At 41.4% G+C, this 144,179-nt stretch overlaps 3 protein-coding genes and 1 pseudogene across 8 annotated transcripts; 2 read left to right on the plus strand and 2 right to left on the minus strand.

Annotated features, from left to right (window-relative positions):
- The first annotated feature begins 5,125 nt into the window (after positions 1 to 5,125).
- Positions 5,126 to 24,142, plus strand: Cibar1 (CBY1 interacting BAR domain containing 1). 2 transcript variants are annotated; one of them, XM_032905724.1, is made up of 10 exons: positions 5,126 to 5,423; positions 5,842 to 6,076; positions 7,047 to 7,067; positions 7,944 to 8,012; positions 8,596 to 8,697; positions 11,048 to 11,053; positions 12,593 to 12,697; positions 20,767 to 20,880; positions 22,564 to 22,683; positions 23,871 to 24,142. In XM_032905724.1, exons 1-10 carry the CDS (start codon positions 5,191 to 5,193, stop codon positions 23,952 to 23,954), a joined length of 1,089 nt encoding a protein of 362 aa, XP_032761615.1. In that variant the 5' UTR covers positions 5,126 to 5,190; the 3' UTR covers positions 23,955 to 24,142. The 2 variants fall into 2 exon arrangements, with proteins under 2 accessions (XP_032761615.1, XP_032761623.1); XM_032905732.1 differs by lacking the exon at positions 7,047 to 7,067 and having other exon boundaries at positions 5,129 to 5,423.
- Positions 24,143 to 27,785: 3,643 nt separating this feature from the next.
- Positions 27,786 to 35,339, minus strand: LOC116903287 (annotated as a pseudogene). Its single transcript, XR_004388269.1, has 2 exons — positions 35,142 to 35,339; positions 27,786 to 31,390 (listed from the first exon to the last, which is right to left on the minus strand). The product of XR_004388269.1 is annotated as an RNA-binding protein 12B-A-like (transcript).
- Positions 35,340 to 40,567: 5,228 nt separating this feature from the next.
- On the minus strand, positions 40,568 to 47,342 carry LOC116903311 (RNA-binding protein 12B-A). Of its 4 annotated transcripts, none has more exons than XM_032905745.1 (3): positions 47,279 to 47,342; positions 44,223 to 44,272; positions 40,568 to 43,707 (listed from the first exon to the last, which is right to left on the minus strand). In XM_032905745.1, exon 3 carries the CDS (start codon positions 43,677 to 43,679, stop codon positions 41,154 to 41,156), a length of 2,526 nt encoding a protein of 841 aa, XP_032761636.1. In that variant the 5' UTR covers positions 43,680 to 43,707; positions 44,223 to 44,272; positions 47,279 to 47,342; the 3' UTR covers positions 40,568 to 41,153. The 4 variants fall into 4 exon arrangements, with proteins under 4 accessions (XP_032761636.1, XP_032761653.1, XP_032761662.1 ...); XM_032905762.1 differs by lacking the exon at positions 47,279 to 47,342 and adding an exon at positions 46,576 to 47,174; XM_032905771.1 differs by lacking the exon at positions 44,223 to 44,272 and having other exon boundaries at positions 47,279 to 47,339.
- Positions 47,343 to 48,585: 1,243 nt separating this feature from the next.
- Tmem67 (transmembrane protein 67) lies at positions 48,586 to 102,629 on the plus strand. Its single transcript, XM_032905782.1, has 28 exons — positions 48,586 to 48,852; positions 50,336 to 50,424; positions 59,370 to 59,463; positions 62,030 to 62,129; positions 63,886 to 63,955; positions 64,048 to 64,122; positions 65,957 to 66,019; positions 67,877 to 68,031; positions 68,146 to 68,254; positions 69,031 to 69,108; positions 69,595 to 69,660; positions 71,928 to 72,084; positions 72,786 to 72,909; positions 74,112 to 74,217; positions 77,553 to 77,609; positions 78,642 to 78,740; positions 89,045 to 89,143; positions 89,360 to 89,446; positions 90,443 to 90,542; positions 90,636 to 90,775; positions 92,662 to 92,802; positions 95,964 to 96,044; positions 96,517 to 96,633; positions 99,379 to 99,495; positions 99,594 to 99,698; positions 100,354 to 100,456; positions 101,188 to 101,330; positions 102,099 to 102,629. Exons 1-28 carry the CDS (start codon positions 48,615 to 48,617, stop codon positions 102,177 to 102,179), a joined length of 2,994 nt encoding a protein of 997 aa, XP_032761673.1. The 5' UTR covers positions 48,586 to 48,614; the 3' UTR covers positions 102,180 to 102,629.
- Positions 102,630 to 144,179: the final 41,550 nt, after the last annotated feature.

Consider the following 144,179-nt stretch of genomic DNA (forward strand, 5'->3'; position numbering starts at 1 on the left):
TCCAAAACAGAGGATTAGGAGGATTCTTTAATGATCCATGTCAAGTCCTGCATATGGAACATGGCTGTTTCCTCCATGATTAATACTTAATTGTAAGAGTGTAAGTTAATTAAGCATTGTCTCCATTGGGCCCCTCTTCAGCCATACTAAACAAACTGAGACTCATTAAATGTTTTAAAAATGTTATGCTGACTTAAAAATACAAGGACACCATGCAGTTGTTCTGGCCAAGATAAACATGTACTACTCGTAGCCCAGGACAGTAATTCTGAGAGTCAAGATTGCTGTGCTCAATGATGGACGTACCCTAAAACACACACAAATAGAGAGCAGAACTGAAATGTTTACATGTGGTAAGAACTTTGTAAAACAGGAATCTTGAGCGAGGTGTGGGGTGGTATCCTTGTGTCCTATTTAGGTTTCTTTTGCTGTGATGAACACCATTATGAAAAGGAATTTTCAGAGAAAAGGGTTTCTGTTGGCTTATAGTGATAATCTATCAATGACAGGAAGTCAGAACAAGAAATCAAGGTGGGAACTAAAGCAGAATTGGCTTGCTTCCCATGATTCCCTCACCCTGATATCTTATACAACCCAAGACCACTTTACCGAGGGATGGCACTGCTAACATTGGGCTGGGCCCTCCCACATTGATCAAGATGGAAACTTGCCTACAGGCTAGTTTGGTGGAAATATTTTTCAACTCTGGTAAGGTAAGATAGGGTAGGATAGGGAAGGGAAGGAAAGGAAAGGGAAGGGAAGGGGAGGGGAGGAGAGGAAGGAAAGGGAAGGAAAGTGTGGAAGCCTAGCTCTAGAGTTTTCAGAGGAGAAGAATTTTAATATGGGGCTGAGAAATTGTTCTTGTGATATTTCGGCAAAGAATATGGCTGCTTTTTGCCTTTGTCTAAAAAGTCTACCTGAGGCTAAGGTAAAGAGATTTATTTTAATTGCATTGACAAAGGAATTCTCAAAAAAGCTCAATAGAGACTTTGTTCTCTGATTAGGTCTCATGAAGAGTATTTTGAACAAGTACAGCAAGCTGAGAAAGGAAAAATATATAATGTATGGTCATGGAGAGCAGCTAAGGCTCGGCACAGTGAGAGGCCAGGGAAGGCCATTGATGAAGGCACAGCCTCAGTTGTGGTTGATGGCCCAGGACTGAAGGGAGTCTTGCAAAGAACTTGAGGTTTGGACCATGAAGAAAGCCTATGAGAGGCTATTGGTGAAGCCTAGTTGCAATAAGAGACTCCAAAATATTAGAGATGCCAGTACCATGGGATGACCACAAAGAACAGCAGTGACACTGGAATGGATCAACCTGAGTTTAGAGTGCTACAGAGGGCAGAGCTGGAGAAGAGATTTGAAGCCCTCTGGAGGAGCCCAGAAAATCATATACGGATCCTGGACATTGGAACAGGAAGTTGTGAAATTGAAGTTGACTTGGAGACCCCAAGATGTTAGAGATGCCAGAGCCATGGGCTATCTGCTGAGGAAAGCTACTAACAGGAACTGGAACTAACCCAGGAGAAAGAAGTTTGTTGCAGTCAACAAACATGAAAAAGAAGTTGGAGACCTGAAGACCATTTTCACATCAGACCTGGAGATGCAGAGTTTGGAGTTTGCCCAGCTTGTTTCCTGTCTTGCTTTGGGAGTTACAGTTAAGTGATTAGATGAATCCCAGAAGAGACTTTGAACTTTGGACTTTTAACATTGTTGAGACCGCTATAGACTATGGGGACTTTGAAAGTTGGACTAAATGTATTTTTTAATATACTATGGCTAGGTCTGACCCCCCCCCATAGACTCATGTGTTTGAACAAACCTATGGGTGGTTTGTATATGCTTGGCCTAGGGACTGTCACTATTAAGATATGTGGCCTTGTTGGAGTGGGTGTGGCTTTGGAGGAAGTGTGCCACTGTGGGGATGAGCAATGAGACCCTCCTCCTTACCATGTGAGAGCCAGTCTTCTCTTCGCAGCTTTCAGATGAAGATGTAGAACTCTCAGTTCCTCTAGTGTTATACCTTCCTGGATACTGCCAAGCTTCCACCTTGATGATAATGAACTGAACCTCTAAGACAACCCCAATCAGTTATTATCCCTTTAAGAGTTGTCTTAGTCATGGTGTCTCTTCGCAGAGGTAAAACCCTGACTAAAATAGCCCTCTTCCAATCAATCAGAGATCTGAATTGGTTAGAGCCTGCCATCTGGTGTGAGCTGAGATGTTGGTTTTTTTTGCTGACGCTCAGACTAGGGCTAAAACACACTTTTGAGGATTAGACCTCTAGGTTCTGCAGTGATATTTGCAAGCATCAGCTTTCCCAATTCTTGGGCCTTACACTCAAACTGCTGTTCTACACTGGTCCTCCCATGTTACCTCTGAGCTGCAGATCTTGAGGTCCCTTGGCCCTCATAATCTCTTGGCCCATTTCCTTATAATAAATCTATATATTGTACTATACACACACACAACCTACTGGTTCTTTTCATCTGGAGAACCCTGACTCACACTAAGACCAAAGTCAAAATTGGTTAGTATTAGTCAAAATGCTCTGCAGGACCTCTCCCTACTGGTCCTCTCATCGTATCCCAGAGCCACCCCCACTCCTCTACCTCAGAAAACACACAAGAAAACACTCAGCCATGGAGTTTTCACTCGTTGATGTATTCACCCATGACTTCAGCTCATCAAGTTCCTGCTGAGGACTAGCAGGGGCTAGCACTGGAACTACAGTGAGAACAAAACAGAAAGCTAATGCCACAGAGCATATTCTCCTGAGATGGCGAAACAGCACACGGACAGGTTAATGTCTGGGTGCAGTGCATGCATCAAGGGGAGTCATCGCAGGACACATCATAGCAACTCGGAGATGCGAGAAAGAGCTATATGAAGAATCCTGGCTGACCTGGTGGATAGGACCTTAGCTGACAGGGTCCCTGCATGACATGTTAGTTAGGCCACCCGTATCTGTCTATACATCACTATGAAACACCTGAGGCTACTGGGCTAAAGCAATGGACCAGAAGTTATGAGGATTCATTGCTCTCGCCGAGGATTTGGTTTCGTTCCCAGAACCTACACGGTGGTTCACAACAGCCTACAACTGCAGTTGCAGGGAAACCCATGCCTTCCTGTGCACACATGGTGCATATAAACTCAAGAGGAGCACACGCATTCACATAAACATAATAAACAAATCTTTCAAATCTGGCAAGTGTGTACAAATAAATGTTTGGTTGATTCACAACTCTGGCAATTCAAGGGCATGGTGCTAGTGGCTGTGCTCCGATAAAGTCTTCATAGACTGATTTGGTCATAACGGTAGCAGCTGATGTGGATGGAAAAGGTCACATCCAGGTGGGGTCAGACTCTGGTCTATAACCTCTCTAGACAATTAATAATAGGAGATTCAAAAAGACAAGCAAACAAACAAACAAAAAGACACCTCATTCCCTTCCAAGAGTTGTACTCTTATAGGATACATTCGAACCATATTCAAACCAGCTGGTTCTGGTTCTGCCTTTGGGGGCACTCATGCACTGTTGTGAACCAGGCCAGAATGAAGGGAATAAAAAAATTACTGGGGCAGGGGGAGTCCTTGGTACACAGGAACTCCGTTGGCTGGCATGTCAGGGAGAAATAAGCCTTCTCCAAGATGGTTTCCAGAGTTACAGCTCTCTTTATTCAAGGGTATTAAGGGCTATATAAACCTTTGGTGGTGGGTAGGATTTATTTCAGCGTGAGTGTACCTTATTGGTTGGTACTGGGGTACTGGGAATGCTTCATTTGCTTGAATAGGAATCCCAGTTGCTTAAACCTGTAATTCAGCCACTAGGCTCGGTGACTACCTCAACTGTGGTGGAGGTGGGGGATCACAAGGACACACGCACCACGGTGGCACGCAGGCCCAGAACAAGGAGGGAGCAATTCTTACTCCTACTGGTCTTAAGGTGAGATTTGGGGTTTAGACGTCTCGATGCCCACCTCCCAGTTGCAGGATTCATTTGCTCAACATCATAGCCTTCAGTGAGATGATGAAGCTGGTAGCAAAGTCACCTTCTGGACCAAAGAACAGAACCGAAGAAGAACTATCCCTGCCATCTGCACAATCCCTAGTGGATTTTTGGAAGCCACCAGGTCTTATAATTTGTTTATACAACAAAACTTGACCCAGTAGCACATTTCTGGGTTGTATTATATGTGTTTGATCCCTCCACACTAGCTTTATCCCTTCATCGAGGCTGTGAGCTCTCCTAGAGAGAAGACTGTCCTGACCTTAGGTTAGGACTCTATTCGCAGAGGCTATGGGCATTCGAGAAGCAGACAAAGCTAAGTTGGACTACGAGTTCACTCAGAAGAGAAGCCTCCCTCTCAGAAGTTAAAGGAAGGCTCCAGATTATCTGTGTCTCTTTAAACAGGGGGGTTTTCATTCAGGCCCACGCTTCAGTTGGGTCTAACAATCTTTTTCACAAAGTAGAAACTCAGTTAACTGCAGAGGGAAGAGATGAAATTTTAAAGATGAAGCAGTAGGCTCTGTTGGGCTGCCTAGATTCGTTGCTGATGTTATTTTGTTTGGTTTCGTCATTGTTGTTGTTCGTTTCTGTTTGATTTATTTGACCAAACTTAGAGTTACTTGAAAAGAGGGAACTTAGATCCTGAAAATGTCCCTGTCAGATTGATCGGTAGGCTGTTTTCTAGATTGATGATTGATGAAGGGCCAGGAAATACTGTAGACAGTATGGGCCCTGTGCAAGAGGTCCCGAGGTATAGAAGAAAGTCAACTGAATAGGCCAGCAAGCTGTGTTGCTCCACGGCCTCTGCTTCAGTTCCTGCCTCCAGGTTCCTGTCTTGAGATCCTCAAAGAACTGTGACTTGGGATATGTTAGCCAAAGAAACCCTTTCCTTCCCAACCTGATTTTTGTCACAGCAATAGAAATCTAACTTATAGAGTAGAGCGGTTCTCTCCCAAAGGCAGCTTCCGCGAGCCACACATTACATTTAACAAAGAAGCACGGGGACAAGCAGGGCTTTAAGTCCGCACATCCAGAAGCAGAGCCTGAACCCCATTCACCTTTATTTTCACGTTTCCCTTCCGGTTGCTGGGGGGTTGTTTTTCCTCCTTTGCTTCCAGCGGCCCCGGAGGGCTAGAGAGCTCCACTGAAGGAGGATGCTTGATGTTCCATCCGCCCAATGCCCTCTGGTCTCCCTTGCCCTTCTCTTGACCGCCGGGGCGCGCGCCGCGTCGCCACGGAAACGCCGGACAGGAGCGGCGGCGCGCCAGGCGCGCTCTCGGCTCCCGGTGGAAGTGGCGGCGTCTCCTGCTCCCGCGCGCCCTGGCGGCCCGGAGCCGCGCTCGTTGGGCTCCCATCCCGGGTCCCCGGCGGCGCGAAAGGCAAGATGTTGAGGCGTAATCTGGATGACCGGTAACCACCCGGGGCCTCGTCGTGCAGGCCGGCGGAGGGAGAGGGCCGGGTGGGCGAGAGGAGCCGGGCCTAGGGCCTGGAAGCCGGCAGGGGCTGGAGGAGGCCGCACGGTCCCCATGGCGCTCCGCGGCCGAGAGAGTCTGCGGGCCGACCGGTCCTCAGGAGCTGGACCGGGCCCTGCCGCGGTACAGAGCCCAGGAGGCCGCTCCTTCACGGCCCACCGGGCCCGGGCCCTTCCCCAGGCCTGCAAGGTCCTAGGCTAGACCTGCATGAGGTCCTAGAGAAGGGCGAATCTTTGGGAGAGTTGGGAATGTTGCCCTTCAGGGCTTCAGGATATCCCGGGAATGTTTGCATATAAAATTAACCGGGACACCATCTTACTGTTTTAAGAACAGTGTTCTGTGTCTCCTTTTTCTAGAGACGCTCAAACAAAACAACTGCAGGATGCTGTCACAAATGTGGAGAAGCATTTTGGAGAGCTTTGCCAAATCTTTGCTGCTTATGTACGGAAAACTGCCAGGCTTCGAGACAAAGCCGACCTCCTGGTGAATGAAATCAACCTGTATGCCTCTACCGAGACCCCAAATTTAAAGCAGGGTCTGAAAGACTTTGCCGATGAGTTTGCCAAACTTCAAGATTACCGCCAGGCAGAGGTATGAAGTGAGGTTCTGGTGTCATTGGCCCAAGAAGTAGTGTGTAGGCATTGTGGACGTTCCGTGGTAACCTACCTAGCAGTGGTAAAAGTTCCCTTGATAAATGTCTTTCCTATTTGTAACGCCGTGGGTCCTCTATACGGAACCTTTCTATGACCAGATAGCTTTCAACCTAAACGGCAGGTGTGTTTTGAGTCTTGAGTTTACAGCTACATTTGCCAGCAGGATAATAGGGAGCAGGCATAAGCACTCGTGGGGAAGGAAAGCATCTCTACGGCCTGGGTGGGCCAAGTGCGTTTTAAAGAATGACTAGAGATGGAAATGCTGAACATGACAAGATGATAACAAATTACTAACGGATGGGCTACATGTTGCTGATATTACCATGGTTTGGAAGTTGAGCAAGAAGCAAACCAAGTGATACAGCCGAGAGATTGGCTGTGTGTTTGCTTTGAGTGACCAGAGCCTTGATCTTGGGAGATCTTTTTTAAAAACCAATATTTTCTTAATACTGCATAAGCACTTTCACGTACTTCTTTTAGATGCCAGCTAGCTTAACAAAAGTTGGCATGTTCAAACTCCATTGCTTTTTTAACTTTTGTAACAAGTCCCATTGATCTTTCTCATGTCTAAAGCCTAAAACAATTTTACTGAAAATTAAAACGAGAGAAATAATATGAACTTGTCATCATTATGCATACAAAATTTGAGTACTAATCACTCAGGGATACCTGTAAGAAAAATCTTGAGTTCCTGGCATACACTTCTTCTATAACAAGCAATACTCAGTTATACATGGTAACTGGAGATTGAATGTTTCAGAAATAGTTTTTACTCACAGATAACCCTAAAGTTCTATTTTTACCAGTAATTTCCCCTTTCTAGAAAATTTTTATGCTAGTTATCAAATAGCAAAGTGGACTGATTTGCATTTGCTCTGCTCTGTTTCCCTGCTTACCAAATGGTGGAGATGCTAATGAACATGGCAAAGGTAGGCAAGGGAGAGACAGGGGAAACTGTTAGAACAGGCGTGGATAAACCTCACAGTGTGGAGTCTGAGCTGCTGTGCATTATGCTGTCCTGAATATTCATAACACTGATCTCAGAATTCTGAATAGTTAAGTCATTATTTTTTACATTTTCCTAAACTCTTTCAAAATGAAACATCCACATAACATCATTTCTAGAAACTAAAGAATTGACATGAAATAAAATGGATTGATTAGGTAAACGTGTCATTTTTTCCAAAAGGATTTAATTTGCTGTAAAATGTTTGTTTTAAGAATAGATGTCATTTGCTTGCTCACCCTGACAAAGTTTCAGTGCCCCATCATTTTCTTTTATATGTATTTGTATAAATTTTTTCTTCAGTTCCTTTTACTAATGTTATTAAAAGAATTGCTATTACTTTGTGATGAAAATTTAAATGAGTTTGAGAAACTTTAATTCTTGATGAAAAGAGATCAGCTGTAGAGTTTGGCAGATGGGCAACACTAAGCCCATTGATCTTGTTCTCTGGGCTTTGATATATCATTCCGAAGCTGTTTGCTTTTGAGGGTTTGTTCCTCTGAATGTCCCTCACTGTATTTTTCACCTTTGATTTTTCTGGACAGTTGAGCTATCTGAATTAGGAGTCAGTATCCGTGATGTCTGTAATATCTGACAGTATACGTTTGAACACATAAAAATGGTAACCGTACTGAAACTATGGATGCCTTAAACCTCTGAAAGCTGTAACTTAAAATTTCGAGATTTATTAGCCTGTGCATTATTTATTTCAGATTAAACATGTAGATCTTTATTTCAGGATTTAAATTTTGATATTTCTATGTTTCTTTTCAGTTATATTTTATATAATTTTCAATAGGTTGAAAGACTTGAAGCCAAAGTAGTTGAACCTTTGAAAGCTTATGGGACCATTGTAAAGATGAAACGAGTAAGTCAGTCCATTTTTTTATCTACTTGGTATTATGACAAGGTATGAGGTTTTGTCTTTTTCATAACAAATAGAAAATAACATACAATTATTCTTTTTATATACTTTGAGAAAGATTTTCTTGAATCTTTAAAAATAAAGAATTTATTAAGCATTTTTACCAAGCTTCCTAAGTATGCTAATATTCTATCTTGGCAATAAAAATAATTTACTTTAAACATTTAAAGTATGGATATGTTTATATATGTTTGTTTTAAAGATGGTGACTTGTATTTCTGACAAACTGCTTTTGAAATCAACTTGGAGTAAAATTTACACAAAATAAAATTCTTATTTTTCGGTGCTTGGTTTTTATAATGTTCATGTAAGCATCACCACAACCAATATTATAGTCATGTATTTGTATGGCTCATTTTCCATTCATATTGTGTCTTGAGAAAATATCAATGAAACACATAGGCTCTCATGTACACACACACCCCTCTACAGTACTCATAACTCCTATGTTCACAGTACCAAAGTCAAGCAAATATTCTTCCATTCTTACTGTAGGATGTTTTATTAAGAAAATGCTTATTTACAGGATGATCTCAAAGCAACATTAACAGCAAGAAATCGAGAAGCCAAACAGTTATCTCAGTTAGAAAGGACACGCCAGCGAAACCCATCGGATCGACATGTAATTGTATCCTTTGGATTTTGGTCTTTTTAAAAAAAGGTTTTGTGGGGTATGCAGTACAAAAGTAAATGTATATGGAAAGTATACATCTCTAGTTCTAAGTGGAGAATTTTCATGTCAGTGGCAAAAAGAATCCCATTTAGAAATCCTCACAATAGAAACTAGGCAGCTGTAAAGTAGTCCCCTCTCCTAACCCAGTCCTGTTTGTTTTTCGTGATTGACTACCCCCCAGTGTGCTCAGAAATGTTGATGTTTTCAGGGTAAATTAAAAAGTAAATGCTAATGACTCAGCGCCCTGCCTGCAGTACTTTTAAGGGAGGGGGAAATTTTCCCACAATGTCCTTCATCAAAAAAAATTTACATGAAATCATAGTGATAACTTTTATTCAAACCTTCAGGAGATTTCAGTATAATTAAGCTCATAGCAAGACACATGGTATCTAAATAGGAATGTCTGTTATAAAAATAAAAAGGAGCTTCTAGAAAACAATTACATCCTGAACTAAAATGTGTTTCGTTGATGACCAGCAAACATATGCAGTGCTGGTAGAAAGCACTAACAGCTCCCTGCCATCATTCCCCATTCTAACTTACCTGAGACACCCTCCTGCTCAAGGTTAGTTCTGCCCAGGCCAGGCCAGCCCGACACCAATAGGGAGTGGCTCTTTTGGGGCACTGGATGTTGAAGAACACCTTCATTCCTGAAGGGAGTCCCCTGGGCAGTGATTTGGGACTGCACCATTTACCTGGCCTGTCTTTCTTTAGACCAAAGATATATACACCCAACCTTTTAAAAAAGAAAAAGGTATTTAAGTTGGGCTGGTGCAGAAAATGTATTGGACATTTATCGGAGCTTAGGATTTCAAACCACAGTCTTTTTTAAGCAAGCTGAACAAACTAGAGAATGCTAAAAGTTCATGCCTGACAATTAGAGATCTCTGTCATCTAGAGACTTATCAGTGTTTAAGAACTAAGTCAGCAATCAAAATTTGTTTTGTTCTTGGGGTGAAGAATATGAAGGCTGGTAAAATATAACATCTGGGGGTTGAGGATTTAGCTTAGTGGTAGAGCACTTGGGTTCGGTCCCCAGCTCCGAAATAAAGAAAAAAGAAAAAAAAAATATAACATCTGTAATCCTGCATAGTTGTTGATTGAATCATAAGTTTCATATTGATCTTTAACATAGAAATGAATATTCTGCTAAGTCAAACTTTTCTGACTTACAATGCTTTGTTAACACTGCTGTAGAGGAAGGAGCAGTCCTTACGGCATACCTCAAACAAGGTGGGAAAAACACATTACTGTTATAGGTGAATTGTTCTGCTCACTAGTTAAGACCGACTTAAGCATTCTAATAACCTGAAACTAGAGCATAAACCGCATTATACATGTAAATGTATTAAATATAAACATAAAAATAGTCAGGAGCATCAGAGTATTTTTACCAGATGTGAAGATAGACCCTTACAACTCGAATGTTTACTCAGCAGTATGCTAAAGTTCAGGGTATAAATGAGTCGGAGTAGAATGAAGATAATCCTGGGATCTACTGTCCACCCCAAGGTACCAGATGACTTCTGAATGGCTGTAATGCCGTTTGAGAGCATCCGTGTGGCTTCCCCCTTACCATCTTTGAAAGTCTGGCTAACTGGATATCTGCTGCTTGCAGAACTGTCTTAACAGTTCCTGCTCAAGATTGGTTTATTGTAGAATTTTGAGCAGTTTTGAGTAAATATAATAACAATCAGATATGTATATTTTCTTTGCTAAAGACTGGCTCTGGGAGTCCTCTGCTCCCAGAAAGAGGATTTCAGACCTTAGAAAAGGACAGAATCTGCCAGGTACAAGGCCCCAGCTACTCTGAGTCCTATGCTTTTCTAAGCTAACCAGTCCCTAAAGAGACTTGCAATTCTTAAACTAAAATATAAGGAAATGAGGACAAAAACAGGTTACAAAATAAAAGTCACAAGAACTGTATATCATATATTGTAATCATTAGGAGTCAGTCCAAGTAGTCTCAGGAAAAAAAAAAATCAGAAATCAAGTAACTGACAGCCATTTTCAGAACAAAACTTCAAAGGGACTCTACATTTGAATTTTCTGTTTTTAAAAAAAAAGCCCAGAAATGTATTTAAATAGTTTTTAATACTAGTTAGGATGAAGTCTTTTTTAAAACTATGTTTTATGTGGTAGATATAAGCAAATACAGATACAAGTTACATACTTTAAAGTGCTTAGTATCTTAAAGTTATGTACTTACACTAATTGTAAGAACAATTTTATAAAGGTATATGACTTGACTTTACAGTGTTCAATTCCCTTTGAAATGTATTTTTTCCTTTATGAAAATTCTCAGTCGCAGGTGGGCAATAAATTGGTGTGTCAAGAAATGGATCCTGAGAGTAAACCCATTTACTTGTTTCAACTTACAGATTCTTTTAAAAGGAAGCAATAGCTAAATCACAGAGTATTATATCTCAAAACTTTGATGACAAGTTCATATTAAATGATATGACTGTAGAGCAAATATAATTTTAATATAAGAAACAAAACTTTATTAGGAGTAATCTAATGGAACTGAGGTATGTTTTTTTTTTTTAATTGTTGGTACTGCTTAAGACAACTTTTAATGTCTAGTAGCAACTATTGTTCTAAAGGAAATGATGCTTAAAGAGAAATGACATGATTAAATTGGAATTTTCTGTACTTACCAGTACCGTTCCTGCTGTATGTGCCTAAATTCTTAATATACACTAGAGTATTAGAAAACAGCTTTTTAAAAAGAAAGTCTTCAATCTATAAGTGAATAGTTATATATAGATAGTGGCTGTGATAATTGATTTTACAACACAGATCTAGATAGTATGGAATGCATGTATAAAGCAAAACATTAAAACTTGCCATTTAATATATTAGTGATACATACATACATATTACATATATATACATATTACATATTACATATATATATATATATATAGAGAGAGAGAGAGAGAGAGAGCATAAAATGAAGCAGTACAATGCTCTTAGCTTGTAAGAATCTGATTAACCTGAGCATGATAGTGCATGCCTATAGTCCCATCACTTGGAAGGTAGAAGGAAGATCAGAAGTTCAAGGTTTTCTTCCACCAGTTTTCTTACAGCCAACATAGACCATGCTATATCTATTCCAAAACTATATAGATGTAGATACGATATGCAGATATGGTGACACATGCCTGTAATCAGTAGTTAAGAGGCAGAGGCGTGAGTTCATAATCAGCCTGTGTTAGAGAATCCTAGGACAGTAGTGGATCTGTAAGGAGTCTCTGCCTCGAAAATTAAAGAATTCTATCTCCTGCACTTGGGGAACTCTTAGACAGCGATAAGACACTGAGTCTCCCTGGCCTCAAGCATGTGCATGTGGTAATAAATCCTTGATCTCTGCAGTGGAAATCGGTGTACCTGTGGCTCTTCTTGCTGTGTCCTCCTAGTCCTCCACAGTATTTTATTCCATTAATGTGTAAAGTAGTCAAGTCAGATAATCTGTGTTAGATTAATACACTGAGAACAGTAACCAGTTACAAGTCTTGTCTTTGAGGGAAAGGACAGTGAGACAAACAGCACGGAGGGAGATAGAAGGAAGCGGAGAAAACAAAGTAGTTTTACAGTACAGCCATGAGTAACAGGGAAGTAGGTTTGAAGAAAGGACTGTTGTTTGAGATTAAATGCCTCTCAACAAGCGTAAAGCTCTGTGTTGTGCATACTATAAATATAGTGCTTTCGTTGTATGTGGTAAAAGGTAAATTTGAACAGTTTACACTTTTAGGCCAGAAAGCCAACAGTAAAATAGTAACTTTCACCAAAAGATTCATCTACTGGATTCTGAAGACGGTTTTTGTTGGGGCATTCATGTTTTTAGGCAGAAACTGAATTACAGAGAGCCACAATTGATGCTACCCGCACCACTCGTCATCTGGAGGAAACTATTGACAATTTTGAAAAGCAGAAAATAAAGGACATAAAGGTAATTAACTTAATACAGAATGTTGTCTAACCTTACTTAAAGTGAAGGAAAAAATAACATACTGATTGTTAGCCTAGAGTTCTTAAACTAAAAAGAATTATAGACCAAAATTTATCAAATCTAATTATGAATACAACTGTAGGTTAAGTGGGGGGTGGAGGGGCCCGCTGTGGTCTGCTCTGTCACAGAACTTGGAAGGCAGGGAAGTTTGACCATACTTAACCCCATGCCGCCAGGCTGAGAAGCCATGGGACACCACCATGGGTGCCGGGAAGCAGAAGTGCAGTCTGAGTCACCGGATAGCCAGAGGTGGCTCAGGGGTCCCCGGCCTACCAGGAGGCCAGGGCTGTCTGGTTCTCAGGCTCTTGGGCATCCAGGCGCCGCTGGAATGCTGCCCCAGTGCAGGGCTGGATCTAGCCCTGAGTCAAAGGAGAAGAAGGGGAGATTTCTGGCTGGCCCCGCTGTGGGGAGCCCTTGGCTTGACTGCAGTAGACTTGAGCTTGGTGGCAGGTGCTGCTGGGAGTGCAGGGAGGCCTTCTGCAGGAGATTACGCTGCTCTGTAGGTGAAGGGCTTCTCTACAGATCCTCATGGCGGATCCCAATAAAAAGAGCCAGTCCATGATTTTAAGACCTTTATCATCATGAAGAAAGTGGATGAGTAAAATCATACTCCCCTTCTCAGAGTGGGTCTGAGATTAAATACCTTTTGCAGGGAGGAGTATCTGGGAAGGGAAATTCATTGACTAAGCCTCCAGGCCTTTAGGTACCTCATTATAATGGAGATCTGTCTTGACCTGTGGTCAGGTCCTCTACCTGTGAAGGGGCTTGGGGTGTTGCCTTTATGTAACTGATAGTCACAAATCTATGGAGGACTGTGGGCTTGTGACTGGCCTGGTTTCCTAGAAGTCAGGGGAAACACCTATGGTCCCTCAAAGTCACTGGGGTTCCAAACCTCCTCAACCAGGAACCAGGGTCTTTCAACTGTCCCACATATAATGGTGCGTTAAAGGGGCTATATTAATTAATTTACTTTATATTCCAAGTGCAGTTTCCCCTTCCTCCTTTCCTCCCAGTCCACCCCACTCCCCACTCCATTTATTTCTCCTCCCTTTCTCCTCAAAAAATGGAAGACCTCCCATGGGTATCAACCAGCCTTGACATATCAAGTTGCATCAAGACTAAGCAATAGTTCTCCCATTGAGGCTAGACTAGGCAGCCCAATAGGAGCAAAGGGTCCCAAAAGCAGACAGTAGAGAGGGCCCCTATTCCCACATGGAGGAGTCTTACATGATGACCAAGCTGCACAACTGTACATATGTGCAGAGGGCCTAGGTCATGCATGCTCTCTGGTTGACAGTTGAATCTCTGTGGACCCCTATGGGCCCAGGTTAGTTGATTCTATAGGTTTTCTTGAGGTGTCCTTGATCCCTCAGGCTTCTACAATCCTTCCTCCCTGGCTTCTGCAGGTTTTCCCAAGCTCCATGTAATATTTGGTCTCTGCATCTGTTTCCATCAGTTGCTGGGTGAAGCCTGTCTGATGATGGTTATGCTAGGCTCCAGTTGGCAAGTATCATTAACAGTTCTAGGGTGAGCTCCCTCTCATGGTGTAGGTCTCAAGCCAGACCAGTAATTGGTTGGCCTTTCCCTCAATTTCTGCCCCACCTTTACCCCTGTACATCTTATAGGCGGGACAAATTGTAGATCCAAAGTTTTGTGACTGGGTTGTCCTCTATTGCAAATTTTGTCTGGTAACAGGAAATGGCTACTTCAGGCTCCATGTCCCCCATTGCTTGGAGTCTTGACTAGAGTCACCCCATGGCTTCCATGGCTTCCTGGTAGTTTCCACTGCCCTAGGTTTCTAGTTTGTCCCAAAGACTCCACCCCACTAATTTCGATTGCTTTTCCCAGCACTCTTTCTCTGCATCTTCCCACCAGATCCCTCCTGTTCTCAGCCCCACCCCCATGAAGTCTGCTCCCCTGCCCACCTGATGCCAATTCTTTTTCTCCTTCTAAGGGAAATTCATACACCTCCTCCTCCTTGAGCCCTCCTTGCTACTTAACTTCTTTGGGTCTGTGGGTTGCAGCATGGTTATTTACCTAATGGCTCATATCCACTTATGTGAGTACATACCGTGGTTATATTTCTGGGTCTGAATTTCCTCACTTAGCATTTTTTCTAGTCCCGTCCATTTGCCTGCAAAGTTCTTGAAGTCATTGTTTTTAATAGCTGAATACTCCATTGTGTAAATGTTACATTTTCTTAATTCATTAGTTGAGGGACATCTAGATTGTTTTCAGTTTCTAGCTATTACAAATAAAGCTGCTATGAACATGGTTGAGTATTATCTTTTTGGTATGGTAAGACATCCTTTGTTTATATGCTTGGATTTATATAGATCTAGTCCTAATTTTCTGATAAGTTGCCATATTGACTTTCAAAGTGACTATTCAAGTTTTGACTGCCAACAGCAGTGGAAGAATGTTCCCCTTACTCCACATCCTTAACAGCCAGAGCTGTCACTTGTGTTTTTGATCTTCGCCATTCTGACAGGTTTAAGATGGAATCTTAGTGTTCTTTGATTTGCATTTCCCTGATGGCTAAGGGTGTTGAACATTTCTTTAAGTTGTTCTCAGCTATTTGAGATTCCTCTGTTGAGAACTGTGTTTCTATCTGTACCCTGTTTTTTAATTGGGTTATTTGGTTTGTTGATGTTTAGTTTCTTGGGTTTTTTATATATTTTAGTTATCAGCCCTCTATCAGATGTGGAGCTGGTAAAGATCTTCTCCCAATCTGTGGGCTGTTGTTTTGTCCTTTTGATAATACCGTTTGCCTAACAGAGTTTTTTCACTTCCAAGAAGTCCTATTTATTCTTGATTTTAATGCCTGAGCTATTGTTCTGTTCAGGAAATTGTCTCCTGTACCAATATGTTCAAGGATATTTCCCACTTTCTTCTCAGTGCAACTGGTTTTATGTTGAGGTCTTTCATCCATTTGGACTTGAGTTTTGTGTAGGATGATAAATATGAATCTGTTCGCTGATTTGTCTTCTACATGCAGTCATCCAGTTAGACTAGCAACATTTGTTTTAGATGCTTTTTCCACTGTAGAATTTTGTCTTCTTTATCAAAAATCAGTTGTCCATAGGTATATGGGTTTATTTCTGGGTCTTTGAATCAATTCCATTGATCAACCTGTTTTTATGCCAATACCATGGTTCTTATTGCTATTGCTCTGTAGTACAGCTTGAGATTAGGGATGGTGGTATCTCCAGAAGCTTTACACAAGATCGTTTTAGATATCCTGTTTTTTGTTTGGTTGGGTTTTTCTTTTTTTCCATCTGAAATGGAGTATTGATCTTTCAAGGTCTATAAAGAGTTGTGTTGGAATTTTGGTGGGAATTACATTCAATCTGTAGATTTATCTTGGTAAGATGGGTGTTTTTACTGTTTTAGTCCCATTAATTCATGGAATGAGAGATCTTTACATCTTCTGATATGTTCTTTCTTTCTTCAAAGACTTGAAGTTCTTGGCATACCTGTGGCTCACTTGAGGTAATTTCTTTCTCAGCCTATTTAACATTTGAATATAGCAGGGCTACTGGGCTTTGTTGTTGTTTAAATTTTTTTTAGTTTATTTTGTGTTCAGCAACTTTGCTAAAGGTTTTTATCAGCTCTAGGAGTTCCCTGGTAGAATTTTTAGGGTCACTAATGTTTACTATCATACCATCCACAAATAGCAACTTTGACATCTTCCTTTCTAAATTATGTTGTCTTGGTCTCTTTTAGTTGTCTTATTGCTCTGACTAAAACTTCAAGTACTATATTGAAGAGATATGAGAAAATGAACAGCCTTGTCTTGTCCTTGATTTTCGTAGAATTCTTTTGTTTTTCTTCATTTAATTTGATATTGGCTATTAGCTTGCTGTATATTACCTTTATTGTGTTTAGTTATGTCCCTTGACTCCCAGATGTCTCCAAGATGTCTTCTAACATGAAGGGGTGTTGGATTTTGTCAAAGCCTTTTTCAGCATCTACTGACATGATCATGTAGGGTTTTTTTTCTTTCAGTTTGTTTATATAGTGGATACATTTTTATGATGGATTTTCTTATGTTGAACCATCCCTGCATTTCTGGGATAAAGCCTACTTTATTATGGTGCATGACCTTTTTGATATGTTCTTGAATTCAATTTGCAGGTATTTTATTACTTTTGCATCAACGTTCACGAGGAAATTAGACTGTAATTCTCTTTGTTGAGTCTTTGTGTGGTTTACGTATCAGGGTGACTGACCTCATAAAATAAATTTGGCAATGTTCTTCCTGTTTCTATTGTGGAATAGTTCGTAGAGTATTGGTATTAGCTCTTCTTTAGAAGTCTGGTAGAATTCTGAACTAAAACCATCTGGTCCTTGACTTTTTTTATTTTTTTTAAGATTTATTTTATATATGTATGAGTACACTGTAGTTGTCTTCAAACACCAGAAGCATCAGATCACATTACAAACGGTGGTGAGCCACCATGTGATTGATGGGAATTGAACTCAGGACCTCTAAGAGTCCAGCCCAGCCCTAAGCTTTGGGGGAACAGGACTGTTAATGATTGCTTCTATTTCATTAGAGGTTATAGGTCTATTTAGATTGTTTATCTGACTATTATTTAATTTTGTAATTGGCATATGTCATGAAAATTGTCTCTTCCTTTTACATTTCCCAATTTTGTGGAGTACAGGTTTTTAAAGTAAAATATAAAGATTCTTGGTATATCCACAATGTTTGTTCTGTTAATTCAATCTCTGTTCATTCTGATTTTGTTAATTTGGATACTTTCTTTCAGTTTTTTTGTTTGGATAAGGGTTTGTCTATCTTGTTGATTTTCTCAAAGAACCAACTCTTTCGTTGATTCTTTGTATTGTCCTCTTTGTTTCTATTTTATTGATTTCAACTGTTTATTTCTGTCCTCTACTCCTTAGGTGTGTTTACTTCTTTTTGTTCTAGAGCTTCCAAGTATGCTGTTACATCCCCAGTATGAAATCTCACTAATTTCTTTGTGAAGGCACTTTATGAAAGTTGTGAACTTTTTTCTCAGCAATGATTTCATTGTGTCCCATAAGTTTGGGTTATGTTGTACACTCATTTTTCACCAAATTCTAGAAACTTTTTTTTGTTTCTTCCTTGACTCCATGGTCATTGAGTAGAGTTGATCAGTTCTCATGAGTTTGAATGCTGTCTTTTGTTTCTATTGTTGTTGAAGTCCAGCTTTAATCCTTGTAGATACCTGTCAGGTCCATTTGAGGCATAATGTCTGTTAGTTCCATTATTTCTCTGTTTAGTTACTGTCTGCATGTCCTATCCATTGGTGAGACTGGGGATTGAACTCTCCCACTATTAATGTGTAGGTTTCAATGTGTGATTTAACCTTTAGTTAAATTTCTTTTACAAATCTGGATGCCCTTGCATTTGGGCATAGAATTGAGACATCTTATTGGTGGATTTTTCCTTTGATGAATATCACTTCTTTTAATTTTGGTTAAAAGACTGTTTTGTTAGATATTACAATGGTTACACATACAGGCTTGTTTGGTCCCTTGCTTCAACAATTTTTTTCCAACATTTACTCTAAAGTACCAGGGCTGGTGGTCCTGGGTTCTTTTCAAAGGTAGGCTGAGCAAGTCATGATGAGTAAGCCAGTAAACAAGTTACATGGCCTCTGCATCAGCTCTTGCCTTCAGGTTCCTACCTTGAGTTCCTCCTGCCCTGACTTCTTTCAATGATGGACTAAGATGTAAAACTGGAAGCCAAATGAACCCTTCCCTCCCCATCTTGCTTTTGGTCATGGTGTTTTACCGTAGGAATATTACTGCTAATAGGACTGTAACATTAATTCGTATCCACAATAATGAACTGGTTTGGTTCCAAATATTCACAGTTGCCTTTATTGTGACAAACGTGCAGATTTTACTTTCTCATAGGGTCTTTGATAACAATGTATGTTATAGTTGAAAAATCCTAAATATTGCTTAATAATTATATGCTATTAAAAATTAAGTTTTGCTTTCAGTGCAACTTTTCCTCTAACAGCTTTTTTTTTTTTTTGTGATTTTGCTATGGTACCAATATTGCCACTTATTAGCTAACCCTTCCTTTGACCTGTAAATGTTTTTCCAGTGAAAAACAATCTATGACTTTTGGGTTCACTTTTTGTGTCCCACCTACATGTGAGCTACCTCCTCAGTGTTATAAATTTCCTGCTCAATACTGAGTACAAAAGTGGGGCAAAGAAAGTGCAGAAATATGAGCTTTACTGTGTACTTCCAGGGACTTTCTGGAACACATGGAGCTACACAGCGTATCCAGGTTCCTTTGTCTGCATTACTAGTCCCACAAAAAAATTTGTTTTTTTTACAAGGAGAAAGGAGTAAGAGAAAACTTCCCCTATGAAATAGCAGATATAATTCAAAAGTCCATAACTCACTGTTTAAATACGTACAACCATTACCAGTTTGGGAACATCTTCATCACCTAGCCTCTGTATACTTTACCTTTAGCTCTCTGCCTGATTACTAGACCTAAGAAACCATTACCCTTATCTCTGTGGGTAGAGCCATTCTGGACATTTCACCATGTACAGGACAGTTTTTGTGTTTTATTTCACTTAGCATGTCTATAGGCCTATCCATGTTGTAATATGCATCACTCTGTTTTTGACCAAATACATTTGATTATAAAAGATTGTTTATGTGTTACTGAGTCCATGGCTACTTAACTATTCCCATTTGGCTATAACTTTATACATTCATAAACACATTCTTGTGTGGAAATATATGTTTGCACTTCATATCTTTATATGAAATACACATTGAATATATATTAAATATGTATGAATATAAAATGAAAAAATTAAAGAGTTAAATGACTGGATGCAACAGTAAACGTCGGAGGGATTGCCATACTGTTTTGAGGATGCTTTACCATTTTACATCCTTCCTAGCATTGTATGATGGTTCCACATTCCTGACTCCTCAGTACATTCTTCTTACTAGACTGATCGGCTTGTTGCCATTCTGATGTGTATAAAGTAGTATCTCATTGTAGTTTTGATTTGCAATCCTGAATAATATTTACTGACTGTCTGTATATATTCTTTGGAGAAATGCCCATTCAGGCCTTTGTCCATATTCCAATTGGGTGGTCTTTACTATTGGGTTGTAAGTGTTGCTTTTATCATGTTCTGGATACAAGTTCCTCACTAAATAATAGATGTCCTTGCTTTGTCACGCTGTCAGTTGTCTGTGTTTTCTGATCCTATTGTGAACACACATTTTGAATTTTAGGGATATCTATTCAGTTTCTTCTGTTGCTTGTGGTTTAGTGTCACAGCTTACTATCCATTGCTAAATAAATGGTGGGTTCTCTGAGCTTTTCTAGAATTGTTTTGTGATTTTTCACTCTGAAAAGTGTGGGAAGGACTTACTTTTACATTCATTCTCTTTGTAGAGCCTGTAAATAGCTTTGGCAGGCAATGCTTCACGTTTCTAGTCTTATTAATCTGACTGTGTCCTTGTATAGTAGCACAATGGCATCATTGCCTGGTGGACTTTTTTACCCTATCTTAGGGCTACTCATCTTGATAATCAGGTACATACTAGAACACAGAGGCCCCATGACCTACATCACCACATAACAAATACTGTTGGTCAGTTTCATGGCTCTTCTATGACGTCAATCTTTAATCAGTTTCAAATTTTTAACACAATTACTAATAGGCATGTAATAATGGATTACATAGTCATGTACAATTTAGTTCTTTATTTTCATACAAATAACTTTAAAAAAGGAGAAGTGACTAGTGGGTATAGCAACACTTTGCACAATTTAAGTATGTTGCTGTAAAAAGCCATCACAACTTTTTATTCTCAGTTATCTTTTGTCTGGTCCAAAAACCAGGTCTTAGTAACACAAAATACTGAGACTATATAATAGAGAATATAAAACTCTATAGTTCTTAAATAAACTCTTAAATACATACAAACTCAAGACTTCCTAAAATTCCAACCTTCTTGTTTTTCAGAACATATTATCTGAGTTTATCACAATTGAAATGCTATTTCATGGCAAAGCTTTAGAGGTCCTCACTGCCGCCTACCAAAATATACAAAAAATTGATGAGGATGAAGACTTAGAGGTAAGTCTACATATAAACTCAGTTCTGTTAGTGTGCAAATGTTTTAGAGCTTCAGTTTATATGGTAATGACCTATATTATTATGTGTAACCTAAATACTTACCTTTTGTGAGTTTTCCACTTATACCTGGTTAAAGGATGACTGGGTATTCTCTCCAGCTACTCAGCCCAGTATTTCATCCTCACTCATATGCATGTGATTTTAAGAGTATTCAACTGAACTTGTACACAATTTTAAAATAGCAAATGTTTATATAATCATTGCTTTGCACAAATCTATGCATCTTAACTATGCTAGTTGTTCCGTCAACTTTAATAAAAATACATATTTCCTCCCTTAAAACTGAAATATAGTCAAGAGACTTCCAGGGGTCTGACAGCTCTTTTAGCAGCACGAGTGAAAGTCATGTCTGTCACAACATGATTCTTAATGCTTTGTGCTCAAGGCTACTACACTTGAGGCTTGTACCATTTCCTGCAAGGAAAAACACTGCATTTAGTAACAGGTTCAAGTGATCTGTGTACCTTTCCTGCAAAACTTTTTTATCAGGCTCCTTCCTCTATCCTTCCTGACTTGTGAACTGACATCTGTTTGGTCATTAATTTTCCAGCTTGTTCAGTGGCCGTAGATAAGTTACACTGTGCTCTTTTCAGCTTATCACTGCTCTCCATAAGCTAGCTACTGAGTAGGCTGTAGAGAAGAGATAGCTGAAACCTCAACGTTTCAGGGCTGTATGAGATGTGTGTGTGAAATTCTTTCACGTTTGAATCCAGTAGCATTGAACACATTACCCTCACCATCATTATAAAATGGAAACCAGGCTGTTACATCCTAGATGTCTGAGCAGTCACTGCAGCACCGGTTATGCCACGTAGCATTCAAAACTCGGGGATTTTAGTAAAACAGTCTGTTTGCCAAGGCAAACTGCAGCCCACCAGCAGTTCTCAACCCATGGTTGTGAACCTGTGCAGTTGGGGATCACATAAGGAAATATCAGGAAAACAAATATCCATTGCATTCAAAACGAAGCAAGATTAGCTATGAAGAAGCAAAGAAAGAATTTTACAATTGGGGACCACCATACACGAGGAACTTCTTTAAAAGGTTACAAACATTAGGAAGATTAAGAGCCACTGTTCTAGAAGGATCCTGTAGAAACCAAATCTTTGTAAATTTGTAGTTTTGTGTAGGAAGAACACGCATTGGAAGAGATTAGAATGACAACTGCTCTAAGAAGTGGAAGAGTTCGCAGGGAGGTGTTTAAATGCACACCTGATGATCTGACTCTCCTGTTAGGAATACAGGGGAGTACAAGAGATACGAAGGCTTGAGAAACACTGACAACACTGGGAGCACTGTAGTCCAGACTCTAACACTGTTGATATCCCCTTAGGGGTAGGGTGGCTCCAGTCTGCACTGTGCACAATGGCACTGCTGCAGCAAAGTCAGTGAAAGATGAGGAGGCAAAGCAAACAGAACCAAGGACAAATGCACAGCACACGAGTTTGCAGTTGCCTCTCAGACGATTTCATGGTTGCTCCACACCACTTATCAATCTGCAAGATTCTTCTACAAATTTTTACCCTTTTCTAATTTAACTAGACTTGTAATTAAGAATGTGAAGTTGGTTATCTAGATGTTCATTTACCGTCCAATTTAAAATATTGTTTTATATTGCAATAGGTTTTCCGAAATTCTCTGTATCTATCAGATTACCCATCTCGTTTAGATATTGTAAGAGCAAATTCAAAGTCACCTCTTCAGAGACCACTATCAACTAAGTGCACATCTGGAACTGGACAGGTAAGCTTAAAAAAGTGAAAAGGCATTTGAGTTGTTGACTATTGTTCAGTGCTAAAAGTGTTTCTCCTCTTAGGTGACCTCATACAATGTCTTATCTCTGGCCATTGTTTTTTCTCTGAAAATTGAAGGTATCTATAATTGCTCTCTATGTATTCTCTGAGGCAGAACAATGAAGAAGCAGATGGGAAAGACAGAACAGTACTCATGTAGATTTGATGGATGTAATATAAACAAATTCTAGGGTCAAACTACGAACTTAATTTTTTTTTAAAATTATACGTTTTAAAATTTTCCTAAGCATAATTCATGGACTCAGAACATAGGTCTGTAGATCAACAGCCAAACCCCTAAAACGACTGCAATGGACCAAAATCTGCTTTGCCTCAGAATTTTAAAACTGAATAAACAAAATAATCTCAAAATACAATTTTAAGTAAAATTTGGATAGGTAAATATTCCTGTCATTAGATCCTGTGCACTGTTTTGCATTCCTCTCTTTCCCCTTGCCAAATTACATTTCTATTACTTTACCCTTCACACACAGTCCACAAAGTTACGTGTTTATATTCCATACAAAGTTCTATCTAAAACGTTAAGAATCTTGTATACCATGATATTTTTAATATTAACTCTACTAACTTGAGATCAAGTTCCTGGTGGGTTAGGTAGAGTTGAGATTGTGTGTATACTGTAAAGATATTGAGCAACATGTCTGTGTGACCCACATCCACAGCCTGACCAACTCTGCTCTGCACACAGTGCCCAGTGTATCCTGGGTGCTCTAAGTCGCCCTCAGAGAAGTTATAAGATATAAAAGGGAACGTAAGACGGATAGCTGGGGAGTATCTTTTCAATTCATAACACATCATTCTATTGTCAATATTGCTGTCTGTCTAACAGACTTACCTGGTTCTACCATCCACTTTGATGATTATCATGCACATACTGCTATGTTGTTTAATTTTAACTTACCATAACTTACCATTTAATTTACAATACACAGTAATGGTATTTTACGTTACTGAACCATACTACTAGAATCAGATATAGAAATAGAGACTTCAACCTTAAAATCACAAGGAACTTCAACATTTTCTGAAACTTCTATATTTCTCTAATAAAAACACATGTAAGGATGCCAAATGTATAAAAATATTTTTATTTTATCCTTTGTTGTTTTTCAACAGATAGCCACCTGTCGAACAAAAAAGGATCAACATGTAGAAGATGAGGATGATGAAGAATTAGATGTTACAGAAGATGAAAACTAATTTATAAAAGAATTCACATTTCTGTTTTCATGTCATATGACTTGAAATGTAGGATCACTTTATACTGACTTGCAAGGTTAAAGTATAAAATAAAATGCTACTATGAAACTGGGGGTAATTAAAGAAAATTATGCTAATAAGAAAAAAATGATTTTTTTCTGAAATACATACAGCCTTTGAACATAGTATCTATGGTAGTATATAATTTTTCTGTGTATGTTCTGTTAATAATTGTTTATTTCAAAGCATTTCAGATTTAACACTAAATATGTGTGTGACACACAAACACACACACACACCTATTAAAGGTGCAAAAACATAAGTGAATGACAAAAATATTCAATAAATCCTTATTTTTTTCTAGGAATAAGTTCCAGTTTTTGATTACCAGAAGAGGTCAGTTAATAATCATATGCCCTAATGCCTTAAGTAAAAATATTGCTTCTTTTACTTTTTAGTGTTTTCAACTAAAATTTAGCACAATGAAGGTATGAGGTACTGATAAGTTTTATAAATGTACATATAAATGATTACATTCTAATTTAAAAGACCACATTCAGTCTTTCTTGTTTTAAAACAAAAGTGATCTCACTGTACAGCTCAGTCTACCTGTGTAAGGCAAGTAATGTGTTAGAAATGTTCCCTCATCGTAGAATGCCATAAAGAATCAAACACACTCTACTGTCTTATCGACCCACCACTGCCGACATATATATACTCTATTGCTAAAGCTACAAAACTTTGTAGCTTTATCTGACCATTTTCTTTTGGTAAAGACTCATGCTTTTATGAATCCCAAAGCAATTATCAAAACAGAAAAGTTTGTTTTTGACAAAGTATTGTTTCTGAGAATACATTTAAAGTTCTTTCTAAGATCAAATGCTCTGAATGCTATGAAGCGCTAGGTAGGTATTAAGGAAGTGAGGGTCTCACTGAAAGTTTATACATTCTTTTTTTTTGTTTTGTTTTTTGTTTTTTGTTTTTTTAAGTTTATACATTCTTGGTCAGTATTCATTATTCAAATTAGATGTTAGGGGAAAACAGCTATGGTATTTCTGATGCTGCAAAACAAATAGAAACTCCTCTCCAGCATCAACTGGCTCATCTATCAAGTTAATGTCCAATGCAGCAAACAATTCTGGGCAGTCGCTGCTATTCAGAGAATGTCCTAAGAACAAATGTGGTGATACAAGTCTGTTCTCCCACTACTTGGAAGCCAGAAGCAGGAGGATCACTTGTTATCCTTGGCTTCAGTGAGTTTAGGACCAACACTGTCTACAGGAGACTGTCAAAACACAAAGATGATGAACATCAAGATTCCTATGTAAACATGTTTATAAAAATAAAAGGTATATATCACAGTTTGAGGGCAGTGAGGCAAAAATAAAGTCATTATATCACTATTTACACAACCAGGTACACTGTAACTGCATTAAAGAATGTGAGAACTGGACTGGTGGTTAGGACTAGTCTAAAGTGCATGGTGGGGCTCTGGGCTTCATTCCCAGCCACCCCCCTCATCAGCACAAAACAGGAAAAACTCAACATGTTAAAAAGCCTACATCTCTAATAAAAATGTAAATTTAACTAATGTAAATTAATGTAAAATTTTTACATCTCTAATAAAAATTAAGATCATCAGATTGATAGTTATGAACATCAGCTAATGCAGAATATAAAAATAAAAGTGACAAGGTCACTGCTTAATAGGGAATAAGGATCAAAAACTCACTGCTTTTTAACACTATTCTCAGCTGCTTGACGGATGAATATTTCTAGGACGGTTTTGTATTTCATACAGGACTAAGTTTACTTTCTAGATATTTTTACTATTTTCTATGTACATTCTCAACAGAAAAAACATATAACATGAATGCAAACTGACATTGGGTGTTGTAAAGAGAATACACTCCAAGCATTGCTACTGTGGTAGACAGAAAACTGGCCATGAAATCCTGAAGCTGGGCAATGAAAACACGAAGCTTCAGGACTATTCTCCCATGTGTTTGAAACAACTGTGTACAGTTAGTTCCCTAGAGTTGACAAACATGGAGACAAATAGGATGAGTTGATTTACTAAGTTCCACGGTATAAATATTGCCTACTATCACGGCCAACCGAAGTTAAATCAGCATGTTACTCAGGCAGTATTAGAAAGAGATGTGCTTTAACATTTGCCGGTCTCCTATTTAAGAAAGACGTTTTCTACAATAAACTTGTATAATGAAGCTTACAAAATAATAAGCCTGAAGCTGAGGGACATGGCTCAGTCAGGAACGTGTTTACTGCACTACCACAAGAACCTGAAGCTTCCAGGCAGCAAATACAGGAGAATCCTGGAGATTTAGGCCAGACCCTCCAGCAAATTGGTGAACTCCATTTTCAGTGAGAGACCTTGCCTCAAAAAAGTGAAAAGTATTTGAGCAAGACACCACCTTCAAGTTCTAGCCTCTGTATAACCACACCAATACATGTACAGTAAGCCTGATAACTGAGAAAACAGAACACACACAGTACTTATTTCAAATCAAGGCAGGGGAGTGGAGAGATGGTTCAGCAGTTGGGGAGCACAAACTGCTATTGCAGGGGTTCACTTCCCAGCTCCCCCAAGGTGGCTCACAACTGCCTGTAGTTCCAGTTTCAGGGAATCTGATGAGCTTGACTAGGTCCAAAGACACATGATGCACATACATACATGCAAATCACTCACACATATAGAGTATTAAGTGCACAAAAATCCAGACAGAGCTTCTGTTTACCAGGTCCTCTGTCCACCACTAACACCCCCACCCAGTCTGAGAAGCGATTACATACTCAATATTCTTTCACTTTAAGCTTTATCTTAGGGTCTCACTATGTTTCCCTTAAGCACTCCAAATGCTTCATTTTACCTGTAAAAGCCTACGAGTTTGAAGACTATGCCTTTTTTTTCCCAACAAAATTTACTGATTTAGTCTAAGTAGGACATTTACTAGTAAAAACAGAAGCTTCACAGATTTACCTTACTGAAAGACTACTGAAAGTATTCTACACTTCTGCAATAGCTAAATGATATACCATATAAAAATAAATTCTCAGTGTGGAAAATGTCTAGGTGATGGAAATGTGTGAAACTGTTTCATATAAACTATAAAAATCATAAAATGAAAATGAATTTTGTTTTGGAAAACAATATAATGTATCCCAAAGGAAATTATAAACTCTTAAGTCACTTTCTCCTCAATTTAACGTTTTAAGTACCATAGTTTTTAATCATTCTTCAAGTGCAACATTAAAAGCAATCAGAATACTACTTACTTCTGAAAATATTTTATCATGTTACTAAACTTTAAACTATCATTTACGAAAGTGACACAGTAAAAAATATTTATGGACAGGGTATAATCGGGGACCTGGTGGTGTTGAAATTGGTTAACTTAGTCTGACTTCAGGCACTTTAACTTCTCCTAAATTCATTTCTCATTTATGAAATAGAGATATAACAACATTAAGATCATATGTATAAATTGCTTATTTCCTAATATAAGGATCCACTGTCAACTATTTCCATTATTATGGACAAAGATGATCTAATTGAGTATAAGCAAAAAAAGTATCAAAAAGTCAAAATTCACTGAGAAGTCTGCATTTAGTTAATCTATGCGTAACTACAAAGTTTCAAAGCTAAGATGAATACAATGAACCACCAGTAAGTTCTTCCTAGAAAAATTGTTTGTCATATTCTTCCCAGCCTCAGATTATTTTATGTCTTTGTGTTAGTCTAGGCTAACCACATTTTACCAAGCAGTAATTCTTTGTTTTTATTCTTACACAAATAGAAGTTGATAAGTATTTCAATTGCAATTTTATCTTTATTAAACTTTTGAAACTTGTGAACACAAATATTGAAGAACTTAAGTAAATTTCTTTCACAGTAAGTTCATTTTCTGAACTATTTAGAGTTTATAAGAGACATTAGCATGATATCTTGACAAGCAGTTTTACAGGCAATTAGCAAAAGTGCCAAACCCGATTAATCACTCAGCCTTTATTTCCTTCTATAGTCTGAGTAAAAGATAGAAAAAACAAAGTCAAAGATTAATTTATTCATAGCATTAATGAGAACAGAAAATTTGTTCTTTTCTACCTGCGAAAAACAGTATATGTAATTTTAAATTAGGGGGTAAATGCATGTCCATTTGAAATAAAAGGAAACCAGATTTGCATAACACCTTCTTTTTTCTAATCACACATTAAAAACATTTTTTAGATAATTAAATTACAAAACTATACATTCACTGCACCAATACAGTAGAAGAAAACTGTTTACTTAAAAAGACCCTCTAAAGCAAACTGAGCTTAACCTTTCGGGGACCAACTGGTCTACCACTTAGATCTTTAACAGCAGCTAGAGCTTCATTATAATTTGTCATAGCAACAATAGCTTCTCCTATAGGTAATCCTTCCTCATTGTACTGTAATGAAACAGAACCAGGTATGACTTTATAACCATGGAAAAAGTCTAGAATTTCATTAGAATTAGCTTTGAATGGAAGATTTGAGATTTTTACAGGAATAATTCCACCTGACCTACAACTTAAATTTAAATCAGATGTAACTTTTGCCTCTGAAAAACTTCCTATGTTATACTTTCCAAAATCAAATTTGCCACCTTCTAGGTGACCAAAGTTCACAAAAGGATGGTGACCTCTGAAATCAGATGAGGTCCAAAAATCCTCTCCAGGAAGTCTAAAATTATCAGAACGTCTAAGACCCTCCTCAGGAACTTTCCTGTGGTCTTCCAGACACACCTGCCTGAAGTCCTCATCAGTGGGACATCTCAAATCTTCTTGGGAGGTCCTGAAGTCCTCATCAGAAGGGTACCTAAAATCTTCATCTGCCACATGCCTGGAATCTTCCTCTCGGGAATGCCTGAAATGTTCATGGGGTGGCCGTCTAATGTGCTCCTGATATGACCTCCTGAAGTGCTCCTGAGATGGCCGTCGGAAGTCTTCTTCCCAAGGGCATCTGAAATCCTTCTCTGGTAGCTGCCTACAATCTTTTTCACGACACTGCCTAAAATCATCTTCCAGTGACCATTTCCAATCCTCAAGGGCCGTCTCCAGTCTTCCTCCCTAGGCGCCTGGTATGCTCCTCCTGAGGTGTCCATAGTCTTCTGGAGAGTGCCTGAAGTCCTCAGGAGAGTGCCTGTCAGCATGCTGGAAATACCCTCGGGGATGCTTGAAATGACCCATTTTCCTCAAGTCTTTTGGCTGATAACCAATGCTTTCAGACTGGCCAAAGGAACACGCCAGTGGATCTTTTAAGTCAAACAGACAGGGACAGTCATCTCCATCATGTGACCCGGGACCAGGCTTGTGTCTTCTCATTTGACATCCAGGAAAATTTACACCAAACTCCTGCATTTGTTCCTCAGATATAAGTCTTAACAACACCTCTGTCCCAAGAATCTCTGCCGGTTCAAACGCGTTCAGCTTTCATGGCCTGCTCTTCAGATTTAAATCTCACCAGTGCTTCTCCCAAACCAACTCCTTGTCATCACAAAGCAAATAAATGTCATCCTCAACAAGAGAAAAGTCTGCAAAGAACTTCTGCACTTCACCTTTTGTAACATCAAATGGTAAATTTCTTATATATATGCACAGCTTCTGACCAGAGCCAGGAAGCCTTCTTCAGAGTACTTTTTTGAAACACGTCCTGGCCTCTCTTCCTCTAAAGACTCTGGTCTCTTCTTTTCATAGCATTCAATGATTTTCACCATTTCCTTTCTAGAAATTGGATCGATAAGAACTGGACGATATTAAAACAGTCTTATGCAAACCCAGGGCAGTGTTATAGTCTTTTTTGATTCTTGAACATCACAAAGGCATACCGCGTTCTTCGATCATCTTTATATAAAAACTTAATCTGGTCGTTACTCAGGTCAGTATCTCTAAAGAGATACCTTAGATCTCTTTTGTTAGTATGTAAGGACAGATTTCTTAAGTGAACATAAAATCCAAGAGGAGAGCGAGAACGTGTTCTGGGAGACTTTGAACGAGACCGTTTCCAAAAGTACCTGTCATTTAACCTCCTTGAAGGAGAATGTTCTTCAGATCTCTTATGCAGGGTGTCCCCGCCCTTGCTTGCAGTACCACCAAATTCAATCCACTGTTGTTCTGAACCCTGCATGACTTCTATAAATCTGGAACCCATGAAACTTCTATGGCATTTAAGACCTCCTGAAGCATCAACACATGAAGCAAATTTTACTATAGCATCGCCATTATTTCGCCCATCATGGTGTTTTAAGAGAATTACTCCATCTACACACAAACCAGAGAAAAAGACACGGACATCATCTTCATTTACTAAGTAAGGCAAACCTCGAAGGAACAAGTAAGGATTCTCAGCCTTCAGTGGCCTGGTCTTTCTTGGCCTCACGTCAAGTCCTGTACCATTTATATGAAACCCAGCATCTGGATTAACTGCAGAGCCATATCCAGAATAATGTTCCTCTTCCTTCAGAGCATCGATAAAATGATACATGTTGCCAACCCCTGAGGCCTCAGGTCCTGGTCGCCCTCTTCCTACACGAGCACTTCTTTTCATGTCTATGGTCTTCTGCATTTCTACCTTGCTACTCAGAAAAAAGCTCTACAGATCAATCCTTGATAAACCCTCCTGAGCGACTTATGGCACGTCTTGCGTCTTCATCTGTGGCAAAAATTATAAAAGCCTCACCAGCTTTCCCTCCAATCACATGCACTCCTCCATCAGGAATAGTCAATCCCTTGAAGAAGTGACGGATGTCCACAGGACCCGCAATAAAAGGAAGCCCCTGTAAACGGATGACTACAGCCATGCTGAGCTCAAACCACAGCAATAATCACCTGCAGACAAAAAGGTACACATAATAGCAAGGCTTATTTTTGCAGCACCTTAGCACAAACTAGCTTAATAATTACCTGTTTCTTCAGCATTAGTAAGTGGAAAAGGAAACAGTAGTCCACAGAGAAACCTGCCATCTCCTCTAATTCCTAAAACAAATGCATCTTCTCCTATATAAACACACAAATAAACCAATTGCCTTAAACATTTCACACTGCCTATCCTATTCATTAGGAACATCAAAAATGCCAAATCTTCCTTTGTAAGTCTGCCAAATGCTGCTTCACAACAAAACCAAACCACTTTCAGACTCTTTAGATCACTGCCTCCTACTCATCTGTCTTTCACTAACCACAATAGAGTTTACATAGTCAGAAAAGCCAAGTATGGTCAGAATTTCTGCTCCTGCTATTTAGCTGGTCACCATGCAAACAAAAGAACGACGAGTTCAACGGTCCAATAATCTATCAGATTTTGTCACACTTCTGTGCAAAGCCTTACACTCTGGTGGCTTACCTTTTCCTTTTATTTCTTGGAGACCTGTTTACTCTGTAAAAGCAACTTAACTGTGGAAAGAAAATGAAATATAATTAATCTTTAAACTCTGCAATCTATCTATCTCAATGCTGGATATCCATTTCAGAATTACCTATTAAAGTGAAACCATACAAGGCATCACAATTACAACCATTACAAATGGCCCTTTTTGTCCATAGGGAAATTAAGTAACCTTTGGGAAAAGGAAGCCTAACGCCAGAACAGACAACTGGGAAGTATAAGAAATAAAAACTGTGTGCTGAAACTTATATTACTTGGTTGAAATCAGGTTGAAAAAATATATATTATTAGACATTTTGAGTGTAGTGCTCTTTACATGTGTAACTATATCAAATTCCATTGAATTCTATCATTAAAGTCCAATTTATGACACGCTGATATACTCAAGTTTTACATGTACTTAAAATCTGTTTTATAAGTAAAGCATCAGTTTGAAGACAGTATTTTTAAAGGGCTTACGTCATTTCACCTAATGGTGATTCGAGCATGTAGTTTATACTTAAAGCCAACTCACATGTCAACTCACATGCCATTTTGCACCCTTCCAAAGCATAAAACTCAAACTAAGCAACAATTCAAAATGATATAGTGAATGAAAATACTGAAGCTCGAAAACTCTGTTACTATGCAATGAATCCAAACCAGTGCATACCATTTGGATACAATTTAAGTTCTACGTATCACAAAGACAGGAATATTGTCATTATGATATAATTAAGGAAAATACTCTACCATCCCTAAAGTAAAACTTAAAAGAAAAATCAATGCCACTCATTTTGTATGCTTACAACAGTCAGTAGACTATTAAAATTAATCTTAAGCTTACACAAGCACCCACACTGTATCAACTTTGAATTTAACTATTCCAACAGACACTATTAAAAACCACTATCCTGCACACTCATTTAAAAAAACTTGCTTGTAGCACTTTTACAGTCAACCAAACAGTATTTACCAAATAATTTTTAAAGGTACCAAATTAATCATTATAATTAATACTAAAGTGCAAATAAAATTTTGGGATCCCTTCAAGTTAAGTAGCACTACCTCCAAGTTTGGAAGGTTGTCTTTTAAAACCAGGTGGGCAGGGTCTACAGATTAATTGTTCAAAAAAAAGTTAATCACTAAAAATAATGGTACTGGCTTATGCTCTAAGATCAAGAATCGACAAATGGGATCTCATAAAACTGCAAAGCTTCTGTAAGGCAAAGGACACTGTGGTTAGGACAAAACGGCAACCAACAGATTGGGAAAAGATCTTTACCAATCCTACAACAGATAGAGGGCTTATATCCAAAATATACAAAGAACTCAAGAAGTTAGACCACAGGAGACAAATAACCCTATTAAAAAATGGGGTTCAGAGCTAAACAAAGAATTCACAGCTGAGGAATGCCGAATGGCTGAGAAACACCTAAAGAAATGTTCAACATCTTTAGTCATAAGGAAATGCAAATCAAAACAACCCTGAGATTTCACCTCACACCAGTGAGAATGGCTAAGATCAAAACTCAGGTGACAGCAGATGCTGGCGAGGATGCGGAGAAAGAGGAACACTCCTCCATTGTTGGTGGGATTGCAGACTGGTACAACCATTCTGAAAATCAGTCTGGAGGATCCTCAGAAAATTTGACATTGAACTGCCTGAGGATCCAGCTATAACGCTCTTGGGCATATACCCCAAAGATGCCCCAACATATAAAAAAGACACGTGCTCCACTATGTTCATAGCAGCCTTATTTATAATAGCCAGAAGCTGGAAAGAACCCAGATGCCCTTCAACAGAGGAATGGATACAGAAAATGTGGTACATCTACACAATGGAATATTACTCCGCTATCAAAAATAATGACTTTATGAAATTCGTAGGCAAATGGTTGGAACTGGAAAATATCATCCTGAGTGAGGTAACCCAATCACAGAAAAACACACATGGTATGCACTCATTGATAAGTGGCTATTAGCCCAAATGCTTGAATTACCCTAGATGCCTAGAACAAATGAAACTCAAGACGGATGATCAAAATGTGAATGCTTCACTCCTTCTTTAAAAGAGGACCAAGAATACCCTTGGCAGGGAATAGAGAGGCAAAGATTAAAACAGACACAGGAGGAACACCCATTCAGAGCCTGCCCCACATGTGGCCCATACATATACAGCCATCCAATTAGACAAGATGGATGAAGCAAAGAAGTGCAGGCTGACAGGAGCCTGATGTAGATCTGTCCTGAGAGACACAGCCAGAATACAGCAAATACAGAGGCGAATGCCAGCAGCAAACCACTGAACTGAGAATAGGACCCCCGTTGAAGGAATCAGAGAAAGAACTGGAAGAGCTTGAAGGGGCTCGAGACCCCATATGCACAACAATGCCAAGCAACCAGAGCTTCCAGGGACTAAGCCACTACCTAAAGACTATACATGGACTGACCCTGGACTCTGACCTCATAGGTAGCAATGAATAGCCTAGTAAGAGCACCAGTGGAAGGGGGAAGCCCTGGGTCCTGCTAAGACTGAACCCCCAGTGAACTAGATTGTTGGGGGAGGGCGGCAATGGGGGAGGATGGGAGGAACACCTATAAAGAAGGGGAGGGCGGGGTTAGGGGATGTTTGCCCGGAAAACAGGAAAGGGAATAACACTCGAAATGTAAATAATAAATACTCAAGTTAATAAAAAAAATAATGGTACATACTACACTGGAAAATTATTTTGGTTTGCTATTAAAATCTTTGCAGTACAAACAAAACCAACAAGAAAGCAGAACGAAACAAAAAACACAAAAACAAAACTGTAAGCCTGATTTCAACAAGACAATATTCACAAACTTCAACAAAAACTATACATAGCTCCTTCAAACTTGTCCACATCGAAATTCCAAGACTCCTGTGAAAACTGACTTGACTGCTTTCCAACTGGTCTGTCCTTAAACTTTTTTAATTCCAAAGGAACTATACCCTGAGAACCAGAAGTCAGCTACAAATAAATTGAGACATTCAAGGAAATAAGCACATACCGAGCTTAAAATGCTTCTCACAACACATCTATGCTTAAAAGTCACTTTTTCTATGTGTCTTAACTAAAACCATCTTCATTAAACAGTTTCTCATTCACAAAGCTATTGAATTCCAATCCTAAAAACCATAAGTTCATTCTAATTTACCAAATAAAAGCTAATGTTTAAATCCCTTTGTCCTTGCCATAGTAGGGTAAGGTATCATTTACCCAGTCAGTAACGTCTAGGAAAGCATCTCAGAGACTCAAAGTTGCACAATTTCCTTACAAATTTCCAGAAAGTTTACTGACACATTAGCCTGCACCAAAGTCCAAACACAAATTATCCTTCTTCTAGTTTTGAATGCCACTGCACAAATATCGAACAACACAATAGACGTGTTGTTTCGTGATCCTGTTACTGTCAGGCCTCTATGAACTGCTGCTATGAAAGGGGATCTCTAAACATTCATTTAATGAGAAACATAACTTAAACAACTTTACCAATTTTACCAAGCCATCCTTCCATTTACATCACCTCAAATAAATGCTCTTATTTGTGCATCTTTTAATCACAACTCAGAGGAAAACAGTAGACTGAACTTAAGAGCTATAATTCCAGGTCCACTTGATTTTAACCAACAGTCTTTTTCCAGACCTGGCAAGAGAGACAAAAGTTTTACTATGCGCCTCCAACTATGTCTTACTGCCCAGCATTAAGAACCATTAAAATCCTAAGTAAGAATTTTCCTTGCAGAAAATCTACCTCAGTCCACAAATTTTCTCTGATAAAATCTGCTTTCTATGATGTAGATGTTTAAAATAAAAAAGCTTCAAGACCACACAGGGCCATAACTCCGGGTCAGGAACTCTTAAGTGAAGAGGATTCCACAGGTCACACACTTCCCACGTCAGCCATCATCATCGTCAATGGGGAGATCCTTCGAAGACAGACTCGACTTTGTCCACGCTTCCAGCGATCAGACTTTCCTCTTTTTTGCGTCTGGCCAACTTCCTATGTCGGATCCGACACTGTTCCCAGATTCTGTGCCAAACCCGCTTTCAGATTAACCAGAACCGCCCAACTAGCGGTCCTTTGCGTTCCAAGGTCCTGAGGGCAAAGGCGCCACCCTACTCCCCAGAGGGCACTGGCCCCAACCTCACTGAACCGCTCTGCGCACCTCCAGCCTGAGAAAACCGGCCTGCCGGGCTTTCCCGCGCCTCATCTAACGTGGACACGGCAGAGAAAAGAAACACCTAAGCGATGCTCCGAGATTTTCGCTGTCAAGATCCCTGGAAGTTCACACACCGCCACACGGAGGCTGACAGGAGGAAGTCAGGGGTCAGAGAGCGAGGCCCTAACGGAACTGGCCCCGCTCACCCCCAGCCCTGCATGCCTGCCCTCCAGGCTCTCACCCTCTCCCTGCCTCCCTGCCCCGCATCCTGAGAAGTGCTTCGCACTGCGCAATGACCACACACCCCACAAACGGAGATTGGGACGTTCTTCCTTGCAGCCGCATCCACAAGGCCAACTAGGTCCCAACAAGGCCGGGAAAAAAGGAGACCACACTCCCCTCCTTTCGGGAGAAGCCAACCTACCGTTTTTCTCACATGCGCAGTCCAGGCCCAACCCGCAGTCAAGTCCTCGGGAAGCGCATGCGCATAAGCTTGGCTCTGCTTGCTGAGTGAGGAATCCTGTATCCTGGGTAATGTGGAGCTTTTGTGCATGCTCTATCTGTGTCCCAGCCAATCCATGAGCCCCGACCCACCCCTTAAAATTTCCAATCCGCGGGAGGCAATAGCAAAAAGTATAATAAACAAACAGGTTTCTTTTCAGAATCAGGAAAAGATGTGAAAGATTAAAGCTGGAGATTTATTTACCCTTCACTGCTGCCGTTTCTGTTAGACCTGCAGAAAAAATGACAATTGCAGACTGATAAAAGGCTGCTGTAGCTGGCCGCTTTGCCTGAAGTCCCTATTACAGAAAGCAGCCCCTCTGGCTTTTGACTGAGCTGTTAGATCTGTGTGACTGGTCCCATCAAATCACACCTTGTCATTTCTCATGTGGGAGGTTTTGGGAGAGGGAAAATAGAGGTATCTTCTGGGAAAAGGAGAAGAAAAAAGACAGGGGAGAAGAGGAGAATGTTTTTTAATTAGGCCCGTGTCCCATGCACGAACAACATTCAACAGCAGTCATGGCGTACTCCCAAAGGTACAGACACAAAGTGACACACACACATACACAAGTTGAAAATGTGAATCTGTTTGGCTAGAAAACCATGTAAGTAGGTAGTGAAAAGAAAGGAAACTATAGGAGGGGAAAAGGGAAAGAGAGATTAGAATAGATGAGGAATACGTGGTTCTGAGTTAAGGCTACCTGTAGTGATTCTCACCCACATTTACACAAATTTCAGCCAAGATTAATGAGAACTTAATTCACCTGGACCAGAACGCTCATAGACTCTCAACACACTGACAGGCATCGCAGCCTCCAACTGCCTTTCTTGTTGCTCTGGGCTGAACATTCCCCTTCAGTTAACACACATTCTTCCCAAATAGCATATCAGAGTAAATGCCTGCCATTTCTGTCATTGTAATATAAAAAAGGAAAGTTCTTGTCAATGTAACCACATGTTGTTCTCATTATGGAGGCTAAACATTTTTATACACTGAAAAAAAAGTTTTCAGGACAAAACATAAAATTAAGTAACCACACTTAACTATGGAGACTCTGATCCTTTCCAGGCATTTAGAACCATATATATTTTGCAAACAGGCTGAAGGAATGTCTTAAAAATTATTGGATGCCCAGCCAAGGGTAAGCAAGAGTAAGTGACTTTCTGAGTTGTCATGTAGGCTGTTTTAAGGTGATTATGTCTCTCTTGGTTCAGTTTAACCTTGTGAACAAAAAACTTGTGCTTTCAACTCTCCACCAAGCACAAGGCCTAGTCCAAACCCATTTCTGCTATTCCTTCCCACCTTAGCAGCTAAAGCACCTGTTTTCCACACTGCTGACTTTTACGATGACTCTCGTGCTCACATGATTTACTTCTGCATTATAATATACAGATTTTTTAAATCTGAAAGTTTTCCCCTTCCACTTACTCAGCATGGCATTTGAAAACATTTCTCACTTGCTTTCATGTCGTTGTCTTAGAAAGCCAGTCATGCTGGATACCCCTGTCTCCAAACAGTTATGGCTTGTTTCGTCTCTCCTCCTTTCTTTGCTGGCTCTGGGAAGGAAACAATGTCCCCTGTTGTAATGGCCATTCCTGGCTGTCAACTTGACTGTGTCTGGAATGGACTACAATCCAGAACTGGAGGGCTCACCTGTGATCCAGATCTTGAGGCTGGAAGGCATGGCTTTCTGACCTGGTTCTTGGCATGGAGATCGTGAGGCATAGTGTCCATGAAAAGCTTAGGCCCAGGCAAGGTTGTACACACCTTTATTCCCAGGAGACTAAAGCAAGGAGATCTCCCAGTTCAAGGTCAGCCTGGGACAAAACAAGTCCCAGATCCAGGCACAGTGATGCAGACCTTTAAAATGGACCACATCTTCCGCTGGAGACCTACATAAGGACATTGGAAGAAGGAAGATTCGCTCTCCTTTGAAGCTTGCATTTACTTGCCAGCACATCTGTTGGAATTTACTTCTGCAGAAGAGCAGCTGAAACAGCCTCATGGGACTGAGCAACTACTAGATCCTTACACTTCCAATTCACAGCTGACCACTGTCAGAATAGAGACTGTCTGTCATCGCAACAAATTCCCTTAATATATACAGACAGTCTATAAGTTCTGTGAAGTTCTTCCAGCCTTCTACCTCAGTACTTCAATCTTCCTGAACAAGAGAAAGTTCAGCATTTTGAATCTCCTCTGTTGAGCACTTCCTTTCCTTTTTGAGATACATTTCCTTTATATTTATTTTTTTAAATCTTCTGTTCTATCATTTCTTTTGCAAAATTCCTCCATATTTTTGTCTATTCACTCTTATGCCTCATTAACTATCAAACTAATTTTAATCTACTTCTTGTCTTATTGATACTGCATTCCAAACACTGTAATAAACTCATACCCCTAAATGTAAAACACGATCATTCAAATGCTAGTACCAAAAACTACTTATCTATTATAACCACCTATGTAGGATTTATATTGTTAGGGGACAGAACATTTTGGTTAAAACAACTTCTACAACTTAACTGACATAATTCGAAATTTGTTTCTGCAAATTGAAAGAAGAGAATTTAAGTATTAAATCTCAGTTCTTCCCTCCAGTTAATAGAGCAATGACAATTTCCAGAAAGATACCAGATTAATATCAATACTGTAAAGAGGGCAAAGTTTGGTGGCTACCTTGTAGTCAATACTCGATAGATAACATGTGCTTTTGTCTGTTAACTCCTTCCTTCACTGGTATATTTCTTTTCAGCTGTACTTAAGGAATACTCCCATAGTTTCTGCCACTTTAATTAATAACTCCTATATCTGAAGTGGGTAGCATTGAACATGTCTCTAAGCCTGTTACATGAACATAATTACACTGATTACTCAGGGTTGTTTAAAAATGATTGAACTCCATTTTCAGTGAGAGACCTTGCCTCAAAAAAGTGAAAAGTATTTGAGCAAGACACCACCTTCAAGTTCTAGCCTCTGTATAACCACACCAATACATGTACAGTAAGCCTGATAACTGAGAAAACAGAACACACACAGTACTTATTTCAAATCAAGGCACAGGACTGGAGAGATGGTTCAGCAGTTGGGGAGCACAAACTGCTATTGCAGGGGTTCGCTTCCCAGCTCCCCCAAGGTGGCTCACAACTGCCTGTAGTTCCAGTTTCAGGGAATCTGATGAGCTTGACTAGGTCCAAAGACACATGATGCACATACATACATGCAAATCACTCACACACATAGAGTATTAAGTGCACAAAAATCCAGACAGAGCTTCTGTTTACCAGGTCCTCTGTCCACCACTAACACCCCTACCCAGTTTGAGAAGCGATTACATACTCGACATTCTTTCACTTTAAGCTTTATCTTAGGGTCTCACTGTGTTTGCCTTAAGCACTCCAAATGCTTCATTCTACCTGTAAAAGCCTACGAGTTTGAAGACTATGCCTTTTTTTTCCCAACAAAATTTACTGATTTAGTCTAAGTAGGACATTTACTAGTAAAAACAGAAGCTTCACAGATTTCTTTACCTTACTGAAAGACTACTGAAAGTATTCTACACTTCTACAATAGCTAAATGATATACCATATAAAAATAAATTCTCAGTGTAGAAAATGTCTAGGTGAAGGAAGTGTGTAAAACTCTTTCATATAAACTATAAAAATTATAAAATGAAAACAAAGAATTTTGTTTTGGACATCAATATAATGTATCCTAAAATAAATTATAAGATCTTAAGTCACTTTCTCCTCAATTTAGCTAACGTTTTAAGTACCATACTTTTATCATTCTTTAAGTGCAACATTAAAAGCAAATAGAAAAAATATTACTTCTGAAAATATTTTTGTCATGATGTTGCTAAACAAAAATAGCCTGTAAGAAAGTGACTCAGCAAAAAAAATGTTTACAGACAAGGTATAATCAGGGATCTGCTGGTTTTGAAATTGGTTCCCTAACTTAGACTTCAGGTACCTTCCTTACCGTCTCTAAATTTCATTTCTCACTTATAAAATATAGATAAAGTAAACACTGAGATCATACATAAAAAGTGCTGACTGCCTAATGGAAGTCAACTAGTTGTATTATTGTGCATAAGTAAAATCTACGTGAATATAAGCAAAATTTTGAGTACTAAAAAGTCAAAATTCACTCAGAAATCTGTATTTAGTCTGTGACTAAACTACAAAGCAGTGAAGCCAAAATGAACACAATGAAACACCCTGCCTAGTTCCCAGTAAGTTTGTCATATTCTGCTCAGCCTGAGATACCCCCCTTTACCCTAAACAAATTACTCTACTGTTTTCTGGCCTTTTTTGTGTTAACTTAGGAATCAAGATAATACTTAGACCCCGATGCTTAGGAAAAACTGATGTTGAAGAAATCATACACACGTACATTATCAGGACAGATTATGTGTCCAACTCACCCCACAGTTCAATATAGCTATTGAGCGCATGCTGCCAAGCAGCAATCCTTTTGTCCTTGTCCTCGTTACACAAATACAAGTTAATAAGTATTTCAATTGCAATTCTCTCTTTATTAAACTTTTCAAAGTTTGAACAGAAATATTGAAAATTTCACAAAAGTAAATTTCATTTCACAGCAAGTTCATTTTCTGTTCTATTTAGACTTTATAGGAGACATTAGCACAATGTCTCCACAAAGAGTTCTATAGACAATTAGCAATAAAAGTGCCAAACTTGTTAATCAGTCAGCCTTCATTTCCTTATACAGTCTGAGTGAAAGATGGAAAAACAAATCAAAGATTAATTTATCCACAGCATCAAAGATAAATTCACCTTCTACAAACAAAACTCTACTCTTTCCAAGATTGACTTTTATCCATAACATCAATGAACCTCTTGCATTCAGCATATTTACTCTCTCTCCTTCCCTTAAAAAACGGAAAATATGTAATTTGAAATTCAGGGGTAAAAGCATGTTCATTTGTAAGCAAAAGGAAACCAGAATTACATAAAACAATTTTCTTCTATTCACAAGTAAAAATAAAATCTTTAAATAATTACAAATAAACTTTACAAAACTGCACATTCACTGCATCAATAGAGTAGAAGAAAACTGTTTACTTAAAAAGACCCTCTAAAGCAAACTGAGCTTAACCTTGCGGGGACCAACTGGTCTACCACTTAGATCTTTAACAGCAGCTAGAGCTTCATTATAATTTGTCATAGCAACAATAGCTTCTCCTAAAGGTAATCCTTCCTCATTATATTGTATTGAAACTGAATCAGGTATGACTTTATACCCATGGAAAAAGTCTAGAATTTCATTAGCATTGGCTTTGAACGGAAGATTCGAGATCATGACACGAATTATTCCACCTGACCTACAATTTAAATTTAGATCAGATGTAACTTTTGCCTCTGAAAAACTTCCTATGTTATACTTTCCAAAATCAAATTTGCCACCTTCTAGGTGGCCAAAGTTCACAAAAGGATGGTGACCTCTGAAATCAGATGAGGTCCAAAAATCCTCTCCAGGAAGTCTAAAATTATCAGAACGTCTAAGACCCTCCTCAGGAACTTTCCTGTGGTCTTCCAGACACACCTGCCTGAAGTCCTCATCAGTGGGACATCTCAAATCTTCTTGGGAGGTCCTGAAGTCCTCATCAGAAGGGTACCTAAAATCTTCATCTGCCACATGCCTGGAATCTTCCTCTCGGGAATGCCTGAAATGTTCATGGGGTGGCCGTCTAATGTGCTCCTGATATGACCTCCTGAAGTGCTCCTGAGATGGCCGTCGGAAGTCTTCTTCCCAAGGGCATCTGAAATCCTTCTCTGGTAGCTGCCTACAATCTTTTTCACGACACTGCCTAAAGTCATCTTCCAGTGGCCATTTCCAATCCTCAAGGGGCCGTCTCCAGTCTTCCTCCCTAGAGCGCCTGGTATGCTCCTCCCTGAGGTGTCCATAGTCTTCTGGAGAGTGCCTGAAGTCCTCAGGAGAGTGCCTGTCAGCATGCTGGAAATACCCTCGGGGATGCTTGAAATGACCCATTTTCCTCAAGTCTTTTGGCTGATAACCAATGCTTTCAGACTGGCCAAAGGAACACGCCAGTGGATCTTTTAAGTCAAACAGACAGGGACAGTCATCTCCATCATGTGACCGGGACCAGGCTTGTGTCTTCTCATTTGACATCCAGGAAAAATTTACACCAAACTCCTGCATTTGTTCCTCAGATATAAGTCTTAACAACACCTCTGTCCCCAAGAATCTCTGCCGGTTCAAACGTTCAGCTTTCATGGCCTGCTCTTCAGATTTAAATCTCACCAGTGCTTCTCCCAAACCAACTCCCTTGTCATCACAAAGCAAATAAATGTCATCCTCAACAAGAGAAAAGTCTGCAAAGAACTTCTGCACTTCACCTTTTGTAACATCAAATGGTAAATTTCTTATATATATGCACAGCTTCTGACCAGAGCCAGGGAAGCCTTCTTCAGAGTACTTTTGTGAAACACGTCCTGGCCTCTCTTCCTCTAAAGACTCTGGTCTCTTCTTTTCATAGCATTCAATGATTTTCACCATTTCCTTTCTAGAAATTGGATCGATAAGAACTGGACGATATTGTAAAACAGTCTTATGCAAACCCAGGGCAGTGTTATAGTCTTTTTGATTCTTGAACATCACAAAGGCATACCGCGTTCTTCGATCATCTTTATATAAAAACTTAATCTGGTCGTTACTCAGGTCAGTATCTCTAAAGAGATACCTTAGATCTCTTTTGTTAGTATGTAAGGACAGATTTCTTAAGTGAACATAAAATCCAAGAGGAGAGCGAGAACGTGTTCTGGGAGACTTTGAACGAGACCGTTTCCAAAAGTGCCTGTCACTTAACCTCCTTGAAGGAGAATGTTCTTCAGATCTCTTATGCAGGGTGTCCCCGCCCTTGCTTGCAGTACCACCAAATTCAATCCACTGTTGTTCTGAACCCTGCATGACTTCTATAAATCTGGAACCCATGAAACTTCTATGGCATTTAAGACCTCCTGAAGCATCAACACATGAAGCAAATTTTACTATAGCATCGCCATTATTTCGCCCATCATGGTGTTTTAAGAGAATTACTCCATCTACACACAAACCAGAGAAAAAGACACGGACATCATCTTCATTTACTAAGTAAGGCAAACCTCGAAGGAACAAGTAAGGATTCTCAGCCTTCAGTGGCCTGGTCTTTCTTGGCCTCACGTCAAGTCCTGTACCATTTATATGAAACCCAGCATCTGGATTAACTGCAGAGCCATATCCAGAATAATGTTCCTCTTCCTTCAGAGCATCGATAAAATGATACATGTTGCCAACCCCTGAGGCCTCAGGTCCTGGTCGCCCTCTTCCTACACGAGCACTTCTTTTCATGTCTATGGTCTTCTGCATTTCTACCTTGCTACTCAGAAAAAGCTCTACAGACGAATCCTTGATAAACCCTCCTGAGCGACTTATGGCACGTCTTGCGTCTTCATCTGTGGCAAAAATTATAAAAGCCTCCCCAGCTTTCCCTCCAATCACATGCACTCCTCCATCAGGAATAGTCAATCCCTTGAAGAAGTGACGGATGTCCACAGGACCCGCAATAAAAGGAAGCCCCTGTAAACGGATGACTACAGCCATGCTGAGCTCAAACCACAGCAATAATCACCTGCAGACAAAAAGGTACACATAATAGCAAGGCTTATTTTTGCAGCACCTTAGCACAAACTAGCTTAATAATTACCTGTTTCTTCAGCATTAGTAAGTGGAAAAGGAAACAGTAGTCCACAGAGAAACCTGCCATCTCCTCTAATTCCTAAAACAAATGCATCTTCTCCTATATAAACACACAAATAAACCAACTGCCTTAAACATTTCACACTGCCTATCCTATTCATTAGGAACATCAAAAATGTCAAATCTTCCTTTGTAAGTCTGCCAAATGCTGCTTCACAACAAAACCAAACCACTTTCAGACTCTTTAGAAGCACTGCCTCCTACTCATCTGTCTTTCACTAACCACAATAGAGTTTACATAGTCAGAAAAGCCAAGTATGGTCAGAATTTCTGCTCCTGCTATTTAGCTGGTCACCATGCAAACAAAAGAACGACGAGTTCAATGGTCCAATAATCTATCAGATTTTGTCACACTTCTGTGCAAAGCCTTACACTCTGGTGGCTTACCTTTTCCTTTTATTTCTTGGAGACCTGTTTACTCTGTAAAAGCAACTTAACTGTGGAAAGAAAATGAAATATAATTAATCTTTAAACTCTGCAATCTATCTATCTCAATGCTGGATATCCATTTCAGAATTACCTATTAAAGTGAAACCATATAAGGCATCACAATTACAACCATTACAAATGGCCCTTTTTGTCCATAGGGAAATTAACTAACCTTTGGGAAAAGGAAGCCTAACGCCAGAACAGACAACTGGGAGGTATAAGAAATAAAAACTGTGTTCTGAAACTTATACTACTTGGTTGAAATCAGGTTGAAAAAAATATATAGTATTAGACATTTTCAGTGTAGTGCTCTTTACATATGTAACTATATCAAAGTCCATTGAATTCTATCATTAAATAAAGTCCAATTTATGACACGCTGATATACTCAAGTTTTACATGTACATAAAATCTGTTTCATAAGTTAAAACATCAGTTTGAAGACAGAGTATTTTTAAAGGGCTTACGTCATTTCACCTAATGGTGATCCAAGCATGTAGTTCATACTTAAAGCCAACTCCCATGTCAACTCACATGCCATTCTGCACCCTTCCAAAGCATAAAACTTAAACCAAGCAACAATTCAAAATGATATAGTGAATGAAAATACTGAAGCTCAAAAACTCTCAGTTACTATGCAATGAATCCAAACCAGTGCATACCATTTGGATACAATTTTAAGTTCTACGTATCACAAAGACAGGAATATTGTCATTATGATATAATTAAGGAAAATACTCTACCATCCCTAAAGTAAAACTTAATAGAAAAATCAATGCCACTCATTTTGTCTGCTTACAACAGTCGATAGACTATTAAAATTAATCTCCAGCTTACACAAGCACCCACACTGTATCAACTTCCAATTTAACTATTGGAACAGACACTTTTAAAAACCACTATCCTGCACACTCATTTAAGAAAACTTGCTTACTTTCACAGTAAACCAAACAGTATTTATCAAATAATTTTTAAAGGTGCCAAATTAATCATTATAACTAATATTAATGTGCAAAAAAAATTTTGGGTTCCCTTCAATTTAAGTAGCACTACCTCCAAATTTGAAAGGTTGTCTTTAAAAACCAGTGGGCAGGGTCTATAGATTAAATGGTCAAAAAAAAGTTAATCACTAAAAATAATGGTTCATACTACATTTGAAAATTATTAAAATTTTTGCGGTACAAACAAAAACAAGTACAAAGCAGAACGAAAAAAAAAACTGTAAGCCTGATTTCAACAAGCCAATATTCACAAACTTCAACAAAAACTATAAATGGCTCCTTCAAACTAGTCCACATCCAAATTCCAAGATTCCTGTGAAAACTGACTTGACTGCTTTCCAACTGGTCTGTCCTTAAACTTTTTTAATTCCAAAGGAACTATATACCCTGAGAACCAGAAGTCAACTACAAATAAATAAATTGAGACCTTCAAGGAAATAAGCACATACCGAGCTTAAAATGCTTCTCTCAACACATCCTTGCTTAAAAGTCACTTTTTCTATGTGTCTTAATTAAACCCATCTTCATTAAACAGTTTCTCATTCACAAAGCTATTGAATTCCAATCCTAAAAACCATGAGTTCATTCTAATTTGCCAAATAAAAGCTAATGTTTAAATCCCTTTGTCCTTGCCATAGTAGAGTAAGGTATCATTTATCCAGTCAGTAACATCTAGGAGAGCATCTCAGAGACTCAAAGTTGCACAATTTCCTTACAAATTTCCAGAAAGTTTACTGACACATTAGCCTGCACCAAAGTCCAAACACAAATTATCCTTCTTCTAGCTTTGAATGCCACTTTACAAATATCGAATAACACAATAGACGTGTTGTTTCGTGATCCTGTTACTGTCAGGCCTCTATGAACTGATGCTATGAAAAGGGGATCTCTAAACATTCATTTAATGAGAAACATAACTTAAACAACTTTACTAATTTTACCGAGCCATCCTTCCATTTACATCACCTCAAATAAATGCTCTTATTTGTGCATCTTTTAATCACAACTCAGAGGGAAACAGTAGACTGAACTTAAGAGCTATAATTCCAGGTCCACTTGATTTTAACCAACAGTCTTTTTCCAGACCTGGCAAGAGAGACAAAAAGTTTTACTATGCGCCTCAACTATATCTTTTTTTTTTTTTTGGTTCTTTTTTTTTTTTCGGAGGTGGGGACCGAACCCAGGGCCTTGCGCTTCCTAGGCAAGCGCTCTACCACTGAGCTAAATCCCCAACCCCCCAACTATGTCTTACTGCCCAGCATTAAGAACCATTAAAATCCTAAGTAAGAATTTCCTTGCAGAAAATCTACCTCAGTCCACAAATTTTCTCTGATAAAATCTGCTTTCTATGATGTAGATGTTTAAAATAAAAAAGCTTCAAGACCACACAGGGCCATAACTCCGGGTCAGGAACTCTTAAGTGAAGAGGATTCCACAGGTCACACACTTCCCACGTCAGCCATCATCATCGTCAATGGGGAGATCCTTCGAAGACAGACTCGACTTTGTCCACGCTCCCAGCGATCAGACTTTCCTCTTTTTTGCGTCTGGCCAACTTCCTATGTCGGATCCGACACTGTTCCCAGATTCTGTGCCAAACCCGCTTTCAGATTAACCAGAACCGCCCAACTAGCGGTCCTTTGCGTTCCAAGGTCCTGAGGGCAAAGGCGCCACCCCTACTCCCCAGAGGGCACTGGCTCCCAACCTCACTGAACCGCTCTGCGCACCTCCAGCCTGAGAAAACCGGCCTGCCGGGCTTTCCCGCGCCTCATCTAACGTGGACACGGCAGAGAAAAGAAACACCTAAGCGATGCTCCGAGATCTTCGCTGTCAAGATCCCTGGAAGTTCACACACCGCCACACGGAGGCTGACAGGAGGAAGTCAGGGGTCAGAGAGCGAGGCCCTAACGGAACTAGCCGAACTAGCAGCGCTCGCCCCTCGCCCAGCCTGCCTGCCCTTCAGGCTCTCACCCCCTCCCTTCCTCCCTGCCCGGCATCGCACTGACAACACACCACACAAACGGAGACTGGGACGCTCCTTCTTGAAGCAGTATCCACAACGCCCACTAGGCCCCAAACTGCCGGGCCGAAAATGGAGATCACACTTTCCTCAGGTCTGAATAAACCGACGCACGGTCTTTCTGCTCAGGCGCAATCCAGACCCTTCTTGCAACCCAGGCGCCGGAACGCGCATGCGCAGACTCTCTGTGTCGCTTTCATTGATTGGCTGGTGTGAGTGAGGAAGGCTGTCCCCTTAGCTACGGGGAGCTTTTGTTCACAGTCTATCCGTGTCCTAGCCAATCCGTGAGCCCTGACCCACCCCTGAAAATTTCCAATCCGCGGGAGGCAATAGCAAAAAGTACACCAACCAGACAGTTTTTTTCTTTTCTTTTCAGCATCAGGAAACGATGTGAAAGAAGAAAGTTGGAAATTTGTTTATCCTTCACTGTTCGGGTTTCTTCTAGACCTGCGGAAAAAATGACAATTGCACGGACTGATAAAAGGCTGCTGTATTAAGAACAGGCCTGCAGCTGCTTTGCCTGTAGTGGTTATTATTAAAGCAGCCCCTCTGGCTTTTGAGTGCGCTGTTAGATCTGCGTGACAGGTCCCATCGAATCACACCATGTTGCAGTTCTCACGTGGGAGGTTAATTCGGAGTGGAAATAGTATACTCTGGGTGAGGGAGGCGAGAAACGGGAGAAAGGGGGAATACGGCTTTTATTAGACCAAAATATAGTTGCGCTAACAGTCTGCCAGGCTGTCTAATTTAATAGACAACATTCATGTATGTCCAAATATGGTTTTCAAACCAAGTGAGATGAGCTATATGTCAGGTGCTCTGTGCACAAAACAGGGAAAGCAGGAAAACAAGATCTAGTAAGCAAGGGTTTTCCCTAGGCTGGTGTCATTGCATATAAAGTCATTGAGGTTCTCTTGTCTGTATCGCTTTGCTAAAACTTAAGCTCAGGACCCCCACCCTCAATGGGATTTAAATAATTTTAAAACATACCGCACCGTCTTTGTTGTGAAAATTATATTCCCTGGATAAACTCTCATGTGGTTGCCATTGTCACCTTCATGAAACACTTAACTGCTATAACCAGACATTTTCCGTTGCTGTAGTAGTATTTCCTGATACGCTAAATTATCTGCGTCCCAGAGTTTGAAATACATTTTAAGTTTCCGCCCCTAATTTATTTAGTGTCTGAGCCACTGTTTCGCTTGTGCGTGGTAACCTAGCAACCAGGCGCGGGGAAGCTGAGATTTTTTTTTTTTTTCTGAACCCTCTTGTCCAATCAGTTCAGTGGACTCACCGAGGAGGCTGCTGGGGAGCCAGTGACTGTGAACCATGGGTATGGGTACCATGGTGATGCGTACAAGGCCTTTGGCGGCCATGGCGGTCAGGTCCTGTTCTTCAGCTCTGACTGGCACTGTGTACCTTCTCTTGGTTCTCTGCGATGTCTCATGGGCCCAAATCTTCTCCTTCCCTTTCCGGCGGCCGGAGACTTGCGATCTCAACCAGTACTTCGACATCTCGGCGCTCTCCTGTGCCCCCTGTGGAGCCAACCAGCGGAGGGACGCACTGGGTGAGGCGGTTTGGGGGTGGATGGACTCTGACCAAAATGAAGCAGTCTTGAGAGCCAGATATCTTGCTAGAAGAATGTTTCAGAATATGCACAGCCACGCAGCCTAAGAAAAGGTTTCCTGAGAGGATTGCAGTTGGCATAGTAATGCGTTCAATAACCCTGGCCGCATCACCCTACCCTTTTCCAGAACGCATTTCCAGGGGTCAGTCCCTGGTAGCGAATCCTTAGCTGGGCACCTAAAAGCCTCCTAAGAAAAGTAGAATAGAAATAGTAAAGAAATAACCTGAGATGTCTAGTGAGGTACCCTGACAGAAAAGCAAGGGAGGTCATTTGAACTATGAAAGACATGAGACCTTTAATTCTACTAACAAATTCAAGATATTTAAATCAGTTTGCAACCGTGTCTATGATCAGATTTTGTAAACAAAGGAAATTGAAACCCAGATGTTGTGACATCTGTGTGACATACACTGGAAGTTAAGAGAACTCTTGTCTCTTCCCTCACTTTCTACCTATGTATTCCCAGCATGTGGCTTTGAATCCATGATTACAGATTTTTTAAGGACATATCTATCCCTGTTATTATCGACTGTTACTCTTTGTTCTCAATGTCTTTTTAGACTTAATTGTATCAATTGGTCTAGTTCTTTTTCTGTTTACTAAAGTCTAAAATGCTGTGAATCTCAGTTTAGTTAACTCTTTTGGCTTTAAGTCTAATATAGTCTCACTTAAGTCACTGAGCAGTGCAGATCATTGGGTGTGTGAAGTGCAAACGTGTTCTTGGTTGTATTGTTTTCATGAATATGAATAAAGACTTGCGTGTTGTACATAGACTCCCACAGGTGCTGCTTCTACTTGGGGTCCTTAGAGAATTCTTTCCTTAACTAGCTGAGTTTAATTGTAATTACAAATAGCATTTAGTAAAGAGTAACCATGATATATTTGAATGAAAGTAATTTTCCAATAAGTTATTGACAAAAATTAAAACTCACTAAGCACACACATGGTTTAGTGATGTGGAAATGTATTTCCTAGAGCAGGTAAGTCATTTTCATAGCTTAATAATAATTACAATTTAAGAAGTAGCTACATAATGACAGACATATTTGTAAGCCTTGACCCTTTTAGGTAGGTCCTGTTATTTTTCTCCATTTTACTAAGCAAAAAGCCACTCAGTGTTTGCATGTACACACACAGATACATAGACACATACACATGCACAGAAAGGCAGACAGGCAGGCAGGCAGACAGACATACAGACAGACAGATGCCTGTGGTCTCACATAATGCCCAATCTGGCCTCCCCCACTCTATGTGAGTGAAGATAACCTTAAATTCCTGCCTGAACTCTCTGCCTCTTCTGAGTATTGAGGTTATAGGCATACACCACCACTCCAAGCTTCAATATCTTAAGAACTGTTGTCTCCCTGGCTTGGAGTTTTATTTACTAAGGACAAAATTGCCTTTTTTTTTCTCTTTTCAGGAACTTCCTGTATATGTCTACCAGGATATCATATGATTTCTAATAATGGAGGACCTTCCATTATTTGTAAAAAGTGTCCAGAAAACATGGTATGAATAATTTATTTTGAAATAACTTTTGAGAAAAAAGTAATAAATGTCTATCTCTCAAACTTCAATATATTTCCCATTTGTCCACAAACTTTAAACTTATTAAGCTAACTTTATTAGTGTACATTTTGAGAAATCAATGAAGCCAAGAAGAAAACTTAGGGGGAAAAAAAACAAATTGATTTTGTTATGAAATGTTTGAATCAGCTATGCCAATGTACAAAGCTGTGAAAAATTATTTCTGTTTGTCTCACAGAGAACTAGGGTATAAAGAAGAGAAGTTGAATGTTACATACATAGAACCATTCAAGATGAAATCTCTTTGCTGTAGATGGCATTCACTGTCTTAGATGTACTGTGTTGGTCATCTTGCATGATGATTGATACTCAGAATGCTACATAAGCTACAGTAAGTTGATGCATGCCAGTGCATCAATAGAAATGTAATCATTTGCAGTTTGGTTAGTTTCCGCATTACATTTTGATTCAGGGAAATTCACCTAGTAGGCTAATTTCATGGGCTAATTTTCAATGAACAGAAATATGTTTTCTAATCTCTTAAGCTAATTAGGAGTCTCTAAAAGTTCTGAATTCTATGGGAGTGTTGTCTAATGTCAGCAATCATCCTCTGAACTTCGTCCCATAGATCTGATTGCCATATTCATATTTAGTTCATGTTTTGAAAGTACTAGTTGTAGCTAAGGGATTGATGACGAAGGGCTATGGATAGAACACAGTTCCAGGGGGAAGTTTACTTAAAGTCTACAGGTTTATTAAAGCGATTGTAGTTATTTTTGGTGTTATGGAAGCACGCCAAATATAAAAGCATTAATAAGTCCAGTCTCTTCAATAAAGTCTAATTGTGTCAGTTTTAGCATTAGTCTCTATTGATTTCAGTTATAAGTCCTTGAGGCACATGAGTGGCCAGACCCCTCCCCTGAGGGCCTCAAATCACCAGGTTCTATCCACAGAACCCACTAACTGCCCTAACAGCTGGACCCAACCCCACCCTAAAGAGTAAAAAAGCCCAGGCTCAGGACTTGAAATCATACCAATCCCAACCCTGGAAAATTTCTGGAAATTTCCCTGAAAAGTTCTGCTCCCAAGAAATGTTATATAAACCATGTCTTCTGCTCAGTTCTTTGCTGCTTCTCATCCTAGCAGAGGCAGCTGCCCTCCTGGGGTTTTCCCACTCAATAGATTTCTTGTGTGATATATATTGTGTGGTAGGGTGTGACCTTGATATTCCTGGGTTCCAGACTGTCAGGATACCTTCCCCTGAAGAGCTGTAACACTCCAATTGGTCCTGTGAGTGGACAAGCTCTCCTCATGCCTACGTTCTCCCTTGGGGGTCTAAGCTTCACTGGGACCCTATCCCTCCTCTCCAGTCTCCCCACAACGGACTCCCCTTCCAGCTCACTGATCGCTCAGCTCTTTACCTACTAGGTAGTTCCCCCTGAGTCTGGGGAGGTGACCCTTGAGCGTCCAGGACCCCTAAGGTACTTTTGGAGGTGGCTGTTTCTCCAGCCACAGGCTTTAAGGCTGTGTCTGGACCTCTTCACCTGTCCCCATCCTGCTGGTCTATTGTGCCCCATCCTGCCCTCTTCTCCGACCTTCCCTTTGGTGCTGCCCTTTATCCCACAGCTTCCCTAGGGCCTCATGACTTTTGTGACTGTTTTCCAACCCATGCCTGTGGATGGGACCCCACTCCGAGAGCTTGGTCTTTGTCTTTGCCCTCTGGCCTCTACAGAAGCACCTCTGAGTGTCTCCTCCAACTTAGCCAGCCCAAGGCCCTGACCCCCACTGAGTACACTGACAACCCAGTGTATCTTTCTCCAGTCCCCCTTTTGTCCTGGGGATGTCCGCAACTAAAAGTTGCAGTGACATCGTTCCTCTCATCCACGGCAACAGTGTCTTCCAAACCCTCTCCTTCCCCCTGGGATGCCTGTTGGAAAACCTTCAGCTTCCCCACCTAACATCAGACTTGAAGGGCCCTAAAACTGTCCATTTTTGCAATTAGATTTGGCTTCAAAACCCCTTAGATAACCAGATCCTAATATTATTCAGGGCCTCTATAAATATGAGAGTGATAGGAGGAATGAAAAGAGATTCCCCTTTCCCTGTTTCTCTTTTCTCAGCTCCAAGCCGTATGTTTTTGTATGCTCTCCCTCGTACACACTGTGTAAATGTCCCAAATTACCATTGACAGGTCTGGAAGTTTGTTGCACAGTGGGAGCTCCTGCCGGACCTACCAGGGGGGGTAAGAAAGTAGAGAAGTAGGCCCGTGTGCACACACTCTCTGCTGGTGATGTCTCTCTCAGCCCCCTCCTGCAATAGCCTCTGTCTACAGCCAAGGCTCAGAATTTTTCTATCTCTAAGGTTTCTTTGTTCTCAGCTTCCTGGATTCGGTATTGGAGGGATTCCAGTATGCCTTAGGTATGAGTGATACCAGACTGCTGTTTTGTGCTGCCCAAATGAAATTAAAAGTGGTCTCTGGAGTTGGGGTGTGACCCCCTGCTCTAGACCCAACCATGCTTGTTTAAAGGTTTCCTCTCAGATTTCTGTCTCAGATCAGGTGAGCCACCTGCCTATGTGACAAAGAAAGCAGAACAAAGCAATAAAGAGAGTCTTCCCAGTATTCCCAATAGGGACCATTGCTACTAATGTAGTATTCTTTTGGTTTTGGTTTAACTCTAAAACTTTTGTAAGCATATTGGGTATGATTTTTAAAAAACGTATATAAATCTGTAACAGACTGGTCACCCTAAGGCTGGTGACACCCAGGCCAATAGTTAAAATGTATACATAGGTAATCTTAAAGCATGCTGCCATCTTAGCTGCTGTCCCCTCATCTGGATGAAGGCAGTCATGTGGCTGACAACCACCTTTCTAGGGTCAAAAAGAGATCGGTATCTTATGCTCTTAATTCTTCCACCTTTGTTAAAGAATTCCAGTATATTACCCAATATTACAACCTCCCCTTCTGTGACCTTTATATGATTCTCTCCGACAATATTCACCCCAGGGTGTACAGTCTGGGACCAGGCTAAGACACATGCAGATGAAATCTATCAGACTAATATTGCCCACCCAATCAGTGCTGAGGCAGTCCCTGACCAAGACCCAGAATGGAATTACAGTATCCAAAGAGCATCATTGCTATGGATAAATTTATTACTTGCCTCCTGACTGGTCTCCACAAGGCCACCCCTAAAGAGATAAATTATGAAAAAAAATCCAAGAGGACATCCAGAACAAACAGGAAAACCCACCTCAGCTCCTACACTGTCTTACAAAGGCCCTCTAACAGTATACCAATCTGGATCATGAGTCTCTGGATGGAAACCAACTCCTTATCTAGCACCTACCTCTCCCAGAATTTCCCTGATTTTAGAGCCAAGCTTAAATGTCTATAGAAAGGACTCCTGACGCCACAGACAGAATTCCTAGCCATGGCCTTCAAGGCACATCATGGGAAAGATGATAAAGCCTGAAAACAAAAATACTCAATGCTGGCTAAGGCCTGTCAGCCAGCCATAGCACAACTCCCAAAGCCCAAGAGCCTTTGGATCCCTGTGTCAGATACGGTTAGGAGGGTCATTGAGTCATCTGTCTAAACCCTCACAAACCATTCTACCTATGTCTCCAGTGCCGTCAAAAGGGACACTGGGCTGCAGATTGCCCTTATGTCCTTTGCTTTGTGAGGACATCAAGCCCAAATCCCCCTCTAGCTGACCTCTAAGATGTGGCCATGGATAGCCAAGGGGGCCCTGACTCTCTTGGCCTAACCATGGCCATCTCCAACAGGGGCCTCAGATTGTCATCATAATATGACGGTGATCCATCTGCTTCCTCCTGGACACCAGGGCTACTCCTCAGTAATGGTGGGATTTGGGAGACCCCATCTATCCTTCTTGTTCCTGTTATCAGAGTTGAGGAACCACCTTACCAGCCTCACCAAACCCCACCACTTAGCTGTATTTCTAGGAGTATCCCCCTTACCAACCCCTCCCAAGTGGTACTAACAAGTCCTGTCCCCTCACTGGGAAGGGGCATCACAACTAAAGTAGGAGCCTCTCTTTCTTTGGCTTCCCGCATCCACGTGATGTCAGGTTCACTAGCTGTGCCTCCTCCTCCTCCTCCAAACCATAAAATTTGATACACCCTTTCCATTACCAGCTTCCCAAGTGGGTCCCGGGGTATGGGACACCCCAAAACCCCTCTACAGCCAAACATCATTCATTCCCCTCTCATCCAGTTACAAACGCCTTTCACTCCAATGCAGGGCAAAAGGCAAGACTTAGCCCTCTAAGTGTGTGTGTTGGGAGCCCTGGGTACAGTCACACACCACCAGGACAGAGGGGATGCAGAGCAAAGGCAGAAGCAACTCCATGCAGTTGCAAGCTTTATTAATCCTTATATAGATATGAATATGCATTACCTCAACTTCCATTTTGGCCTGATACCATAACATCGTTATTCCCACAATACCAGGAACAACTGAGGCAACACTAAACAAAGAAATATGACTAAACAAAGGTTTCTTCTCAAAATATTTATATAACAAATCACCCCTCTTCTTATCAAAATATACTCGCCATAACCCAGAGAGCATGAGAGCCACTTCCACAGAAACAGGACATAGCAGAACATAGTTTAAGGCCAAGTGAGAAAAACATTTTCTCAAGGGCGGCATTCCAGCCCCTACTTGCACCTGTCCAGTCCTTACTTGATCCTGCCTGGGAGCTGCTTCTCTGTGTCTCCACAGCCCATGCCACCTGATTCTGGTTGTTTGGAAAGTTTTGTCTGCCAGCTTTCTGTGTGCAGATGGGTCTGTGCTTTCTGGTGTATCTATAAGATTTATAAACATGGGAGAGCCAAGATGGAAATCAGTCAGACTTAGTTGAATGTATGAATGGTGTGCTGGCTACCCCATGCTTTGTTTCTGACTATTGTTCTTTGAGTGTGTGAGCTTTCTGTGTTCATTGGGTTTGAGTGTGTGAGCTTTCAGTGTTCATTGGGCTTGAGTGTGTGAGCTTTCTGTGTTCATTGGGTTTGAGTGTGTGAGCTTTCAGTGTTCTGTGCACATTTGGGTTTGTTTTGGCCTTCTCTGTTGCTGTCATTCATCTCCAGCTTGCCATGGTCATTTGATGGCCAGAGCTCAGAATTTATCTCTGGGCTTTCTGGTTATTAGAGTCAGTTTTCAGAAGATTAGATTTGAAAACAATGCTTTTTAATAAGATTTTACAGCTGCACCTCCATGCATTCATCTACAAGAATGTATGTAGCTCCAGTCAAAGTCATACTTAGTACATGCAAATCCAGGAAATTAACCTTCTGGTCACATATTCCTGCGTTCTCTCCTTACACCTGGCTGACCTCCTAAGAGCTGTAACACTTATGATAACTTATTTTTAGTGACTGTTTTTTTTCCTAAAGCATGTGATATGAGGTCAAGTCTTGATAACACCAAACTTTATTGAAACCTTTCCTCGTATACTTTACTAATTGACTAGATCAGTATTCTACTGGTTTATTTCATCCTTTTTTTTTTTTTACTTTTTTTTCTTTTATTGGATATTTTTGGGGTTTTTTTGGGGGGATCTTTTTTGTTTTGGTTTGGTTTGGTTTTATTGGTTTTTTTTTATTTACACTTCAAATGTTATGCCCTTTCCCCTACCCAACCACCCACCCCTTACCCCTCCCCTCCCTGACATTCCCCTACACTGGGAGAATGGGGGATCCAGCCTTGGCAGGACCAAAGGCTTCTCCTCCCTCTTGTGCCCAACAAAGCCATCCTCTACCACATATACAGCTGGAGCCATGGGTCTGACCATGTGTACTCTGTGGATGGTGGTTTAGTCCCTGGGAGCTCTGGTTGGTTGGTATTGTTGTTCTTATGGGGTTGCAAGCCATTTCAGCTCCTTCAATCCTTTCTCTAAGTCCTCCAATGGGTAACCCATTCTCAGTTCAATGTTTGGCTGTGAGCATTCACCTCTGTATTTGTCATGCTCTGGCAGAGCTCTCAGGACACAGTTATATCAGACTCCTGTCAGCATGTACTTCTTAGCATCAGCAGTATTGTCTGGGTTTGGTGGCTGTATGTATCTGGGCTGGATCCCCAGGTGGGGCAGTCTCTGAATGGCCATTCCTTCAGTCTCTGCTCCAAACTTTGTCTCCATATCTCCTCCTATGAATATTTTTGTTCTCCCTTCTAAGAAAGACTAAATTGTCCGCACTTTAGTCATCCTTATTCTTGATCTTTATAGGGTCTGTGGATTGTATCTTGGGTAATTCGAGCTTTTGGGCTAATATTCACTTATCAGTGAGTGCATACCGTGTGTGTGTGTGTGTGTGTGTGTGTGTGTGTGTGTGTGTGTGTGTGTGTTTTTCTGTGATTGGGTTACCTCACTCAGGATGATATTTTCTAGTTCCATCCATTTGCCTATGAATTTCATGAAGTCATTGTTTTTGATAGCTGAGTAATATTCCATTGTGTAGATGTACCACATTTTCTGTATCCATTCCTCTGTTGAAGGACATGTGGGTTCTTTCCAGCTTCTGGCTATTATAAATAAAGCTGCTGTGAACATAGTGGAGCATGTGTCCTTGTTATATGTTGGAGTGTCTCTTGGGTATATGCCCAGGTATAGCTGGGTCCTCAAGTAGTATTATATCCAATTCTTATTGAGCTGTACAATAGCTGTACAGCTGTTCTATATGTATGTGGACTGGATCCCCAGAACTGTACAGCCCATATACATACAGAACTTCCAGAGTGATTTCCAGAGTGGTTATACCAGCTTGCAATGCCACCAATGATGGAGGAGTGTTCCTCTTTCTCCACATCCTCGCCAGCATCTGTTGTTGCCTGAGTTTTTGATCTTAGCCATTCTGACTGGTGTGAGGTGGAATCTCAGGGTTGTTTTGATTTTCATTTCCCTGATGACTAAGGATGTTGAACATTTCTTTAGGTACTTCTCGGCCATTCAATATACCTCAGCTGAGAATTCTTTGTTTAGCTCTGTACCCCAGTTTTTAAAAGGCTTATTTGATTCTCCGGAGTCTTGAGTTCTTTGTATATATTGGATATTAGCCCTCTATCAAATGTAGGATTGGTAAAGATCTTTTCCCAATCTGTTGGTTGCCGTTTTGTCCTAATGGCAGTGTCCTTTGCCTTACAAAGCTTTGCAGTTTTATGAGGTCCCATTTGTTGATTGTTGATCTTAAAGCATAAACCATTGGTGTTTTGTTCAGAAAATTTTCCCCAGTACCCATGTGTTCGAGGCTCTTCCCCACTTTTTCTTCTATTAGTTTGAGTGTATCTGGTTTTATGTGGAGGTCCTTGATCCATTTGGACTTGAGCTTTGTACAGCTCAATAAAAATGGATCAATTTGCATTCTTCTACATGCTGACCTCCAGTTGGACCAGCACCATTTGTCGAAAATGCTATCTTTTTTCCACTGGATGGTTTTAGCTCCTTTGTCAAAGATCAAGTGACTATTGGTGTGGGTTAATTTCCAGGTCTTCAATTCTGTTCCACTGGTCTATCTGCCTATCTCTGTACCAATGCAACACAGTTTTTATGACTATTGCTCTGTAATACTGCTTGAGGTCAGGGATGGTGATTCCCCCAGAAGTTCTTTTATTGTTGAGGATAGTTTTTGCTATCCTGGGTTTTTTGTTATTCCAAATGAATTTGCAAATTGCTTCTCCTAACTCTATGAGGAATTGAGTTGGAATTTTGATGGGGATTGCATTGAATTTGTAGATTGCTTTTGGCAAAATGGTAATTTTTACTGTATTAATCCTGCTGCTATCCCCTTTCCAGTTGGTTTCCCCTCCAGAAACCCTCTATCCAATCCCCCACCTCCTGCTTCTATGACGATGCTCCCCCTCCCACTCATCCACTCACTTCTGCATTCCTGCCCTGGTATTCCCCTACACTGGGGCATTGAGCCTTGGCAGGACCAAGGGCTTCTCCTCCCATTGATGCCCCACAAGGCCATCCTCTGCTATATACATGGCTGGAGCCATCAGTTGCTCCATGTGTACTCTTTTGTTGGTGGTTTATTCCCTGGGAGCTCTGAGGTATCTGGTTGGCTGATGTGTTCTTCCTGTGGGGTTGTAAACCCCTTCAGCTCCTCAGTCCTTTCTCTAACTCCTCCATTGGGGACCCCGTTCTCAGTCCAGTGGTTGACTGCAAGCATCCACCTCTGTATTTGTCAGGCGCTGGCAGAGCCTCTCAGGAGACAGCTATGTCAGTCTCCTGTCAGCATGTATCTCTTGGCATTCCCAATAGTGTCTGGGTTTAGTGTCTGACTGGGATAGGTCCTCATGTGTGGCAGACTCTGGCTGGCCTTTGCTTCAGCCTCTGCTTCACACTTTGTCTCTGTATCTCCTCCTGTGAGCATTTTGTTCCCCCTTCTAAGAAGGGCTGAAGCATCCACACTTTGGTCTTTCTGTCTTCTTGAGCTTCATGTGGTCTGTAAATTGTATCTTGGGTATTCTGAGCTTTTGGGCTAATATCCACTTACCAGTGAGTGTATACAATGTGTGTTTTTCTGTGATTGGGTTACCTCACTCAGGATGATATTTTTCTAGTTCCCTCCATTTGCCTAAGAATTTCATGAAGTCATTGTTTTTAATAGCTGAGAAGTACTCCATTGTATAGATGTACCACATTTCCTGTACCTTAAGTCAAATTAATAACTATATAGTTGGCATGCCATAAACCCACTTGGAGTCATACCTTAAAATTTAAAAGCCAATAAAGTTAATTTTTTAGAGTATTTTGGAACTGGTAAGAGTAAACATAACTGGCTTTTCATTTACTAAATTACCTTGAGTTTTACTGTATTTTATAAATAGAAAGGTAAAATTAAATTTGAATTTATAAGAATAACGCTAATTAAAAAGAAAATCTCCTTTTTTTCAATTTTAGAAAGGTGTTACCCAAGATGGCTGGGACTGCATTTCTTGCCCTAATGGCTTAACTGCTGAGGGAAAGTGCCACTGTCCCAGTGGCCATATATTAGGTAAGAATGATATTTATAAAATAATGGTGATGGATTTTTTGTGTTTATTTTGTAAAGGATATTAATTTAAATGGCTTTATAGTTGTGTAAAAACACTGCATTGCAAAATTCCATGATGCTTAACATAACAGACACTAGGAAGAAAAACGTTAAGATTTCTTACCAATTCAAGAGCATGAATTAACATGTCTGTTAATGTCAATACTTGGAAAAGGATACAAACTGTTATACTCAAGAAAGAGTTGAAAGTATTCTTCTGAAAGAAAGTTTTCTAAAAAGTCATAACTTCAAGTTAAAGTCACTCTATTTTTGGAAAACCCAAAGAACTCATTAAAAATTCCTATAAAACACAGTTTCTCAAGTTGCAAAATTAATATGCAAAAAGTCTATTCCATGTAAAAATCAAGTCATTAGAAAATGTGATATAAGAAAATAAGGATCAGTGAAACAGACTTTAGAAGAAATGTACAAGATAAATTAATTGAAGGTGTATTTAAATGAACTTTAAAGGAAGACTTTTTTTTAAGCCAAGGCAATTTTATTAGAGTTTAAGAGAAAAACACCTCAGAACCAGGAAGTTGTATATCTCAGTTGGTGCCCAGTGCAGGAGAACTTCAGTCAGCCACACAGCTACAACCAACATCTGCAAAAGAAGAGACCAAAAAAAAAAAAAAAGAAAGGAAGGAAGAAAAGGAAAGGAAAGGAAAGGAAAGAAAAGAAAAGAAAAGAAAGAAAATGATCATCATAGCATGGCAGCATTGAAGGGACTGCCAAGAGCAAACTTTCATAATAAAGATATATTCAGCCAGAATTTATTACACACACACACACACACACACACACACACACACACATATATATGTGTGTGTGTATGTATGTATGTATGTAAGTATTCACAGACAGATTCTCAAATTAATACCACAAAATACATGAAAATTCTGAAAGAGGAAACTGTACTGTCAGATATCATATATATTTTTGTGCTTTCAACAGCAGCATTTGTAGAACTTAAGACAATCAAAATGAGTCCAATCAGTGGCAATTTGGTGTGAAAAACTGGCATTTCCATTGGTGAGGTTGAGACTGACTGACTGCTAACTAGCGCTAAGAAAACAGTGAATCCAGCTTCTACCTCAGTTCTTAAATTCCAACTAAAGCTACTATTTAAATATTTACTATAAAGCATAAAAAGTCTTAAAATAAAGACAAACTTACATTCCTTGTATGTAAATTTTTCTAAGTATAGAAAAACAACAACCCTTAAAACTCAGAAGAAAAAAAAACTGATAAATTTGACTGCATAAAAAGTGTTAAGTGCCATAAAAATAAAAGGATCAAATCAAAGGTGTGAAGAGGTAGCTCAGTAGGTTACACACTTGCAGCCAAACACGTGGACCTGAGTTTAGGTCTCCAGAACCTGTATGAAAGCCAAGTGTGTACACACATGTATAATACCAGTACCAGGAGCGGGGTGTGCACACGCACACAATTTGGCAAGAGACTTTATCTTTAACAATAAGGTAGGACCTTATACAAGAAGACACCCATTTGACCTCTACACACCAATACACGGTCACATCTACCCACATACATGGAAGTACTTAAAACTAAATTGCAAACTAAAGAAAATCTCATAATGTGCATGAGAGTTAGAGGTCTTCAAGAAATGTAAGGACCATCCTTCAAATTATTAACTAAGGTATATAATATTTTTCTTTTTATTAGTTATATTTGTTGATTGACCGTTTTGTACATTATATAACATATTCTAATTATACTCAGCCTCCACTTTCCTTTATCTGTACCTTCTAGCTCCCCTCTTCCCTAACCAGCAGATATATACTACCTTGTTTGTTTTGAGGCGGGGTGTCATGTAGACAGGCTAGCTTAAGACTCACTGTGTAGTCAGGGATGAACTTGAACTCCTGATCCCCCTGCCTCCACCTCCCATGTCCTGGATGATAGATGGGCATTTGACACCCTGCCTGTGCCTTATAACTTTTAAAATATTGAAAGTCACAAGAGTCAGAAATATAAAATATTGTAAATGTAAAATATATTGTAAAATATATTGTAACATGAAAAGAATTGTCATAGGTGTCTCTCCATTCTACCACTTTAGATGGTTCAGTTCTGTTCTATGCTTCAGTGAATGTTGTTATGTTCTAGTACACAGGCTTTTGTAGGTTCTGTATCTAAAAATAAAACTTAGTGTTGTGTGGGGAATATGAATTTGGAGGTTATTAGAAGCCTTCCCATTTATGACAACCTGCCAGCAATCTATGAAGGTAATATGTCCCCTCATCCCAGTATGTAAGGAAAGAGGTTGAGAAATTTTGTTTAGGGAAAACATTGATTTATTGTTATAATCACTTAGAAAACTAGTTCCATATGTTTTCAGTTGGAATGGAGAAGTTTTTTTTATTGTATATTCTATTATATACATTCTTGGCATGCCTTTCAGGCAAAGGATGCTGCTTTGAGAATTATCATACTACTAATTGTAGGTATTTGTAAATGTTTCAGAGTACATAATACAACACTCACTCCTTTACGTCTTGTCCAGTGGAAAGAAATGTTCGCGGGTCTTTGTTATCCCAAGCAACTTGTGAGCTTTGTGATGGAAATGAAAACTCGTTTACAAAACCCAATGCTTTAGGAGTCAGGTGAGTAGTGTACTGAAATCTGAATTTATTAATATTATCCTATCTTTATGTTCCATCTGTATGTCCCAAGGAAAAATATGTGTAGGCATTGAAGGAGCTGAGATTCAAAATCTGTGGAAGCTTGGGATTAGCCTTCTGAATGTTTGGCTTTAGATAGTCGCAGTCACCTGTATGCAGAAGGGAAGTATAATCTCCATCTCATAGCTTTCATAAGCTGTCCTGCCTTAAAGCAAATGTGCAAAGGTCTGAGCAGAGCACTTTACTAATTGCTTAGCAAAACACAGCTACTTCTTGGAATTATATAATGTATACACAAGCTATAGTATAATATGTATAGGCTGTGAGCCTAAAGCCATTTTATAATTGTGCACTGAAAGATGCCTTGGTTACTGTTCTTGTGGTGTGAAAGAGGAGATGACCAAGATAACTCTTGTAAGAGAGCCTTTAATTGGGGGTTCGCTTACAGCTTTAGAGGCTTAGTCCATGGAGTTGAGAGCTTTGTATCCTGATAAGCAGGCAATAGGAGAGAGAGAGAGAGAGAGAGAGAGAGAGAGAGAGAGAGAGAGAGAGAAGGAGGGAGGAGGAGGAGGAGGAGGAGGAGGAGGAGGGGGGGAGGGGAGGGGAGGGAGGGAGGGAGGGAGGCAGGGAGGGAGGCAGGCAGGCTGAGCCTGTCCTGCAGTTTTGAAACATCAGAGCCCACCTCCAGCAACACACCTCCTCCAACAAGGCTACATACACCTAATCCTTTCCAAACAGTTCTGTCCCCCGACGACTAAGCATTCAAATATGTAACCCTGTGGAGGATATTCAAAGCAATACAAAGGGGATATTAATAAATGTTGTCATGACTAGGTACACAGATTTATAGTCCAGATGTATTGCTTCTGTTCCCTTCTTATGTATACATTCACCACATGCGTGCAAATTCATAAGCACATGCCTTTGTACACACGTTCCTTCAGTATAAACACGTTATACCTAGTCCAGCATTTTCCGTTTTCTTCAGAAATACAATTGGTAACTGGCTTCTTAGCACTGTTCTCTTCACTTCCTAAATTATTGTAGAAAACAACAGATCTCCTTATGAAACTTAGCAGCAGATTATTTACAAATTCTGATTGACTTGAGCTAAAACAACCCAAATGTTCCCCTGGGTTGACTGATAAGTTTGCCCCACTGGTCCTTCCCCAAGCCTGGTCCGAGTTCCATGCCCTGCAGTAGCCTGCTTCCAACCTCAGTGTTATAGCTAATTGATGTCCATATAAGCCCATCTGAATCCCCAACTAGTCCAGAACACACTCTCATTCCTTAATTGAAAATAGCAGACAGTAGATTAAAGTGTTCTTGCCGGTTTATCGAGATTGTAAACATGTTCGTGTTCTCAGCGTACACCAGAAAGGCCCATTTGATAAACCTTACACTAACTGGCTTAGCACTCTTTATGTGAGTTTGGTGGGCTCTGTCGTGGGTTAATGACTTTATAATCTTTGCCATTCAGTGTATTCAGATGTATCATTCTCTACATCTTCACATGTGTACCTAATAAAATGGTCCAATTTCATTTATAATTCGCCTTATAACACAAAAATGATGTAAAACTCCTTAAAGTCAGGCTGATGTTTTGAACTCACATCATTAATTGCTTAGCTGACTTTCTGTGTTCTAATGTGTCATTTAGGAAGGTACGTTCTCAGTTAAATCAGGTTCCAGGTCATTCATTAACATTTTAAAATTTTACCTTTGTTGTACTGACCAGGTGTGTCCGCTGCGAACCAACATTTGTGAATACAAGCCGGTCGTGTTCGTGTTCAGAGCCTCACATTTCGGTAAGGACAATCAAGTGGATAAGTCTATATTTTTAATTCAATACATAATACATTTCTATAATTGGATTTTTTTCTCTTATTAATTTGTAAAGACAGGTGGATTATGTTTCAGCAACACAGGGAATTTTCCTCAACGTTTAATTTCCACTGAACGTTATGGCGAGCTTGTGAGTATGGTTCTTTGGGGTTTCGTTTGGTTTTGTTTTGCGTATTTGTTTGAGAAAGGTTGCTCAGAATTTCTTTGATTAATTTCAGACAACTTGAGAAAGATCTATGTATAATTTCCTGTAAAATGCAAACAGCTAAAAGCCTGAGTTTAGTAGTTCAGCACTGCATTTTAAAAGTGTACGGTATAGAAGGGATTCTACACCTTAACTCACTAGTTTACATGGATTTACTTTTTCATATGATTAAAACTGAAATAAAATGTCCAAAAAGTCACAATACCATGTCTTTTTCTTGAAATCGCCAGCCTCTTGGGAGTTCTATCTTCTTACTGTTCCCAGTGTGAGACAAGCCCTCAATCTTCCCTGTCCTTCATGAACTGGACAGACCAGGTTCTAAGACTTACCATCTGTGGGATAACTCCCAGCCTGCATCGGTGCTGTCTTTCGTTACATTCAATGTGTGCTTTGTAGAAAGCCATTGAAGAAAACACATTGTGCCCAACTCAGCACTTTACATTCTGTCAGAGAGCAAACAGTGCCTCTCTACCTGGCCCATCACTGAAACTCTTAATTTTGAACAGCTGCTATGACGTTAGCGTGTTTACCCAAATGCTCCAGGTCCTCCTTTGTAATCCAGTACTGCGTTCTTGAGAACTTCTCTCCTGTCCAAGGACTCTCCCAGCCCACCCCTGCTTAACCTCTGAGATCAGGCGCAGTCAGGGTGGTATGGCCACAGATGGTGTGAGGAGAATTTCAGAGGTTATACTTTACTAGCTCTTTTGTGCTTCTTTCCTTTGACAACCTTTCACATTTATTCATTGACAGAAAACATTTGTGCATGTGTGTGAATGTGTGTGTGAGTGTAACTGTGTGTGTGTGTGTGTGTGTGTGTGTGTGGTGTGTTTCAACCTTATTCTACACATTTACTCATTCTCTCAAAAGAGAAAATTTCCGTATTGATGAGATGAAAAGCGTACCTCATGGTTTTATTTTAAATGTGTTTTATAGCTGTGATGCCATACCCCAGATAATTTGCTTGTGTCTCCTCTGTTAATCTGTGACTTACTCATGTGTTCTCAGTGTCTCAGTTTTTATCAAGATGTATGGGTAGATCTTAAAGTGTTGAGTCTTGGCCAGGCTTATAGCTATAGCTCTCAGAAATCAGTTATGAAGACAGATTTGATGACACACCTCTGTCATCCTAGCACTTGCAAGTGGACGTAGGAGGATCAGGAGTCCAAGGTCACAGGTGGCTGTGGAGTGAGTTTGAGACCAATCTGTGCTACAAGAAGCTTGTCTCACTAAAACAAAAACATGTATGCCTGCCTTGGTCTTCTGGTGATTCTGGTTAGATCAGCTGTTTTCTGACCTTAGTACCTTCCAAAGGTTGTTCTCATGTCCTTCGTTGTTTATAAAGCACCACTGTGGGAGATGTTAGATGTTACTCTGTAGAGCCCATCTTTCCCATATATTCTAATTTTTAGTGATCATCAATTTAATACACTTATAATAATCCTAAGTCAGTATATACTAAGCGTTCGTCAGGCTCTATCATTTTGCTATTTTTTGTATTAGCGATATTACCCATGCGTATCTTAGGAGTGTGTACATATTTTGTCATCATTTGTCTAAGTATCTTGATTTTGTCATGCAGCTTTAATAGTAGAAGACATTCATTAGCATTTTTAAAATTCCAGTAGACTATTTTCTAATAACAATAAGGCAGTAACAGTGGTCATTTCTCAGTTACTGTATGTATTGATGTCTTACTAACACAATAAGGTTAAGGAATCTTCCTTTGAATCTGAACCTGTCTTCACCTTTCTGTTTATAGGGCATGTCATCAAACTCAGAATGGTTTACAAAGTATTTGCAGGCAACAGCAGCTGCATGCTGGGTAAGTTTAAATGTTTTAAAATTTTACATTGATGAACTGTAGTATCTTTTTAATTTACATAAATATTTTATAAGTAGTACACACCTTTATATTCATGTTCTATAAGAAGAATAAAGACTTTCCGTTGGACTGAAATAGAACACTTAAGATATTGGGCAGTTTACATATACTGACTGTCTCCAGGGTCATTTGATTGTTGTCCTACTTACTTTTTAATTGTTGTAACAAAAACACCCTGACCAAGGTAACAGTAAAAGAAACCTTTAACTGGACTTACAGTTCAGATCCTTCAGTCCACGATGGCATGGTATGATGGCAGGAACGCTGAGGTCTCACCTCCTACTCTACAAGCAGCAGAAGGAGGGAGAGCCCCGGGAATGGCAAGGAGTCTTGAAACCTCGAGGCACGCACTCAGTGACACACTTGCTCCAACATGGCTACATTTCCTAATCCTTCCCAAACAGTTTCAGGAACTGGGACCCTACGATACGAGTTCATGGGGCCAGTTCTCATTCAAACCATCACAGTTGTAATTTACTGTCCGGAGAAAGTGAGTGTCCTGTAAAAAGCAGATGACATGGTATGTGCCAAGCCTGTTCTCAGCTTTGACATTCAGAAGACAGAAAAGCTCCCTCATATGCGTAATCACACTGTACTTATGGTTCCTCTACACTTGTCCAAAATAAATGTCAGGCTGATGATAGTGTAGTAAGACAATGTGTCAGAATAAAGAATAAAGAACAGTGTGTGTGTATGTGTGTGTGTGTGTGTGTGTGTGTGTGTGTGTGTGTGCGCGCGCGCGCGCATGCGTGCACACATGCACACTTAAGAAGCTGGGAGCAGGTAGGAGAGGCCGAGCAGAGTGAGCAGGAGAAATGAGGGCAGAGTCACAGCTACAGGGAGTGGGCGGCTCTCAGGAAGGCCTAGGAGGATCTCTACAGAGAAGGTCGTAGACTGCCTTCAGGCTTTGAAAGTGTCGCTGTAGCATGAAGAATACATTTGCTCGGGCAACAACAGGAGACCACCTGGAGTCATGCTAAAGTGATTCGAGTGCGGGAGAGCATGGGTGTGGATGGGGCTGGAGAAATAAGGGAATGTCGAGCCCTGCCTCTCTTATGGAGACTGAGAACAAGATTCACTAACAAGTCTGACATGAGACGGGAGAAAGAGAAGTTCTTTCTAAAGTGTTTTACTTGAATAACAAAGTGGAGTTGGTTTGTTGTTTTTATTTTTTTTTCCAGATAGGGAAAACTGGGAAAGAAATGTGAGTGATTAAACTCAACTAATGATCTTATTTTGTTTATTCAAGCAAAGTGGAATAAATTCTATTTCAGATGTAACATACAATCACGATATTCCTTCAAATGTAACTATTTCCTCTAATAGTTTCTTTAAAATGTCATTCTCTATATATTTGTGCTTCTTTCAGTTAGTCATGCTAATATTTTGCCTAAAATTTATAATTAAAATTGTTATTGTTCTTCAAGTATTGAGTTTTTCTGGGGGGGGGGTGGCTAGAGATATAGCTCAGTAGTTAAGAGCACTGGCTGCTCTTGCAAAGGACTCAGGTTCGATTCCAGTACCCACATGGTGACTCAAAGCCATCTGTAACTCCAATCCCAGGGAAACCGAAGCCTTCTGGCCTCTGTTAGCATGAACATGGTACAGACACAGGCAAAGCCCACAGACATGTAAATACAAATACTTAAAAGTTTATTGTCTACTTGAGCTACAGAAAAAGTATTACAAAGGCAAAAGTAAAATATAAAGTAATTGGTAGATTTGATACAATTAAAATGAGACAATTTTCTTTTAACTTTTGCTTACCCTGCTAACGCGCCCTGCTTCCTTGTGTAGACTCACACCAACCTGACATCTTGCCAAGCTCTCGGGAATATGTGTGTGATGAACATGAACTCTTATGACTCGACTACATTCGATGCTTGCCGACTGTTCCACTACATCTTCGAAAGCTCTGCTGGGTGGGCCAGCGTGCATTCTATCCCATTCTGGTGAGGATATTTGGATTGATGGAATACTCCAAAGTGAATTCAGTGCTTATTTCATGAATGCTAATAATATGAACTATTGCTTCCATTTATTAAGCCGAGTCTGATTGTTTGTAGGAGACAGAACCTTCCTTGGCTATTTTACGGAGACCAGCCAGGATTGGCTTCTCAAGTTCTCAGTACTACCCCTCTTCCTACAAATTTCAGTTTTAAAGGACAAAACCAGGTACAAGTCCCTGTACAATGGGAGCAGTGACCACACATGATCTCCAAACTTTAAGATAAAAAACTAACTATGGCTAGAGGTAGGGCTCAGGAGTGGCACGCCTGCCTGACCTACATACATAGGCCTGGCTTCAATCCCTCAGTCCCCAGTGTCAGAAAAAAGAGACAGTCACTAGTTGTACTTGTTTCCAAGATTTTTTATATATTCAAACAAAGCAAACATATTGTTTAAGTATTTAAACATACTTAAACATACAAAGTTTACATACTCAACTATGTAAATATCAGCTGCTCATAGAAATGAGTGCGGGGTTGGGCTGTCTCACTTTGCTGCATAGACATCTGGATTGTGTGGGCATGGTGGTCCTTGGAGGGTTGGGAAGAGGCATTTCATCACCTAATGCAAACACCTGTCTATCACATGTGCTTACAGAATGTCACAGACTGTCACAGCTCCTAGTTCTCACCTCTAACCGTTGAGCTTTCCAGAATGAGGTCCTATGTCTTTCCCCATACTCATCTCATGTAACAGATCCGAGAGGAAGGTACCTGCCACTGTGCTGCCCCTAAATCCTAAAATAACACTTCTGTAAAACACCAGTCCTGTTTAAAGTATATTGAACTATATAGATAGTAGGGTTAATTTCAAATAAATGAGGTGGGATTTAAAATTTCAACAAAAACAGTGCTAACATTGAGAAGGTAGTCAGTAATGAAAAGTCCCCTCACAGCATATTTAACTTAATACTGCTGTTGTTCTCTGACCCAAACATAAAGCTGAAGTTTGTTGCTGCTTCCTACGATATACGAGGAAACTTCATCAGATGGCAAACTGTAGAAGGTGGTGTTCTACAGGTAAGTATGAGTCCCGCTAAGGTATTACTAATGTACTTTATTTTTGTCTGAAGCAAAGAGTAGAGGAACAGACAGACAGAGTATTGCTTGAAGAGAATCAGTGAAAGCATTCCTGATGCTTTAAATGAGAACTTTAAAGTTACAGTGTGTGTGTGTGTGTGTGTGTGTGTGTGTGTGTGCATACGTGTGTGCATGTGTGCGCATGTGTGTGTGTTCATGCATACATGTTACATGTAGGAAGGACTGAGGACAATTTGTGTAAATCCGTTCTCTCCTTCTGGTCCCAGAGACTGAAGCGTGGTGGACCGTGCCCTTACCTCCTGAGCCATCTTGCCAATATTAAAACTGTTAATACGTCCTTAGCTTTTTGAGGCCTTCATACATTAAAAAAGTAGAAGATAGGGCATCTGTTCACATGGAAGCCGCAGAGCTCTTCCAGCAAAGGCGTTTGTGAGAGACACTTACCAGTTGTATTCTCTATCAAAGCTTTGTCCAGACACCGAGAGAAGACTAAATGCTGCATATTCTTTTGGAACAACGTACCAGCAAAACGTGAGTGTGACTCTGTTTGTTAGACAGCCTGTATTTCCCTTCATTCAAGTGACTGGAATGATAGGTGAATTTTTTTAACTCAAATTATTTTAATAGTAAGAACAGTTTCATGAATTAATAAATCTTCTATCGTCCGGACACATTAAATGTTGATGAAGACGAGAGTTTCTTAGCATCTACAGAGTTAAATATTCTACCGTGTGTGACTTTCAAAGTCAGCTCCGCAACTGCACGCACAGTAGGCTTCTGTGTCCTCCACAGAACGCCCCTGCTGAGCGCTCCGGAACAAATGTAAAATGCTACCTTGTGTTTAGAGGCTACTAAAGACGTAATGCTCTGCTCCGTTTACTGCCCAACAAAACAACAGTGCCTCCTTCTCTTTCTTTTACCACATCCGGTTGTGTGTAGTTTTAAGAACACACTACCGCCTTTGCCTGTGAGCCGCTGCACTACCAGCCGCCCTCTCCATACCCCCACCCCCACCCCCGGCTTAGCTCCAGGGTGGCCACTGCCAGCCCTGAGCCAGCCTCTCTCTCTACCCACCTCAGGTTCCAGGGTCTCGTCACCAGCTTCCACCCAAAACCCTTGAATCTGCAGACAAAAGACACACAGACCGCTCTGTTGCTTTACAACCTGCCCACGAGGCACAATTGCTGGGGGCAACTCTCTCCTGCCTGGAAATCCGTGCCCTTACCAATTTATTATCTCCGTCCCTCCTTCTGTCCTAGACTTAGTGGCTTGTTCCAAGTAGCCCTGCCAAGTGTCTTGGGCCACCCGCCCATAGCTGAGGCTGCAGGCCCTGTCTCTCCCCGAGGCCTTACATGATTGCAGCATCCTCCTCCCCCCAAAGCATGACAGAAAAGCCGCTTCTCTCCTTCCCTGCATCTCCTTTTCCTCTTGCGACCCAGAAATCCCGCCTGTACCTCCCGCCCAGCAATTGGCTCCTGGCCTTCTTTATTGACCAATCAAGAACCAAATAAGGAAGGAGACCTTAGTATCAGAACCTCCCCTTACACACACCAGCCTCCAGACTCCCCTTCTCCTTCCTGCCATGACTTTCTTCACTTTGACACTGCAGTATGGTACAAATGGTAACATAGCACATAAAAATGTTTCTTAACGTCTTGTATGTGCACACACAGAACAAAACCCCAGTGAACAGTGCCTTCCTGAAAAAGTCATTGGAGGAAAATAAACATTTTTATTGATTAATATTGGACAGTTGTGCCAGAGATGATTTTTGTTTTATATCTTATATTTTCCTAATTTTCTACCGTGAATGTGAATTTTATGGTCAGAAGTGGCCTACAGGGTGTTTTGACATCTTTTTATAACAGTGTGGACTACAGGAAGGGAGACTTTGCAGGTGTGAACTACGGGGTGATGTACCCAGCATTTTCTCAATGAAGTCCCACTCGATTCATAAAACAACTGAGTGAGGAACTTGGTGTCTGCGCTTCAGTGGGACGCAGTAATATTAGGTGATTATAAAACGGTCACCTCAGGTCCATGTTCTGATAGGTGTAAAACCATGATTACCGCAGTGTAACTGTTACTCACAGAAGTAGTTCACAGCTCAGTAAGGACCCTAGCTATGTAGGCAGAGAATGGCGGAAACTATTCAAGTGTTACACTCTAGACAGGCATACGACATCAGTTCTCAGGGGTGTAAGAAGGACTGCAGAGTCAGTGCTACTCAAGGTATGCAATGAGCAGAAGTTGGATGGACCATAGCAAGGAAGGAGTCTATGCGGAATCCACACTTGTGATGTTGGGAAGCTAGGAGGGCCTGGCACATACATACATACGTGGAAAGGAACTGGACTGGACTGGTATGAACAGGTGAGTATAGACCGGTAGGGGACAGTCAGAGATGGGCTTAACCCTCCTGAAGGGAGCCAGTCCTGTGCATCAGGAAAAACAAAACAAAACAAAAAAAAATCTTTTTCTTCATCCCGTAGGACAGCACTGGTTTTAAGCCTCTTCTTTGATATATATTTAGTATTGGAACTAAAAGCCAATCTCTTCATGTTATAGATTAAAAATAGAAAAGTTCTTCACTGGTTGACGTTTTTTGTTTTCTTTTTGTTGTTTTTTTTTTTTTTTTGTTTTTTTTTTTTCGAGTGGTACTTTTAGAAATTTATATTTGGAAGTCTCTTGGAAGTCATGCAAATAATATAAAGATACTTTATAAAGTTAAAAAGAGAAAGTTTAATATGCTTTCTAATTTTGAGTTGTGGTGTGTTTATTTTTATTTTACGTCCTAGTGTGAAATCTCTCTCTCTAAACTCCTGGCTGACTTTCCCAGTCCTGTGTTTTATGATATTTACCTGGAATATACTGATGAAGCGCAACACCATTACCTTTGGGCTATCCCAGTGTTAAACCTCAATCTTCAACATAATAAACTGTTTGTGAACCAAGGTAAGCATTCTCCCCTGCTCTCTCATAGCTGAGATCAATAGATGTAAACCAATATGATCATTTCAGGAACCAGGGATGATGATGCTGATTGTGGATCCTCTTTTTAAAAATATTTATTTATTTATTATACATAAGCACACTGTAACTGTCTTCAGACACACCTGAAGAGGGCATCAGATCCATTACAGATGGTTGTGAGCCACCATGTGGTTGCTGGGAATTGAACTCAGGACCTCTGGAAGAGCAGCCAGTGCTCTTAACCGCTGAGCCATCTTTCTAGCAGCTCCACCTCCCTTTTTATGGATCCTTTCAGTGTACAATTTTATACAGTATGAGCCAAGGTACAATCAACTAGTAAAACTGCTGCAGCTTTAGGCCGTTTATTAATTTGATTTTCAAGATATCATTCCCTTGCTGAGAGTATATCCCTGGAATAACAAGTAGAATTGTGAACTGAGACGTTTTCTTCTCTGTTTCCGACCCTCTTTTGAGACAAACTAATCTCTTTTGTTGCTACCCATGCTATAAAATGTGACCTAGGCAAGGAGCAGAGACGGCTGACAGTTTCTTATTATGTGGCCATCATACACAAAAGACAAGGTTTTAATGTTGATTTCTTCAGTGAGTGTTGGTGAGTGCCCTCAGAAGCAGTTTGATCACAGCTTTCCTAATGCCGCCTTTTCCTCTTTTTATAACAACAGACAGTAGCTCCAGCAAGTGGCTTCTGACTCGGCGCATTTTCTTAGTGGATGCAGTAAGTGGACGAGAAAATGACCTAGGAAATCAGCCAAGAGTAATTCGAGTTGCTACCCAGATATCATTAAGGTAAAAGCTGCCTGATGACTATGTAGATGTGGGAGTCTAAGGAAGGTATTCACCGGTCATCATCAAACTGAAACAATAGGGAAAACTGAGCCAAAACAGCACCTAAGCTCTCCTTAGATATGAGTAGATTGGCAGAGTCCAGCAAAGGTTAAAGGATAAAGCTGGAAACTGATACCAGCCGCCCTCAGGAGCTTGTGCGAATTCATGTTCTTGACCTCTCGGTACCTGGGGAAGACAGAAGGCTGAGAGAGGAAGGAAGGTAATATCAGTGGCTGCAGTGGTACTTCAGTAAGAGCTTAGGAATAGTGTCTTCAGCCTCTCCAACCCGATTTCCTTTCATGGCTCTCTGTCTAGAATCTAGAGTCTAGATTGACCCAGATTAGCCAGTATCCCTCTCGTTCTAAAAACCCCCACCTTATAGCGTGGCACCACGCAGCCTGTGTTCTCTCTAACATGTAATAGTGGATCTTGACTGAACCGCCCTCTGCAGCGTGTCCTAACGTGTCCTTGCGTGTCCTAGCATGTCCTAACGTATGTTGCGACTGCACTGGTTTTACTCTCAGAGCACTTCATACTCATCGTTTCTCGCTGTTCATTTGCTCTCATAGTAAGCTTATGGGTTGGGCACCGTGGGAGCCTCCTTGTACTCCATGCTGACACCCATTTGCACTGTGCTTTAACGTGCTCACCAGCCACTGCAGAATTCCTAACAGAAATGAAATCAGACCTAATCAGGGTGGACTTGTCCTCGGTGAGGCGGTGCTGGCCTCCTCTTCTTGGGCTCACTAACTATATGTTACTAATGCATCGTAGCTGCCAAGTTATTCCCGAAACAAAACTAAATGTGTCGTGTGTTTTGGTAAAGATTCATCTTTATCTGAAGCACCACATTTTATCTGCTTCTGTTTAGGTGCCATGTAGTGTAGCTCTTTCTGATGTTCCTGTGTGTGTCTCACAGCGCTTCAGTGGAGATATATATATCTCACATCTATCAGAGCCTAGTGCTTGTCTCCTGGAGTGTACTTTTGTGTTAAAGTTTTTAACCAATGAGAATGAGCTGTGGTTTAACTCTTAGTTTATACTGAGCCTCCCCTAGTCCTTACTAAAATATCAAGACAGCCTATACCAAATTAAGAGAATGATAAATATATGCCTAAGGGGTTAAATATATTTAGAAGTCTGAGTTTATTTTCTTTTAACAGCGTACGCCTTGTACCCAACACAAAGAATGGAAACATCTACACTCCCTTACTCACCATTGCCTACCGTGACATTGACATCAAAAATGCTCATAGCCAGTCTGTGAAGGTGAGTTCTTCATCCGTCAGTGCCCTTGTGTTTGCAAATGTCACTGTAATGCTGTTGTAGCTTATCATGGTCAAAGGTGATATATTTTAAAGTTTTAAACAAATCCCTTTGTTTATATACTCAATCTTAATTATCAGTGTCTAATGAAAGAGAAGCTAAGCTCTTATTTTAATATTAGAATATTAAAAGGCAATAGTGAATGGAATTTTTGTTTTTTATTATGTGTATATGTGTGTAGTGGGGGAGGGGCAGCGAGTGAGTACAGGCTCCATGCAGGCCAGAGCTGTCAGGTTCCCCTGCAACTGAGCTGGAGTGAGGTGGATCGAGGATGGCTCCTCAAACTGGGACCTGGGCATTGAACTCAGGTCCTCTTCAAGAGCAGTATGCTCTCTTGACCACTGAGCCATTCTTTCAGCGTCTCAGTGGAGGGATCACCGGTGGCCAAGCATCCCTACCATCCTGTTACACTGAGGCCCATAGCATCTGCCTCTGTCTTTTCTGATCATTTGCTTTTTGTTTCCTTGCCTGGTCGAACCAGCAACTCAGAAATTACAGTGGGTATACGTGAGCTCAACATTCCAGGGGTGGCCGGCAGAGATGCTTTAACAGATAGACAGATGAAAATCATCAGCTTTGTAACTAGGAGTACTGAGATGGACCAGAGAGTGAAGTCTGGACCTGCAGCCCTGATTTCACTGAAGAGTGAAGGCTGTCTGTGTCCCAGAGGACCCACCTTTGCAAGATGGAGAGCTCAGACCTCCAAAAGTCAGGCTGTACCAAAGAAAAAGCGTGGCTAACGTGGGTCACACATGGCCAGTGCCTCCGCGGGTCTGTCCCCAGGAGAGAGCATTCCTGCTTGGAGGACAGATAAACAAGAGAGGGACAGAGTGGAATAGGAAATCCCGTCGCTCTACTTTGTCCTGGAGATTCACTGGAGATTGCCTGTCCTCTGGGACATGTGAAGTAGGAGATAAGCCTTCCTTATCACCAATAACTTGATTTCTATCATTCTGCTCTTCGCTGTTCCCTTTATTATTAATCTTCTACGCTGCTTAGCTGGTGTAGTGCTCCTACCCTGTTTGTGACCAGGCTCTCATAACAAGCAGTGGTTCTTGACTTTCCTAACACTGACCCTTTAATGCAGTCCCTCAGGTTGTGTGGATGGATAGCTTTCTCTCTAACAGGTGGGGCTCTCAGACACACATAAATTATTTTTGTTGCTACTTCATAACTAATTTTGCTATTGTAGTGAGTTGGAAATAAATAACCAGATATGAGACCCCTGCAGTGGTAGTGTCCCGCAGGCTGAGAACCAGTGCAAAAGAAGGACATAATACAGCTTACATGAGACCTGTTCCTCATTTGTAGTACCAAAGCCAATTAGGTCAAGTCAGCTTCTGTTCACTGGGTTACATACACTAGCCCCAGAGAAGAAAACCCAGAAACATGCCAAACAACAACAAAAAAAGGCTCCTGGAGGGGTTGGGGATTTAGCTCAGTGGTAGAGCGCTTGCCTAGGGAACAAGGCCCTGAGTTCGGTCCCCAGCTCCGAAAAAAGAACAAAAAAAAAAAAAAAAAGGCTCCTGGATTAAAATTTCCTAGTAAGTATACTTATTTTAATGCAAGCACTCTTTTCTTTAAATATTAGTATTGCCCACAATTTGCAATCTAAGCCTTGAGAAACTGCAACATAAGAAATGAAAGAGGAGCACAAGCTGGTTTCTCTGTGGGTAAGGGTTCTCCGCAAACAAGGGTGCTCGGCAGACGCCGGACAGCATGGCTGCCATCCGGGAACACCTAATGGCGGAAGGAAAGAACTGACTACAAAGCTGTTCTCTGACCCTCACATATATGCATGCACGCACGCACGCACGCACGCACACACACGTACAATAAATAAATAAAAGTCTAAAGATAAAAGAAGAAAAAGAAATTTAGAGTAATGAACTACCTTGATTTGATGAAGCTCATCTCAGATTCATTGTAAATGCAAGATACGCAGTTGTGTGATCATTTTGTTACAGTGCGTGTTAATTAAAATGTAATTATGCCCTCTGACATTCCTATGACAGCCCTTACGAAAGCTGTGTTTGAGTTCTGAGCACCGTCCCTCCCTCTGTAGCCTCAGCAGCTGGGTTCACTTCCTGCCCCATCAAGCAGGTCGGCCATCCAACAGGAGCTCCCCTGGGTTTCCTCTCTAAGGCCTAAGAAAGGACTCCGCTCTGTTTCCTGTCTTGCTTGTCCTTTCCCATCCTCAGCTAACCTTGCGCCTGTGTGAGGCCCCTTCCCCTCGCTGATATTCAGCCGGCATCTCTGAGACCCTTCGCTTGTAAAACTCTTGGGTGCGCCACCTTAAAAACATACTGAAGCAACTAACAGCCAGTCAGAGCTTCCCTCAGCCTGCACTGCTTCTCTCCCTTCCATTGTCCAACCATTCGACCCATTGCTTCCACTCCAGCTCTTGGCATTTTTCTTCTCTGAAAATCTCTCACGAAGGTCGGCCGTCTTTACCTTAGTGTTTCTACATCTGATACTGCACTCTACACTCCACTGGCCTTCCCGGAATTCACTCTTCTGTAGCCCTTGGAAAGCCAAAGGAACTGCCTCTCCCACCTCTCAGACTGCGGTTCTTTCTCTTGTGTCTTTACAGTTTCCCCTCCCTCCGCTCCTCCCCACATCCCCTCTCCTTCAGATCCACTTCTCCTCAGTTTCCCTTTTAAAAAGGCAGGCACAAATGTTCATACCAAGGCTGAATGAGGCAGCACAGTAAGAAGAAAAAGCATAAGCAAAGTTGTCAGAGATATTCCTCACACACTCCCACTGTTAGGAGTCCCACAAGAACACTCAGCTACACGACCATAACATGTGCAGGACCTCGCTCAGACCCATACAGGGCCTGTGATGGTCACTTCAGTCTCTGTGAACATTTTCTCTTGTATCTTAATACCATGCAGTCCACGGATTCCTGTTCAGACATTTGAGTATTCTGCCCTAGGGGATGGTTGTTTAGCTAGTTGATAAATTTGTGACACAAGGTCAGTCATATTTCTCAGCAACAAAAGCCTGTCTGGAAGTAAACTATAATTAGCTTGGCTTGAACTACGGCCAGAGACCTCCATTCCTAAGAAACCTTTCGTTCCTCTTGTGCACGTTCAAGAGAGAGACTTAGTGCAGTGTAAAAGTTCTCAGAAAAGCATATCTCTCTGCGAATAAGGGCTAACATCCACCATAGTGATTGTTAAACAATAGCACTCCAGGTACAAGTTCATTGTTATGAACACGGGTGTATGATGTTGAATTGTAGTATGATCGGTCTGTTCTCTTTTAAATCCCAGATTTCCTTCTCAGTGAAATATGAGATGAATCAAGGAGATGCATTTGTTCAGACAGATGTGAGTACCTTCTTACTCATTAAATATTTCCATCGTTTTCAATTTTAAACTGTGCGGATGGAAGTAAAGTTGTGAAAGCAGATTTGCTCTGTGCACAGTGTCTTGGCTTCCTTCTGATACAGCGATGGTAACCGGGCAATTAATAGTGGCGTAGCCCTGCGTTTGTTTGCCATTACAGATTACATGCTCATGTCTATCCCTTTTCTGATCCTACACTGCTTTCAGTTGTCACATCTTTTTTTTTTTTCTTTTTTTTTTTTTTTTTTTTTTTTGAGCTGGGGACCCGACCAGGGCCTTGCGCTTACTAGGCAAGCGCTCTACCACTGAGCTAAATCCCCAACCCCAGTTGTCACATCTTCTATAGGAACACATCAGCCCTTGTTCAGTGCCTGGAGTCAAAGGGTGTGTGTGTGTGTGTGTGTGTGTGTAAGATGAGTCTCTCACTGAACCTTGAGCTGGCAGGTTTGACATGCCTAGCCAAGCAGCGAGCTTCAGGTCCTCAGTCTCTGCCTTTGCAGCACTAAGACTGCAATTATATGACACTGATGGGTGTGATATGGGCTCTGAGGACCCAGCAGTGTAGCAAGCACTTGCTGACTGAGCCGCCTCCACAACTGCTGCCCTCTAATGCTGGTGCCCGTTGGTGATGCCTGTCTGCAGAAAACATCACCGTGGTGTTTGCCTGACGTGTTTTTATCTCTGTCGTTTCTTCTGATTTTATAAATTGGAAGTTTATTATAAAACAGCTTTACCCTTGCCCTCACAAATGATTTATTCAGTTTTTTGTTTAAGTCAATATGAGCTCGTGGATATTTAATGTGGGTGATTTTATACTCCCTTGCTGTTCGTTTTTCTTGCTCAGTTTCCCCCAGACGTAGCCACTGGAATCTCATTCAGCTTCCAGGTCATTGCAGCCCCTCCCCATCCATGTTTGATTTGTTCACTTTCTATTTGCAGTGGTGTTTCGGTACCAGGGAGAGGAAGTAGTGAGTTCTGAATGTTCTCCTCTCTTGTTTGCGTCTTCTGTTCTAGATTGCCTTGGGTGTGTTGGGTGGGCTGGCTGTGCTATCATCTCTCTTGAAGACAGCGGGATGGAAGAGGCGCATTGGGAGCCCCATGATTGACCTACAGGTACACGTTTGTTTTTAAATGAATTTTTTAATCTTTTGACTATTCTGGATCCTTCTCATAAGATACAGCTAGAAGATGAAGAAGAAATTTGCCTTTGATTTTTCTGGAGTTTAAGTTAGGAAAATTATTTTGAGGCCATAGAATATATGCAAGCTCACTTAGTCCCAAGTTTCAGGATCCCACAGTCCATCCACATCCACACCACCATTCGTATTTTTGTCTTGGCCATTGCTTGGTATGTTTCAGCCTGGCTGATTTGTCCAGTATAATGGCATATATTGATTTTATTTTCTCTATTTTTCATGTACTTTCAATTTTTCATTTCATGGCGTTTTGCCTGCATGTACACCTGTGCCATACATGTGTGCCTGGAACCAGAAGAGGACAGGACACCAGGTCCCCTGAACAGAAGTTATAGAGGGTCGTGAGAGAGGGGTGCTGAGAGTGGACATGTGCAAGAGCAGGACGTGTTCTAACTGCTCAGCCATCTCTCCAGCCTTTATTTTTATCTTTATTTTTTTCTTCCAGTGCAGGCTGACAGAAACCAGATGTAGACCTCCAGCCTTTCGTACTTTAAAGGTTTAGGTTTCCTTTTCTGTGAACTATTTATATCTCTTGCTCACTTTTCTGTTAGATTTCTTTTTCTTATTCAAATGAAAGAGTTTGTCCTTTGAAAATATTAATCTCCTTTTTGATATCCAGTTGAAATCTTTTATGTAAATTTATGAGCTACCTGTTATCCATATCTTTAACAGTCAATATATAGTTAGCATCTAGTATTTAAGTTCCACACTGTCATATGAATGTTATGTGTATTATATATATGATGTTTATTTCGTTTAAAAAACTTGTCCATCTCAACACCAAAAGATATTCTTCTACCTTTTACTGCATTAAATTTACAGTTTACTTCTCGTCTTAGTCAGGGTTTCTATTCCTGTACAAAACACCATGACCAAGAAGCAAGTTGGTGAGGAAAGGGTTTACTCAGCTTACACTTCCACATTGCTGTTCATCACCAAAGGAAGTCAGGGCTGGAACTCAAGCAGGTCAGGAAGCAGGAGCTGATGCAGAGGCCATGGAGGGATGTCACTTACTGGCTTGCTTCCCCTGGCTTGCTCACCTTGCTCTCACATAGAACCCAGAACTACCAGCCCAGGGGTGGCAGCACCCACAATGGACTGGGCTCTCCCCCATTAATCACTAGTTGAGAAAATGCCTTACAGCTGTGTGTCCTGGAGACATTTCTTCAGGGGATGCTCTGCTCCTTTCTCTGTGATAACTCCAGCTTGTGTCAAGCTGATACACAAAACCAACCAGTACACTTATCATTTAATCTTGAAATTTATTTTGCCTAACATGTATTGAATATTTACTGTGCACCAGGCACATTTTTAAGTTTTTACATGTATAGTTTTTCTCATACCTCTATCTAGCTGGGCATTGTTATTAGTCCCATTTGACTGTGACAAAAGGGAAGTAGAGCTTAGGTTTTCTGCTTAACTTTTGCAGTAACTCAGCAGCAGCATGGGAAAGGCTCTGTATCAGCTTGTGTAGCCAGGCTGTCTTCTGGACTCCAAGACCTGTAGGATAAGGAGTCAGAGCAAGAGGGTTTGTGCTCCTGTTGGGATAGTCAAAGCTGGCCTGCCATGCACATGAACTTTAAACTGTTCATCCCACAGTGGTCACCGAGGGTCTGTTGTAGAGTGTCAGGTACTGGGTGATGTGAGAGTAACACAGACAACGGAGCCTGCCCTCAGAGTTCATGACAGAGAAAGGACTCTTGATAAAACGATGACAGTTGCTCTCCACAAGTATTTGAGATGGAACCGTGAAGTGGTTAACACTGAGCAAGTGGTTGAAGCTAGCATGTGAGCCAAGTAGAAGGCAGGCTTTGGTTCATGCTGTGAAGGATCTTGTGAGTCAAGAATTTAGTGAGTAGTCATTTTCTGTTTTTAAGAAAAGTGTGATATAACCCAATTTACATTTGAGAAAGCTGACTCTCGGGGCCTGAGATGCAGCTCAGTATCTACCCAACATGAGCACTTTGAATCCTTTTGTACAACAAATGACACCACATAATATAACTGTGGATACAAGATGTATTTGGGCAGCAAAGACAAACTAAGAAAATCGGGAAGCAGCTCCCCCTTTCTCATAAACTGTAAGATGAGAAGGATTGAAGTAGCGATGGAATGAACAGGATTCGGGGAAAAAAACAAATCAGGCAAATTCAGCTGGACTTTGTAACTGGCAATGTGTGTATGAAGCAAAGCTTCAGGTGGGAGGAAATGAGTACGCACTGTGTTACTATTGTTAGGGTAATACTCAGTGGGCTGGAGAAGCCCAGTGATTAAAAGTCTATACTGCTCTTACAGAGGACCCAAGCTCAATTCCCAGCATCCATGTTGAACAGCTCAAAAATCACCTGTAACTCTAGCTACAGAGGATCTGATGTCCTCTTCTGAATTCTGCTGGCACCTGCACATGCACACATGCACGCATAATGCTAAAATAATAAAAAATAGATAAATCCATCAATAAATAAGACATAATAATATTCATGGACCAATAAAAAAAATCTCAGTTAAGGTACTTGCCACACAGGCAGACTTGAGTTCTTGCCAAAGACCAGCTTTGGTAGCCACATGGTGGGTAATCTGTGGCAGGAATTCACAGGGGGATCAGTGCTTAGAGCCTCTGATCAGGGTAGATCCAGATACCTACAGGGGCTGCTGCCAAAGCTAGTGATTAGAAAAGTTACTCAGGGCCACAGCTCTCTGTACTCAGATCTCACTGGGAGAGATCTAGTCTCCTAGGAGTGCTGACACACCTAGAGCTCAGGAAGGACCACCACTTCTGCTCTGAGGGACCCACCTGGAGCCTTCAGGAACCAAGTAGCAGTCTGGGACAGGGTCCTTTGAGTTTCCGTCTGCACTCAGAGCTGACCCTGTGTGACAGCTCTCTGTGCCCGGATCCTGCTGGGAGAGAACTCATCTCCCAAGAATGCTGACAAACAGGAGGGTCAAGCCACTGTCAGAGACAGGAAGACCAGCTACACCAGAGACAACCAGATGGCGAGAGGCAAATGCAAGAAGCTAAGCAACTGAAACCAAGTCCACTTGGCATCTTCAGAATCCAGCTCTCCCACTACAGCAAGTCCTGGACACCCCAACACAATGGAGAAGCAAGATTCTGATTTAAAATCACATCTCATGATGATGTTAGACAACTTTAAGAAGGACATAAATAACTCTCTTAAAGAAATACAGGACAACACAGGTAAACAGGTAGAAGCCCTTAAAGAGGTAAAGGGTAGAACCCTTAAAAATCCCTTAGAGAATTACAGGAAAACACAACCAGACAGGTGAAGGGATTGAACAAAACAATGCAGGATCTAAAAATGGAAATAGAAACATTAAAGAAATCACAAAAGGAGACAAACCTGGAGATAGGAAACCTAGGAAAGAGATCAGGAGTCATACGCAAGCATCACCAACAGAATACAAGAGATAGAAGAGAGAATCTCAGGGGCAGAAGATACCATAGAAAACATTGACACAACCATCAAAGATAATGTAAAATGCAAAAACAGAAAGTTCCTAGCCCAAAACATCCAGGAAATCCAGGACACAATGAGAAGATCAAAGCTAAGGATAATAAGTATAGAAGAGAGCAAAGACTCCCAACTTAAATGGGCAAGAAAATTATAGAAGAAAACTTCCCTAACCTAAAGAAAGAGATGCCCATAAACATACAAGAAGCCTACAGAACTCCAAATAGATTGGACCAGAAAAGAAACACCTCCTGTCACATAATAGTCAAAACACCAAATGCACAAAACAAAGAAAGAATATTAAAAGCAGGAAGGGGAAAAGGTCAAGTAACATATAAAGGCAGACCTAGCAGAATCACACCAGACTTCTCACCAGAGACTATGAAAGCTAGAAGATCCTGGACAAATGTCATACAGACCCTAAGAGAACACAAATGCCAGTTTTCGTGGTTATTATATCTACCAAAGCTCTCAATTACCATAGATGGAAAAACCAAAGATATTCCATGGCAAAACCAAATTTACACAGTATATTTCCACAAATCCAGCCCTACAAAAAATAATAGATGTAAAACCCCAACACAGGAAGGAAACTACACCCTAGAAAAAGAAAGTAATCTGTCAACTAACCCAAAACAAGACAGCAACACAAACATAATTCCACCTCTAACAACAAAAGTAACAGGAAACAACAATCATTCCTTAATATCTCTCAATTCCCCAATAAAAAGACATAAACTAACAGACTGGATATGTAAAGAGAATCCAGCATGTTGCTGCATACAGGAAACACTCCTTACTGACAAATACAGAAACTTCCTCAGAGTAAAAAACTGGGAAATTTTTTTCCAAGCAAATGGTCCCAAGAAACAAGCTGGAGTACCCATTCTAATATCAACTAAAATTGACTTTGAATCAAAGGTTATCAAAAAAGATAAGGCAGGACACTTCATATTCATCAAAGGAAAACTCCACCAAGATGAACTCTCAATCCTGAATATCTATGCTGCAAATGCAAGGGCACCCACAGTCATAAAAGAAACTTTACTAAAGCTCAAAGCACACATTGTACCTCACACAATAATAGTGGGTGACTTAAATACCCCACTCTCATCCATGTACAGATCTTGGAAACAGAAACTAAACAGAGACACAGGGAAACTAACAGAAGTTATGAACCAAATGGATTTAACAGATATCTATAAAACATTTCATCCTAAAACAAAAGAATATACCTTCTCAGCACCTCGTGGTACCTTCTCCAAAACTGACCAAACAAATACAAAAAGACTGAAATTATCCCATGCATCCTATCAGATCACCATGAATTAAGACTGGTCTTCAATAACAACAAAAACAACAGAAAACCCACATATACATTGGAAGTTGAACAACGCTCTACTCAGTGATAACTTGGTCAAGGAAGAAATAAAGAAAGAAATTAAAGACTTTTTAGAATTTAATGAAAATGAAGGCACAACATACCCAAACTTATGGGACACAATGAAAGCAGTGCTGAGAGGAAAACTCATAGCTCTGAGTGCCTTCAAAAAGAAACTGAAGAGAGCATACATTAGCAGCTTGATAGCACACCTAAAAGCTCTAGAACAAAAAGAAGCAAATACACCCAAGAGGAGTAGAAGGCAGGAAATAATCAAACTCAGAGCTGAAATCAACCAACTTGAAACAAAAAGGACTATACAAAGAATCAACAAAACCAGGAGCCGGTTCCTTGAGAAAATCAACAAGATAGATAAACCCTTAGCCAGACTAACCAGAGGGCACAGAGACAGCATCCAAATTAACAAAATCAGAAATGAACAAGGAGATATAACAACAGATTCTGAGGAAATTCAAAAAATCATTCTCCCAAAAGAATCCAAGAATATATCAAAATAATCATCAATCATGATCAAGTAGGCTTCATCCCAGGGATTCCGGGATGGTTCAATATATGGAAATCCATCCATCAACGTAATCTACTATATAAACAAACTCAAAAAAAAAAAGAAACATGATCATTTCATTAGATGCTGAGAAAGCATTTGACAAAATTTAACACCCCTTCATGGTAAAAGTCCTGGAAAGAATAGAAATTCAAGGCCCATACCTAACCATACTAAAAGCCATATACAGCAAACCAGTAGCTAACACTAAACTAAATGGAGAGAAACTTGAAGCAATCCCATTAAAATCAGGGACAAGACAAGGCTGCATACTCTCTCCATACTTATTCAACATAGTATTCGAAGTCCTAGCCAGAGCAATCAAACAAGGAAAGGAGGTCAAAGGGATACAAATTGGAATGGAAGAAGTCAAAATATCACTATTTGCAGATGATATGATAGTATACTTAAGTGACCCCAAAAAAATTCCACCAGAAAATTCCTACAGCTGATAAACAACTTCAGCAAAGTGACTGGATATAAAATTAACTCAAACAAATCAGTAGCCTTCCTCTACTCTAAGGATAAACAGGCTGAGAAAGAAATTAGGGAAACAACACTCTTCACAATAGTCACAAATAATATAAAATACTTTGGGGTGATTCTAACCAAGCAAGTGAAAGATCTGTATGACAAGAACTTCAAATCTCTGAAGAAAGAAATTGAAGAAGATCTCAAAAGATGGAAAGATCTTCCATGCTCATAGATTGGCAGGATTAATATAGTAAAAATTGCCATCTTGCCAAAAGCATTCTACAGATTCAATCCCCATCAAAATTCCAACTCAATTCTTCCTAGAGTTAGAAAGAGCAATTTGTGAATTCATTGGGAATAACAAAAAACGCAAGATAGCAAAAACTATTCTCAACAATAAAAGAACTTCTGGGGGAATCACCATCCCTGACTTCAAGCTGTATTACAGAGCAACCATGATAAAAAAAATTATATGGTATTGGTATAGAGACAGGATGGTAGATCTATGGAATAGAATTGAAGACCCAGAAGTGAACCCACACACCTATGGTCACTTGCTCCTTGACACAGGAGCCAAAACCATCCAGTGGATAAAAGACAGCATTTTTCAACAAATGGTGCTGGTTCAACTAGAGATCAGCATGTAGAAGAATGCAAATTGACCCATTCTCATTGTCTTGCACAAAGTTGAAGTACAAATGGATCAAGGACCTCCACATAAAACCAGATAAACTGAAACTAATAGAAGAGAAAGTAGGGAAGAGCCTCAAATATATGGGCACAGGAGGAAATTTCCTTAACAGAACACCAATGGCTTATGCTCTAAGATCAATAATTTACAAATGGGACCTCATAAAATTGCAAAGCTTCTGTAAAGCAAAGGACACTGCCATTAGGACAAAGTGGCAACAACAGATTGGGAAAATATCTTTACTAATTCTACATCCAATAGAGGACTAATATCCAACATAAACAAAGAACTCAAGAAGTTCGACTCCAGAGAATCAAATAACCCTTTAATAAAGGGATTGGGTGGCGTGGGGGCTACAGAGCTAAACGGAATTCTCAACTGAGGATCTTGAATAGCCAAGAAGCACCTAAAGAAATGTTCAACATCCTTAGTCGTCAGGGAAATCCAAATCAACTCTGAGAACCACCTCACACAAGTCAGAATGGCTAATATCAAAAACTCAGGTAACAGCAGATGCTGTCTAAGATGCGGAGAAAGAGGAACACTCCCCCACTGTTGGTGGGATTGCAAGCTGGTACAACCACTCTGGAAAGCAGTCTAGTGGTTTCTCAGAAAATTAGACATAGTACTACCTGAGGACCCAGCCAAACCACTCCTGGGCACATACCCAAAGATGCTCAAACATGTAACAAGGACACATGCCCCACTATGTTCATAGCAGCCTTATTTATAATAGCCAGAAGCTGAAAAGAACACAGATGCCCTTCAACAGAGGAATGGATACAGAACATGTGGTACATTTACACAATGAAATTCTACTCAGTTATCAAAAAGACTGACTTCATGAAATCCTTAGGCAAATAGATGGAACTTGAAAGTATCCTGAGTGAGGTAACCCAGTCACAAAAGAACACACATGGTATGCATTCATTGATAAGTGGATAAGCCCAAAATCTAGGAATACCCAAGATACAATTCACAAACCACATGAAGCTCAAGAGGAAGGAAGACCAAAGTATGATGCTTCAGACCTTCTTAGAAAGGGTTACAAAAATATTCATGGGAGGAAATACAGAGACAAAGTGTGGAGCAGAGACCGAAGGAAAGGCCATCCAGAGATTGCCACACATGGGGATCCATCCCACATGTACTCACAAACTCAGATAATGTTGGGGATGCCAAGAGGTGCATGCTCACAGGAGCCTGATATAGCTGTCTCCTGGGAGGCTCTGCCAGAGCATGACAAATACAGAGGTGGATGCTCACAGCCAACCATTGGACTGAGAATAGAGTCCTCAATGGAGGAGTTAGAGAAAGGACTGAAATAGCTGAAGGGGTTTGCAACCCCATAAGAAGAATAACAATATCAACCAACCAGACCCTCCAGGGTTCCTAGGGACTAAACCAGCATCCCAAGAGTATACAGGGATGGACATATGTCTCCAGCCGCATATGTAGCAGAGGATGGCTTTGTGGGGCATCAATGGAAGAGAGGCCCTTGGTCCTGTGAAGGCCTGATGTCTCAGTGTATGGGAATATCAGGGCAGGGAGATGGGAGGGAGTGGGTGGGTAAGTGAGGGAACACCCTCATAGAAGCATGGGGGGCGGGATGGGATAGCAGGTTTCTGGAGGGGAAATTGAAAAAGAGAACATTATTAACATTTAAAGTAAATTAAAAAAATATCCAATAAAAGAAAAGAAAAAAAGTTACTCAGCAGACTTTTCTCTGAGGGAACAAATCTTAATTTACTGGGGCTAGCATTCCCTGTGGCCAGCAGAAAAACTATGGACTCTTAACTACTTGGAGGTGGTGAGTAAGAGAAGAAAAGAGAGAAAATCCATATATAAATACAAACATACAGACAGATATATATATATATATATATATATATATATATATATACACACACACACACACAAACACAGAATGGATAAAACAAAAGGCATAGTCCAATAACTTCATACACACATACATGTATACATACTTGTATGTATACAGACCTATAGACAAACATATACACATTTACACATAGAATAGTTAGAACATGCTCCAGCAAGCAGGCTCCAAGTATTTTACACATATCTACATAAATACACACAAATGTTGGATGGAGCAAGTTCTAACACACACCCAGATTCCTTATACCTATTTTTAGTGTTTATACCTATTATAAGTGTTTCTCATACATATATATATCCCTACTTGATGGGCGCTCCAGCCCTCGCACTTTATTCTTTCTTACGTAGCTCGTACATCCCGGAAAAATCTTTCAAGCATAAAATTACAATGTGATTACATTTTAGTTTTCTTCTAATAAATGGTTAAGAAAAAAGTGTGTTCCCCAATACCTTTACAAGAAATAACAGTAAGTCATACAAATAAAGAAAACAAATTATCCCCCAAACCCATGTAAGCAACTTGTTATAGATTAATAAAATGTGAACAAGCAAGGTAGTTTTCTCAGCCAGTTCCTCTTAATGGCAGGGAGCAATTTGCAGTTACAAAGAAAGAAGTAATTATTTATTACTCTTTAAAAGTAATCTTGTAAGAATCTCAAAAGAATCATAAATGTAAACTTTTAGACAAAAATCAGTCATATCTACTTTCAGTCCTCAGAATGCATATCTACTCATCAGCAAATCTTAATAAATCATACCAGGAAGCTGAGGGCAAAAATGGGTATAAGGAATCAATTATCACCAGCGTCACGTCAGCCAGTGATGCCATTTTTCTTGTTCTCTGACCATAAAAGGTCCCTATTTAACTAGTAAGAGTGTGTCTCTCTAAACTTCAAATTGTTCCCTAAAGAATTTTTACATCAGAGACAGGAGTAAAAACATTTCAACCTAGCTTCACTAACAGCTTTATTTTTCAAAATGTTTTCTAAGGGTGGTGGTCATTGCTGACAATGTATGTCCCTAAGTTCTTCTCTAGAGCAGTCATTGAATCACCAATCTGCTCCAGCAGCAATGCCTGAAAGAGATCAAGCATTAATATTGTGGGAGCCAGAGACATTGCCCAGTGAGGGGCTAGAAGCCCCCTTAGAGTTTTCACATGACTCTTAGATTGAGAGGGGCATGAGAGCAGCAAGTAGAGTAGACCTGCATAACTGCATGACCTCCTCGGGACACATGGGCCTCTGGGCTGTGCCACACTGAGGCTCACCCATGTGGCTGTGGTAACCAGTGACCTGCATTCCGTGAGTCCTAAAGTCATTTGTCATCCCTCATGCATAACCCTCAGCATATTCTACACCTGGAATATACATAGAGGTAGGAGGAGAGAACTGACCCATACGGTTGTCCTTTGACCTCTACATAAATACATTCCACGGTACATAACACTTATGCACACAGATCGCACATACACACACGCATGCCCTCACATACACTCATGCTCACGCGCGCGCGTACACACACACACACACACACACACACACACACAGAGAGAGAGAGAGAGAGAGAAATATTTTTATTCTTTAAGTTCTTAAAAGTAGTACTTTTATTATTCCTATTTTATATATGATGAACGTGAAATAGAGCTTATATTTCCTGTTCATTTTTTTTAGCAGAAATAAATGTAATAAGCAGGTAACAAGTGGAACCTTTAGCAATCGTAATTCTCTTCACATTGCAGACAGTTATGAAATTCCTGCTGTACTACGCTGGTGACCTGGCCAATGTGTTTTTCATCATCACCGTGGGGACAGGGCTTTATTGGCTTATTTTCTTCAAAGTGAGTGAGTTTTTGAATTTAACCTAAATATCAATATCTGAATACTAGTAAGCAGCTTTTATAAGAAACCTATTTCTGTTCAAACCCATTGAGACAGGTGCTAATCCCCCAGCCCCCACGCTTGGTGTCCCGTTTATGGAGGACAATACTGTTTGCTGTGTGTGCTTCCTTTGTTTATACATTGTGTAGTAATGCCTTGTGTGGTTGTTACTGCAGGCACAGAAGTCTGTCTCTGTTTTGCTGCCAATGCCGGTTCAGGAAGAGCGTTTCGTTACTTATGTGGGGTGTGCCTTTGCTATGAAGGTATGTGTCAAAGGACAGGTTACCAATTTCAAAAGCCTGCTACAGCCCAGTCTTTCAAATTCATTTAAAATTTTTGGTGTAAAGTCGTTTTGATTTTGAAAGAAAGCATCAGTTATTTTATTTTAGGTAGGAAATGTGCCTTTATTCATAAATGTGCCCATTTAAAGTTATACCTTAAATCATGGCTTCAAAAAAGTTATAAATTTGCATTAGCAATCATGATTTACAGCTAATTTAACAAAATATTTCAAGCTTAACTTTTTGTTTAAAATCATAATGGATGAAATACTTCCCATGGTGGATTTTGTCTCTTTGTTAATGAGGATTAAAAGCTAAGCCTGGTGATGTGTTGAGGTTGTAGAAATTAGTATGAACCTTTCCTCCTCATCTTCCTGTGGCAACCACCCCTCGAGCTGTCCTCACCCTTGTGGCTGACGGCTGCTCACACACGTCTGGTAGACCGCATCCCACTGGCTTTTGGAAGTGGTGTCTGCTTTACGCACTGAGAAAGGAATCTTCAACAAAGTTCTCATCCTGTACTTGGATTTTTATCCCTTGGTCAGAAATGCCCCCGGGGTGAGAACTCAGTTTGGATGGACTGTCCCTGTAGCTGAGAGAAGTATGTCTCAACAACACACTGCTTTCTAGCTCAGTTCCAGAGAAGAAAAGACAGCAGGGGCATCTACTGCTTCCACAGGGCTTCACAAGTTACCGTTTGTATAAAGAAGTCAGATAATGTGCAGTGCCTAGAGGAAGGGAATTGTTTATGCAAAGGTTTTATAGCAGACAGGGAAGGAGGATATCTCTTCTTTTTTTCATGATTCTATTTTAAGGGAAAAAAGAAAAAAGAAGGTGAATTAACAGGTGCGTGGCAGTTCAATTCACTTGGTATAGATGTGCTCTTGTGGTCACACTGCTTTGTAAAGAATATGTAGCTTTATAATTACTCTTCGAGTGACGATTCTTTTCAAGTGTTTTGTTGTATGTTATTTTTAGGCTCTACAATTTTTGCATAAGCTCGTATCCCAGATTACCATAGATATATTCTTTATTGATTGGGAACGGCCGAAAGGAAAAGTTCTCAAAGCTGTTGAAGGTAACTGAAGTCATTGTGCCATAATCAATTCTCTAGCTGCCCGCGGCACTCAGGGGAAAGGCTTTTACTCACATGGCCGCCCTTCCTTCCCAGGTGAGGGCGGTGTGCGGAGTGCCACTGTTCCCGTGAGCATATGGAGAACGTATTTTGTGGCAAATGAATGGAACGAGATTCAGACTGTGAGAAAAATCAATCCACTCTTTCAAGTACTTACCACGCTCTTCTTCTTGGAGGTATGAACTGTCACAGAACCATGTGGTGAGGCCCATTAGCACTGCATCAGTGTCATCTCCAGTGATTTCTCAGACCGTGCAGCAGCTTTCTGTGGTGAAGCATTGTTGGCAAAACAGCATAAGGAAATGTCTTTTACATCCCCCCTTATCCTTCCTATAAAACAAACAAAAGCAAAACTTAGATATGCTGTGATGGGGCCTTAAAAGGTCGCTCATCAGAACCACTTTCAAATGTGAAGCTCAGTGGTATAGGAACATCCACATTGTAACAGATTCTCACCACATCTGCCTTCTTTGTTCCTATGCAACAGTTCACAATCCCCAGTTCGCTTCCCTGCAGCCCTAGGTACCACCACTCTACCTTGTGTCTCCATGAATTCTGGCTTTAGGGAGTAGCTTTTGTGACCTGCAGCAGAATTCCTGGTAAACTTCTATAAAATACCTGTGTTGCTCGTTACAGATTGGTTTTAGTAGCTTTCAGGTGATCCCATCCATATACTTTCCAAAGCTTCCCTTCTTTATGATCTGTATTCTCTCCTGCATCAGGAGCACTTCTGCACTGTTGTGCATTTTCTCCTTGGGAATTTGAAGCGAGAGGGTCACAAGTTCAAGGCCTGCCTGGCCTTGAGAATAAGTTCAAGGCCAGCCTGGGCAATTTAGTGAGACTTTGTCTCCAAACAGTTATAGGAAGTGGGGCATGTTGTGTGGGAGGACATAGCTCAATAATAAGGCGATTACTCAGCGTCCAAGAGGCCCTAGGTTCACTCTCCAGCATCTCCCTCCACACAGATTATATGTTTATACTACACGGCATGATTTGATTTGTCAGTGTACATATCTATTATAGAATGACTAAATTAAGCTACTCAACACTTCTCTTGCTTCACATACTTATCTTTTTGGTAAGCAGTGTTTTGTGTTTTGTTTTGTTTTGTTTTAATACTGTTTGATGAAGTCAGGTGTGGTAGTGCAGGACTGTAATCCCCAATCTTCAAAGAAGCAGAAGAGAATCAGGAATTCAAGGTCATCCACCTTGCCGGCCCAAGCCTGATTTACTGTGCCCATTGTTCTGCTCTTAAGGGCGGAGTCCTCCTGTCTTCACCCTCTCCTTATGATTCTCACTTTACACTGTCACTGAGGAGTCAGTTTCCAGCACATGCTTGGGGTTGTACTTTCAAACCATGACGTATGATATTGTGAGAGGATACAAGCTTGCATGATGTCACAGTTGCTCATTATAGGCCACTTTTCATGGTAAAGTTAACAGAAGCACATCTGTTCTTCACTAGTCAGTGACAACAATGTGTCCACCACTGAAAACAAAGCAACACCACAAAAAAAAAAAAAAAAAGATTCGAGGTCAAAGGTCATGAGCCTGTACATAGCAAGTTCCACCCTCGCCTAGGTTAAGGAGACCCCACTTCAAATAAATAAATAATGGAATTTGAATATTTGGTGAACTTGAAAAGGTATTGCATGATTCTGCAGTTAACTTTGCAAAACACTAGAGTAAATAAAATTTTATAGGAACCTTAACTATAAAAATTTTCAAACTCTTTGTTTGATTTTACATGGGGAAGAGACATGGCAGTCAGTGTAATGTACCCATCAGATTTATTTAAGTACAGCTTTATTTATATAAGAAGATGCTTGGAAGGCATTTTGGAATGTATTGTTTTGAAATATCTAGTATAGTTCCTGTGTTAAATATTCGTGAATTACTTGTTTGTTTAATTTATTGGTAGATTGAGGCTTGGTTTGTGTCTGTTTCCCACTGCTTGCAAGCCAGTGTTTCAAGGCAGGTAGAGAAAAGTATTTCAGTTTCAGTCTAGAAACTTTTCCCTTTCTATGTCTGTTTAAATTCTCATTTTTCCCTTTTTCCTCAGGTTGTGGGATTCAAAAACTTAGCGTTAATGGATCCATCCTCAAGCCTTTCTAGAAGCCTGTCAGACTACGCCGCTCCTTACAGTCGCATTTTGAGATACGCTGTGGCTACCACTATCTGGCTGGTGATCGGAATAATCCAGGTAAACGGCATTGCCAGTCTAGACCCCTGCTTGTGCACCTGTGTCTCTCGATGCTGAGTCCTGCGCAGAAAGGTGACAGAGGCAGTGACTCAGGACCCAGACATATGAGCATCAGTAACAGCTTTATCACAGTAACTACGTCGTCTGTACTTCAGCCTCCCAGACCGTTTAAGTCAGCATCCTCGTGTTACAAGCAGGACACGTGTGGCTCTGGAGGGTTAACCAGTTGCTAACGGTCACACAGCTGGAGATGGAACGCTGGGATTTGAACCCAGGCAGTTTGGTGTCAGAGTTCACTTCTCAGCAGTTGTGGATTCCGAAGGGGCTTTTTTGGGGACTCAGATCCAGGGCAGATGTAGGAAAGATATTTTCTTCCTCTTCTTGTTTATATTTTTATATGGCATTTTCTTTACCTGTTTGATTAAATTATCGTTTTTCTTTGGATTGGATTCAAGTGGCATTCCACAATCTACGGGTGAACTTTTACCCCATCCTGAGAACTGACTTTTACAGTGTATGTTTTTTGAGCGTTGGGGACACTGTTCAAACTTGAAGCGACAGAGCTAGAGCCGGTGAGAGCTAGTAAATTTAATACCAGGAGCGGGGACACACAGATGACAGAATCTGAAGTGAGATCCTTTGTTGAGTGTGAGTTTGATGTTTAGAAGTCTTGTGCACAGTCCACTGTGTTAGGTAGCATTCCCGGAGGGAATTTCATGGAGGCCATCTGAGCGTTTCCCCTTTCACCAAATGTAACAAGGAAGTACATATTTCCTTCCCCTTCCACCTTCTCGTGAAAGAGAAGAGCAGAAGCCCGAATATATGTGCCAGCTCCTCGCTGTTGTCCTCGGAACCCAGGAGCCTGCTCTCCACCATGGGGACCTCCAGCCCTGAGTCCATCTCCTGGGCCACAACAGCTGATGGTGTTATAGGAGGGAATTAACTGGGAGTCTAGTTTTTTTCCTCTCTCTTCTTAAATCTTGGGGCAGAAGACATGACTTAATGGTTAAGAGCATGTACTACTTTGACTCTGTCACTGTGACATACACCAATGACAAAGACAAAAGCTTAGCGGACAAAAGATCCACTGGACTTACATTCCAGGTCACAGGTGATCACAGAGTAATGTGAGGGCAGAAAATCCAGCAGGATCGTGAAGCCTCCCTGTGGAGCAGGACTGCTTACTGGCCACCCATGGGCTCTGGTGTGACTAGGTTTCTCATACAGTGCAGGACCACCTACCCAAAGAACCGGGCTGCCCAGAGGTAACTGGACTCTGCTATGTCTGTTAATAATCAGGGCAATCCCCAGCAGACATGGCTACAGGCCAATCTGATCTGACCTCAAATTAACCTCCCTTCTCAGGGGACTCTTGACCATATCAGGTTGGTGGTTTAAGCTAGCTAGAATCACGTTGGTACTCCTGCAGAGGACCAGAATTGTGCCTCGCAACCTACTGTAACTGCAGAGAGGACGGACGGCCTCTCCAGCTTCTAGACACCTGCAAGCACAGGCACAAATACATGCTCACCAGCAGATGTGCACACACTTAAAAGAAGTAAAGAAAAATTTTTTTCAAACAACAAAAAAAAATCCCCAAAAAACAAAAAGCCCAAAGAGCCTTTTCGAAGTACCGTTCAGTATCCTCTTGGCTAGAGCTCAGTCCTGTGGCCACACAGAACTGTGCTGATGCCCTTCGACTGGGCATCCATGTGTCCTGACCAAAGGACAGGTCTGTAGCTAAGAAGAAGCAGGGAAGGTGGTTAGGACAGTAGCTGGCAGTCTTGCCACCGCCTCACCTCATCTGCTGCTCCCACTTGGCCTTCAGACCAGTGAGGAAGCCTTTCTGTCTGTTCTAAGGTCATCCCTCAAATATCTGTGAGTTCTTTGCCTGTTTGCAAGTGGGCCTAACTGTAAGGCGAGGTTCTGATACTAAGGTCTAGTTCCCTAACTGGTTCTTCATTTGTCTATAAAGGCCAGAAGCCAATTGCTGGGCGGAAAGTACAGGTGGGACTTCTGGGTCCCCAGAGGAAAAGGAGACTCAGGGAAGGGGAGAAGGGGCTTTTCTAAGATGCTTTGGAATGAGAAGAATGCACCAATCATGTAAGGTCTCCAGGAAGCTAGGGCCTGCAGCCTCCACTGTGGGAGGGTGCCAACGACATTTGGCCGGGACTAGACGGAACGAGCCACTGAGATTAGGGCAGGAAGAGAAACGGAGATAATACGTTGGTTAGGGCACTCTTTTCTAGGCATGAGGTATCTGTGCCCAGCAATTGTGTTAGTAGGCAAGTTAAAAGGTAACAGAGTTATGTGCGGGCCTTTTATCCACAGACTCAAGGGTCTTGGGAGTGGGCTGGTAACGAGACCCTCTCCTGGAGCAAAGGTGGGTAGAAAGAGAAGCTGGGTCAGGGCTGGCGGTAGCTATCCCAGAGCTTAGCCAGATGGAACAAAAGGGAGCTGGGAAGGGTGGTCACTGGCAAAGACAGTAGCATTCTTAAAACTGCACCTAACATCTAACCTCTTCATAAATGCGTCTAACAGTCAGGCAGGCTTCAGTGTTCACTCCTTTTACATTTTAAATCTTAACTGTTAGTGTGTTCTGTTCCTTAAGAGAGAGAGAGAGAGAGGGAGAGAGAGAGAGAGAGAGAGAGAGAGAGAGAGAGAGAGAGAGAGAGAGAGAGTGTGTGGTGGTGGCAGGTGGTGGTTTGGTTTTAGGGATATACTATAAATGAGATGCTATGGAGTCTCTAATCCATCCTTAGGTTAAGCACGCCTTATGTAATAGACACTGTTGAATCTGTGTGAAGCCCTAACACTTACAAGGGCTAACTAGACTATGACAAGTGCTATGAAGATATCTGACAGCGATGTGAGGTAGTTAACAAAGAAGAGTAGAGGTTAGGATTGGAGAGTGGTGGGGAGGGCTCCAAATATGGCACTTTTCAAAATGGTCACTCAGGAACTCTTGACATAATTCCAATCTCACCGCCTTAGGGGATAGACTCAGAACAGATAAATGGGATTTTATCCCAGGGGAACCTTTAGAGGCCACTGTGTTCTTGGTTGGAACTTCTGTTTTCTTAAAATAGTCCACTGCGATTATTAAGGACGGTGGACTTCCCGAAGGAGGCAGCATGCGTGACTATGCCTTGCTGTTTCAGGCTGTTTTCTTTGCTGCCTTTTATGAGAGATTCATAGAAGACAAAATCCGGCAGTTCGTTGACCTGTGCTCCATGAGTAACGTGAGTACTCTCTAAGATTATCTTGCGACTGTCACTTTCCACTTTGGAAAGACAGGTATGTGTAGAGAAGCATTAAAATGTGCCCGTACATCTCACCAAGCAGCTCTACAGCAGTTTAATAAGTTGGCTTGTGATGATCGGATTGGTAATCTAATTTTCAACCAGCTATTAATTTGAAGAATAGATATATTCTTCCACAAGTTAATACTCTTGCCTTACCTTTTTTCTTCTTTATCTGCAGTTCTTAATTATGAATAATTAATTAGTGATTCATTCATCCTGCAGCCCCTGAGGGTTTTTCATACATTCTTAGAAAACAGCTCTAGTCTTCTTTCCACTAACTTTATACACAATAAACAACATTGTTTCCTTGCTAATTGTTATTTTGGGTAAAGGGTAACAATTTTAACAAAAGCTTACTTGGCCGTTTTATGGAGGAGCCCCTGATCGCCTCTTTTTCCGCTCTCTGCAGGTGTCAGTGTTCCTGCTGTCCCACAGATGTTTTGGATATTACATTCACGGCAGGTCAGTCCACGGCCATGCAGACACCAACATGGAGGACATGAATATGAACCTTAAGCGAGAGGCGGTAAGAATGTAGTCCTCACGAATGACTTTTGAAAGTCACAGGGCTGCCAAGTAATGACCGAGTACGAATGGAGCCTGGGTTTGTCTGCAGTCTCCATGTGCATGGATCTCAGAGTAATCAAGTGCACAGAAACGGTCTTCCTCCTCTGCAGGGCGAGAGGGGGGATGTTTGAGTTAGGAGAGCACCAGTGCACTGTGACTAATGGATGGAAGGACAGGCTGCAGTCATCAGTGGTTCTTAAACAAGAGCGTGTCAATGGCAGCTCTAGCGAAGGGTCAGGCTCACAGGATCGGGACACAGAGACTCCTTTCAGTCAGTTAAAAATGAAGCAAGCCGACACTGCACTTCCTGCTGTGCTGGGAAGACTGAGCGTGAAGACAATCAAATCTCTGGTCTAACCACAGTTTTATGGGAAGAACAGAGTCCAGAGGAGCAACCGAGGCAGAGCTGATAGAAGTCCTTAGCACATCCAGTGTGCAGCGCGCCACAGAGCACACGGCTGACTGTCTGTAACAAACCAACGGCGTAAAAGGAGAGGAGGGCTGATGGTGGGGGACAGGAGATGCTGCTTGAGGGACACAAGGAAACAGGGCAGTGAAGCTTAAGATACCGAGAAAGTCTGACGTAATCATTCGCTGTTGTATTAAGTGATTGTGTTAGTTATAAAAATGACAGTGGCGGTTGTTTTATTAAGTCCTTATTAGAGACTCACAAGTGAAATGACAGGATCTGAAGTCTGCAGTAAAATACCCCAAATAAAAGAAACCTGGGGAGATAAATGAAACAAAGATTGGCTAAAGGTTGATGATACTGAGACCCGAGCAAGGACACCCCAAAAAAGAACAAGGGGTGCTAAGAAGAAAGCCTTGGGGGTTCACTGAGCCCATATCTGTGACTTGGAGAATTTAGGAGCTAAACCCTCCCTCAGCTCTTAGAAGCGACTGTGGGTTGAAAGGTTACCTGTAATGATTTAAGCCGGAAGCCCCTGGGAACAAAGATGACAACTGAGGAGTGCCATCAAAAGTGTACCCTTTAGAAAGCCTCAGGAAGTGAGTAGTAACTCAGTTTAGTTTACTATCATAGGACATATGTGTCAGTCACAATTACAAGACAGCAAATTAGGGTAAAGTGCATATAACTAATATGTCAGCGATATTGATATCTAAAACCATGGTGTTCTCTCTTCAACTTGCCATACTTTTGTGAAGCTAATGGTTAATAAAATGCGAACCATAAAACAGGTGTTATCAGGAAAGTTTTTACAACTGGAAAATGTTTTGAGTACTATACGTCAAGAGATTCTTGGGACTCTCTAGTCTTAGACTGCTTATGTGGATTTTAACACAAGGAAAATTCTTAGAGTCTAGATTTTTCCACAGGAAGAAAGCATGCAAACGTTTGAGATGATTATGTAAGTTGGTTTATCTTTACAATTAAACCTCTGAAGTTAGTGCTTAACTATTTTATATTAAAGATGGGAGTCCACTGTCCTCATGTCAGACAATGAGGACAATTTCAGTGGCAATGACTTTGAAGGGGACAAGGAGGAGGATGCAGGCATAAATGTCTTGGAAAATGCCTAGCAGGACTAGGGAGCAACTGAAAGTCAACGAGAATCACTACTCCACACATGATCAAGTACTAGCAAGCCAGTGGGTGCTGTGTCCCCAGCACTCCAGCTCTCCGCGTGTGCCCCAGGGATGGTGAAGCCTGAGCAGAAGGAGACCCTCGAAGTGAAGGAGCTCAAGGCCCAAAGGATTCCCGGCATTGTTGGCTACCGACCAGATGGAAGCTACGAAGACTGGGGGTCATCAAATCCAACTGAGCAGAGATGTCAGACTGTGCCTGGGTGATTTTCCTATGATGCCACTTTTTATATATAAATAAAAGTCATCCTTTCTACCTCCCTAAATGGTTTATAGACTATGTATGTATGTATGGAAAATTGCTCAGGATATGATGTTTAACAAAAAAAAAGTGTATTTCCAAGTGTTGTCATTGTTGTTGTTGTTCTGTGTATGTTTGTGACTTAGAAAAGAACTGGAAATGATGTGCTTTAATATATTCAGTCCAGATATTGAAATTTATAGCTGATTTTTTCTTGGTTCCTTTTCATAGTTTATACATTCTTCATTCTCCACAATTTCCTATACTTTGTTAATTTAAATTTTTATTCAACATAGAGAATCTCATATATATCTTCCTTTACGTTTGTGGAAACCAAAGGCTGTCCTGCTCGCTGGCTGGGATCAGGCGAGAGAGAGTAGTAAGTTCTGAGAAGGAGTCACGGAGGCAGAATCTGAAGGGCCGTGAGCCATGAGTGGGAACTGGCTAGGCAGTGAGCTAGTGCAACACAGTGAGTTCGTGTTCGTCGTGTATAATCTGTGAGAAGGTATCCATACTTCCACTGTTCAGTCTTACAAACGTTAAAGAAGGTAAGGTTATCGCTGTGAAAACTAAGATACAAACTATACAGTGAGCTCAGTGGTTTAGAGCAGAGTACAGGAGGTGACACAGCGACGACGGGGAAGCTGGAATGAGAGTGAAGTGACTGTGACCACAGATCTGTGGGAAACTGTGACCACAGTGAGAAACACTAGTGTTCGTCTCAAGTCCAGTATCAGCAAGATTCCATTAGATTAATAAATCTTGTAACGTGAACAAGCTGAAGAACTTTCTTTTTTTAAAAGGCCTTTTGCAATCATTTCTATCTTAATTTAAACCCTTAAATTTTTTTTTTTTTAGGAAAATTTGTGCAGTCAAAGAGGTTTGGTGCCCAACACGGATGGGCAGACGTTTCAGATTGCCGTTTCCAGTCAGATGAGACAGCACTATGACAGAATCCACGAGACATTAACAAGGGTCTGTAAAGTATCGCTCACGCGTATTTCACCATCCTTAGGTCATTTAAGTCCCGCATCAGGCGCGCTGTGCTTACACGTTTCTCTCCTGCATATTAGAGAAATGGCCCTGCCAGGCTGCTGAGCTCATCAGGGAGTACCTTGGAACAAAGTATAAAGGCATACCACGCAATGAATAAGTTCCTCGGCTCTTTCATTGACCACGTATGTGTCTGTCTGTCTGCCTGTCTGTCTATCTGTAGCCAGGGTGGTCTGCTGGCTTTGGAAAGTTAAATAAGAATTCAGTTATATCTTCACTCAGCCGTGTCAGTGAACCCGTCCTTTTGTTTTCTGTCATCCTAACACATAGGAATAATAGTTTTTAAAAAAGCATTTGCAGCCACTAACAACTTGGGGTTTAAACATAAAGTTAGATTATCTAAAAGAAAAATGTGATTTTAATGTGCCCATTAGCAAATTATGACTCCCTTATATATGTCCCATAAAATTCTATTGTAGAATTTTATACTATACTAGAATGTATGTCGCCAAAATGTTATTTCACATTGAAATCCTTACACTATGATTGTATTTTTAAAAAGCATCTTATAAATCAATTTTCAGATCTTAATTTTAAATTAAACTAAAATCTTAAAGATTTTCAGTCTTAAATTTAGAATTCAAGATTTAAAATATTTCTAAAATATTTTTAATATTTAAAAATTAATATTTATTAGTTTAAATTCTAGCATAGTGATTCGTTTTATACAAGTTTTTCTTTGTATGTTATTCGTTCTCAGCTTTTGTACTTCTAATTTTTCATTAATTAGGAAGCACTGACTTCACTACAGTTTTTTACATGACTGTCTTTGCAAACTAGGTTCATAAGGAAATGGATTACTTCATAAAAGACAAGTTGCTTCTCGAAAGGATCCTCGGGATGGAGTTCATGGAGCCCATGGAGAAGAGCATCTTCTACAATGGTGACCCTCGTGTCCTTGCTGAGCCTGCGGCCTGTTTGGGGGAGGCGGGGTGCTTGCAGTCATTCTTCCATTGATCTTTATGATTTCATATAGAAACGGTGGGGACTTAATTAGGCCAGCCTAGTCAGATGGATTCTGAAGTGTGTGAACTGATCCAGTATGAAGGTCACGAGACAGGAAGAGGTGTCATTAAGGAATATAGCAGGGCAGCTCTGGGGAGGGAGAGGAGGCGGACATTCGGATTTTGTTCTTGTTTACTTTCCATGGTGACGGGATCTACAGCACTTATCAGGTCTTTTAAGAAGGTGTTCAAATCCCCAAAAGGACAGAATTGTGTGTTGAGACAGAGGACCAAACTGTAGGGAACTGACACAGGAATTCCCTAATGCTCATGCTATGACTTAGATTCTTACCTTTTATTCTTTTCTTAGACACTATCTCTAAGATTAGTTTAGCTGTTAGCTCTATAAGCAGAGGACGAGGATTCAGTAACTGCTCCTTAAAGGTGTTTGTAGCATACGCACTCTGTAGCAATTATCAACATTTGCTTTGATGTTGAAACTCCTGCTTGTGGGTTTTTCTGCGTGCTCTGACTAGCACTTTAGACTGGCAGTCTGAAGCACCCTTTACTTTAGTGTGAGCCATGATGTACCTCATGTTTAATCTGCTGTGGCTGGGGTAGCACGGACCTTTTCTGTCACTGACTGACACATCTTCCATGGTTTTCCTAGATGAAAGTCATTCTTTCAGCAGTGTGCTGTATTATGGGAACGAGGCCACTCTCCTTATCTTTGATCTGTTGTTCTTCTGTGTCGTGGACTTGGCTTGCCAGAACTTTGTTTTAGCATCCTTCCTCACCTACCTGCAGCAAGAGGTGAGTAACAGCATATTCTGGTTTCTCCTAAAGCAGCCATGTTAGAAGTGAGGGTAAGTATTTTCTCAACAGAATGTGAGAGCATCCACTTTGAGTAGGCTTGGTGAATGTTTAGATTATGATTAACACCACCAAAGGAAAGAAGAACCATTCAACAGACCACACCGCACTCTGCCCCTGGGGATGATAAATGTTCTAGGATCCAGTGGAAGGAAAGTGGCTTTAACGCCTAGGAAGATACTTACATACCACCAGTCTCCCACATACCAAAAGTGAGCACGAATTTTCCTAAGTCCCATTCACACACAAGGAGCAAACACTGGGCATGTGGTTCAGGGCTGTACTCAATTGCACACAGCCTCACTGTGGGGACCATTTCAAGAAATGGCAGCTGTGCTGGAAATGCCGTTATTGGTAGCACCAAACACCCTCTCTCACGAAGGATAAATGAGTTTCTACATGATGTATTATTCCTGGATTTAGAATCATAGCAAATTCTGCCCTTACCAAGGAGATGTTTTTGATCTTTCCATAGTTTCAAGAGTTAAATTCCTTAAGTATTTAAAAGTATATTCTTGCAAGCATGAGAAGTATGTATATAATTCATAAAAACATTTCTTAATATGTATATTTTTAAAATAAATATATCTAGTAATTAAAGTATCTCATTCATGATATGAAGTGGTTGGGAAAATTAGCTAGTTTAGTTTAGATACTTTAAATTGATTTGCATATTTAATTTTCTTCTTAAATGTTTTGCTTTTCTAGATTTTTCGATTTATCCGAAATACAGTAGGACAAAAGAATTTAGCAACCAAAACACTAGTGGATGAAAGATTTCTGATCTAATCTGTGATGCAAAACCTGAGGACTCAGTATAACGTGGCCAAGCCGTGACGTCAGGCTATCTTTTGTAAAACTCGTAATACATATTATTCTTCCTTTTTTTATCTACAGAAAGATTTATTTTTATAGCTTGTAAAATATAAGATATAGTAGAAATGCTATTTCCCCATTATTTGTTGTATTTAATTTTTAAATAATGCATTAACGCTGACCAGGAGGCGAACAAACAAACAAAACAAAACAAGCCAACCCCTCCCAATCCCACTTTCCATGCTCTCCCAGGCCTTGATGGCAAACTAACCCCAGCATTGTCGTTTCAGAACAGGACCTGCCTGCTTTTCCTCACAGTTTAAATCTATTTTTCTAGGCTCAAAACTACTGTTCTGTTCAGTATTTTCACGTTTTATTAATATTCATGGTTAAATAAATTTTAAAAGGTATTTTCAGATTTAATTTGGTTTGTGTTACTGATGACTCTAATAGCTCACCCTGTCTGTCAGTAGGTAGGTCCGTCCCCACTAGACAAAGCATCCAGTCCTTTTATGTACCTGGTTCCTGATGTCATTACATTTGTTAAACTGGGTGATATTTTTCACAATATAGGATTTTTTTACGCACTTTGATATTTTAAGAGTACTTCTCCAAAGTGTTGCTTTTCAATTATGACTAAATATTACAAATAATAAACCATAAATATATCATCTTATGTTGACCACTTTATTGAAAGCAAACTTCGACTTCATGAGGCAGTAGCTTATTTTCTACTAAGGAAAATAAATGGATTCAAGACATATTTACAGTGAATCCTGAACCATGTAGTCGATCTTTCTCTATTTCCCCTCAGCACACTCTTAAGTATGCCTTTTCATGGCGTGTCATGGACTTGAGAGCCCTGGTGCTGCTGACTGCCACACCCCGCCACAGGTCTGCTTCCCACAATGATGCTGTGCAACCATGCAAACGCAGTGCTGTGTACATACTGTATATATCTGTGAATTGAAAATAGATAATAAAATATTTTACATTGCTATTTCCTGTTTGATCTGTGTCTGCCAGAAGAGGTAGCATTCAGGAGTGCAGCGCCCTCGGGGCAGGGTGTCCAGCCACTGCCCAAGCTGGACCTTTCGTTTTGTGGATGACTGAACAGAACAGGGAAGGAGGAAAGGTTAAGTGTCCGAAGGGCCTCAGAACAGGGATGTCTTTATAAAAACGACAGAGGTGAATAAATGAAGCAGGATGGAGTTTCAAAACCACCTACATAGAAGCAATTCAACCTTCTTCCCTCAGTAAATAGTTACTACCAGGGTAAATGCTTTAAATACATTTCAGAAGTCAGGATCCGGCGCTGCACTTGCTGAGGATGAAAAGGGAAAATACTGTGAGGTGTTTAATTAGGTTTTTTTTCTTAATACCTTGTCACACCTGTGTTCCTGTTTGCCAAAGGATGGCAGCCATTTCTCAGTGCCTCTGATGTACCGGCTGGGTTTGCGTGTCAACTTGACACAAGCTGGAGTTATCACAGAGAAAGGAGCCTCCCTTGAGGAAATGCCTCCATGAGATCTGGCTGCAAGGCCTTTCTCAATTAGTGATCAAGGTGGGGGGACCCAACCCGTAGTCTACGACTGGTGCTGTCCCTTGGCTCGTGGTCCTGGGTTCTATAAGAAAGCAAGCTGAGCAAGCCAGGAGAAGCAATCCAGTAAGCAGCACCCTTCCATGGCTTCTGCGTCAGCTCCTGCCTCCAGTTTCCTGCCCTGTGTGAATTCTAGTCCTGACTTCCTTTGGTGATGAACAGCAGTGTGGAAGTGTAAGCTGAATAAACCCTTTTCTCCCCAGCTCGCTTCTTAGTCATGGTGTTTCATTGCAGCAATAGAAACCCTGACTAAGACACCTACTTTTTTTTAAGTCCTGTGCTCCCCTAGAGTGCATGGTTTTCCCTTGGTATGTTTTCTTTTTTGTTTGTTTGTTTGTTTGTTTGTTTTCTGTAGTACCTTTAACAGTTTCACCCAGTTTCTAGCAGCCCTGGCTGTATCTTCACTCCTGCCACTCCACAATGAAACGAATCCTAGAGGGCTCTTTAAACCGCTGTGTACTTTGTATCCTTGTGGGCAATCGCCTAAAATCCTTGTATAAACAGGCTTCTGCCACTGGAGAAATTCAGACTGGGGGCCACACAGGTCTCCATGAGTTTTCCCTCAGTGCTTTCAAACAGGAAGCTTTTGTCCGTGTCCTGTATGTTAATATTGATCAGCATCATCTAAGGGAAAGTCTGCATCACAGAACAGAGACAAGAAGCAGAGCACCTTAAAGAACATTTGCCAGGTCTGTCAGGAACAGCTTAGAGTTCAAATGAGAGGTTTTTCACTTACCAGGAAAATTGCTACATCTTTAATAGATGTAGTCTGTTTCACTCAGTACATGGGATGTCCCATAGAGTAATATAATAAGAATTTATATTACTATTCAACAGGAGTTAGGGTGGAGACAGGTCAATGGAAGAAGACCTTGCCTAGTGTATTAGTTCGAGTTCTCTAGAACAGAATTTATATGATGACCCGTATAAGTAGCACAAGTAATTTGAATAGAATACAAATACCATTTTTTGGTTTTTAGTTTTTGTTATACTATGTTTCCACTCCTTATCTTTCTTGTTGGGAGATTCCGGTCCTCCTAGAAGGGTTAGGTAGATGCATGCCTGGGGTATTTTATACAGACTAATTCATCCTGAGCCACACTTCAGTCCTCTGCCAGGAAACAAGAGGAATCACTGGGTGGCTTAGAACCCTGAAATTACTCAGATTATGCTGTCCTAAACCCATCACCCTGCCATGCATTGCCTTTTCCTTAGAAATGCCCAATAAAGCTGTGAATCCCTCATGCCTGCCCATGGGTGCTTTCCTGTGTGGTCCTGCACTCTGCCTTCTGTTTCTAGATCCCGGTAGTAAGAACGCTCATGTGTTACCCTCGTTTATCACACAGAGGAACACAGGACAGTCTCAGGTTTGGGAAGAAGATGAGGTTGAAAGGATATAAGATCCCTAGGACTGAGGTAGCTGAGGGGGTTTGCAACCCCATAGGAAGAACAAGAATATCAACCAACCAGACCTCCCAGAGCTCCCAAGGACTAAACCACCAACCTAAGAGTTGGCATGGAGAGACCCGTGGCTCCAGCTGCATGTGTAGCAGAGGATGGCCTTGTTGGATATCAACGGGAGGAGAGGCCCTTGGTCCTGTGAAGGCTCGATGCCAGGGCAGAGAGTGGGTGGGTGAGTGGGGGAGCACCCTCATGGCATCAGGGATTGGGAGATGGGATAGAGGTTTTCTGGAGGGGAAACTGGGAAGGGGAATAATAGTTGAAGTGTAGATAAAAAATCCAATAAAAATGAAAAAAAAAAATCATGAGAGGTGACTGGATCATGCAAGTCCTGACTTCTCAATGGCTCTATCCATTGATAAATTCATACAGAATGGGTTATCAGGAGATGGGTTTTTTTTAGGGGGGGATGTGCTTCAGAACGGTCCTCAGCCCCCTGTCGTAGCTTCCTGCCCCCATCATGATGTTATGCTTCATCAACCAAATAATGATTCCAGCTGTCTGTGAAGTAACACCGTTGAACTCAACCAATCTCTCCTTTAGCTTTCTCAGATATTTTTCATGCTGCCTGAAACCAGCACACCTCTCCGACCTTCAAATAAATACAGTCAGCCCTCCAAAATCGGAGATCCAAAGATATAGCTATGTGTCAAAATTTATTTCTGTGTGTCCAAACTGAACACATGTAAGTGGAAACACTTTCCCTCTTTCTTGTTTCCTAAAGAACACAGTCTAACAACTATTTACATTTCACTTACACTGTAGTAGGTATTGTGTGTAACCTGATGCAGATTTGAAGTATGTGGTGAGATCTGAATGGGTTATACGTAAGTACTGTATGCAGAAGTTTGTAGAAAAGTGGTGACCCGTTTTAGTGAGCGTGAGAGTGCAGAATAAAGCCAGAGGGTGCCACCAGAATGCCACCAAGATGGCAACAGTTTAAAATTTTTATCACGTGTTGTCAGCACTGTTAGAATAGATAAACTTTCATATTATTTTTTCTACATGAAGTTACCTTAAGCTGAAACTTTCCAACTGACCACTGTGAAGACTTCCCCCCAATCAACAGCAGGTGGCAGTGGAGAGCACACAGAGCCTTTCAGAATGGGGCAGGGCTTTTCTTAAAAAAATAAGGAAGGTGTCCTCTCTGGACTACCAAGCCTCAGAAACTGGCTGCCCTCTAGCCCTCGGCTTCCCCACCTGTCATCTGTCACTTCACTGGTTCTCTCCTTACTGCACCAGCGTGTGGGGCAGCTCAGCCAACCGGCACACTCTGTCCCCACTCTTTCTAACCCAGGTTTGGAATTAAACACTAATACTGTCAGCTCCAAGGAAGAGAGTCACAGCATAAGAGTGGCCTCAGATCACAGAAAAACACACTACCTAATGCTTATAAAATTTATTTCTACTCATTCTAATGTAATACCCAATTGCATTAAAATATTTTAATGGGTACTATATTAAGTTATGCCCCTTCTACAATACTATCTCCTAATTCTTTAATAATTCATTATATATCTAATGTTGCAATATGAAATGTCTACAAGGCAATATAATTCCAAAGATTATGAAGCTTAGCTTATTTTCTTGGAGGTTATAGCAAGGTTGAAACCTCCATACTAAGAAAAATTATTATTTTTGCCAGTATAAAGGGATTCATGCATGTGGGTGTGCCCCCTTTTGAAGTATTTGCACTTTTCAGTATTGCTTTATTATGTTTCTAGTCTGTATCACTTCTAGGCATTTACTTGATTAAAAAGAGAAATTAATCACACAAACTCTTGATTGAATGGGGAGAGTTATGGCCAGCCTGTTAGCAGGTCCAGTTTCCAGCAGCAGGAGCGCCTACTTTGAGCCTGTTTCTTTCTTTTGAGGGACAGTGGCATTTATCCATACTTACCCAAAATTATGGAACTGTCGCTCACTCAAGCAACTTCCTAGTCATTACTTGAACAAACCAGCAACCTCCTTACACATCTTCCAGTTATGAATCCTTTCTGTTTGTTTGTTTTTACAAATGGCATGAAAAATATAAACAGGACTTTTCACCAAATATTAGCAACACAGTCCACTCCTCAGTTGTTTGGGACACATAGGTGCTGTCAAGACTTTTCAGTGAGTTAGGGGCTGGGTCACCTTTGTTCTCCATCTTGCTTGTCTGGAAATGGAGATACTCAAGAAACACTTGAGAGAGAGAATAGCTAACACAGACTTTGATTGGCGTTGGCTGTTGTGATGATCCACCTCCCCCTGCCCTTACTGTTGGCTCCTCTAGAGCAAATAAATTTACAAAGACATTTCCTGTGTTTGTGAGTGCCAGCTACTGAGCCTCTGTACTAAAAAACCAGTGGATAACAGAAGACAGAGGACAAGTAAGTATAATCTGTAAAGTGTTCATTTTGTTCATTCTGTAACAGTAGCAGGGGTGTGTGTCCTGCAGCAACCGGGGATCATCTCCCAGTGCTGGGCATCAGAAGTCTGAAAAAAACAAAAACAAAACAAAAAAAAAAAGCACGCCACAGGACTCAGGATCCGGCTCCTGTCTTCTGGAAGCCATGGAGAAGATACCATTTCTTGTCTTCACTGGCTTCATCTCTTGTTCCTTCCTTGTCTGAAAGCCAGTCACAGAGCTTTCTCCGATCTCTCTGCCCCTTTAGCCCCCCTCTTTTGATTATGAGGAGAACGTGGTCTACAGAATCAACTAAGCAGGGCTCACAGAGGCTCACAGAGACTGAGGGAACAATCAGAGCCTGCATGGGTCTGGGTTTGGTGCTCTGCATACATACGTTATGGTTATGGTTATGGTTATGTATCTTGGCATTCTTGTGGGACTCCTAACAGTAGGGGTGTCTCTGAGTGTTTTTGCCTGCACTTGGGACATTTTCCTCCGCCTAGGTTGCCTCATCCCACCTTGATATGAAGGTACATGCTCCATCTTGATTTGATATGCCATGTTCAGTTGACATCAATGGGAGGCCTGAACTTTTCTGAAGGGAAACAGAAGGAGAGGATCTGAGGGAGAGAAGAAGATAGGGGAGAGGGGTACAGGGAAGAGTGGAGAGAAGGAAAACTCTGGTCCAGATGTATGAAAGAAAAATAAATTTAAGGGCTAATGGCACTGGGTGGGTATAGCCTTCCCTCCCTTTGCCATTAAAATTCCCACTCTCTCTGCTTTACTTACTTCCCTCCCTGCAGAATCTTTTTCTTCCAGAATATCCTTTGCACAGCTCACCAAAAGTTCCCTCCAGCTATGCCTGGAACAGAAAACCAACCTCAGCTCTCCTCCCGTCCAGGTTCAGGTGTTCCTTTGTAAAGCCTGTAAGATTAACGTTATCAGTAGTCAAAGGTTAGTCTTCACTCTCTGATTAAGATACTGTTAAGTTCTATGAAGAGGGAGCAGTATCCTGAACCATGGGGGTTATTGGGTCCCTGCAGTGGTCGATTCTCTCTCTCATTAGTGACTCAGAAAACAGTGCTGTAGAAGGCCCAAGGTCACCAGCTCGCCCCTCACTGGGAAGTTACCTTGGGACTGATCTAATGTAAGTAGTTTACCCTACTCAACAAATGCAGCCAGTATGGTTCAGAATTCTCCTAAACATGGCCTGGACTCAATATTAAGAGGACTCAAACCTTTTAATAGAGTTCCTCCTGCTGCGATGATCCACAAGCATAAACTCATTCCATTGCTACTCTGTAACCTACTGTTATGAATGTAAACGTCTGACTGGCAGGATATCTGATAGGAGGACCCCAAATGGGGTCCTGACCCACAGGTTGAGAACCACAGGCTTAGCTGTCTAAGTCATATGTAAATGACATGATTGTGTGTGCAAACATATGTGCATATATTAGTTGCACGGGTAAGGTTTACTGGGAACAGGGAAAATTATGTTATATTGTCAAAAGAAAGGGAAAAAAACTCTCAAAGCGTCTGGAATCGGATCTAAGTTGCAGAACCAATCTGGTGATTTCTTCAGTAGAGTCCATGTCTCCTCTCCATCATTAGGAGAGTTACCAACTTTTAACCCTTGACATCATTTTCTGTTCGTATACATTTAAATGGCCTCTAGTTTCCAAAATAATCGAAGAAGTTTTAGGAAATACCGAAATGCACAAATAAAAGAAAAAATGTCATCTCTTTAGATATCCACGATTACATTTTGGCTTAGCATTTTCCCCAAACAGTTTTCTTTATACTGTGTATAATATATGCCTTATCTACACTCTTTTGCATAATGGAATTATGTGGTACATATGTCTTGCTTTCTAAAATGCTAAGGAAAAAGCATATCCACATGATTGAATATCCTTCAGAGGTTGATTTTAAACAAATTAGTATATATAAAAATATTTATTGTATTTTTATGTTACATATTTTCCCATAAGAATGAAGCTTATGTAAGCCTGAGAGTTAAAGGCCATCCTGGGTAGCATAGCAAGATCCTGGTTATTAGGGCTTTTAAAAATATTTTTATTTTTATTTGTTGTTATTTTCTTAATAACTGTAAAAAAATTTACTCTCTCCCTCTTCCTTTGTTTCTTTCTTTATATATTTATTTATTTTATGTGAGTATACTATCTTCAGACACACCAGAAGAGGGCATCAGATCCCATTACAGATGGTTGTGAGCCACCCTGTGTTTGCTGGGAATTGAACTCAGGACCTCTCGAAAAGCAGTCAGTGCTCTTAACCACTGAGCCATCTCTCCAGTTCCCTTATTTTGTTTGTTTTGTTTTGAGTGAATAAATAATGGTTTCTTCCTACAGAGTAAATAGTAAGGTTGGCCCATTTACTGAACCCTTGAACCATTGGTGATGACCTCTAAGAGATGATTCAAGGTCATCCAAACACCCCCTCTCCACCTTTCCCTCTCATCACTACTCCATTCGTGCAAACTCTAAACACTGCAGGCAGGGAACCAGCAGTCATCCAGCAGTGAGCTGTCGGTTTCCCCAGCTTACCTTCCTTCTGGAAGCTTCCAAACCATCGTGCTCATTTTGGTGAGACCTTTTTGGTGGTCTCTTGCTTCAACTGCTTAGCCTTTCTTTTACTTGTGAACTCAGGTTTCCTCCAAAGGCTGCCGTCACTGACCCTGGGAACAAGGCCATAGGTCCCGTTTCTCCATCATCACAGCTTCCTCACAAAATAGTCACAGTATTTATCACTGTGTCAGCCTAAACCTGCTCCGTCTGCCCCTCAGAAGGACTGACACCTCTGTCAGGGCAGGGGTCGTGCCTGCTTAGTCTGCCCACGCTATCACATCTCTAGCAGAAGAACAGTATGTGGTACAGGCTTTACATCAAGTTAATTACTATTACCCAATTAACCGATTTTGATAGATTTTTATGCCACATATTTCACTATGGGAATGACGAGTGTATGCAACGGATTTTGTCTAGGCGCTGTTGTATGACATCTAAATCCATTGCCTAGAATTCTATCACATTTTTAAAGTGTCTCACTCCACAGCTTGTCTGTGTCTATGTATGTATGTAAGTATGTGTGTGTGTATGTATGTATGTGTGTGTATTATGTATGTGTGTATTTTGTATGTGTGTATGTATGTATGTGTGTATATGTATGCGTGTATGTGTATGTATGTATGTGTGTATGTGTGTATGTATGTAAGTATGTGTGTGTATGTATGTGTGTATGTATGTATGTGTATGTATGTGTTGGGTTTTATAGTAAAAAATTTCTGTGCACTTTTCTGTTTCCTGCATCTCTCATTCAAATATATACATACAGTGCATAAATATCTCCATGTTAGCAAATATTAAACATTTTCTCAAACTATCTTTCAATGTCATATCTTTTCTATGTTTGCTACTCTAAACTTTATTTTTTTAAACCCATTCACAGTTTTCCCTCCTTCCTCTTCTCCTAGTCCCTCCCCTCCCCTCTCCCCTCTCCCCTCTCCCCTCTCCCCTCTCCCCTCTCCCCTCTCCCTCTCCCTCTCCCCTCTCCCCTCATATTTCATTTCTAGTCAGAAAAGGGAAAGCCTCTCATGTATATCAACCAAACATAACGTATCAAGTTGCAGTAAAACTAGGCACCACCCCTCATGTTAAGGCTGATTGAGGCAACCCAGTCTGAGGAAATGGGTCCCAAAAGCAGGCAAAAGAGACAGCGACAAGCCCTGCTTCCACTGTTAGGGACACATGAAGACCACGGTACACAACTGTAATATAAATGCAGAGGCCTAGTTCAGTCCCACGCAGGCTCCCTGATTGTCAGCGGAGTCTCCGTGAGCTCCTATGGGCCCAGGTTAGTTGAAACTGTAGGTTTTCTTGTGGTGTCCTTTATCCTCTGGCTCCTACAATTCTTCCTCCCTGGCTTCTGCAGGGTTCTCCGAGCTCCACCTAATGTTTGTCTGTGAGCCTCTGTTCCCATCAGCTGCTGGGTGAAGCCTCTCTGATGCCGATTGCGCCGGGCACCAACCTATTAGTATAGCAGACTATCACTAGGAAACTCTTATCGTATACTAACTATTTAAAAGAGCGGGAGTACAGTCCTTGAGAACAAGTTCTCCCTAGTGCATTTACACATGGTTGTCAGGAGGTGGCACAAGAGTCTCCTTGGGCTCCTGGAATGCCTACTCCGATGCATCTACAAGTGCCTCTCCCTGGCCTCCTTTCTCACCTTCTGTGTTTTTACCCCTCGTAATCTCCCTCATTCCCTCCCCTTCCAAGTTCCTCTTTAGACCTCTGGCCCAAATTAGGAGATTTCCCATTGACTCTGCTTTGTCCTGAAATGGAGCTGGGGAATGGATGCAGGAAAGTGGTCCTTCCTAAAATAACCCTTCCCGCAAAGTGTTTGCACATCTCTGCTCTAGTGTGTACTAAGGCACACCCAATTTACAGAGCAGTTTCCCCAAATATATGTATATGGTATGCATGGCCCTTTATTTAAGAAATGCTACTTTGTTCAATTCACAAACTCTCTCTCTCCCTCCTCCTCCTCCTTCCCCTTCTCTCTCTCTCCCTTCCCCTCCCCCTCCTTCTCTCCCTCTTCCTTCCTCCCCTCCCCTCTTTTCTTCCTCTCCTTTCTTCCCCCCTTCTTCCTCTCCCTCCCCCTCTCTTCCTCCCCCCCCTCCTCCCCCACTCCCCTCCCCTCCTCCCTCTCCCCCCCTCCCCCCCCATGTGTGTGTGTGTGTGTGTGTGTGTGTGTGTGTGTGTGTGTCTATGTGCTAGCATGCACTTGCATGTATGTTGTATGGCACTAACATATATGCCTGTGTGTGGAGGCTAGTGTCTACCCCGATCACTTCCCACCTTGTGTTCCGTTCTCAGGGAAGAGAGCCGTTCCCTGAGCTGAAAACTTGCTGAGCTCTAGTAAGCAGCCCTACAAACGCCATGGGGCTTGCCTCCTCAGGGCTGGGATTACAGCCATATGATGGCATGTTGGTTTTTTGGAAGGCAAAGGGTATTATTATTAGAAGGAGGAGGGTAATGGGGGAGAAATATGCACCATGTAAACGTCATACTTAAAAATCATTATTTTGTGAATTGCATATACTGCTAATAAAAATATTGAAAACATTTAAAATAATATGGCTTGCTTAACCTAGGTTTTCTTTTACCTCACAAGAGAAACTTATGATTTATAAGTCAAATCACATTTGAATTCATAGTCCATTATTTGCCATGTCCATATCCTGTCAAACTGAAACTGTAACTCACATCGTGGTTTTGTGGAACTAACATATGACTTTCTTTTTTTATTTTCTTTTTATGGATACTTTATTTATTTACATTTAAAATGTTATTCCCTTTCCCAGTTACCCCTCCACAAAACTCCTATCGTATCCTTCCTTACTCTGCTTCTGTGAGGGTGCTCCCCCACCTACCCACCCACTCCTGCCTCACTGCCCTGGCATTCCCCTACACCGGGGCACTGAGCCTTCACAGGACCAAAGGTCTCTTCTCCCATTGATGCCAGATAAGGCCCCTTCAGCTCCTTCAGTCCTTCCCCTAACTTCTCCATTGGGGTCCCTGTGACCAGTCTGATGACTGGCTTCCAGCATCCTTGTCTGTTTTGGTCAGGATCTGGCAGAGCCTCTCAGGAGACAGCTGTATCAGGCTCCTGTCAGCAAGCACTTCTTGGCATCCACAATAGTGACTGGGTTTGGTGACTGCATGTGGGGTGCATCCCCAGGTGGCGCAGTCACCTAATGGCCTTTCCTTCAGCCTCTGCTCCACTCTTTGTCCCTGGATTTCCTTTAAACAGGAGCCATTCTGGCTCCATCCCTCAACAGGGGGCTGGGGGGGGGCGGGGAATTCCTAACCTCTGGATATGGTCTCTGCAGGTTCTCCCTCCCATTTGTGGAGTATTTCAGCTAATGTCATCCCCTTGGAGTCATGAAAGACTCTTGCTTTCCTGACATCTGGTTCTGGTTTCTACCCCCAGTTCCCCACTCCCCATTGCTACACAGCTCTGTTCAATGTCCTGACCCTCTGTACATCTGCTCCATTTCTTCCCATACCTGATTCTGACCCTCTTTTCCCCGCCCCCTTCTCTCTTCCTCCCAAGCCCCTCCCACCCACTACTTCCCTTGATTATTTTGTTCCCTCTTCATAGTAGGACTAAAGCATCCACTCTTTGGTCTTCCTTCCTCTTGAGCTTCATGTGGTCCATGAGTTGTATCATGGGTAAGCTCTTTCTCTAATATCCGCTTATCAGTAAGTATATACCATGTGTGTTCTTTGGTTGACTGAGTTACCTCACTTGGGATATTTTCTAGTTCTATTCATTTGCCTAAGAATTTCATGAAGTCATTTTTTTAATAGCTGAGTAATATTCCATTGTGTAGATGTACCACGTTTTGTTCCTCTGTTGAGGGACATCTGGGTTGTTTCCAGTTTCTGGCTATTATAAGTAAGGCTGCTATGAACATAGTGGAGCTTGTGTCCTTATTACATATTGGAGCATCTTTTGGGTATATACCCAGTAAGTGGTATAGCTTGGTCCTCAGGTAGTAAGTACTATGTCCAGTTTTCTGAGGAATCACCAAATTATTTACCAGAGTGGATATACCAGCTTGCAATCCCACCAACAACGGAGGAGTGTTCCTCTTTCTCCACATCCTCGCCAGCATCTGCTGTCACCTGAGTATTTAATCTTTGCCATTCTGACTGGTATGAGGTGGAATCTCAGGGTCATTTTGATTTGCATTTCTCTGATGACTAAGGATGTTGAACATTTCTTTAGGTACTTCTTGGCCATTCAAGTTTCCTCAGTTGAGAATTCTCTGTTTAGCTCTTTTCCCCATTTTTTAAAATGGTTATTTGGTTGTCCGGAGTCTAACTTCTTGAGTTCTTTGTATATTTTGGACATTAGCCCTCTATCGAATGTAGGATTGGTAAAGATCTTTTCCCAATCTGTTGGTTGCCATTTTATTTATTGACATATTGACAGTGTCCTTTGCCTTACAGAAGCTTTGCAATTTTATGAGATCCCATTTGTCAATTCTTGATCTTAGAATATAAGCCATTGGTGTCCTGTTCAGGAAATTTTTCCCAGTGCCCATGTGTTCAAGACACTTTCCCACTTTTTCTTCTGATAGTTTGAGTGTATCTGGTTTGATGTAGAGGTCCTTGATCCACTTGAACTTAAGCTTTCTACAGGGCAATAAGAATGGGTCAATTTGCATTCTTCTACATGCTGACCTCCAGTTGAACCAGCACAATTTGTTGCTATTTTTTTCCATTGGACTGTTTTAGCTCCTTTATCAAGTGACCATAAATGTGTGGGTTCATTTCTGGGTCTTCAATTCTATTCCATTAATCTACCTGCCTGTCTCTGTACCAATGCCATGCAGTTTTTATCATGATTGCTCTATAACAGAGCTTTAGGTCAGGGATGATGATTCTCTCAGAAGGTCTTTTATTGTGAGAATAGTTTCCCTATCCTGAATTTTTTGTTATTCTAAATGAATTTGCAAATTGCTCTTTTTAATTTGTGAAGAATGACTTGGGATTTTAATGAGGATTACATTGAATCTGTAAATTGATTTCGGCAAGATGTCAATTTTCACTCTATTAATCCTGCCAACCCATGAGCATGGGAGATTTTTCCATCTTCTGAGATCTTCTTCAATTTCTTTCTTCAAAGATTTGAAGTCATACGGATCTTTCACTTGCTTGGTTAGAGTCAATCCAAGGTATTTTATTTGTGACTATTGTGAAGGGTGTCATTTCCCTAATTTCTTTCTCAGCTTGTTTATCCTTTGAGTAGAGGAAGGCTACTGATTTGTTTGAGTTAATTTTATACCCAGCCACTTTGCTGAAGTTGTTTATCAGCTATAGGAGTTCTCCGGTGGAATTTTGGAGGTCATTTAAGGTCATTATCATATCATCTGCCAATAGTGATATTTTGACTTCTTCTTTTCCAATTTGCTATCTAATTGCTCTGCATAGGACTTCAAGTACTATACTAAATAGGTAGGGAGAGAGTGGGCAGCCTTGTCTAGTCCATGATTTTAATGGGATTGCTTCAAGTTTCTCTCCATTTAGTTTGATATTGGCTACTGGTTTGCTATATATTGCTTTTACTATGTTTGGGTATGGGCCTTGAATTCCTGATCTTTCCAAGACTTTTAACACAAAGGGGTGTAGAATTTTGTCAAATGCTTTTTCAACATCTAATGAAATGATCATGTGTTTTTTTTCTATGAGTTTGTTTATGTGGTGGATTGCATTGATGTGTTTCTGTATATTGAACCATCCCTGTATCCCTGGGATAAAGCCTACTTGATCATGATGGATGATTATTTTGATGTGTTCTTGGATTTGGTTTTCAAGAACTTTAAGTATTTTTGCATTGATATTCATAAGGGAAAGTGGTCTGAAGTTCTCTTTCTTTCTTGGATCCTTTTGTGGTTTAGGTATGAGCTTAGTTGTGGCTTCATAGAATGAATTTGGTAGTCTTCCTTCTGTTTCTATTTTGTGGAATAGTTTGAAGAGTATTGGTATTAGATCTTTTTTGAAGGTCTGATAGAATTCTGCTATCAACCCATCTGGTCCTAGGCTTTTTTTGGTTGGGAGACTTTTAATAACTGCTTCTATTTCTTAGGGGTTAGGGACTGTTTGGATGGTTTATCTGACCCTGATTTAACTTTGGTACCTGGTATCTGTCTAGAAAATTGTCCATTTCATCCAGATTTTCCAGTTTTGTTGAATATAGGCTTTCTTAGTAGGATCTGATGGTTTTTTTAATTTCCTCAAGTTTCTGTTGTTATGTCTCCCTTTTTCATTTCTGATTTTCTTAATTTGGATACTCTCTTTGTGCTGTCTGGTTAGTCTGGCTAAGGGTTTATCTATCTTGTTGATTTTCTCAAAGAACCAGCTCCTGGTTCTGTTGGTTCTTTCTATGGTCCTTTTTGTTTGTACTTGGCTGATTTCAGCCCTGAGTTTGATTATTTCCTGCCTTCTAACTCCTCCTGGGTGTATTTGCTTCTTTTTGTTCTAGAGTTTTCAGGTGTATTGTCAAGCTGCTAGTGTATGCTCTCTCCAGTTTCTTTTTGGAGGCACTCAGTTATGAGTTTTCCTTATAGAACTGCTTTCATTGTGTCCCATAAGTTTCCGTATGTTGAGCCTTCATTTTCATTAAATTCTAAAAATTTCTTTCTTTATTTCTTCCTTGACCAAGTTATCATTGAATAGAGCATTGTTCAGCTTCCATGTATATGTGGGTTTTTTGTTGTTTTTTTCTTGTTATTGAAGACCAGCCTTTCCAGATAGATCCAGAAGGATCCTGTCCCAGACTGCTCCTCTCGGTTCCTGTGTTCTGAGGGCTACGGGTGGGTTCCTCCAGAACAGAAATGGTGATGTTACCTGTGCTCTCAGGTGTGTCAGCAATTCTGGGAGACCAGCTCTCTCTTGGCGGGATTTGGGTATGGAGAACTTAGCACAGGGTCAGCTCTGGGTCCCAGGTGGAAACCAGAAGACCTATGTTGGTCTATATGTGAGCTCTCAGCATCAGAGCTCAGTCTTCATGCTCCCCTTCCAAGCACTTTATTAACTGAGTCATCTTCCCCATCTCCAATCCACAATCATTTGGTGAGTTTAGTTCCTTTACTAAAGTCTGAGAACAACCATTTAGCTAAAACACTTACATTAATTTCATACTTACAAGACTATATAGAAGAATTAAAAAGGCATATGCATTTTAAAAGATATATTTTTAAACATTCCAACCTCCTTCTCTAGCACTATTAAACGTTGTTGTGTTCCACAGAAACCACAGAGGAACATCCTAGCTGAGGCAGCATGTGCTTGGTCAAGCTATCTTCCTGCCTGTGATTTTTCTCTGTAACTGGAGACTTGAATCCCTAGAACTGCATTTGGCTTCTATTTCTCCTTCTCTTTCCCAATTTATTAAACTGAAAACTATTTTTTCCACATTACTTATAGCATTTGGACAGAATTTGTTTGTATCTTCTGGTTTGTGCAAAAATGAGAATTCTTCAAAAAGGTATTGGACATGCTGCCATTAGCCAACAGACACCCAAAGTGATGCTTCTAGATCACGGACTTGAGCCTTGAATAAACACTTGTAGGACCCAACTCATTCTGTTTGAGTGTTTCCTTCCTGCTCCCATTTATCCATAGTTCAGAAAAACTTATTACAAAGCATTTCTTTTGCTTTTTTCACTTTACTGCATATTAATTACAAATCATTTTTCACTTAAGGTATTACATTTTATTTTGCATAGTGTCCATTATTTATTTTTTTTTAAAGATTTATTTATTTCATTTATATGAGTACACTGTAGCTGTCTTCAGACACACCAGAGGAGGGCATCGGATCGCATTACAGATGGTTGTGAGCCACCATGTGGTTGCTGGGATTTGAACTCAGGACCTCTGGAAGAGCAGTCAGTGCTCTTAACCACTGAGCCATCTCTCCAGCCCCCTATTTATTGTTATAGTACATTTAATTCCATAGTTGGAAAAAAAAGTTTATTTTAAGTGAGATGATACATACTATCAAATTGCCTTCTGTAAAGTTTGTGCCAAATTATGTCCCAACAATGATGCCCAGTGTCCCTCAACATCAAGAATAATTTGTCAAGTAGACAGTCTGTAGTATCTCATTGAGGTAACAATGTCTACTTCCTTAAAGTGTATGTCTTTAAGTAATAGGGAAGTGAGAAGTGGTATGACCCTGTATATTTTAATAATAAATAATTTCAAAGTGTATATTTCTCTTAGTAAAATAATATGAGATCATCAGAGACAAGGAGACACCAAGGTCTTAAATTCTGTCTCAGAACCACAGACCACAGACATTTGGAAGTAAACAGAGAAATGGTCACTTAAGTATCTCAATTATTTTATAGCCAAAAAAATGAAGGACTAGTTATTAAGTGGAAATGAATTCAATGAGAGCCATGGTGGTTGAGTCAAACAGAAGACGAGATAATCTTCTAGTCTTATGTGTCTTTCAACTTCATCACTGTTTTGTAATATATGATTTGCAATAGGTGGTGCAAGAACATCACACCCAATCACACACAAACACATTCACACACTCACAAACACACTGACACACACTCACACACAAAAACACACAGACAGAGAGAAAAACCAGAAAAGATTTCCTTCAGGGAACTAGTGGAAAAGAATAGGAGATGAATATTAACAAGCCACTTTGGTAAAATGCAGAGCATTATTTCTGAAAATAGATAAATGAAGTAACATGAATAAAGGATGTCGATAACATTCAAATGTATAGAAATGGCATATAATGCAAAAGGGTAAGAAAAGTCTTTCATAGGTGAGATGATAAGATGATTCCACATTCTGGTAAAAATCCTAAAACTCATGCAGTCATCACTATCTGATCTTCCCATTTATCTGAACCTGGCTGTGTAATGGGAGAGGCCGTGCATGTGCTATGACATAGCTTCTTGTGGCCTTGTGAACTGACAGCCAGAGGACCCAGTATCACTAGGTTGAGATGGACTAATATATTCAATCAATGATCCCTCGGTACAAGCTTATTCTAAACCAGGTCCTATGGAGGATCTACTAATATCAAGGACAAGGTCTCCACATCCTGGAAGAGTTGATTTATCAGACAAGAAGGGCAAATAACAGACAGCAGGATGATATGACCTGTGATCATTTTATCTGAACCACTGTTGATCCATCCTTGGGCGCCAGAAAAGCTTTGAGCAGAGGCCAGAGTGAGGTCGGATACCAGAGAAAGCGAGGCAACAACCTTGCCTGGAGACACAACCCTGGCTTGGGACTGAGGTCTGATAACTGTCCCCAGATGGAGACAGGCAGCAGGGCTGGCAAACCAGAGTGAGAAAGAATGCCAAGGACAAACGTGAAGTCAGAAGTGGGAGGAGTCAGGGAGAGGCAGCGCAAAGATAGGATAAACAAGAAAGAACCAGACTAGAAGAGTTTGCAGGAAGAGCAATGCAAATCTGTTATGAGAATGAATGTTCTTGAAGACCTATTGACCAGCCCCAGGAGAAATTTCATGCTGATCTTAAGGACCTTATTATCTAACCACATATCTAACTATAGAGGCGGATACATATGGTGCTGTGAGGGAGAGCTGCCCATCAACTGATATTTTTAAGGCTTCATAGAGAAAGTAACAGATTGTGATCTGGTCTGCCTGTGGAAAGAAGATGAAAAGGATATGGTGTAAAATGAGCCTCTCAGTTGGGGTCACCGTTGCTGTGAGAAAACATTGTAGTGACCACAGTGACCTTTCCTCCTGTAGCTTCAGGAGGAAAGGGTTTATTTGGCTTGCACATCCTGAGTCTGTTGAGGAAGGCTAAGGCAGGAACTCAAACCTGGAGGCAGGAGCAGACACAGAGGCCATAAAGAAGTGCTGCTTTCTGGCTTGCTCCTCGTGGCCTGCTCGGCCTGCTCTTACAGAACCCCGGACCACCAGCCCAGGTATCACACGGCCTCTCATATCAATCACCTAATCAGAAAATGTGCTACTGAAATGGTTCTCACCCTTCCTAACACTGTAACCCTTTAATACAGTTGTAGTGACCCCAGCTGCAAGATTATTTTGTTGCTACTTCATAATTGTAATTTTGCTACTGTTATAAATTGTAATGAAAATATTTGATATGCGATCCCCAAAGGAGTCGGGACCCACAGGTTGAAAACTGCTGCCCTACAGGTTTGACTTATAGCCCAATCTTATAGAGGCATCTTCTCAATTGAGGTTCTGTCTTCTCAGGTGACTTAAAATAGCCATCGCAGTGAGACTGTTAAATTGTTACCAACATCCAACAGAACTGAGCACTTCAACACAGGCAAAGTGCAGAAGAACATCATGTGTACTCTCTTGATAAGGCTCATGACGGAGCTGGGGGGATGCGGGGGGTACACTGCATTGCTAGCTTTACTCTGCTGAGGCTAAGCGGGTTCACAGAGCAGATCCAAGGTTTCACACTAGAATGCAAGCTCTGACTCAAGCTGTACTCTGAACCCAGGAAGACGCTCTAAGGCACAGTTATAAAAGTTTCTGCAGACTGTGGTGCTATGTGCTTGGTGATGGGGCTCAGTGGGTGCTATGTGCTTGGTGATGGGGCTCAGTGGGTGCTATCTGCTTGGTGATGTGTCTCAGTGGGTGCTATGTGCTTGGTGATGTGTCTCAGTGGGTGCTATGTGCTTGGTGATGTGTCTCAGTGGGTGCTATGTGCTTGGTGATGTGTCTCAGTGGGTGCTATATGCTTGGTGATGCAGCTCACTGTCATCTACACAGACAGGGTCTTCAGGATTGGAGTCATATCTCAGCTCTTTGTATCTTTGCAAGACTGTTTGGTCAACATAGTAACTTAAGGTTCAGTTTACTGTTCTAAATTAGAATAATGACATTACCTTCTTCTTAAAATGTTGTGAGATTTACTGGCCAATGCCCCAGGGTTGGGGAGCTCACAGGCTGCTGTTCGTCTACTAAAGCATATTGTCCATCTTTCCTTAAATGCCATTCTCTGTGTTCACAGACTGGCGTAGCTCTCAGACCTCATCTGAAACAACAGTTAATGCAGATACTCACAACTGGTCAAAGTGCAGAGAGTAAGCATGAGCCAGTGGTGTGCTCAGCCACAAACGTTACATCTGCGTGACACTCTCAATGTCTCAAGGACCATCAGAGAAGAGGGGCAAAGGGACTGCAGGAGCCAAAAGCTGAAGAGGACCAGAGCCAACAGTGTCTTCTGAACATGACAGGGTCTATATTTATGAACGGACAGCACTGTGGTTGCCTGTACAAGACCTACCCAAGACCGAGCCAGTTGACATTGTAGCACAGAGCTGGGGAGGGCCTCATGAGTTCTCACTCCTGTAGCACAGAGCTGGGGAAGGCCTCATGAGTTCTCACTCCTGTCTGTAGAGGAGGAAGAGTCAGGGAGGCCCCTGGTAGACAGATCACATTCCCGTGTAGGCCCGGCACAAATTGACTTGGTAGCTTATTTTTAAAAAGAGAGCAAGAGAACAACTAGCAGCCAGGGTGGGGTAGGATGGGGGTGTGTGCCCTGCGGGTCTGGGCGTGGGGGAATTAGAAGGAGCAGTAGAAGGTGAGTATGATCAAAATGCATTAAACGAAAATCTTAAAAATGAACAAAATATCCTATTAAAAAGAAAGCTTAAAATAGAATAGTATGGGATTTAACTGTGAGAGTGTACAAGAAAACAGTTTGTTAGCTACGAAGTTGCAGCCAAGTAGCAATTATTATGAGTTCTACTGTAGTTTAGAGACTAGCCAGGGTAGCCATCGGGCAGATTGCTAAGAAAGTTGTTTGGAATCTTGTAACGGTGGATGAAGCTGGATGAGCAGATCCACCAAGACAGGGGCAGTAGGGATGGAGAGAAAGATCATTTAGAGGTGATTAGAACAGCTTGTAAACCGGACTGGCTGAATGTGGAGAAAGTAGACAGTAGAGTTCAGAGCCTTATGCTGAATCGTCAGGAAGATGGTGATGTCATCAACTAGGGAGGAGGAGTAGGCAGGGTGATGTGGTTGATTCCAGGAATACTCTGAGGAGGTGTCTATGAGACATCCAGCAAGCCAGGATGGTAGAATGCGAGTGGGCCTGTGTGTGGGGGCTCAGGAAGTGATGTGCCGTGGATTCAGATAAGGACAGCACTGGGCGTTCGTGAGGTTAAAACTAGGAGCTGATGTGGCATTCTTATGAAACCTAACTCTATGGAATGAAACCTGTACGGCCCATGGTGGGACTCCCCACTCTCAACACAAAAGCAGTTTTTTATATCAAAACACAATTTACAGAGTACGACAAGTCACAGGTTCAATCCAGAGTGAGTTGCCTGGGGTCCATTGTTTGCTGTAGACTTGGAATGGGGTTTCCTTGAATCCAGTTTCAGAGCTACCATATAGGGAGAAGAAGTAAGGAGGAGAAAGGGTTAACTACCACACCAGAGCTAAAAGAATGTGCTTACAAGGTCTCTAGCAAGGTCAGACATTTTGAACTTGTGCTGGGAGTGTTGTTTGCTCTTTAAAGCACTCTTGAAACTCGAATTCCTTCAGAAGTCCCAGACAGTCATAAGCTGTCCTGATGCCTTTCCTGTCCTCATGTCTTTCCCAGCAGACATCTAGAAACCATTCAGTCACTCAGGGTCAGCTGAGTGTTCTGGCTAATATTGATCTCCAAGTCTGTGTACACTGGTGTTAATGGGTATCGGAAAGGAGTTGTCATGTACACATCTGCTGGGTCATTCGTGAGGAGATAGCCATATTTGTCAAAACTCCCAGGGAGAGTTAGTCGCATGGGAATTAGACAGTCTATGCTACTATCCCCTCAAAAGGTTGTTCAACAAAAATTCTCTTAAGTATTTAAATTGTAAGCTTTTTAAAAAGTTGAATTGGGTAAACTTTTTCTCCTAATTAATCAAGCCTGATTGTCATTTCAACAGAGCAAAGGCTTTAATCCTACGTCCACCTACAGATGCCTTAATTTAGTCTAAAAGAAAGAACTACAGGCTAGGGGATGAGTCCGTGGGTAAAATGCTTACCATGAAGGTATTTGGTCCTGAGATCAGATACACAGCAGCCATGTAAAAGCTAGATACAGTCTATCCCCAGGGATGAGGAGCCAAAGCTCACTGTCTATCAGTGTAACTGAACAGAGAGATAAGGGAAGACACTCAGTATAAACCTCCAACACACACACACACACACACACACACAGAGAGAGAGAGAGAGAGAGAGAGAGAGAGAGAGAGAGAGAGAGAGAGAGAGAGAAAGGGGGAGGGAGGAAGAGAGGGAGAGAGAGAATAGGAGCAAGAAATGGGGGGGCGAAGACAGAAGAACAGGCAGTGGGTAATGCATTGACAGCCACTATTAAAACAACTAGACATAAATCCTCAAGTTGTACTGACTTAAGATAATGCAATCTTATTTCTTACTTTCTCAATGTTCGCAGTCCCGTGCAGATACATGATTGGCGGGGGCCCACTTTTTTTTTGTGATTCCAACTCTTTTTAGGGGACTGTTTGGATCCTGTGCCACTCAGTGAGCAGAGTCACACAGAACTTTCACAGGGAGGTAAGTACCTTATTCTGAACATACTCCACAGGACAGAACAAGTCACAGGCTATACCCAGTGTGCAAGGGTTCTGGGAAAGACAGCCTCCAGAGTGCCCAGCACGGGGTAAAATTCTTCAACATGAGCAGCTAGGCAGGTGGTGCTACAGATGAAATCTGGCAGGGCCTGTGGACAAGGTTTATGACTCTCATGTGCATATTAATTGAATAGGCTTCTTATCTGGCAGGCTTTATCCTAACACCCAAGTAGGATTAAGTTGACAACCCTCATCCTTGCCACAGACCCTGAGTCAGTTTCTAGACTCTCAGAGAGATGAGCTCAAGAAAATGCCCTTTCCCTATGGGTAGGCCTCAATTCTCAAAATATCATTTCATCTCAAACAGGAAATAAGGTGTGTTTGTTGTGTTTGATGCAGCAATGCATCGTTATATAAACTTGTCCTTCACAAACTTCATATGAAAACTTCTTCATTCTTAGCCAAAATAATAAAAAGGGAGGGTTTTTTTTTTTTAAAGCTAGACACATACCCACTGAGTCACAGAATAATTGGAATTCTGACAGAAAGATCACTGTAAAGTAATTCTTTAAAAAGGAACACCACTCTGCTTTATTTAAACCCCACAAAATAGGTAAATGTTTTATGGGTCATGGATTTTCTAACACAAGGTGTTATGTAACGTGGGGGTTTTTTGGCTTTGACTGCATTTCTCCTTTGTTCTCCTTGCACGCCACGTACATGCCACTGGCTTTCATCCTGAGGTCTGTGAGGCTACTGGGTTAGACCTCCTGAAAAGGAAGGTTATTTGGCACCATGTATAGGGAACAGCTTTGAAGAACCACAGAATTAAAGCGTTCAGTTCTTGGCAGGGGAGAGCCCCTAGCCAGCGCATTGAGAGGCACGCGGTTGTATCCCCACCTGCTTAGAGACAGATCCACAGATCTCAGCTGGCTCTCTGCAGACAGGACAGGTCACTGGACTGGTTGTCTAACAGACACCCTTTGAGCAGCACCAGCAGACAAAGACGTTTCATCCCTCAAAGAAGTAGAATAAAGGCCAGTAAGTTTGCATCCTGTGGAGAATGTAAGGAAAGATTGCTTGATCTAGCAAATGTGTTCTTATCTGGAATTCTCCTTGAAGCATTTCCCAAAATCAGCCAGCCAAACAAAGAGTGGAACATAATCTTTTTTTTGTGCCCTAAAGGGGAAAAGGCCACTAAGTTTTTTCTTTTTCTTTTTCTTTTTAAATTCTTTGTCATATGTCATTGGTTCATAGCCCTGAGGTATAGCTGATAAGAAAAACGTTACCTCAGAAAATAAAAATGTGCCTTTAAAAACCATGGCCTAATCGAATTTACCTTAGCTGAGGGTCAGAACTGGGTCATCCTTTATCCTCTTGGCCCTCCCTCCCGAGTACTTTTTCTTCTTTCTGACTGAACAGAAGAGCACACTGCTTAGGCAGTATTCACCTATGGTTTATATCTGAATTGATTCCTTAATAATTGGAAGAGCTTTAAATTCAATAAACGGAAGCTCCCAGACAAGCTTGGTGGTTTAGGGTAGGTAGCACAGTGCTGTGACCCAGCTGCTCAAGAAAAGTAGGTAAAAAATAAAAACAGGGCTGGAGATGTAACTCAGTGCGGGTGGGGCTAAAACATCAGTAATGGGGTGCAAGAACCTGTGTCAGCTCCCCAGAAACATGCAACACACACACACACACACACACACACACACACACACACCAAGGGGGAAAAAGGGAGGGTGAAAGAACTTGGTTCATTATAAAACATGCTTTTTGGTTGCTTTTGATTTCAGACCAGGCTAAAACTGTTCAGATATCCAAGTCCCGATGAGGATGTGTACAAGACATTGTGCTTCATTCAAAGTTTGCCAGATTTCCACCAACAGTGTTTTGTTTTTTTTTATTAAATGCCCAGGATTTTCATTTGGCATGTTCCTCCCTATAGAGTAGATCCACACCACCAGTGCCCAGGTCACGTGTAAAATTATTGATCAACAAAAGAATAAACCGGTTTTTCATAACCCTTATTAGTGACTGATTCAGCAGTGCTTTTCATTGTCTTATTCAGGGCTGAAACTAACAGAATGGGTTGGCTGTTCTTGCAGAGAATAAGATAAAATTGTGGTCAGGGGAATTTTTTATATCTGATACCACAGGCTCCCTCTGAGGTATAGTAAGTGATACCACAAACGATAAAGGTTTTAAAAGTTTTCTTGCTAAAGTAAGATTCTATTTAAAAGAAATATGGAAACAGAGTCTGAAATGGTCTGGTAAAATAATTTTTTGTTAAGGTTATTGATTTATTCTCTTTGTTCATTAAACTGTTCAGATATCTTATATACTTCATTGTGCTTCAGTGTTTGCAGGCTGACTTTTTGTTTTCTTTTTTAATATAAAGGAGGTTTATTTGGGAGAAGGGGTGGGAGAGAAGGGGTAGAGGCAGACAGACAGAAGCAGTGCCATGAGGGCTGAGAATGGGAGACAGAGAAGGAGAAAAGTGGAGGGGACATTACATCTGATACCACAGGCTAGAGACCACCATAAGCAGTTTTATACTAAGAAATTGGAAAACCTAAAAGAAAATAATAGGTTGGGGATTTAAACAGTGGTAGAGCCTGCTTTAAAGCACAAGGCCCTGGGTTCTCCCCAGCTCCTAAAAAAAAAAAAAAAAAAAAAAAATATATCTCTGTCTTAAACAGCCTGCTAGCTCTCTCTCTGTGTCTGTCTCTCTCTCTCTCTGTCTGTCTCTCTCTGTCTGTCTCTGTCTGTCTCTGTCTGTCTCTGTCTGTCTCTCTCTGTCTCTGTCTCTGTCTCTGTCTCTGTCTCTCTCTCTCTCTCTCTCTTTCTCTCTCTCGGTTTGGTTGGTTTCATTTTTGTTTTTTGAGACATGGCTTCTCTGTGTAGCTGTGACTGTCCTAAAACTCAGTCTGTAGACCAGGCTGGCCTCGAACCCAGAGAGATCCACTTGTCCTGTTTCCTGAGTGCTGGGATTAAGGGCATGTGCCACCACCGCCCAGCAGTCTTTCTCATTTTTGAGTTTACAAATTTAAAAAGTTTTCTCTTTAGATTTCTTAATTAATCAACAGAAAGTTTTGTTTATTTTATTTAAGTAATCAACTCTTAATTTCACTTTTTAAAAAGTAAGACAAAATTTTCTCCAGGTTTCCCCACAAAATTGAAGAAGTACCAATTTTAGGAGCCCCAAGTCTCCCTAAATACCAAGGCCAAACAACAGTGCTGTATATAGGAAAAGAAAATTAAAGACTGACCTCCCTGATGATGCTAGATACAAAATTTTCAAGACAACATTACTAAACCAAATTAAATAATGATGCTGGAGAAATGGTGCAGGCTGCTTGCTCTTCCAGTGGGGCAGAGTTCAGCTCCCAGCATCCATGGCAGAAGGCTCACAACTGTGTATAGCTATAGACAGCTCCTATAACCTCATGGGGCACCTGCATTTATGTGCGCGGGCACACACACACACACACACACACACACACACACACACACACACACCTACACATAATTAAAAAATAATAAAAAAAATAAAGCTTTTTTAAAGGAAGAAACAATCTAGAATTGTAAGACTGCCTGACTTTAAAGCTACAGTGTGTTGTGTGTAGTTTTAAAATGCACACTTGTTCCGGCCAGGCTCTGGGTTCAGCAGCCGCTCGCTGGCCATCTACTCAGCCCGCCCCGCTAGCTAACGCTTTTCTGAGAGGGCCGCCTGTTCCTCCGGCTGGCTCTGCTAAGCCACCCAACAACCATCCCTCTTGAGAACTACTGGAGCTACTGCTCTACTTCCACCGACCAACCACCCTGGTGGACTGCTTTCATGCCCACCTGAGTCGGGTGTGGATGGAAAACACCAGGCAACCTTTTATATTTTAAAACCAGCCAGATAATACAACTGCTGTGGACGGAATCTACTGTTCTAAACTCATCAGCTATCCTACGTCAGATTCTTCTGGTGGCAGCCTCTTTCTAACAGCCCCAGGCCTACATGTTCCTCTCTCCACAACCTGGCCAAAAAAAAAAAAAAAAAGTCCTTCTCTATCTTGTCTCCTCCCCTTCCTTCTGGAACCCGGAAGTCCTGCCTCTAACTCCTCACCCAGCGACTGGCTTCTGCCGCCTTTGTCTTTATTGACCCAGTCAAGAAACAATTAGGGAATCTCTCCTACGACAGTAGTCAAAACAGATTGAAAACCAACATTGACCAACGGAACAGACTAGAATGCCCAGTAATAAACACCTGCTTTCACAGTCATTCTATTTTTGCAAGGACAAGAAGATTGTCTGTCACTAGACAGTTTGAGACAAGTGAATACTTGGAGAACAGAGAAATTAGTGCCCTTCTTGTATATTACATAAAAATAAATGCAAATGACCTCAATATTTAAGCTTTAAGCATAATAGTAGAAAACACGGAGAAAAGCTCTCTGATCGTGGTCTGGACATGTATTCCAAAGCACCAGCCACAAAAGCAAGAATCAATCATGAGTGAGATTGCTGGAACTTAAAAGTCTTGTGTGCAGCCCAGGAAAAACAAGGGAGCGATCTGATAAGTGGTTAGCAGCCAAAATATACAGAAACTCAACTCAATAGTAAGAAAATAGCCTGAGTAAAAATGGATCAAGATCTAAGTAGATATTTCTCAAAAGAAGACCAAAAGGTAAATGAAACAATGTTCCTCCGTGTTGCCCATCATTAGGGAGATGAGAACTTAACACTTCAATGAGATACCACCTTGTAACCTTAAAATGGCTTCTATCAAAGGGACAAGAGGCAACAAGTGTTGTGAGGATGGCTCACATAACGATGCTAATGATTGCACTGACATAATCACGAAGTGCATCTGAGCGTTCTGAGTGACTAGTCCTATGTAGTAGCTTATGATCACCCTTCCCTGACTTCCCTGACTGTCAAGTATGTGTTGCATGACCGTTATGACTGACCCAGGAACTATGCGTAGCATATGCTGGTTACCTCAATCCCACAGTACACGCATATTTTAAAATGCATATATAATACATATGTACTTTAAAAAGATCAACTGGCTTGTGAGTAAGCCTATTTGAGGAACAATTTCTTGGTAGACAACTGTTCGTGGTAGTCTCTTAAGATCTTTTGTAATTCTTTTTCCTTTTTGTGTGTTTGCTTGGTTTGATTTTTTTCTTTTTTGGTGTTTTGTTTGTTTTGTTGGTGTTTTTTGTTTTTGTTCTTTTGTCATGAGAAGACTAAACAGCTACTTTTAGCATGTTTTTCTTTGTGTGTGTGTGTGTGTGTGTGTGTGTGTGTGTGTGTGTGTGTGTGTGTGTAGGCACTCAGGCCACAGTCATCTCCTTCCTCTATGTGGGTAGCAGGGATCTGAACTGGGCAGACATGGTCTCTTCCTTACATAACCAACAATATAGCAGAAGCAGGACAATGTAACCAAAACTGACAGGGTCAGATAGGAACACAGGTGTGAGGAGTACTGTTGATAAATCTCAAATGTATTGTTCCACAAATAAAAATGTATAAATTCTATAAATAAAACTCAAAACCTTCTTCTGTGGGCATGGTGTTCCATTTTGCCTGTGTTGCTAACTCATGGTAATTCAACTTTCATTAAATGGAAAAGCTGGTGGTATGAATATTTCTGATTTGAATTTTGATATGCCGGAGCAAGTGTGCTCCTGAAACAAAAGCAAGTATACAGTCTCCCCCTCCCCCTCCTGCTTCTGCGGGAGGCGCCTTTGAAGACACTGCATTGATTATTAGAAAATTCAAACACTTACGTTTACAATCCACTTTAACTCAGAATAGCAACGAGACTCACTTCAAGAATTCAACTAGCAATGCGTGCCGTTTCATTCAGATGAGGAATGGACTACATTCCGGGGTTCTCAGACCTTAGAGCGATGATCAACATGGTGATTTACATAGAAATAATTGGACAGGATTCAAAAGCAAAAGGAAAGTTTAACCTTAAGAATAACTCTTAGATTGGTTAATGTTACAGAGAATGAGTTTGCTTCAAAGCAGCCTGTAGGCATGGCTCAGCGAGTGAAGTGCTTGGGCCAATGGTGGTTTGAATTTCATCTGTGGAATCCGAAAGGCAGAAGAGAATCAATTCCCACAAGTTGTCCTTTGATCTTTATACATACATTGTGGCACTCATGACTGAGCACATGGGCACTTTACACACACACACACACACACACACACACACACACACACACACACACACTAAGAGGTCAAAACCATATATGACCGTGGCTAAACCAAATATATTCCATTTTGTATTTTTAAAAATATTGGACCGTGGTTAAAGTAGTGGTACATACACGGGAACACTTGAAGAAAGAAACATACAACGTGCAGTAGTTCTGGTTAGTAACCTAGCAACCAGGAAATGTTCAGGGAATTTCCAGTCAAATACTCATTGGGTGCTAGCATCCTAGCACAAGAATTAGTGCTGTTATTAATTTCTCGTTTTATGGCCAACACAGGAGGAATATGCAGACAAAAATCAATGCTCCTCCACAAAGGAGAGATACAATGTTCCTCCACACTCCCTTCCCTCCTTCATCCAGAAGCGCGGTTCACTTGGCATGTTACCTCACAGAGCAATCCTCTGGGTTACGAAAATGAAGGTCGATCCCATGAGGTCTGTAGTATCCGGGTCTTGGCAACTTCCCCGCAAAAGACACAATCACCTGTTTTTCTGCTGTTATTTACTTCAGGCGATGGGAATGTTTAACAGGAAGAGTGCTTGCATCCGTTTATGAAGGTCTGCCCTGCACTTCCTGTGCTCTGTCTCTCATGCATGCTAAATCCCCACACACAGTCTCTGGTATCAGTTGCTCACGAAGGAAAATGCTGTGTTCTTTTCAGTGTCCTGTCATCCTGTCAAAGTCACTATTCTGGAAGGACAACCTCCATCTCTCAGACCTTCCGCTCTCCTATCTTAGTTTTGGTTGCTGATGCCTTGTACGCCCTCCCACTCCTCTCTCCTCCTCCTCTCTCCTCCTCCCTGCTCTCCTCCGTCTTGCTTTGAGTGTGGAGTTGTCAGGACTTTCCCTCTCTTTAAGGCCTTACTCCCATGCCTTAGCTCTCCTAGTTCTACACTTTGCATTCCAGCCTTTTCTACCGTCCCTAGCCCCCTCCTCACAACGTCATATCCAGTAACTGTAAAGCTCCCTCTAAGCCCCCTTTGCCACTGAGGCCATCTCTGTACTCCAGATTGACTTCTGTTGTCCAGAAGTTTCCCTGAAGTGCACTCTGGAGATGAGGAAGTGCCATGCTTCCGTGTTGGCACACGCTGCCGGGTAGAAACATGTCTCTGACAGCAACAACAGCTGCTGGTATGATTGAGCCATCATGAGCCAGGCCTGGGACAGACACTTTATTCATCAAACATCACAGCTTCTCACAACAGCGCTACAGAGCGGATACTCATCTTTCTTCTTTACAGACGAGGAAACAATAGACTCGTGTGCTTTAAAGGCTTGTCCAAGATCTCCAGTTAGGATAAGGCAGAAGTTTGACGGCGCTCCTCCCAGCGCAAGCGTTAAGGCCATGCTGCTTTCAACGACGTGCGCTTCCAGTTTTGGTCTGATGTTCACGGAACCTTCTGATCTAAACCCGCTGCTCGGTGCTGGGTAATAGGTGCCCTCTACTTCGGAAGGGCCACTCTCTGCCCCTTCACTTAGCTCATGCTAACTTTCTCCTCCTCACCTTCACCCCACTGGAGTCCTCACCCGAAGGCTAAGGTAAGGGCACTGGCTGCTCTTAAAGAGGTCTCCTGTTTAGTTCCAGCCCCCACATCTCACAACATCTGTAATTCCAGTTCCAGGGGTTGGATGCCCTCTTCTGGTCTCCACTGGTACTGCATACATACATAGAGACCAAGCATTCGTTCACATAAAATTAAAAAAACAAAACAACAACAAAAAAAAAAAGAACTTTACAAGCATTTTTTTCAAGAATTATCATCAGTGTCCTGTAACTTAGTTTCATCTCTCCAGTTGGACATGAAATTGGAACAGGTAGAAAAGACTACGTAATTGCTCTACAGACCCACAGAACTGTTAGGATTCTAATCTGGGATCTGAGGCCGTGAGACCAGGAATGCTATTCGTCCTTTCTGAACCCGAGTTTCCCCATCCGTAGAAGATAAGAGTCCTTGTTTGGCAACGTTGTTACACCTATTTTATAAGATAAAGACGAGGAAAGCTCTTTCTGGGACCAGCCCTATGAGCTTCCCTTCCTCTTTGTGGGTAGGGCTATGACTCACGCTTTAAGAACTAAACAAGGATGTGTTTTCAGTTGTATAACAGGGTATTGAGTTACTTTGAAAAAAGTAGGGGGAAAATATCCCAGTGTCCAGAGCCCATTTATCACTCTGGAAGGAAAGAAGTTGGACAGAGTAGATGTGTGACACATCCGAGGGGCGAATGGTTGGAAGAGAATGCAGTGACTCATGCAGACACGTATGCATGCATCCTGCTGGCAACACAGAGCTGGAAGGCACCTGAGCATTGGCTGGTGGATGGTGGACCAACAAAATGTGAACTGTGCAAACAGCAGACTCCTTCAGCCTCCCACAGGTGCCCAACCACAGCACGTAAGGCATACGTGAACGGATCTTGGAGACAGTACATCTCATGCCCAAAGTCACTGACGAAAGGACAAGCGATGTCTATATACCGCCCCAGGGCACCTCTGGCAGTTAAATACACAGAGAAGGAAAGAGAATGACGGTTCCCAGGCTCCAGGGTGGAGAGAGACGGGATGACACTGTTTAATGGGAGCCAAGTTTCCTTGGGGTTAAAAGATGGTCCCAACTGCACCTCACTGTGAGTGTTTAACACTCGTGACCTGTACACCCACATCAGCATCAGGATAACATTTTATGCTGCATATGTTTTGTCCTAATGAGCAAAAATCTTGAAAAGAAGAAAAAGGCAAAGAGAATGGGACTCTTCCAGATTTCCACTCAGGGACAAGAGCGGAGCACACAACCCCCACCCCACCCCAGTAAGCAGATTCCTGGGGACTCAAAGGACACAACTACAGCTGTGTTTGTCATTGCTTCATCAGTCTGGCTAGTTCAAAGTACAGGTGACACGGGAAACAAAAACTCAACTAACTGCCTTATAAGCAGACTTACTGGCTGAGGTAACTAAAAGAGAGCGTGGCTTTCAAACTTTAACAAGCATCACAGCCTTTCACTCAGTCCACAGGAGCACAGGTGGCTGGACCCTGCTCCCTTTCTAGTAAGGCAAGATTGGGGTGGGGCCTGAGAATTTGTTTCTAGCTGCTGCTGTCTTGCCAGGATGCACTGCAAACCACATGTTCTCGCCCACTAAGACACCTTCTCTGTCCTCAGGGCTCAGGCTCGGGCTCGCTCCACACTCTGATGCTTCCTTGAACTTTTTGATCCATGCTTGTCTTCAGGTAGATTTTCCTCATGATCACTGATGCCTACCCTGAGAGGAATCTCTTTCATTCCTGTTGTGTGGTTAGCAGGACAAATGCCAGTGTTCCAGAGACAATCTTAACTGGATCACTTTTGAGTGAATTCCTCTCACAACCCTGTCATGCTGGCTGGGTGTGGGTTTGTGTGGATTGGTTAGTGGGTACTGCTAAGGCTGTGGTGGCTCCAGCTTCCTTGGAATCAATTACCTGACCCCCAAGGGGAAGTGAGAAAAGAAAGAATACTGGGGAACAGTCTACCCCAGAAGCAGGGATGCTTGAGGTAGAGAGAGGATACACCACAAATGCATGCTGGGAGTATTAGAAACAACCCTTTAACCAGTGAACAGGGCTTGCATATAGTTTAGGAGATAAAAAATGTTTGCCGTACATCTTAATTTTTTTTCTTGTTGCTATGGTAAAATACCCTGACAATAGTAGCTTAAAGGAAAGGGGTTTAGTTGTTTTATGATTCCGGTACAGTCCGTCATGGTGGGGAAGTCAAGAGGCAAGTCACGCAACAACCGCAGACAAGAGAGACAATGCCTGCCTGCTAGTTCTCAGAACACCCCTCCCTGTTCCTTGATTCCCCGGGCCCACCATGTGAAATGGCTCCACTCACATGCCCCCAGATTCCTCACTGAGATTTCTCTTCCTGGGATTTCACATTGTGTCAGGTTGACCATCAAAACACCTCAGTACCTGGTACAAGACTGGCGACCTGCTTTTGATCCTTGGGATTCACGGCAGGAAAGCACCAGCTTCAGGAAGTTGACCTTTGACCCACACTCACAATCTGTGGCAAACACATCCAGCCCCCAACCTCAGCCCGGACATCATACACCCACATGATAAAAAAAATTGTTTAAACCCAGCGAACCCCAAATGATTATAATCACAGGAGTGATGTGACTGGTCTCTGGATGATTCCCTCAGGCAAGCATGGAAGACGGATGGTCCTGTGTACAGAGTTAGGGGAAGAGACGGCTCTGAGGGGTCCTCTCTCTAGTGCTGCCCTTGAGAAACAGTAAATCAGTTGTGTGTTCTACATCGCACCACTAGGTTCCAAGTTTCCCTCCTTCCTCCTTTTCAAACCCCTCACCTCATGTGCTGCCTTCTTTATCCTGTGTTTATCTACTCTGTTGAGAAAGTAGCTCCAGGAAAACAGGAATCTGTCTGTTGCATCCACCGATACGTTCCTGGTGCCCAGGAAAGCTCCCAATAGATGTTCATAGACAAAAGACTTGCCGTGAGAACTTGCTGGCTGTGATGGGGCCTTTGCTTAAGCTGATCCTTTATGATAAATTCTCTAACACCACTTCTCAAACTTTCCAACGTTAACCAAGGTTTCGGCTCTGTCTTGGGCCATTTTTTAATCCAGCTCAATAGAGGAGATAGGGTGTGCTTTAAAGAAAAGACCTTGTCATGTCTTGTGGTGATGTGTTTCTTGCTGGCAGCATCCCTAAGTCATGGCTGCAAACAGTAGGGGTGCATGTGTGCATGTGTGTGTGTGTGTGTGTGTGTGTGTGTGTGTGTGTGTGTGTGTCTCTCTCTCTCTCTCTCTCTTTTTTCTTGTGGTGTGTGTGTGTGTGTGTGTGTGTGTCTTTCTACAAAGTGACTAAGGGTCAACAGCAATGGGAATTCTATGTTGCTTTTTTCTAAACCTAGACTCTTCCCAGAGGCCGGATTCATAAACAGATACGACTCTCCTCCTTACAGCGGAGACTACATTTTAACTGAGTTTCCTGTAGCACACGCCCCATTCAAAGCAAAGTCATTGGGAGCTCTTCCCTGATGGCCAGCCAGGAGCGTCCATCATCAGGCTGATTTTTTTTAATTTGTTTTTTTTTAATTTTCTATTTCAAATGTTATTTCCTTTCCCAGTTTCCCACCCATAAAACCCCTGTCCTCTCCCTCTCCCCCTGCTTCTATAAGGGTGCTCCCCCACCCACCCATTCCCATCTCTCTGCCCTGACTTTCCCCTACACTGGGGCATTGAGCCTTGGTAGGACCAAGGGTTTCTCCTCCCATTGGTGCCAAGCAAGGCCATCCTAAGCACAGTCACCTCTTCACTGCCCAGAACAAGACAAAAGTACTATGCCTCAGTCATCAAGAGCATATCCACCGGTATATGTATTTGTGTGGCCTGTGGCATCCACCTGCCACAATGTATCATAAATGGTGTGTTCTCCCCACCAATGGTTTACTCAATATCAGCCAGAGAAGTGTTATTAGTTTACACACTGCAAACAAAGAACAGCATCAGACCTCTGGTTGTCAACAGATGCTTGTTGAATTCATGCACTAAGGTGTGGTTCCCCGTTCCACTTCCTCCCTTAGGGTGTCCTGGCACTGCGGAACACCAGGCTGGAAGGTTGAAGCAGAGGTCAGAAAGGGTGGGGCCTGCAAGATCCGGTCCACCCGGGGAATGTCAAGGAAGGATTGAGGATTTTAATGTTACAGCTCTCTTAGACGATATTCAGTGAAACAGCTTGTGCTCATACACTTTATTCAGGGTGAATCAAGGGCTGCATATGAACCTTGGAGAATGGGAGGAGGTTCTCCTTAGGGTGAAGTCTCATTGGCTAATGCTTAAGGTTCTGGGAATACCTCATTTGCATGGAGTGGCAATCCAGGAAAACCAGGCGCTTGCGGAACAGGTTCTTATCTGAAGAGAGGAAGTTGAACCTGTAAAATGTTCCTCAGGTTGAAGACTGGGGGTCGGGCTCCCCAGATCAGACAGAGAAGAGGACGCCCTGCTATTTTGCCCTGAGCTCAGGAAAGCTGTGTTAACATACTAGCATGACTACAACTTTAGTATCAAGATGCAACACTGAGGAACAATGACAAAAAGGAATCGATATTCCCTGTTTGCTGTTTGTTAACAGAAGGGACAAGGAGCAAAGCAGGACTGCCTATAGTTGGAAGCCATGTAGCCATCTTCCTGATAACAACAAACAGGAAGTGGTATGGTTTGCCTGGGTCCTCCTACTTATCCTACTTCTTTTCTGAGTGTGTATTTGAGTGCATGTTCATACATGTGCATGTTCATATTTATGTATGTATGTGTGTGGCTGCACATGCATTTATATGTAAGTGACTACCTAGGCCAGAGGATAACCTCAAATGTCTTTCCTTGGGTCCAATTCACTATGTACGTGTTTATTTGTTTGATTTTTAGACAGGGTCTTACACTGGACTAGAGTTTGCTAAAGTAGATGAAGCTGGTTGACCTAGTGAACTCTAGGGAGATCTGCCTGTCCCCACTTCCCCAGAACTGGGGTCACCAGCTGTACCACAGCCCCCAGACTTTTAACGTTTTTGTTTTCTTTTCCCATGGATTCTGGGAATTGAACTCAAGTCTCCATGCTTGCTGAACTCTCTCCCCAGCCCTTACTCCCCCTACTTCTGTGGTGTTCACACTCACTTGCTCTCCTAATCCATCGTTAATGACAAAATGTCCCTGCAGCAACTCTCATTTTAGAGTCTGAACTCTGTGCTTTCAACACAGGTGATGTGAGCAAAGGACAGCACCAGATCTGTTTTCCTGGTGGCACTGAAAGCATTGTAATTGCTGCAGAGTTAGTCAACAAGCTGGCCTAGCTTAAGGGTGGCACACCAGCCAGCCAGCCTCCGTAGAACCACCCACCCTGGGCCTACCTACAGCAAGAGCAGTTTGGTGGGGCCACTTCCGAGCCACTTGGCAGCTCGAGTTGTCACGAAGACTGAGGCTTACAGCTTCCTCGCCCAGCTAAATTCTCCCCTGCACAGCTTGAATGCTAGGCTTCTTTTTTCAGGCTCTACCTAGACGAACCATCTGGCGTGGTAAGTTCCCTGGAGCAACTATCTATGCTTGTAAAGCTGAGGACCTGTTGCTATCACTCTAAGGGATTTTCGACATCCCGACCACATATGCTGCATTTATGGGCAGGGGGCACTAGGTTTGGGGTTTGATTTCAGCAGCACACAAAGGCTCTCGCTGGCTGTTCTAACGACAAAGAAGTCCTCAGATTTACAGCCTGGATTTTATCCAGAACCTGACAATGGATATCTGGGAAGGATCACAGAGGTGAGACAGTCTCACCAGCTAACAAAGCAGCCAGTGCCTTCAAAGCCTACTCAAAGCTATTCTCCAGAACCTTAAGCCTTTGAAACCTCCCCCCCCCAGACTCCTTACGAATTTGGTTTGCACTGATTCCTGATGCAGAATCTGGTCTTTCACGATCCTCACTTCCTTCTCCTGACCCTAAATTCAACTCTGGGTGATTTGAGACAGAAACCATATCGGTATCTCCACTGTAATCTTCACAGTGCACAGCACAGTTCAACTCGATTAAAATATATAGATTATCACTATAAGAAGCCTTTGAGGTGTGGGGACTTACTGATGATGGAGCCTGTCATCTTTGCACAGGACAACATTTTAGTAATAGATATTCAACACTGAACTTGTCTATATTCTCTTGTCTATTGTCTATATTCTTGGTCTATATTCTCTATGAAAACTGATCTGAAGAAGTAACTGTTAACAATGACCCTGGTTCTTTGCAGTTTGATATGCTATTCTCGTGCAGTCAGAGAATGGTTTTGCTTTATTAAAGTCAACGACACTTCATAACTTAAATTGACAAGTAGTTGTTGGCTGTCACTGATATGCAAAGTATAGGTTTAGATGATTTAAGAGTACAAAGAGAAATACAAGGACAAGTAGATATCCTTGCAAGGACAAGGACCTGAGTTCAACTCCCCAGAATCCACATTAGGCATCATGGTTTGTGTTTGGTATGCTGGTGCTGAGAGAGCAGAGACACGGAGAGTTCACTCCCCTAGGCTACTAGGGAGGTTCCAGGCTACAGTCAGAATCTCTGTCTCAAAAGCCAAGGTGAACTGGGTTTGTAGTACAGTTAGCAAGATGCTTCTACCCAGCAAGCATGGAGTCATAGTTTCAGTCCAGCACTGTACAAAGCAGTTATGGTGGTGTATGTCTATAACTCAGTGCTTGGGTGGTAGAGGCAGGGGAATCTGAAGTTTAACACCTGAGGATGTCTTCTGCTGTCCACAAGTGCACAAGTATACACACGGTACATGTACCCGCACATACATGCATACACACACAAAAAAAAACTTTTTAAAGTTAAAATAAAAATACAAGATACCCTCTGCTCTCAAAGAATTGTCTACCAGAAGACAGAGACAGACATCGATGAGGTGAAAGGTGATATCATGTAAACACTGTGGAAATGCTACCCGAAGTTCACAGAAACACAAGAGCCACGGAAGCATAACTCAGGGATGGAAATAAAGTCACTCAGTACGAGCAAGTGGAGCCTGGTTGTACTATCAGCCCTCAGGATGATGAGGCTGGAAGACTATGAGTTCTAAGTCATTCTGGGTTACATAGCAAGATTCCATCTCAGAAAGAAAATAAAATCATACAGTCTAATGCTCCAAGGGTGACTTAAATCCTCCCCATGAAGTCATCAAATGATCTATGTAGCCCATACTTGATTAGCACTACTAGTAAGGACTCATTATCTACTTGACTTCTAGTGCAGTAGGCATCTTAATAGGATCAATGGGTAGATGCAGAGGTATGCTGGACAATCCACTCTGTCCTTCACAACCCCGGACACCTGCCTTAGCCATCTGCTAACATGGCAGCAGGCAGGCATACTTGCATAGGTGTGGAGCTCTCTATGGGCACTTTAAAAATATGAACAAAGGGGTTGGGGATTTAGCTCAGTGGTAGAGCACTTGCCTAGCAAGCGCAAGGCCCTGGGTTCAGTCCCCAGCTCCGAAAAAAAAGAAAAAGAAAAAAAAAAATATGAACAAGACAGAACAAAAACAATGAGATAACAATGGAATACATTTTACCTTTCAAATAATCCATTTTATTAATGCTACCCGACCTCTCTACTCTCATTAAAATTAATTATGCTATTACTAATAACGATATAATAATTATGCTATTACTAATAATGCCTCTATTTCCACGGATTAGCACGGTAACTTCACACTGTCAGAGTTCAGTATTCTAACAGGGCCTGTATTCTCTTCACGTATTGCTAACGCTAGTGGATGCAAACACACACTTCAAACTGTCTACTCCATCCTCCCACTGTGTTTGGGAAAGGTCTAGCTAGATAGGATGTTTGTCTCGTAACATGGTCGACACAGAGCTCATTCTGAGAACTGGAGAGGGCCTAGCTCTGCCCCTTCCTTGATGTCCTCCTGTGCTTCTCTTTATGATCAGCAGTCCCATGGGTGACTACTTCAGTCAAATCAAGATGATATCCCCTCTAGATAAGCAATCTGCTGCACGTCGAGCTAACTCTGGAAGGCCAGCAGAGAACCAAGCTATGTCTGTTGGCTTTCCGTACTATAGAAACCTGCTCTTTCCTGCAAATGCTGAGGGAAAGATATTCAACATCTGATGAGTTATCACATCATGTTCCGGTCACTAGAAATCACTGCTTCTGATTTACTGTAAGCTTCGGGTATGAGGGGCAGAATCTTACATTTTGGAATGAAGTGTCCTTCTGACGGCGGGGCTATATAGTGAGAGGCTGGTCTCCAGATAATGGTATTATGGCTGGTGGGAACAGAGAAAACATACCCCCAAGATCTCCTGTCACTCTCTGTTGCTTGCCTGTGAAGAAGACAGCCTCCATGACATGCCCCATTGTTACAATGTTCTGTCCAAGAACAGAGGACAGGCCAGCAGGGGCCAAATGGCCTGAAACTGAAAGCCAGAACCAGCTGATCCTCCTCAGCTCTTTGTGGGAAGTATTTTGGTCAAAGCAGGAGACAATAGCAGAAATTTGAAACGAGCCTTGACTCTGTAAATGCTGATAGCTTCCCATGCTTTGTCTCCACACGGAGATCACAGCCTAGTCTTTCTACAATGAATCATTCAGCTCTTCACGTGTAGCAAGCACAACTATCAAACACCAGGTAAATAGCAACTAAAGCATCATCTGTCCAAAAAGATGTTCTGTGAGTCTCTCTCTCTCTCTCTCTCTCTCTCTCTCTCTCTCTCTCTCTCTCTCTCTCTCTCTCTCTCTCTCACACACACACACACACACACACACACACACACACACACACACATAGGGAGACGAGAGCTTTTGTTAATTAATTTATTTTACGTATAGGACTACACTGTTGTTGTCTTCAGACACACCAGAAGAGGGCATCAGATCCCATTACAGATGGCTGTGAGTCACCACGACGGGAATTGAACTCAGGACCTCTGGAAGAGCAGTCAGTGCTCTTAACCACTGAGCTATCTCTCCAGCCCCAGAGCTTTGGGTTTTATAAAGAGTGTTTTAAGTCAGATCATCCACCCCCACTCACTAAAATCCCAGCCCCGTGAGAAGGTTTTCAATCCTCCAGCACAGCCACTCTGGAGTCTCTGGACTTTTCAGTAAAGCCTACCCTATGCTCTAACCATTTCCCACCCCACGCCTTAGGTCTCAGAAGTCTGTGCTGAAAGATGGCAGCCACTGGTGTACCTGAGACCCAGAGAAGACAGAGAGGACCAGAGGAAGCTGAGAAAGGTAGGGCAGAGTGGGCTGAGAAGGGGCATATGAGCAATCTTTACCAAGAAAGATAGAAAATCTTTATAATCCCACTGTACTGCAGGACTTGGGAAGGTGGCTTGCCGGAAAGCCTGGCTTTCGAGGAAGTGGCAAAGCTGCAGACAGCATTTTAACGAGTGGTCTTCCGGTTTTGATACTACTTCTCCCTCTGTATTTCTTAACATGGCCTCCCTGTTTTCCTAGTCACGTCAGCCATAAGTTCTCCTTCACACTTTCATTAGAGAGTCGGAAAACCCTAGTCTGAAGTTGGAAAATCAGTTCATCCAAGGTGAACCAGAAGTACGAGTGCTCCTTAATTCTGAGAACACAGCCGAATCATTATCTCTTATTTGGTATAAACGCAGACTATGTTTTTGTCTCAGCTGGGTGCTATTAGGAGAAGGGACTTACTTCCAGTCGAAGGAAGGACTTTCGAGGTCATTTTGTCTCTCGGCACTCCCAGTTTACATCTGCGAACAGGTCTAACCTAGTACATCTCTCTGAAAAATCCTGACTACTCATAGGCCAGAACGGTGGATGCCCCAGCTCACTTCCTGGAGCCACTCAGAAGAAATGGTGACATTGCCACTGGTGAGTGAGGAACACAGACCCTTACTCAAGGCCACCTTTGTGAAGGACAAGGACAAATGGAGTTCATCTGGTTTGGTATAAAATTTTCAGCATGAGACAAAAAATAAATAAAAATTAAACTGAAAGGGAAATAAATGATGATATATTATTCTCAAAACTATGACAAAAGAATAATGTTTCTAATGTATTTTAAATGAGTATTCTAATAAAATAGGATCCCATTCTTCCCTTTGATAGAATCACAGTCATCCTTGGTCATTACCTTCCTATTTATCTGTTTGCTTATTACAATGTTACATGTGTGATTTCTGCGTGAGCGAGAGTATGCATGTACTCATGCATTCGTGTGCGTGTGTAAATGTAGGCATGTGTGTGCTAACGCCCGTGTGCAGAGCCTTTGAATACTGGCTCTCCCCTTCCACCTAGTTTTGAAATGAGGTGTCTTTGTTGGTGGTTTTTTCCTGTGCAGACCAGGCTAGCTCACCTAAGAGCTTCTAGGAATCCTCCTATCTCTGACCCCATTTCCTCATAAGAGCCTTGCAATAGCAGAACTTTGTGCTGCTGCCCAAAGTTATGTTGGGTAACTTGAACATGGGACCTGAAAATTCAGACTCAGGTCCTCACATTTGTTCAGCAAGCATTTTTACCACTTCTGCGCCCCCCACTCCTTGGCCACCGCCTTTCAAAGTGCTAACTTTCAAATACTTGAGAAAGGCACACACGGGTTGAAAAGCCATCGGGGGACTTACGTAACCTTTGAAACGGTTTATAAATATCTCGGGGAAGGAAAGAAAGGAATCAATCCAGGTGCGTTAGCAACAAGCTCTCCGGCATACTGTCCTGGGAAGCCCTCTCATCTGGGAACCAGGCCTTGTTGATCTTGAGAACACGTGTGGGACGAAGTGTCTCTACTTGTCTATAAAGAGCAACATTTCCTTCTGTCTTTGCCATCTCTTTAGCTGTTTTCTCACGATGTTCATGCACTCTGCTTTAGTGCTTATTCAATAACAAAACTGTTTCCTTTCCCCTTGACTCCTGAGAAGAGTGATTCTGGTGTAGGAGGGTTTCTTTCTAATTCTATTTCACCAACACAAGGCATCCACTGCAAGTGAGAAGCGCTCCCACCACTGACACCCACATGCTCTCCGTGTAGGAGAATCTCCAGCCAAGCTAATTTATCTCTAGAAGATTCTTCAGCAAGTAGATGTAACTGTGACACCCTCACCCCCCTCCCCACCCCAAAATGATAGCTCAGAGTCCTGACCCTAAATTATAAATGTTTTGGAAATTAGTTCTTTACAAAGGTGATCAAGTTAAATTAAAGTCTGTGGGATGAAGTCTTCCTCAGTATGACTGATGTCTTTATGAAAGAGGAATTGTGGACCCAGAGACAGATGCTCACAGAAGAAAGATGAGGTAAAGAGGGAGGAAGCAAAGGCAGCCTTTTTCAAGACAAGGAGAAAGCTTGGAACAGATCCTTTCTCCATGGCCTTGAGGAGACAATCGGATAAACAGCACCTGGATCCAGTCTCCTTGGGACCCGAGCACATGCGACGTCTGTCATGTGAGCCACTCGCTGTGCGGTACTCTGTTAGGAAGTCTTTCACCAATTAATATATTAACATGGAATCAAACAAGGAATATCACTGCATGAACTGAATATAAAGTCGTGCTAGCGTGCCCTCGTGCTCCATGAACAGGGCAGAGGAACACCTCCATCCTGTTGCCTCCATTCCTGTTCCCAGAGTGCTAGAGGCCATGGTACACCTGAGCCTTGTGCTCCTTCTTAACTCCACATACATAGCCTGCTCTGTCAATGCTGAGATCAAGGTAGGAGAGGCCTATCTGGTTATTGTTAAAAGAATTCTGTTTGTATTATGTGCAGGTTTTTACGGTGGCCAGGAGAGAGTATCAGATGCCCTAGAGCTGGAGTTACAGGAGGTTGAGAGGCACCTGCCGTGGGTGCTGGGAACTGAACTCTGGTCCCCTATGAGAGTATGGATGCCTAATTGCTGAGCCATCTTTCTAGGCCCAGGACCTTGTATTTTAAATCTGTCCTCCGCACAACTGCTACTGGGCTTTATCTATCATGTCAAATGACTTGATTTGACATGCCCCATATCCTTGTAGCTAGTAAGGATAGATTGAAATATTAAAACTTCTGAATATTTTTCTCTTAATTCTCATAAAATCATGGGGAAGGAGATAGTGCTGTTTGTAACTTACAGATGAGAAATTCATGGGTTTGGGGACTGTTATAGCTTGCAGCCATCCTGAGGTTGTAGTTCTAGTAACTTATTGTTTGGGACTAAGATTCAAATGCCATTAACAACACGTGAGTGGTAACACACCTCTAGTCATTTCATCTTAGCTAGAGACGAGCATCACTTGTTGCAGTGATAAATAATATTAAAAATATCCCCAAACCCTCGCTAACCAGCATCATTGAGCCATATGGTATTAGCGGGTTACACTCATCTCAGCAGCAGCTGGTTCTAGGGCACCAGGCCATGCTACCTCTAGCTATTCTCTGGTCCCAGTGGTGGCCCTCCTGGCTCTCTGTCACCAAACTCTGCTCACATCCCAGCATCTGCCCCCCTAATGGTTATAGTATCAACTCCCAGCAGCCTGTTAAAATCAAGACTCAATAAGCTTCTAATTTAGCAATCAGATTTATCTCAGTAATTTATCTCGATAAATTTACACTCC

Source organism: Rattus rattus, chromosome 1 (genome assembly GCF_011064425.1).
Source record: "Rattus rattus isolate New Zealand chromosome 1, Rrattus_CSIRO_v1, whole genome shotgun sequence".
Lineage (NCBI taxonomy): Eukaryota > Metazoa > Chordata > Mammalia > Rodentia > Muridae > Rattus > Rattus rattus.

Excerpts from the sequence above, each read along its gene's own strand:
- LOC116903311 (XM_032905745.1), bottom strand. The coding sequence starts at position 43,679 with ATGGCTGTAGTCATCCGTTTACAGGGGCTTCCTTTTATTGCGGGTCCT.
- Cibar1 (XM_032905724.1), top strand. The coding sequence starts at position 5,191 with ATGCCCTCTGGTCTCCCTTGCCCTTCTCTTGACCGCCGGGGCGCGCGC. Across the intron at positions 6,077-7,046 it reads AAGATTACCGCCAGGCAGAG|ATGCTAATGAACATGGCAAA; the intron begins GTATGAAGTGAG and ends CAAATGGTGGAG. Across the intron at positions 8,013-8,595 it reads CCATTGTAAAGATGAAACGA|GATGATCTCAAAGCAACATT; the intron begins GTAAGTCAGTCC and ends GCTTATTTACAG.
- Tmem67 (XM_032905782.1), top strand. The coding sequence starts at position 48,615 with ATGGGTATGGGTACCATGGTGATGCGTACAAGGCCTTTGGCGGCCATG. Across the intron at positions 48,853-50,335 it reads CCAGCGGAGGGACGCACTGG|GAACTTCCTGTATATGTCTA; the intron begins GTGAGGCGGTTT and ends TTCTCTTTTCAG. Across the intron at positions 63,956-64,047 it reads GTTCAGAGCCTCACATTTCG|ACAGGTGGATTATGTTTCAG; the intron begins GTAAGGACAATC and ends TAATTTGTAAAG.